This window comes from Chrysemys picta, chromosome 9 (genome assembly GCF_011386835.1).
Source record: "Chrysemys picta bellii isolate R12L10 chromosome 9, ASM1138683v2, whole genome shotgun sequence".
Classification (NCBI taxonomy): Eukaryota; Metazoa; Chordata; order Testudines; family Emydidae; genus Chrysemys; species Chrysemys picta.
The window spans coordinates 81,917,141-82,061,319 of record NC_088799.1 but is presented as its reverse complement, the minus strand read 5'-3'; the positions used below and the strand labels follow the sequence as shown (position 1 = coordinate 82,061,319).

The window sequence follows — 144,179 nt, the reverse complement described above, 5'->3', positions numbered from 1 at the left end:
ACAAATCCAGGGGATTTTTGTTCAAGGGAGATTCTATTTAGTGAGAAAACCCCCTCTGCCCCCAAAGACCCAAACCAACCAACCAAAAGTAAGTGGTGGTGGTGGTGGTTTTAAAAGGGAAAGCCAGTTTTCTCTATTTAGGCTAAAGGAAACCCCCAAAGCAAGGCTGGTATAATTGGGGCAATCTGTCATCCAAGTACTACCACAGTATTTGTTCTTTACTATGCCTAGGGCCCTACCAAATTCACAGCCATGAAAAACACGTCACGGACTGTGAAATCTGGTCTCCCACATGAAATCTGGCTATTGTAAGGAGGCGGGGGGGTCGTGGTATTTCAGCAGCGCAGAATTAAGGGTGGCAATATGATACCATGCCACCCTTACTTCTGCACTGCTGAGGGTGGCAGTGCTGCCTTCAGAGCTGGGCGCCCAGACAGCAGCTGCAGCTCTCCAGCTGCCCAGCTCTGAAGGCAGCGCAGCAGTAAGGATGGCAATACCATGACTGACCCCCCCTTCTCCCGCAATAGCCTTGTGACCTCCCCTAGTTTGAGAAACATTGACTTAAAGGCTTTAAATGTTTATATTAGGGCTGTCGATTAATCACACGATTAACTTAAAAAAATTAACTGTGATTAATTGCATTGTTAAACAACAGAATACCAATTGAAATGTATTAAATATTTTTGGATGTTTTTCTATATTTTTCAAATATATTGATTTCCATTACAACACAGAATACAAAATGTAAGTGCTCACTTTATATTTTTTATTACAAATATTTGCACTGTAAAAATGATACTATTTATTTTATTTTTCAATTCACCTCATACAAGTACTGTAGTGCAATCGCTTTATCGTGAAAGTGTAACTTACAAATGTAGATTTTTTTTTGTTACATAACTGCACTCAAACAAAACAATGTAAAACTTTAAAGCCTACAAGTCCACTCAGTTCTACTTCTTGTTCAGCCAATTGCTAAGACAAACAAGTTTGTTTACATTTACAAGAGATACTTCTGACTGCTTCTTATTTACAATGTCACCTGAAAGTGAGAACAGGCCTTCACATGGCACTTTTGTAGCCAGCCAGCGTTGCAAGGTATTTACGTGCCAGATATGCTAAACATTCATATGTCCCTTCATGCTTCAACCACCATTCCCGGGGACATGCATCCATGCTGATGACGGGTTCTGCTCAATAACGATCCAAGGAGAGCAGACGGACGCATGTTCATTTTCATCATCTGAGTCAGATGCCACCTGCAGAAGTTTGATTTTCTTTTTTGTGGTTTGGGTTCTGTAGTTTCCGCATCGGAGTGTTGCGCTTTTAAGACATCTGAAAGCATTCTCCACACCATGTCCCTCTCAGATTTTGGAAGGGACTTCAGATTCTTACACGTTGGGTCAAGTGCTGTAGTTATCCTTAGAAATCACACATTGGTACCTTCTTTGCGTTTTGTCAAATCTTCTGAGAAACTGTTCTTAAAATGAACATGTGCTGGGTCATCATCCGAGACTGCTATAACATGAAATATATGGCAGAATGTGGGTAAAACAGAGCAGGAGACATACAATTCTCCCCCAAGGAGTTCAGTCACAAATTTAATTAACACATTTTTTTTTTAACGAGCATCATCAGCATGGATGCACGTCCTCTGGAATGGTGGTTGAAGCATGAAGGGACATATGAATCTTTAGTGCATCTGGCATGTAAAGATCTTGCGACGCCGGCTACAACAATGCCATGCGAACGCCTGGTCTCACTTTCAGGTGACATTGTAAACAAGATATGGGCAGCATTATCTCCTGCAAATTGTAACCAAACTTGTCTGTCTGAGCGATTGGCTGAAGTAGGACTGAGTGGACTTGTAGGTTCTAAAGTTTTACATGGTTATATTTTTGAATGCAGTTATTTTTTTGTACATAATTCTACATTTATAAATTCTACTTTCATTATAAAGAGATTGCATTACACTACTAGTATTAGGTGAATTGAAATACACTATTTATACTATTTGTTTTTTACAGTGCAAATCTTTGTAATAAAAATAAATATAAAGTGAACACTTTGTATTCTGTGTTGTAATTGAAATTAATATATTTGAAAATGTAGAAAACATCCAAAATATTTAAATAAATTGTGTTCTATTATTGATTAACAGTGCGATTAATTGGGATTAATTTTTTTAATGGCTTGACAGACGTAGTTTATATTTTTAAATACATATTCATGCTTTGTGACAACACTGTGAAATTTAAGATTTAAATATCTTAAACCGTAATTCAAGATTTTTAAAATGCTATGGCCGTGAAATTTACCAAAATGGATGATGAATTTGGTAGGGCCCTATGCCCCCCTCTGTTCCATTATAGCTGCTCACATACCATGGTTCTGTGTGTCGTATAGGAATCTAGACAAAACAGGATGTTTCTTCTGTCATACGTATGGGATTAGGAGATGAATGTGTGATGTTCGTTCACGTTTAGCCACAGAGAGGTGATACTACTGTTCCCTAATCTGTACCTCAGTACAATCCTCTGTACAATAAGGCCATGTCTTCCCTATGAAATTATGTTGACCTAATTTAGGTCGGCATACAGTCACTGCAGTTATTAAATCGCTTGTACGTGTGCACACTTGGAGTCTTGTGTCGGCGGTGCACATCCTCATCAGGAGTGCTTGTATTGATTTTATTAGGAGTGTGGGGCATTGTGGGATGTCTCCTGAAGGCCAGTAGCAATCGACATAAGCAACATAGGGTCTACACTGACACTATGTCGCCCTAATTACATCAACAGTGTTGCCAACTCTCATGATTTTGTCATGAGTCTCATAATTATTGTTTTCCTTAAAGCCCACAGCTCCTGGAGTCAAGTGGATATGTGAAGATTTCAGCCTTCATTGTTAAAGAAAACGTAAGTTTCTAGCCACTTGTGGCTGTGGAGAAAGATTCAAAATGTGACCCCAATGCACCTGAATGGCTCAAAAAGCAGAAGGCAAGTAAAAAGAACACCGAATCTATTATTTTTACATAATCTCATAATTTTAAAGCCAATCTCATGATTTTTGGTGAGCCTGACTCATGATCTTTGAACATTTGGGGTTGGCAGTGATGCACCAATCATCACCTACTACAGGACAGGCTCAACAAGGACAATAACAGAACACCACTGGCCATCACATACAGCCCCCAGCTAAAACCTCTCCAGCGCATTATCCACGATCTACAACCTATCCTGGAAAATGATCCCTCACTCTCAGAGACCTTGGGAGGCAGGCCAGTCCTTGCTTACAGACAACCCCCCAACCTGAAGCAAATACTCACCAGCAACTACACACCATACCACAGAAACACCAACCCAGGAACCTATCCCTGTAGCAAACCTCGTTGCCTACTCTGTCCCCATATCTACTCTGGCAACAGCATCAGAGGACCCAACCACATCAGCCACACCATCAAGGGCTCATTCACCTGCACATCCACTAATGTCATATATACCATCATGTGCCAGCAATGCCCCTCTGCCATGTACATTGCCAAACCGGACAGTCCCTCCGCAAAAGAATAAATGGACACAAATCGGACATCAGGAATGGTAACATACATAAGCCAGTAAGTGAACACTTCAATCTCCCTGGTCATTCTATTACAGATTTAAAAGTCACTATCATTGAACAAAAAAACTTCAGAAACAGACTTCAAAGAGAAACAGCAGAACTAAAATTCATTTGCAAATTCAACACCATTAATCTGGGCTTGAATAGGGACTGGGAGTGGCTGGCTCATTACAGAAGCAGCTTTTCCTCTCCTAGAATTGACACCTCCTCATCTATTATTGGGAGTGGACTACATCCACCCTGATTGAATTGGCCCTGTCAACACTGGTTCTCCACTTGCGAAGTAACTCCCTGCTCTCCATGTGTCAGTATATAATGCCTGCATCTGTAACTTTCACTCTATGCATCCGAAGAAGTGAGGTTTTTACTCACGAAAGCTTATGCCCAAATAAATCTGTTAGTCTTTAAGGTGCCACCAGACTCCTTGTTGTTTTTGTAGATACAGACTAACACGGCTACCCCCTGATACTTGACAATCATGACTCTATGCTGCTTGGGGAGGTGGTGTTACTAATTTGGCGTAGAGAGGCACTTACAATGGCGGGAGCCGAATTTAAGAGAAGACACTTCCAGCTAGGTGGATGCAAGACAGGTTACATCAGCCTAACCATGTAGTGCAGACCAGGTGTAAAGCTCTGTTAATCTATGCCTGTTCCCTGTTACATCTCAGTAATGACCAGAGTAACCATTTGGTCAGCTTTTTCTGTGGCTTAGGTTTTGCTGTACATCTAGAATCCACTTTAAGATGAGGAGAAGTCAGTTGGTTTTTCTTTTTAAATGTCTTCAGTAAATAAAGTTCCTGTATCTGAAGAAAAGTGGCTGGCAACTCCCTGGATATTTTTAAAGCTTCCAAAAATAGATCCAAGTCTCAGACAAAATGAATGGAGCCAAGAGTTAGATGGAAAGAAGCAGTAAAGGGTGGTTTGTCTGAAGCAGTTATTACTGAAATCCTCCTCCACCCCAAACGCCACTACCTTGAAGCATGGGCCAGTTTTTATTCCCATCTTTATAGCCTCTGTCTCAGCCTGGGAGGAGCTGACTTAACTTTGGTAGGGAAAAGTAGAGGGAGGGTGCTCAGCTTCTCTGTGTTTGTGCTCTTTGGAAAGCGTGGGGTGGAGAACCAATACCTTTGGAGTCAACCCTGATTACCAAATTGACATATCTACCTGCAAATCAACACAACGGGCCAGATCCTGGGCTGGTATAAATCTGCCTAGCTTCATTGACTTCAGTGGAGCTAGTCTGATTTACACCAGCTGAGACTCAGCCCCTGCATCATCCCATTTCAGGAACTTATTCTGCAAGGTGCTGAAGCCAGGGGGAGTTGATGTTAGTGGAAGTTAAGAGCCTAAATACCTTCAAGGATCTGGGTCTCAGTGCCTCCCAGGAGGTGCTCAGCACCTTGAAGAATAAAACCCTTATTTTGCATATGGTCTTTCATACAAACTGTCTTCTAACTCCCTTGCAGAGTTAAATGATATAGTACAGTAGAGTGGTAATTATAGAAAATGCAATAACGAGGAGTCCTTGTGGCACCTCATTGTTTTTTCTGATACAGACTAACACGGCTACCATTCAGAAAATGCAATGATATCGGAGTCTTCAGTTTATTTACTCCTTAGATCAGAGTGAATGACAAATTAAAAGGTATAGGCAAGAGAGAAGAGAGCTCGATGTAATGGGAAAGAGAGAGGGAAGGTGCTCCAAGTGGCAGGAACTGCAAAGGAGAAGACTCTCACACTAACAGTGGTGAGATTGTGTAACAGGCCAGTAATAGATGAGTGCAGGGAACAGAAACAGGAGCAGTGACAAAGGACAGGACAGATTCAGATCTGTCATAACTCCACTGATATCAATGGAATTGTGCTCACTTATACCAGAGGTGTTATACCATGAGGTGGGACTGGGGAAGTCTATGGAAATTTGTAAAAAGGAGAAGGGCCATTTAGAAACAAAGGCCCTGACTCTGGTCTGCAGTTAAGTTGTGTGCTACCTTTGTGCCTCCTGCAGCATGGAGACAATTGGGGACCAGAGTGATCCTTGATGTAAGCTACAGCAGCCTCAGGGGCTGCTCTAAATTATGCTGTGCTGCTAAAAACTGCACTGCGTTCCAGTCATGCCCTCCAATCCACCCCCAACCACACCCCATGCCAGGGTTGCAAGGGGAGAGGGCATCATAAAGCTTTTACATTTGTTCTGTACTGGATAGGAAACCTCCCTTTAGAAAAGAGAGCGGTTCCACTCCCTTTGTGGCTCCTTTACATTACCAGAGTGGCATCAAGAGGTTATAGCTTTTGGCCTAGAATACTGAAGTGACCGTGGAGCTGGTGGCTGGTTTGAGGGTGAGTTTGTGCTTCTCCGTATGTGTGAGAAGGCAGACAGTGGCGTTTTGCACAGGCTAGGATCACTTGCTATGAAACAAGGTCATGGGACACTGTCATGGGTGCAAGACATTACAGCTTGCCATCAAAGGGCACAATGTGCTCTCCACCATAAGGGGGGCAAGCACCAGGGAGAACTGCCTCTCAATGCTGGGTAGCACCTAGGAGTCAAAGAGCTGTTTTGTCCTAAGAGTTTCACACAGCCCAGACTTCAGCAAATGAAATGCAGCTTTGTGCTTAGAGTGGTGCCAATAGGGCAACGGATTATTTAACGGTCTGTTAAAGCTGTTGCTTTGGCTGCAGCTAGTGGTGTAGGAGGAGTTTGCTGTCTCGCTCTCTCACAACTCACGGGCTGTGTCCTCATGCTGCTGTTGGAGCTGCTTGTGAGCTCTGGCAGGGGCAATGCCAGAATCCATTGCAGGGAGCCATAACAATCCTGTGAAAAAATGTACAAATTCTTCTGGAACTAGCCAAGAGGAGAACACACCCAGCCCGTGTGCACTGAGACAGAAAACCAGAAGATCCCTTCTGACCTTTTACCTCTCTATTCAATGGTTAGCTAACACTTATATCTAGTCTGTCTGTAGCATAGCACCTTTCAAAACCTGAAGGCATTTTACACACTTAAAAAGTACATAACTGTCACCACCAAAGCACAACCACCTCTGGGGTGGAATATGACAGCAGGAATACCATGTACCACAGAAAACAGTTTAGGACAGGAAGTGAAGGAGAATACTGTATCCAATTAAAATACCAGAGAAATTTAGGTGAGTGGAATAGAATTCCATGTACATTTTCACCTGTGACTGTCATGAGATGTCCCCAGACTTTATTCTATATATCTCTGATTCCATGATTAGTTTCCCAAGTAAAGGTTTAAGCTTAACGTACTGTGACGCCTGCCATGATTTGGTCAGTAGGATGCACAAGTGGATCTACAGTTTAAACTTGCAACTAATAGAAAGTGCTGTAACAGTGAGTCACTCATTACCAGAGTATCTGAGGGCCTAGAGTGAGAAAGTGGATCTGTTTCACCACTGCCTTGCCTCTGTGTTAGGAGTTGGATCAGGTCACAAAGGATGAAAAGTGAATAAGGAGCTTTATTCCTCACTTCCTTGGACCTTGTGTCATTACTTACACCTGTGTAAAGTGCATGCCAAATGTGTTCCACTTAGAATGGCAGCATTTTACTCCCATTTTGCGCTCACTTTGCACAGGTTTGGATGTTGACACAAGGTGCAAGGAAGTGGAGAATAAGTCTCCTTATTCCCTTTTCATTCTTTGTGACCTGATCCAACTCCTGTGGAAGTCAAATATCCATTAACTTCAATGGGATTTGGATCATGCCCTTACGCAGTGTGTTTACTTGCTATATTTTACCCAGTTTGGGCAATGAAAACACAACTATCACTGTCCCTCTTTTCTAATTTGTTTCACTCTCTGGTTCTTGCTCATTAGCACAGAGCTGCAATGCTTAGGTTACAAAACTGCAAGGGAATTTTTTTGCCTTTAAAAATAAACCATTTGCATTGACATAAATAATGGAAACAATTCTCTCTCTCTCTTTATTTTTTATTTTTTTTAAAATTTAACATGTTATTTATAAAACTTAAATGTGGCTCTAAACTAACCTGACAGTGTCCCCTTTAATTAATTAATCTTCCCCAGTGAAATAGCTCAGCATTATCATGCTCATTTGATAGATGGGGAAAGTGACGCATAGAGAGGTGATAAGAGATCACACAACCAGTTTACGATAGGGCCCATAGAACTCAAAAGACCTGTCTCCTGGTTTCTGTCACATAGCCACTAGAGCAGTGGTGGGCAACCTGCAGCCCATGGGCTGCATGCATGTGGCCCATCAGGGTAATCCGCTGGCAGGCTGCCAGACCGTTGGTTTACATTTGCACGTCTGCCCACAGCTCCCAGTGTCCATAGTTCGCTGTTCCCGGCCAATGGGAGCTGCGGAAAGCGGATTACCCTGACGGGCTGCAGGTTGCCCACCACTGCACTAGAGGACTCTGCTTTAATGGCCTGATTTTTTCAGAGATCTGGAGCACTTGCAATTTCCATTCAGTTCACAGGAGGTTGTGGGTGCTCAGCATGTCTGAAGTTTAAGCCACAAACTACTTTTGCTCTGGTCAAGGAGAGGCAAATTGACCAGGAGTAACTCTAAGAAAAAGGAGGTTATTGCAGCTCCAGGGAGTTGACTGCAGCTAAAGGTTTGTTAAGAAATGAGGTTTGTTATTGCTGCCTCTTGAGAGCTTTCATTTTCCTGTCTGACGCTTCCTATCTCATAAAGCGCGCCCTTTATTTCCTCTTGAGCCTGTTCTTCCCTCCCACCCCAACCACAGCTGCTCTAAGTAACTTGTGGGTCAGAGACGCCACAGGGCATATTTTATGCAGATACTTTAATGGGTCCTGAATCTGATACAAAGCCAAAGAGAACCTTTCCATTGACTAAAATGAGCTTTGGAACAGGCCCAGAATTTGCAAGTTTAACTCACTGGTGAAAGTAGAAAGATGGGATCAATTAGCTGTTTTTTCATCCACTTTTAAATGTATTTATAGAGGAAAATTTAACTCTGAGGTAGTGTCCATTTTTGCAGCCATCTCAATGTCACTGGTTTGTTAAGTAATCAACATTTACTAAGTAGTTTCCACACTTTAAAATCAATTATAAATAATTTTAGTAAAAACCAGGGGCCAGAGACAAAGCTGGTGTAGGCAGGAGACACTGCTACAGGCAAACCTATTGTAAGTCAATAGCATTTCACTCACTTGCACCAGATCTGAATATCATAGGGGTGCCATATTTCAGGTTGAGGACACTGCAGGGGAGGAGGGTACTTGCGGCAGGGGTATTCACTGGAGATGGGGGGCAGTGTTGCTCCATGTCACGGTGGTGGGTGGCCAGGTGCCCGGTTTTTGACTGAAAAATCCGGTCGAAAAGGGGACCGGACAATGTATGGTCAGATCTACTGACTGGACACCCAATGTCTGGTCACTGCAGGCAGGAGACGTGGGGAGGCGCCGGGTCATCACCCATGCCAGCCCCTACTCAGCCGGGGCTGCCTCCTACCTGTGTCAGGTGGCAACCTGGCTCTGCAGGCGAGTCCCTCTTCCACCGGACGGGGGATGGGAGGGGAAAAGCAGCAAGCGACGGGGAGGGGCGGGAGAAAGAGGAGTGGATGGGGGGTAGGGCCTCGGTGAACAAGCAGGGCAGGGGTGGAGCCTCAGGGGGAAGAGGTGAGGCAGGGGAGGTTCTGGCACTCCTAGTGGAGTGTCTGGTTTTTAAATATTACTAAGTTGGCAACCCTAGTGGCAGGGCAGCTAACGCAAGCCTAGGACACATTGACAGCCTTCAGTCAATGCCTCTGTGCCTGCCCCCCTCCCCAGGGCTGAAAGCCGAGATCTGGGTGGGCAGGCAGATTCCAGCAGCTGTGGATGCAAGGGAATGGACCAATCAGGAAGCGGACCAATTGGGGCTATTAGCTGCAGTGTCTGCTCTGCAAAAATCCAGGACATTTCCTATTATTTGAAAAATTCACCAGGACAGAGGATGGAAGCTCAAAACAGGCAATGTCCTGGAAAACCAGGATGTATGGTTACCCGAGGAATATGGCACTTCTGACATGTGCAAGGTCAACTATTTGTGTTTGTTTATGAGGTCCAAGAGCTATTTATAGGGCAGAAATGATGAGATATATGGTCATCTCAGTGTATTTGGTTGCTGGATTCTGGAAAGACCAGATCTTACTTTATTTTGGCCCCATCATGTGGCCAAATTAAAAAAAAATTCATAAAAAACAAAGAAAAATGCTGAGAGATTCAGCTTTTTCCAAATTCCTCTAAAACCCAATTTCACAGTCCTTGTAACGGCATTTTTGGCAAGTCATTGTATCACTTCAGTACTAATGCCAAGTTTAATAAGTGATTTTTTTCCATGGAGTGCTAAAAAGAAATGAAAGGAATCTCAAGAAAAATGAATAGTGTCTCCCCAAGTCCTGGAAAAAGGAACATGGATTTAAGAAACAGTCCCTGTCTAAAGGCCTTGTTGTCTTGTTTCTAAGCAGGCAACACTTCCTTTGCAATCAGAATAGGAACTGCAGGATTGGACTCTCAGTATTAAAGCCAAAGGGATGCAAATACGAGCAGGTCAGGGAGATTTTTGGATGGTCAGCTGTAAGGCAGCTTATGCGGAATAATGATTTAGGGTATGTTGTTTGAGGGTCCTACAGCAAAAGTAAAAGCTTAGCCCCTCAACTAATTTTTTCAGTGATTTTAGTTGCAAGTTTCTGTCACTGACCTGCGATTGTATTTAGAATAATGTCCTAGGGGCTCCAGGAAGCAGTGCTGGGGCTGACGTGTGCATTTATGGCCTTGTCTTCGCTTCTAGAAAAGGCGTAATTTTTACCTCAGAGTAAATAATGTGGATGAGCTATCCTGAGTAAAAACACAGTGAAGACAAGGCAGTTTAGTTTTACCACAAGGTAAACTAAGCTAGGGTTACCATTCGTCCGGATTCCCCCGGACATGTCCGGATTTTTGAACTAAAAATAGCGTCCGGGGGGAATTTGTTAATGTCCGGACTCCCCCCCCCCCCACCCATGCAGAGCACGCGCGGCTAACAGGGCAGCCAGATGGTGCCACTTACATGGGGCTCCGACAGCGAGAGAGAGTCCCTCCTCCCCCTGCAGCAGAGCTCACTCCCTCCCTGCATTCACCTCCGGCAGTCTGGAGCTCCTCCCCCGCTGCTGCCCAGCGTTCCGGGAGAACGGCTCAGGCCGTTCCTGAGCAAGCTCCCAGAGAGACCTTAGGCGAACCGAAGGCCAACGACAAGGGAGCCAGGGGGTCGGAGAAGGGGCAGGGAGGTTCTGGAGGGGGCAGTCAAGAGACGGGGGGGGGGTCGGGAGTTCAGGGGGGGCTTTCTGGGAGGTGTGTGGATAAGGTTTTGGGCAGTCAGGGTACGGGTAGGGGGTAGGGTAGGGTTACCATACGTCCGGATTTTCCCGGACATGTCCGGCTTTTTGGGCTCCAAATCCCCGTCCGGGGGGAAAGCCCAAAAAGCCAGACATGTCCGGGAAAATCGGGGGGGGAGGGGGCAGGGACGGGGGACGGGGGCTTGGGGGCCGGGACGGGCCGGCGGAGCGGTGCCTGGCCGGGGGCTCCGGGGCCGGGCCGGCGGGGCCGGGCCGGGGGCTCGGGGGCTCGGCCGGGGGCTCGGGGGCTCCGGCGGGGCTGGGCCGGGGGCTCGGGGGCTCCGGCGGGGCTGAGCCGGGGGCTCGGGGGCTCCGGCGGGGCCGGGCCGGGGGCTCGGGGGCTCCGGCGGGGCCGGGCCAGGGGCTCGGGGGCTCCGGCGGGGGCCTGGGGGCTCCGGCGGGGCCGGGCCGGGGGTTCGGGGGCTCCGGCGGGGCCGGCACCGGCGGCTCGGGGGACGGGGGCTCGGGGGATGGGCCGGCGGTGCCGGGGGCCGGGCTGGGGACCGGCGGTGCGGTGCCGGGGGCCTGGGGGCCGGGCCGGGGACCGCAGTGCTGGGCGGGCCGGGGGTGGTCGGCCGGGAGCCGGGCCCGGGGCCGGCACCCCAGGGCCAGCGTGGACCGCGCCTCCTCCCCCCACACTCTCCCTTACCTGCTTCAGGCTTCCCGCGACTCAAATGTTCGCGGGAAGCAGGGCAGGGGGCGGAGACTTTGGGGAGGGGGCGGAGTTGGGGCGGGGCTGGGGGCGGGGCCGGGGGCCCGTGGAGTGTCCTCCTTTGGGAGGCACAAAATATGGTAACCCTAGGGTAGGGTCCTGGGGGGCAGTTTGGGGGGGATCTTAGGAGGGGGCAGTTAGGGGATAAGGAACAGGGAGGCTTAGGTAGGGGGTGGGGTTCTGGAGGGCAGTTAGGAGCAGGGGTCCCAGGAGGGGGCAGTCAGGGGACAAGGAGCGGGGGAGGGGGGTTGGGAGTTCTGGGGGGGGGCTGTCAGGGGGCAGGAGTGGGGAGAGGGATCGGAGCAGTCAGGGGACAGGGAGCAGAGGGGTTTAGATGGGTCGGGAGTTCTGGGGGGGGCTGTCAGGGGGTGGGGAGTGGTTGGATGGGGTGTGGGAGTCCCAGAGGTCTGTCTGGGGGTGGGGGTGTGGATAAGGGTTGGAGCAGTCAGGGCACAGGTAGGGGGTAGGGTCCTAGGTGGCCAGTTAGGATTGGGGGGAGGGTCTCAGGAGGGGGCAGTCAGGGGACAAGGAGCAGGGAGGCTGAGGTAGGGGGTGAAGTCTTGGGGGGACAGTTAGGGGCAGGGGTCCCAGGAGGGGGCAGTCAGGGGACAAGGAGCGGGGGGGAGGGTTGGGGGTTCTGAGGGGGGCGGGAAGTGGGTGGGGCAGGGGCGGGGCTAGGGCAGGACAGGGGCGGGGCTCCTCCCGTCCTCTTTTTTGCTTGCTGAAATATGGTAACCCTAACTAAGCGAGGCCAATATTATACCCCTGCCTAGAGCTGACCTCACCTAGTTTACTTCACAGTAAAACTAAGATGCTTTGTCTTCACTGTGCTTTTTGCCTCAGAATTGCTCCTGTGTTAGTTACCTCAAGGTAAAAAAAATACCCACCTTTTCCAGCAGTGAAGACAAGGCCTGTGTGTGTGTGTTACCCATGTTGGTGTTACATGAGCTAGGAGTGGGACACATGCATTGAGAGCTTTATTTGTTTCCAAAGCTGAGTGAAGCAGAGTAGATTTGTTACAGGAATGCTGTGTACCTATGATGGGATCAGCACAGAGTTTCAGTATAAGTAACCCTGTACTGACCTCTGCTATCTTATCTTAAAGATCCAGGACACTCTCTTATAAATCTCAGACTCTGGTCAGATTACTTCTTTCCCTATGCTCACTGGGTCAAATTCACCCCAGTATAATTCTATTGGCCCCAGTGAATTCACCTGAGGGATGAATTTAGCCCAGCCTTCTTATTACAACCTGATTCTAGAGCTCTGCCTGAATGCCCTGCTTTTGCATGCTATGAATTAAACGTGGGGAGCACAGTCTGGATCCACAGTTATGCTGAAGGAGGAAGTGGTGTCAATGACCACTCTCTGCCTAACATCTTTGCTCTTCTGATTATATCCGCTATCCGTCTGTGTTTGTAGCGAGTGGCTGCTGCTGTGGTATTCAGCACTTCCATTTTATGCTATTAGAGCATATTGATGTGAAAAACACTTTCAAAATCAGTTTATGCCTGTGGCTTCGTTAGATAGGTTTATATTAATAGAATTGTAGAAACATAGGGTTGGAAGGGAACTGAATAGGTCATCTACTGCAGTGCTTCTCAAAGCCGGTCCCCCGCTTGTTCAGGGAAAGCCCCTGGCAGTCCGGGGCGGTTTGTTTACGTGCCGCGTCCGTAGGTTCGGCCGATCGCGGCTCCCACTGGCCGCGGTTCGCCGCTCCAGGCCAATGGGGGCTGCGGGAAGGGCGGCCAGCACATCCTTTGGCCCGCGCCACTTCCCGCAACCCCCACTTTGGAGACCACTGGCCTAGCCTGTTAAAATCCTCCAGTGGTGGGGTTCCACAACTTCCTTGGGAAGCCTATTCCAGTGCTTAATTATCCTTATAGTTAGAATTTTTTTTCCTGATATCTAACCTAAATCTCCCTTGCTGCAAATTAAACCCATTACTTCTTGTCCTGCCTTCAGTGGACATGGAGAACAATAGAGCCCTCTTCTCCTTATCACAACCCTTAATATATTTGAAGACTGTTATCAAGTCCCCCCTCAGTCTTCCTTTCTCAATACTAAACATGCCCAGTTTTTTTAACCTTTCCTCATAGGTCATGCTTTCTGAATCTTTTATCATTTCTGTTGCTCTTTACCTAGCTAATATTGCACAACCCCTTCTCCCAACTCCCTCCATCTTCCAGACTGATCCTGTGCCTATTTAAACTCTTGTCTGCCTATTAGACTCCCTGTATCTCCGCTAAACTTATAATTGCCCTTTAAAGTCTTGAGAAATCCCTAATGTAAATACAAGCATTCCTGACATATTCCTGTCCAATATTTATTAGTACAATGGGACACCTTCTGGAACCCAGAGTGCAGTCCCATTGGCTGGACTATGCATCAGAGTTCTCCGGGGGGGAGAGGGCAGCTATCCTCCAACCAGAGCCAGGGAAATGCTGTATCGTCATTACTTAAGCCTCAGGACTCCCCCTGCATGGGTCAGAAGAGCTGATGGATCTGCGTAGTCATAGACCCAGCAGTCTTGTCCCTGCTCTGTGCTAACTCCGTGTGCTAGAATGCACAACTCACTGGCACACCACCGGGGGTCACTAAATTTACTCTTGGGGGAATTCTGCACCAAAAATTAATAAATTCTGAGTACAACATTTTAAAATTCTGCATATTTTATCTGTCTACATAACATAATATAATCACGGCAGTTTAAGTTATTTTGGTAATTGATTTCAAAATACCTGTCAGCAAGTGGGTCTCTAACAATATAGACAAAAAAAATGCTGAATTTTTTTTTTGACAAATAGATTCCTTACTAAGCACATTAATACAAAACGTTGAGTAATTCATTTAAACTACAATACAGAAATGTATTTCCCACGCCCCTCAGAAGCAATGCAAAGGCTTGCAGGAGGAAGGGGTAATGGAGAAGCTGAGGGAGAGGGAAGGAGCCTGGGAGTGAACCTGGAGGGTTGTTGGGTGTGAGTGTGAGAAGTATGGAACGGGGTTTTTTTTTTTTTTGCAGGGGGAGGAATGGTTACAGAGTTGGAGAGCCTCTCCCATGCAGACCCTGGCTGACCCCTAGCCTCTCCCATTCAGTCAGGCATATCTGCCCCCGTCCCTGTGTGTCCTTGCACCCCCCATCCATGTGTGTCCCTGCAGTCCCCTCCCATTCAGCCACTGGCTCAATGCTGTCACCCCTTTAGCTCCTGAGCCCATTCCCCAGTCTGTTTGTCAAGGCTCCTTCCCCACTCTGAACTTTAGGGTACAGATGTGGGGGCCTGCATGAAAACTTCTAAGCTTAACTACCAGCTTAGATCTGGTCCGCTGCCACCACTCCCAATGTGCTAATTCCCTTCCCTGGGTAGCCTTGAGAGACTCTTCACCAATTCCCTGGTGAATACAGATCCAAACCCCTTGGATCTTAAAACAAGGAGAAACTAACCATTCCCCCTCCTTTCTCCCACCAAATCCTGGTGGGTCAAGATCCAACCCCCTTGGATCTAAAAACAAGGAAAAATCAATCAGGTTCTTAAAAAGAAGGCTTTTAATTAAAGAAAAAGGTAAAAATCATCGCTGTAAAATCAGGATGGAAAATAACTTTACAGGGTAATCAAACTTAAAGAGCCCAGAGGAACCCCCTCTAGCCTTAGGTTCAAAGTTACAGCAAACAGAGGTAAACACCCTAGTAAAAGGTACATTTACAAGTTGAGAAAACAAAGATAAAACTAACACGCCTTGCCTGGCTGTACTTACAAGTTTGAAATATGAGAGACTTGTTCAGAAAGATTTGGAGAGCCTGAATTAATGTCTGGTCCCTCTTAGTCCCAAGAGCGAACTCTCTCCAAAAACAAAGAGCACAAACAAAAGCCTTCCCCCCACCAAGATTTGAAAGTATCTTGTCCCCTTATAAGTCCTTTGGGTCAGGTGTCAGCCAGGTTACCTGAGCTTCTTAACCCTTTACAGATAAAAGGATTTTGGAGTCTCTGGCCAGGAGGGATTTTATAGTATTGTACACAGGAGGGCTGTTACCCTTCCCTTTATAGTTATGACACTGTTCCCTCCACTAGCCCGTCTGAACCCCAGTTTGTGACTTCTCCCAGTAGCCCTGTGTGTCCCACTCTGTCCGTCCAGTACCTCCTCACCTGGCCCTGCTGTGAGGAATTCAGCCTCTTATGGTTGGCTGCTCTTTTTTCTGGTGCCACAGCAGCTCTTGGTGGGCGAAAGGTGTAACTGTAGTGCCTCTCCAATAGAATCGATATTCTGCAGAGAAAAAAAATCTGAGGGGGGACATGAAATCTGTGCACGTGCAGTGGTGCAGAATTCCCCAAGGAGTATAAATTGTATCTTCACTTTCTGCAGCAGAATCATGCTCGGTCTCCTGGATCTAGGCCAGTGGTTCTCAACTGTGGACACCGTGGCCTCATGAGGCCATCAGGGGCTTTTCTTGCGACCACAGCCTCCTGGGCTATAATGGGGGGAAGGGGCAAAATAGCACCTCCTCCCCCTCTCTGTTGCTCCTGGATGCACTGCCTTGGAGTTGGTTGTTGGGGCTACCGTAGGGATTGGGCCCTGTCCTCCTCTGGAGTCATCTGGGGCACAATGCTGTAGGAGCAGGCAGCTAGTGAATTCCCTGCCTTCTCAGGGGCAGTGGGGCTAAGGCTTTGGGCTTTAGCCCAGGGGTGGTGGGGCAGCAGCAGGCTCTGGACTTGGGCCTTCGGGCTCCAGGCCTGGGCTCTGGCTGCGCGATGGCAGGCCCCAGGCTCTGGCCACACAGCTTCAGGCTCCGTCCCTGGGCCCCGTCGTCCGGCTGCGGGGCTTCGGGCTCTGGCAGCACAGCTTCAGGCTCCAGCTCCCCCCTACCTCCTCCAAGTCCTAACCCCCATCTCCCCTGGCCCACACTGCCTCCCCCGACCCGCCATTCAGGGCTTAATTTGTCCCCAGGCTTGCTGGGGCTGAGAAAGTCTGCTGTGAAAAGTGATACTTGTATGTTTGTTAATATCACTTTTCACAACAGACTTACTAGCTATCAATAAATAAATTACAATTATTTGGACATGTATATGTGCATATTTCTTTGGTTTTCCTAAAGCTAATTAAGTATTTAAGGAAAAAGTGTGAGAGTGGCCACCAGCAAGAGTTGCTGACTGCATTCTGAGGCCATGAAAATTTTTGTCTTGAGAACCCCTGATCTAGGCTCATCACAGCAATAGAGGATGAGGCAGCATTTGGCCCTATAAAATAAAATATTGGTCAGATTTTATGCCTGCCTGCCTTAAGAGTGTCTCTTTAAGTAAATACATTTGGGAAAGAAACAGAGTGACAGAGAAGCATTAGAGAGTTTGAATTCTCCATTTCATGTACATGGGTCATTTCTTTGATTGCTGTTTGTTTAAAACAAGGTATCACTAGAATGGACAGCAGTTGTGATTTTTGGCATGCCTCAGGCGACTGGTCATGGACTATGGAGCATTTAACACCTACTTCATTGGTTACAATCTGCTCCAGATTGGTTGTGACTTTAGTAACTGTTTGATGGCCTGTATTAAGTAAATTTGGGTGTGTATATGTTTCTTGTTTCAGTTCCTACTGGACATGTGCCCAGATCACAGAAACCACCAGGACAATTGACGCCATGGGGATTGCTTGCTAGGCATATCAAAAAAGACCAAGGGTCAAAACTGAATTCTCCTCCCGGGGGGGTGGGTGGGGAGGGCGACTTCTGGTGAGGGTGAGGCGTGAGTTCCGTTGGTGGGCCAGAACTGGGGAAGATTGCATTGTGCTGTGAATAAATAGGGGATGTCAGTCTCCAAACCTGTCCACTTCTATATAGTGTTCTATTTCATATAGATTCTTACACCACACTCGTGACGGCAGTATCTGGCACCTGTCACCCAAACTGCCGCAAAATGGGCACTGTTTGTCCTCACTAATTATCTTATATCTTATTTAGGCTGCAAATTCTTAAAGTCCCACACTAGATTATATACAAGGCTCTTTTTTTTTCTTCCTAGCAAGTAATGCAGGGTGTGACAAGTGGACATTATCGATCCTCTCGCTCCTATATAGTACCAAGGAACAGAGAGAGAGCTGCATTCTACAAGTGCTGCAGCTTCTGGATCAATTCCAAAGGAAACCTGAACAGGAGCAGGTTCCAATAATCTAGCCTGAGGCTGAAGGCATGAAGAGCTGTAGCAAGGCCTGCATTGGAGCGGAAAGGGCATTTGTGAATAACTCTGAAGATACTTTGGAATGAAAAATGCTGTAGAAATGTAAAATATGATTGTTAATGAAAAGTATCCACCCTGCATGTTCAGACCTTATGGTCTGAGTGGAGGGAGGAGGCAGACCTACTGTACATAGAGTGAAAAGAATAGTTTGTAACAGTTCAGTTAATCGTCAATGAAGAACAGCCTGAAATGGCTACATGGTAAATGCACAGGTTCTCACCTTGGGTCAGTTCCTGCCAGTGGTTCCAACTTGTTCCCTAAGCTTCCTCCCTAGCAGCAATGGCTTTGTTTTCTGATAGGGACACTACACATTTGCTTTGTTGCCCTGTGGCATGTTTGATGGAATCATTAGCTTTTCTCCTGTCCTCTTTGGTGGGGGCTCTGCAACTTGCCCATCTTGTGCACATGAGGAGTTAACTTGCAGGAAGCTGCGTGCTGGAGAGCCACTTTAGTACTTGTATTAAAATATTTCTATTTAATCCACAATTTAAAATTAAATCTTTACCACTTTCTTCCACTTAAAAGACAATACTGCTAATCTGCTTAAACTAGGAACAATAAATCATCACTACATAGGCCAGATGAATACCTGCATCATCAAGGAGGATGCTTAATGCCACCCAAGTCCAATTAATTTTTAAATACTTTACTAATATTTGATTCCTGAGCAAACTGAGAATAACAGCATTTTGAAGTCCTTGGGCAATGTTATTCCATCTGTACTGCCTCCTCTAGGGATCTTGCTTTATTTGGGCCCTAACAAGTAGACAGTTCTCCCTTTAAAACTCAGCCCATTGGTCTAGCGCCCAGATATCTCTTCTGTATCTTGCATGTGACTTTCATGGAAAACATAGCCAGGCCGGAGCTCAAGTCACACAAGGTTGTGCAGGGAGGGCTCAGCAAACAAACCAGAGCTTCTGGAATCCAGTCTCTTCACTCTCAGCAGGTGGAAATAAGGGGGAGGGGGATTCTTGGTGCAGCATCCTAACTCCTGACATTTTATTGTGATGTTGTAGCGTGAGCAACCCTACAACACAGAGCTGCCAGTGACTGCAGGTGTCAGTTCAGGCAAAGTGGACCCTAGCCCTGGGAGCCCGAACAGAGGCAGGCTCATGTACCTCCCCTGTTCTATAGCGCTACAGGGAAGAGGAGGGAGACGGCAAGCAGCAGGAAGGAAGTGACTGCAGGGGGTAGGTGAAGCATGTAGGCTTGTGCCCCCATCACAGCAAGCCCCTAACTTTTAGACACGTTCACTAACACAGCCATCATCTAACTGGCTAATCATCTCTGCACTGGTGTCAGAACCTGCACCCATGCTTCAGTGTCCCCTATAAACCACTGCAAGGTGCACAGTCACCCGGGTGTAGGAATGATCCAGCCACACCTCATCCCAACCTTGGCAGTGTCGATGCAGGCTCAGTGGGCCAGTTGCCAGCTACCCCTACAGGGTCCCCCAGCAAAATGGCTGTTCCCTCTTCGGCCCTGCCCCTGTGCTGGGGGTGACTGCAGAAGTGGCTGGTGCAAAGGGGCTGTAGGACAGTTATGAATCTGGTCCATTGAGTTTGAATCTCCATCATCAGGTACAGAGAATGGATGGAGCAGGTGTGGACTGAGGGGAAGAGGGAGGAGGTGGGGTGATTGGGATGAGAAGGAAATGTCTAACCTGCTGGGAACCTAACATCACCTTGAACATTCTACTTGTATGTTGGCTTGTCTGTTTAGAATGTAAGATTGCTGGGGCAGAGATGGAATCTTCCTGTGTGTTTAGGGTTTCTCTACACTCCATTGCAAACACGTGTCTATATGTAAGGGGACTGTTGTCCCCTTACTAAAACTCAGTGGGGGTGTTTTGGTTGGCTAGCTCCCAGTACCAAAAGAAAGGGGAAGGGTCGATGAGAAATCAGGACCCTGAGACTGACAGTCCCCAGGAACAATGGGGAGAGGCCAATGCTCCAGGTCATAGGTGCCGACTCTGTGAGTGCTCCAGGGCTGGAGCACCCAAGGGGAAAAATTGTGGGTGCTCCCACTGGCAGCTCCCCGCCCCACCCCCCCGCCTCCGTTCTGCCTCGGCCTCCTCCCCTGGGAGCACTGCATGCCCGTTTTTCCCCCCGGCTCCCAATGCTTGCGCCGCAAAACAGCTGATTCACATGGCAAGCGCTGAGAGGGAGGGGGGAGGAGGGGGAACTCCACACGCTCGGGGAAGAGGTGGGGCCAGGGCGGGGATTTGTTCAGTCTGGCTCCAAACCTGGCTCAAAGGAGCAATAGACAGCCCAATGTCATTAGTCAAATCAAAGCAATGGGCAAGGATTTCCATACTCCTAGCATCTTGAGTTACTTATTTCAGTAATCAAGTTTCAGAGTGGTAGCCCTGTTGGTCTGTTTCAGCCAAAAGAATGAGAAGTTTTTGTGGCACCTTAGAGACTAACAAATTTATTTGAGCATAAGCTTTCGTGGGCTAAAACCCACTTCATCGGATGCATGCAGTGGAAGATACAGTAGGAAAATATATATACACAGAGAACATGAAAAAATGGGTGTTGCCATACCAACTGTAATGAGGGCAATTAATTAAGGTGAGCTATTATCAGCAGAAGAAAAAGAAACTTTTGTAGTGATAATCAGGATGGCCCATTTCCAACAGTTGACAAGAAGGTGTGAGTAACAGTACGGGGGGGGGGGGGAATTAGCATGGGAAAACAGTTTTACTTTGTGTAATGACCCATCCACTCCCAGTCTTTATTCAAGCCTAATTTAATGGTGTCTAGTTTGCAATTAATTCCAATTCTGCAGTTTCTCATTGGAGTCTGTTTTTGAAGTTTTTTTGTTGGAGTATTGCGACTTTGAGATCTGTAATTGAGTGACCAGCAAGGTTGAAGTGTTCTCCGACTGGTTTTTGAATGTTATAATTCTTGACGTCTGATTTGTGTCCATTTATTCTTTTGCATAGAGACTGTCCGGTTTGGCCAATGTACATGGCAGAGGGGCATTGCTGGCACATGATGGCATATATCACATTGGTAGATGTGCAGGTGAACGAGCCTCTGATAGTGTGTCACAAAGTTCAGCCACGATAATGTCAAGGCAGACCTGGTGGCTGAACTTTGTGACTTTGTCCTCACCCACAACTATTTCACGTTTGGGGACAATGTATACCTTCAAGTCAGCGGCACTGCTGGACACTACAGTGCTAATAAGCGATTGTCACATAAACACCACCCTATACCGGAAACCTACTGACAGCTATACTTACCTACATGCCTCCAGCTTTCATCCAGACCACACCACACGATCCATTGTCTACAGCCAAGCTCTAAGGGCTGGTCCACACTAACCCCCCAGTTCGAACTAAGATACGCAACTTCAGCTACGTGAATAACGTAGCTGAAGTCGAAGTATCTTAGTTCGAACTACAAGGTACTTACCGCGGGTCCACATGCGGCAGGCAGGCTCCCCTGTCGACTCCGCGTACTCCTCTCGCGGAGCAGGAGTACCGGTGTCGACGGCGAGCATTTCCGGGATCGATTTATCGCGTCTAGACAAGACGTGATAAATCGATCCCAGAAGATCGATTGCTTACCGCCGAACCCGGAGGGAAGTGTAGACGTACCCTAAGATACAACCGCATTTGCTCCAACCTCTCAGACAGAGACAAACACCTACAAGATCTCTATCAAGTGTTCTTACAACTACAATACCCACCTGCTGAAGTGAAGAAACAGACTGACAGAGCCAGAAGAGTACCCAGAAGTCACCTACTACAGGACAGGCTCAACAAAGAAAGTAACAAAACACAAGTACTCCTCGTTCTTCTTATTTCAGTAAGTTCCTACAGATATAGTGGAAACCCACCCAATGAGGAGTCTTGTTCTCAGCCTGGCCTATGAGGTATATAAACAAATTCCAAGTCAACAAAGGTGGCAGAGGAAGGAAACTGGCATACTGTATTGTACAGGTAATTTCAATGGGCCCTTAGGGAATCTATGGCTTTGTCTAAAGAAAAGTTGTACCAATTTAAGACAATGTAGTTAAATGAGTGCAGTCTTCTTAGACAAGACCTAGGGAATTTTGCTTGAGTGAGGCTGGAGGCTTCAGGCTTAATAAATATAATAGGCTCTCAAAAAGGCTATGGGCCTGATTCTCCTATTATTCCAGTTCTGTGCTGGTGTAACTCCATTGACATCAGTAGTGTTACTCTTGCTTTACACTGGTATAAGGCAGAGGAGAATCAAATATCTTATAGTTTATATATTTCTTTTATTGAATGAGAACTATGCTGTTGTTTTTTCTTTTTCACAGAATACTACCTGGTGAAGAAACAAGACATTGCAAAACACATTAACACATTTTCCAGGCTGTTAAATGGAAATGTATTTATATTATACTACGTATAATTTTACAGCATATTATTGCTGAGGGAAAAAATAAATTTCCCTTTCAGCAGTTGTGAAGATTTAATTATTAGTGTGTGCAAAGCACTTTGAGATCCTGAGATAGAGGCACTAGAGAAATGCAAAGTATAATTATTAATGTGGTGTCAATTCCCAATATGCCCTAGTTCACTGGTACTCCCAGAAGAATCCTAGAATCAAATTAAGCAAAAGGGATTAGTCAGCAATTGGCTATGCTTAGTTGACTATTAGTTTTTGGCTAGTCCACTTTCCATTTTGTAGCTGGATATGGATTTACACCACCTGAATTTATTCTAGCACCAGAAAGTGACAGGTATGTGGCAGGAGTCAATTAAGGGAGAAGAACCACTGGACCTAGGAATCAATTGATTTATTGGGGCAACAAATGAAGAAAACAGCTGCCTCGGCCTTAGTGTGGGGCTTGGAAACCCCATCACAGGCCCCTTTGAGAATCTGAACCCTAGATCCCATCTCATCTAGGACTAATATTTAAGTGCCTGAAAATGGGATACAGCTTTCTCAGCCATGCAGTGGCTATGAAATAATTTTGTAAATCAAAGTCTGACTCTATAATACCTTCTGTAGATGAATAGTCTATTGACTTTGACTGTTGCAGGATGGGGCCCTACATCTGATGCTTTTAAGACTTAGGGTATGTCTTCATTAGCAACGTTAAAGCGGTTCCGCGGCAGGGCTTTAATGTGGCTGTATAGATGCGGCACCAGCGCTGGGAGAGAGCTCTCCCAATGCTGTAAAAAACCCACCTCCATGAGGGGAGTAGCTCCCAGTGCCGGTGCATTGTCCACACTGCCACTTTACAGCGCTGAAACTTGCAGCGCTCGGGGGGCGGGGTGTTTCGCCTAAGACCTTTTCTACACTGCACAGTTTTACACTGAAATGCTCCTCCCACATATGTAACTCCCCAGCTATGCCAACATAATAAAACACCTAAAAAATGTTGATTGAGGATTGCCTTAATCCTGCAAACTATATGTGCTTAAATGTTCCCTATCCTACACTCTTTTCACATCCCCTCCATGTGCCTATACATCCCCCCCCCACATTTAGATTCCATTATCCTCTGATGTTGTATTCTAATTTTTAAAATTATTAAAATATACTTTGAAACATGTTATTCTATAAAACATCAGTAAGGTATTTTTAAACCGAAAAAATGTCTTTAAAAGAAGTGCAGGTACAGGGGAAACTTCAGTAAACTTTAGTGATTTAAATGTCAATGACCAAAATGAGAGCTATGGCCTGCTCCAGCCTTCCTGGATTTCATGCAGTTGTGCTGATCATTTGTGAACTAGCCTGCAGGATGTTTAAAAACTCATGAATTTTGTTCAGGTAGAATATTGCATCAGGACATAATACAATTAGTCAGTAGGATTTCCACTTAAAAGGGAGCTTGACCAATGGGGCAAACTCGTGCGTCATGATTTCATATTTGTATTTGTAATCAGACATGATAACATCTGCAGTGTGATGTTTTATGGGTCTCAAAAGTTATTTCAGGCTCCCTCAAGATCACACTAAGTAGACTTGTTGGACATGGGATTACCCTACAGCAACACAGAGGCCCATTGGTGGTTCACTACTCTGTGTCAGCAACTCTTGTCAGGCCTGACATACTCACTACACCTAACACACTGTTGTCACAATCTGTATCTAAAAGGCATCATGTAAAATATCATATACAAACTGGTAACAGGCTGGTCCTGAAAATCATTACATGGTGTATGTAAGGGGGTGCAGACGAAGACTTCTAGATATGTGCTACAAATGTGTTCTTAAATGTATTTGGTAAATAGTATCCTAGCCATGCCTATTCCCGACAAAGGAATGTGGCTCCATATGCTTGAAAATGTCTCTAGTGTAAATTAGGCAAGGTGTGACCAAAGCCAAAGAAGAGAACATTTACTTGCAAGGTAAAAAAAAAAAAAAGCCATCAAGAGAGCAAGTGGGGAAAGATAAATACCTAATCTCAATGGAGGATGGAGCCTGCACCCCTGAGTAATCTTCATACTTCTTGAAGCAGGGTCAATTAAGTTTGGGAAGCCAGTGTGGCTTCTGCACAAGGAAACAGAAACTTGGGGCTAGTCTACACTGGCAACGTGGCTTGTGTAGTCGCAGCAGAGCGCTGGAGGAGAGCTCTCCCAGTGCTCTAAAAAACCCAGCTCCATGAGGGGTGTAGCTCCCAGCACTGGTGCACTGTCTACACTGGTGCTTTACAGTGCTGCAACTTGCTGCGCTCAGGGGGCTGTTTTTTCACACCCCTGAGCAAGAAAGTTGCAGCGCTGTAAAGCGCCAGTGTAGACAAGCCCTTGGTCTGCACTTACTTTTCAAAGAATACATTTCAAAGGCTGCTTCAGCTATAAAGACAGGAAGTCTGAATCTCCAGTGATAAGCAATTAAATCAACTGATTGTATACAATATTACTGTATTACCAAAATGTATCAAGTAAGGTCTTCTATGGAAGCCTATGACCCCCTTGTGATTAATGTCTTTGTGAAATGTATGCATTAACACTATCTGAAGGAATTATGGATACTTACTGACATTATGCTTTTAAAGTCTGTGATCAAACACAGAAAGAAACAGGCTTTCTTCCAGACAGGAGGGAAGGCAGCTAGCTATCTGTCTCCAATATAAATTAAGCAGTGTGGAATCAAAATAATGGAAGCCCCATTTACATACGAATTAGCAGGGGATGGGAAGTCCATAGGATGGGAAGAACAGCAGGAAGCCTCCCTGGCTCTTGAAATAGACACAGTACTTTAGGGTGACAAAAGGGGGGCAAAAGACATTTGAGTTATCCATCACTTGGGGGACTAATGGGGCCAGAGCTCTCGAAATCACAGAATTTTGGATCCTTCAGCTAAGACGGCTACAGTCTCTGGGAACTGAGTTTAGTGAGAAAACTGCTTAGGCAAAGATTGTACCTTTCTGAAATTAAGTTTTAGTCCTAGAAGTATATTTTTAGTTTTTGTTTGCTTGCAACCTTTTTTATCTTTATTCCTCATACTTGATATCACTTAATTCTATGTTTTTTTGTTAAATAAACTTAGATATCTGGTTAACTTTTATTCAGTACTCAAAGTACCATTCACCTGCAGAAAAACCCAGCACACCTGTCCAATTTTTTTTTAATATTAACATTTGATAATGTTTATGCCTGATCTGTTAAATATGTTTATATAGAGACTTCACTCAATTTAATAAAATCATTAGAAGCAATATATTATAGGTGTTGTAATGATGCTCACTCTTTAAATAGAAAAATCTGAAGACTATATTCCTACATAATGTCTCTTTAAACAAAAGTTAACTGTTGTAATGTTTGTTTTGTTTCTCACATTTATATGGCAAGGATTTGTAAGCTTGTTAAAGCTTCCTGAATAAATAAATAATTTAAAAAATAGTTCAACTGATTCAGAATTGATTCAGTTCTCTAGTGTAGGCAAGGCGAGACTGGGGAAAGTAGGGAAGGAGAGGTGGGGGAATGTGTATGGAAAACAGAGATGTGGGGCTTTAATGAGGGAAGGAGAGATTGAGGAGACTTGTGGGGGGAATGGGACATCAAAGGGTTTTAGGGTGGGTATGCTGAGGAGATTTATGGGGAGGATGAACACAGACTGAAGGCCTTCTGTCATGGGAGGAGAGGTTGGAAGATTGTGTGTGGGGAGGGATACAATAAGGGGATATGTTGTTAGGATAGAAACACTGAAGGGATTGAGATGAAGTGCGCAGAGATTTAGGGAGAGCTGGGGATCAACAAGGAGAGGATGCAGATCCAAGGAAGGGGTCACTTAGGAGATGTGATGAGACTGGGGAACACTGTGTGTGGGAGATGTGGGGGCAGGGGGACACAGTGAAGAGATGTAGGAGTGGAGAACACATGGGGTCACAGGAAGGACTGGGACAGATGGACACACAGAGGTGTGGGGGTCACACAGGGAGGACTGGGGCCGAGGGACCAGCAAGGATGTGGGGGCAGTCAAGGAGGGATTGGGGCTGAGGGATATGCAAGAATGTGGGGGGCAGATGGGGATTGGGGCAGGAGGACACTTGGGGCTGTGGGGGGCAAGATGGGAATTGGGGCAGGGGGACATGTGGAGCATGGGGGGATTGGGGCAGGGAGACACAGATGGGTGTGGGGATAACAGGGAGGACAGGGGCTGAGGGACACACATGGGTATGGGAGCAGAAGGTGGATTGGGGGCAGGGGGACATGCAGGGGTGTTGGGGGCAGAGGGGGATTGGGGAAGGGAGACAGGGTGTGGAGGCATATGGGGATTGTGGGAGGGGGACACGCAGGGATGTGGGGGCAGAGGGAGTTTGGGGGCAGGGGAACATGAGGGTGTTGGGGGAAGAAGGGGTGGGGGCAAGGAGATACACAGGGGTGTGGGAGCATATGGGGATTGGGGCAGGGGACAAGCAGGGCTGTGGGGGCAGAGGAGGATTAGGGGCAGGGTGTGGGGGCAGAGGGGGATTGGGGCAGAGGGACACCAGGGGTGTGGTGGCATATGGGGATTGGGGCAGGGGACACACAGGGCTGTGGGGGCAGAAGGGGGATTGGGGGAAGGGTGTGGGGGCAGAGGAGGATTGGGGCAGGGGGACACGCAGGGGTGTGGGGGCAGAAGGTAAATTGGAGGTAGGGGAACACAGGGTGTTGGGGCAGGGAGATACACAGGGGTGTGGGAGCATATGGGGATTGGGGCAGGGGACAAGCAGGGCTGGGGGGCAGAGGGGGATTGGTGGCAGGGTGTGGGGGCAGAGGGGATTGGGGCAGAGGGACACCAGGGGTGTGGGGGCATATGGGGATTGGGGCAGGGGACACACAGGGCTGTGGGGGCAGAAGGGGGAATGGGGGAAGGGTGTGGGGGCAGAGGAGGATTGGGGCAGGGGGACACACAGGGGTGTGGGGGCAGAAGGTAAATTGGAGGTAGGGGAACACAGGGTGTTGGGGCAGGGAGATACACAGGGGTGTGGGGGCATATGGAGATTGGGGGCAGGGGAAATTGGGCGAGGTTTGGGGGGAGAGGAGACGGGGATCAGACAGGGTTCATGGAGGGGTTTGCGGTGCAGGCGGCAGCTGAGGGGATCGGGGAGGGTCAGGGGGACACACATGACTTGTGGGGTGCTGGGACCCCGGCCCGCCCAGGGTCATGCACCCGGAGCTGGGGGGCGGGCGCTGGCTGCAAGTCCGGGCCGGCCGCGGGCCGCAGGCAGCGCCAGCCGGGGGAGGCAGCCAGGGGCGGGGGCTCGGCAGCTCCAGCCCAGAATAAAGGCGGGCGGCGGGGCCGCAGCTCCGGGGTGGGGTTTGCGTCGTCGCGGGAGAGGCAGACGAGTCCCGTTAGCAGGAAGCGCGGAGCCCGCATCAGCCGGAGCGGAGGAGCCGAGAGCGCCGTGTCCAGCCCGCCGGGAAGATGCCTAAGACGGTGGGTGCCCGCGGGCGCTGGGCTCGTCCCGCCGGGCGGGGGGCTCGTAGCTGCTGGGGGCGGCGAACGGAAGCGGCCGTCTCCGCTCTGCCCCTGCGGGCCGCTCCCTGCGCAACCCTTCCCCGCCCCGCCGTGCCAGCGGGGCTCTGGCGGGCGCCCGGGGCGAGGGCTGGGGGCGCTGCTCGGGCGGAGCTGGGGAGCGGAGACTGAGCTCCGTTTCGGGGGGGCAGGGTAGGCCCCCGCCCGGCTCAGCCCTGCCCTCCCCCCGGCCGGGTTCAGCTCGGCGTTTCCCTTCTCGCGGCGGGGATTTCACCACCGCTGGCCGGTATCTGATGTGCGGAGCCGGGGGTGGGGGTGTCTTTCTTTTAAAACAAGCAACGCTCCCTCTTCAGTTGAACTTCGGGGGGGGGGGGTGGTGGTCCCTGGGCCCGATGCACTGTCTGCCACCGCTGCCCAGGGTGGGGTGGGATTGGCTCGGGGGGAGACAGCTGTGGCCGAGATCTTGTACCCGTGGCTGCTGCCTTGACCGGGGATCGATTAAGGGCGCGCTCTCTGGCTAGCTACTTAGCGAAACAGGCGGCCGGGCCGAGCTTTTGAGTCTCCCGTGAATGATCACATTCATAGGCGGGAGGGGCTCCTCCGAGGCGTGGACACGCGCTAAAACGTGGGTAGGGCTGTGGGCAGCCATGGTGGAGCATGTGCGGTTCTTGCCGGGTTTGCAAACCAACCCCTGCCCTCCAAAAAGTGTTAATTGGAGGTGGAGTAAATACAGTATCCCCATTCGCTTCCCCCCTCCCCCGTTCTTATCATACCAGTCAGACTTCCCAGAACAGCGGGGGCGGGGGGTGGGTGGGTATGTTTCTGCCGTGTAAATGAGGGAGGAGTGAATCTTCAGAAGAGCTGGGCTGTGTTGGACCAGCTTCCATTGGATGAGCTGCTAACTGTGAGATGACTGTCAATGGGTGATTCATAGATTCTAGGACTGGAAGGGACTTCGAGAGGTCATCGAGTCCAGTCCCCTGCCTGCATGGCAGGACCAAATACTGTCTAGACCATCCCTGATAAACATTTATCTACCCTACTCTTAAATATCTCCAGAGATGGCGATTCCACAACCTCCCTAGGCAATTTATTCCAGTGTTTAACCACCCTGACAGTTAGGAACTTTTCCTAATGTCCAACCTAGACCTCCCTTGCTGCAGTTTAAGCCCATTGCTTCTTGTTCTATCCGTAGAGGCTAAGGGGAACAAGTTTTCTCCCTCCTCCTTATGACACCCTTTTAGATACCTGAAAACTGCTATCATGTATCTATGGGTGTGTGTGGTGGAAATCAGCACTGAGACGTGCTTCTGGCTGCCCTTGGGGAGGTGGCTGACTGACTAATTGTGCAGTTTTGCAATTCTCATCCTGAAACTACCCACAAGCATTCATTTTTTTTCTTCTTTTTGAATCAGACTTTTCTTTCTATCTGTCTCCAGCATTGACGGGGCTTTATTCAGCCTACACAAGTTTACAAGCCTTTCTATAACTAACACTGCTAACCCCTGATACTTGAAGCCTTTCTGTAGTTCAGGGATCTTCTTATGAGTGTATTTCCTGAATACAGATGTACTAACCTCTTTAAAGCCAAAGTATGGGGAGTTAAAAATGCATATAGGATGTAGTCTCATAACTCTCAGTATGGCTAAATCTCTGCCATAAAGAACATAGGGGTTGGTGTCTTTATAACTCATACTTAAAGTCTCTGTTTGACTGAGTTGCTAGGGAGCCTTGTCCCAACTTGATTCAAAAGTATTTCTTGGCTGGGGAGAACCGAGTGCTTGAGAAAGTTTTGTCAAGTCCATACTTGACTCTTTCTTCTTGTAGTAGCAGTTTAATGATGAATAAGAAGGATGAGTTTTTTCCATTTTCAATTTCTCTTGCTTGGACTCAAAACTAGTACTTATTTTCCATTACTGGAAAATGAAAGGGTCAAACTTGTGGGTCTGAAGATTTTCCTGCAGTTAAAACTTTGTCCTGTGTTTTTTAAAATGTAGTTTGTAGACTAACAGCCCTTTTTTAAACCTAGAAAAACATGCAAGTACCTATATCTAAGGAAGCTATCCTGAACTTTTGAAGATAATGTGATTTGGGTTGAAGTACTTCCATCATACTGCAGGAGTTATTGATGGATATGGTTACTGTGCAAACAAGCTGTATCCAGATTTATGTGCCATGTTGTAATAAAGTGCCTGATGCAATTTCAGAATCTCACACACGCCCTAGACTGAGTTCATGTGTTCAATCCGTTGCTTCCCCCTCTTTGCCCAGGGGCTTGGTTCTATTTTCAGAGCAATTCAAATAGATGCAGATATGAAAATCCAAGCACTTCATATCTGCTGTATGTTGTAACTTCAGATTCTGAAGCAGATTTAGAAGCTGGCTGTTTAAATGTGCACCTAGCTACCAAAGTGCAGAATTGTGGGCTCATTGGAATGAGGCAATAGCAAGTAGCCAGCTTCCCTCCTGTTTCCTGGCCTGCCTGTTATAATTGCAGACGTAAAATAAAATGACACTTCAGCCTGCACTGCAGATAAATTATAGTTCAAACATTTTCAAGCTGTGACTCACAGGAAATATAGGCAAAACTATGTAACCATTTCTCTAAGCGAAAGTAGCACACTATTAGTAGTCCTCCTTCTTAAAACTTTTTAAAACAAAATGGCTGAAATTCAAAGAGTAAAATATGAGCAACTATCTTCCTTCAAATCAAGGTCAAACATGGGTGAAACCTCCTAATAGTTAGAGATAGCTTTAGTATGAGCCCCATTGCAAAAATAAATTGTGGCGGAGCCAGTTGGAGCAAATGTTTCAGTGAACACTTCTGGCTGGGCAGGAAAAAATTGATAGAATTTCATCAGACTCTCAGAAAATGTGCTGCTGTGGTCACTGTTTGGTCTAAGCATCAAAAACTGTTGCAGTTTTTTTAAGCATCTACCAGCCAGGCTAAAGTTTAACAGAGCTAGATAGAAATCACTCTTCCTTCAGCCATTCCATCATTTTTTGGAATTGGCCAAATGGCATTAAACTTTGGTGCACTATTAATAGGAAGGAAAGCTCCACTCTGTTAACCCTTGAACTAGTGATACCTGTGACCTTCGAGATGTACATGGGCTCTCTTTGTCAAGCAGTCAGCACATTTGTGATCAAGGGCGGGAAATGGCTCCCAAGGGCTGGTCCCAAGAAGATTTGTTATGGGGTGGTGGCTGGCACATTGGTGTTTATACAGGATATGTAGAAAGTCCATTGTGATAATGCCTGCTAATCCTGCCAGACTCTTGGGGAAAACTGCATCTGGCTTCACAGCTGAATTTAGAGAGCTATCCTAAACGGGTGTTGCTTCTGGCTCACGATTGTTCCTTGTTGTGAAAGATCTGTGTGATGTATGCACTGTAAGCGGTTAAGGATTACATGAAAGAGTAGGCTATATACTTTTTTGTTCCCACATATTAGAGGAGATGGTTGACTGTTTAAAGGCTTTCCCAAGTCATCCTAAGCACTGAAGACTCTTCCCCTTTGTCATTAGAGCCTTGCTTACTGGCAAAGAGTGGGAGCTGGTCTCACTGTGACTGGCTAGTGCTTCTGGTCTGTCACTAACCATTTCATGCTTGGTAGAGCTGAACACTACACTCTGTTCCAGAACCTAATTGAGGTGAGTGAGCTGTCACTGTGAAAGCTGGTTCAAAACCTCATTTAATAACTTGGAGCTATTAAAATTAGCTTACCTGTGGGGGAAGCATTGCTTCATAGAGCTAGTATTTTTCTCCTTTTTTCTACTAAATGGGGACATAAGGAGTTAGATTTACTGTCACTGACCTTGGCTTCTAAATGGGGGGAAAAAAATAAACTAGCTCTGATTTACTTTGAGTGGATTACCAGGTCCAGTGTAACAAACCTAAGCGTCAGTCCCACACGAAATAGTCATTTACCTTTGGATGTTTGTGATTCTATCTTACTCTGTAAAGACAGTTGGGCCACTTATAGTGATGATGAGCATCAAGTTTTGTCTTAAACAGCTCAGTTCTTGATCACTCTACAACCGCATTTACACCACAGGGGAATGGGATTAGCCAGAACTGGCTTTTCACAGAACAGTGGCTCTTGTAGACCAGGCCCAATCATTTTATAAGCAAGGCCTGGGCTAGTGCTCATCTGCTTTTTGTTTTAGCAGCATTTAAATGTTGCTGTCTGGTAGATGAAGTCTCTAGGGCATTAGCCCTTTAGTACCCTCTAACCCAAAATGTCCATGCAAAGAAAATCTAATTGGAGAAATATGGAAGCTTTTAATAAAAGAAAATGGGGAAAACATTTTCACCACTTTACTAATTTGTCAGTTTAAGCCTTTTTTCCCTGAAGAGTAACACTGCTCTACAGCCAAAATGCTTCTGAAATAAATGCAGTCAAACTTTACTAATTCTTGGTCACTGAGAATGAAAATGATGCTTAAAATTGTTGATTGGCTTTAGTTTTCAAGATATGCTATTGGGTCAGTATATACGACCCTTGACTTGGGAATGGCGGAGGATAAGTGAGTTATAAAGGGAAGGGATCTCAATTTAAACCAGACATGACTAAAATACATGTTTGACTGGTTCTATGAATAAATCTATGACTGGGTTTGGACAGTACTTGCTTTTTAGGCAGAACAATGGATGATGCAATCTGAAGCTGGTATTGCGTCATACATGATATGAATTGCATCATGTTATTCCTAGAAGTCATAGATGATGCAATCATAACGAAGCTTACATCACTTTGCTGAACAAATTGCCCTATATCAGCTCTAGAAATCATACAGTGTCGTGCTCTCTTATTTGTCAGTGTTTGATTTTGCAAAGGGACACATTTCTGGTTAGCCAAAGTGAGCAGAGATGCCTCATACTTGTGTGAATAGTGCAGATAACTTCTGCTATGTTTGTGGTGAAGTGACTTTTGCATCACAAAAGCGCAGTATAACCACTATGGTTAAGAAAGCCTATCACCTTTATTTTGGCTGCAAAATTGGAGATCAGGACAAGAGGTGGGCCCCACACATATGCTGCAACACTTGTGCAACAAATCTTCACCAGTGGTTGAACAGGAAAAGGAAATCTATGCCTTTTGCAGGGCCAATGATTTGGAGAGAGCCAACAGATCATACCAGCAATTGTTACTTCTGCATGGTGCCTCCAGTTGGGAAAGGTGTGTCAAAGAAGAAAAAGTGGACTGTGCATTATCCAAACATTCCATCAGCTATGTGCCCAGTACCCCACGGAGAAGGACTGGCGGTTCCTGATGCACCAGAATCATTCTCACTTGAGTCAGACGAGGAAGAGGATGAAACTTCTGGTCCTGAACCATCAATGTCACAGGACCCACATTTTCTCCCATCCTCCTCCTCCTCTGAACATATATAACCTTATAACACAAGGTGAACTGAACGACCTTGTCAGGGATTTGGAACTACCCAAGAGTAAGGCAGAGCTGTTGGGCTCCAGACTACAGCAGTGGAATCTCCTGGCAGGTGATGTTAGGGTTTCCATGTTCCGTGACCATCAAAAGGATCTTGTCCCATTCTTCTTCATGGAAGGTGATCTTGTAGCCTGCAACAACATCGATGGTGTGATGGCAGCCCTCAACATTGTTCACGATCCAGATGAGTGGAGACTGTTCATTGATTGATCGAAGACAAGTCTTAAAGTTGTTTTACTGCATAATGGCAATGTTTTGCCATCAATTCCAGTTGGTCATGCAGTCCATATGAAGGAAACCTATGACAACATGAAACAACTTTTGAGGTGCATAAACTATGACCAACATCAGTGGCAGCTTTGTGGCGATTTAAAGGTTGTTGCTCTCTTGCTTGGTCTGCAGACTGGATACACAAAGTACTGCTGTTTTCTCTGCGAATGGGATAGTCGTGCAAGAGATTCCCACTACATCAAGAAAGATTGGCCACTCCGACAGTCATTGGAGCCTGGGAGGAAAAGTGTTCAGCATCCACCACTTGTTGAATCAAGGAAGATTTTGTTACCACCCTTACACATCAAGCTGGGTCTGATGAAGAACTTTGTCAAGGCCATTGACAAAACACAAGCAGCTTTCAAGTACCTCCGTGGAAAATTTCCAAGGTTAAGTGAAACTAAGATAAAGGAAGGTGTCTTTGTTGGTCCTCAGATTCGTGAACTTCTTTGAGATGATGCATTTGACCATGCACTGCGTGGCAAGGAAAAGACGGCATGGAAAGCCTTCCAGTTAGTGGCAATAAATTTTCTCGGCAACAACAAGGCAGACAACTACAGGTTATTGGTGGAAAACCTCCTCAAGGCATACAAAAGCCTTGGTTGCAACACGTCACTAAAGATACATTTTTTGCACTCTCATCTAGATTTTTTTTTTTTCCCCCACCGAACTGCGGAGCAGTGAGCGACGAGCACGACGAGCGATTTTTTTTTTTTTTTTTTTTTTTTTTTTTTTTTTCCCCCCCCCCCCCCCACCAGGACATTGCAACAATGGAGAAATGCTATCAGGGCAAATGGAGCCCATCAATGCTTGCAGACTATTGCTGGACAGTGACAAGAGATGCTCCATTTCATGAATAAGAGACCAGCCAAGAAGCGCAGAGTAGACACTGAATAGGACTAAACTATGTACATAATAGTTTTTTGCCTTTTGTTTCATAATAAATTTTATTTATACAACCCTTTTGCTGATTTTTAAAGTGTTACATAAACATCATGTAAAGCAACCATAAACACATGAAAAGACCTAGGTTTACAATTTATGATTAAAACTCTATCTACACAATATACATAGACCTAAAATGTAAAAACTTAAATATCTTAAATAGTAGCCAATCAGTTGTTTTAATTGTCATATTTGAATTCAGCACATCAAAATGCATAATAAATAGCACATTTTATCTCTGAAGCAGACGACTTCTCAAAAATTGTAGACCAGTGTAATTAATTTTGTGGCCTTTGGTTCACTATTCTATATTCCCACTAATCCAGTATAGCAAAACTACTGCTTAAGGTCCTTATAATGGCCGGTGTTCCTTTTTTGGTTAAAATTGGTGGCCCTTGACTTTGTCACTCTTAACTATCCTTGTGGCGTCTTCCGTTGCTATTCTCCAGTATTGTGTATATACTTTGTTTTCTCTTGCTGCCTCCTTTCCAAACAATACTGACCAAGTTTCTCTAACATTCTTTGAATCACTGAATTTTCTTGCTCTGACAATCTGTTCAAATCTTAATGGTACAGTAACTGCATACAGTGTTATACATGTACTTGACTATTTTATACAGTTACAGAATTTACTCTAAGACTTTTGGGATCTAGTGAGAGGCAACCATATGAAATGCCTGGTGAATTATAATAGACAAATTTTCTGCACCTCTGGAGATCTGGGTTCAAATCCTGATGTGTTGCCAAGGCACATTCAAGGCATCCCGGATAGCTTGTCTTCTGTTTTAACTAATACAGAACAAAAGGGTTTCCATTCTGAGGCTCCTTATGACTTGGGAATCTTGTCTAACTTTGAAAAGTGCTGTCTAAGCCTTGATCTAGCTTGGCTGCCTCAATCACTAGCTTGTTATGCAAACTCAAGTTGCAATCTATTGTCCCTCTGCTCTGCAGCCTATCTGATAGGGCCTAAAATGAAAAGGCTGCATTGAGAGCCTCCAAAGAACTTTCTTTTCAGGGAAATCTATTAGGTTGCCTGAGGCATCTGGGAATTTCAAATACCTTTTTTAAAAAACAAACAAAAAAACTTCAAATTGTATTGGGTTATGATTGGCTACATCTAAAACAACATTCAGGTATGGTACCCTGCCAGTATACAATTGATTTGTTTTGGTACAATAACAAACTCCTGTGGCAGACAGAATTGTTTTGTTGAAAATTCCCTTCTCCTTTCCTGTTCCATTGCATCTCTTCCAGCAAAATGACTAACATGGACTATCTGGAAATAGTGGTGTATTAAGAAATTTGTCTTTATTTTAGAATTTTTAAATGGGAGTAAAATCAAGCACTCTGACTAAAATGTCTGAATAACTTTATTACCCCAAAACCCTTTAATACTTGGGATGGGCAAAAGAAGTGGAAGCTGAATGGTCAAATGACAAAAGGGAGATCCGCAATCTCTGAAATGTTAATCCCTTTGGAACAGCAGTTATCATGGTTTCTTGGTGTTATATTTGGGTTCTGTATTGCATCTTGTATATAATGTGCAGTTGTACCTTTGCACAGTGGGGTGAGCTGAATGGACTCAAAACAGTATTAACTAGGATTTTCTGGACTCTGGCATTTAAATAATGCACAGGGGGTTACAAAATCCAATTGATGGGTAAAATAACATTGATTTGTTTAATAAATTCTGGTGCATTTTTCCCACACACAAGCCAGTGGCAGGGCAAGTTTCCCTTACAACCTCAGCCTCTGCCTGGGTGCCTCAGCATTGATTTAGAATGGTGTCTGGTGGTGGGAGTGGGAATTCAGTCATTCAACCAAATTCTTGGTTGAGACTAACAAAAGGGAGACTACTTACCAATGTATTTTAGTAGTGGGATAGCCTAGTACCATCAGATGACTTGAAAAAAATCATCTTTAATACAAAGTCCTATGTTCCCTCTTTGGCGGGGTGGGGTTGGGGATTAGGAGAGGAGGGAGAAGTAGAATTCAACAAGAGCTTTCTTCTAAATCCCCAAAAGTCTGAAGCTGAATAAATTGGTTTGGGTTTTTGTGGCAAATCAAATCTCCAAAATGACCAAACCAATTAAAGTTACATTTTGTTACACATCTAACTTCCCTACAGCATTTCGTCCTTACTCTCCCTTCTCAGTGTTGAAGCATACTTAAAAAGGCAGCGTGGGTATGCTTTCACAGCTGCTATTCATACCATAATTCTGTGGAGAAACAGAACACTTAATTCCCCAGGATTGCTAATCCAGCACCTCTCTCAAACACCAGAGTATTTTTTTCCAATTGAATTGCAGGCAATTCCTTCCTTGGAGCAGCAGGGGTTGAAGTGTGTTCTCTGTTCTGTCATGCTGACTCTGTTGCTTCTTCATATGTGTCTGATTAATCCCCTCTGAAGGTAAAGAATAGTCTCTGTTTAAAAAAAAAAAAAAAATTAAATATCCCTGCTTAAGATGCCTTAATATGGACTCCTTTTTGACAGGAAATGGCACAGCTGCCTCAAGAGGAAGCTCTCTGTTTCAGATGTCTCATGTATAATATTTGGTGTGAAGCAAAATCTTGCTGCGCAGCTCTGCATAGCTCACTTAGCCCTGTGCAACTAGCAGGAAGTACAGCGAGTTAGCCAAAACTTCGTAAGGTGAAGGAGGGACTCCTTATTAGCCTGTTGTGACTTATTTTTAAAGCTGCTTTTTCATCATGAGCTGCTGGGATCTGAGCATCTCTGCTCTCAACTGACTGATAGTCTTCACTGTGAGATTTGATGTCTGAGAGGTGCCTTCTGGCTCCACTCCAGCTTCTGAAGGAAACTGATGACTAAAGGCTTCCTCTGAGCCACGTCATCTCCTGGACCCTTTCCTGGCTTGGTACCACTCAAACAGCCTTATTTGGCTGACTTTCTTTTTCTTCCTCTGTGTGCAGCCAAAGGGCCTCCCTGAGTTTTGCACAATAAAGCTGCTGTTTGAGATTAATCATAACCCTCACGGTTACAATAAGGCCGGCTTGGAGAAGGTCTCCAAGATTCTCACAACTCTGTGGGTATGTCTACACAGCAACTAGACATTCATGACTGGCCTGTGCCAGTTGACTTGGGTTCGGGCTGTGAGGCTGTTTCATTGCTATGTAGACTTCCGGATGTGGGCTGGAGCCCAAGCTCTGGGACTCTACTGCCTTGCAGGGTCCTAGAGCCTAGGCTCCAGCTGAGTCCAGAAGTCTATACAGCAGTGGAACAGCCCCACAGCCAGAATTGACTGGCATGGGCCAGCCACGAATGTCTAGTTGCTCTGTAGACGTACCCTGTATGTTACCTCAGGCTCTTTTTTCCCCCCACCCCCAGAAGTATCTCATTCACATGGTTGCTTTTAATGTGGTGTGCCAAACTCTTCAGGGGGCCTCTGTAGTAGGGTTAGCCCCCCCCCCAAAAAAAAACCCACCCAGGAATAATTCAGTAATTCAATTTAGTGGTTTGCTTTTCCTAAGGGATGTGTTAGAACAACAGAAGACCTGTGGACTAGATTCGCTAAATGCCATTATAGTGGCTTATATTTTTACAGTGATCTTGTGCTTCTAAAGCAGCCTGAAGTGTGTGTGTGTGTGTGTGTGTGTGTGTGTGTGTGTGTGTGTCACAAAAGCACTTCCGTGGCTTAAACCTTTATTGAAAACTGACTTCAACTGTGGCATTGCTGAATGGTCTGGCTTTATAAACCCATCCATCTGACTGCAATAGCTAATGCTGATTCTCTTTTGCTATAATGCTTAATATATCTGTGACGGGTTGGATCACAGAAACCCCCTTGGGAGTTGCCACCCGATGTGCAAAGACTACCCCTGCTTCTGTTTTCCCTGCCAGCTCAGGACTCCAGCACCCTGTCTTGCTGAGCCAGACACTCCCGTCTGGCTCCAGACACAGACCCAGGGTCTGAATCACTTGTCCCAAAGCTGCAAGTTTACCCGAAAAACAGCTCACAGTAGCGCGCTTGTCTTTAGCACTCAGATGCCCAACTCCCAATGGGGTCTAAACCCAGATAAATCCGTTTTACCCTACATAAAGCTTATGCAGGGCAAACTCATAAATTGTTCGCCCTCTATAACACTGATAGAGAGATATGCACAGTTGTTTGCTCCCCCAGGTATTAACCACATACTCTGAGTAAATTACTAAATAAAAAGTGATTTTATTAAATACAGACAGTAGGATTTAAGTGGTTCAAAGTAGTAACAGACAGAACAAAGTAAGTCACCAAGCAAACTAAAATAAAATGCGCAAATCTATGCCTAATCAAACTAAATACAGATAATCTCACCCTCAGAGATGTTTCAGTAAGTTTTTCTCAGACTGGACACCTTCCAGGCCTGGGCACAATTCTTTCCCCTGGTACAGCTCTTGTTGCAGCTCAGGTGGTAGCTAGGGGATTCTTCATGATGGCTTCTTCCTTCTCTGTTCTCTTCCCCCCCTTTATATATCTTTTGCATAAGGCGGGAACTCTTTGTCTCTCTGGGTTTCCACCCCCCCTCACTGGAAAAGCACCAGGTTAAAGATGGATTCCAGTTCAGGTGACATGATCACATGTCACTGCAAGACTTCATTACTCACTTGCCAGCACACACATATACAGGAAGACTCACAGGTAAATATGGCCATCTGCAGACAATGGGAGTCATCAAGATTCCAAACCATCATTAATGGTCCACACTTTACACAATTACAATAGGCCCTCAGAGTTACATTTTATATTTCTAGTTTTAGATACAAGAGTGGTACATTTATACAAATCGGATGATCACACTCAGTAGATTATAAGCTTTGTAATGATACCTTACAAGAGACCTTTTGCATGAGGCATATCCCAGTTACTTACATTCACTTATTACCGTATTTTCTCTAAAACCAGCTCAGTTACATTATATTGACTTATTATCAAGTTTTTATAAAACCATATAGACTGCACAACGTCACAATATCTTCCAACTCCACTGCCAAATACTTGTAGAAAATAGGTCACTGGCAGGCGTGGTGGTGGTGGGGAGGAGGAGGAGGAGGATGATGGTGATAAAACCATAGCTCTAGAGAGGAGGAGGAGAATCAGCTGCAACTGTTCTGAATTTTGGTAACTGAAATTAAGCAAGGTTCTTAGGCTTTGAAACCCCCCCTCTTGCCCCGCCCCACCCCACCCTGTGTAGCTGTAACATATTGTGGGGGAGATCCAACATTGGCTGTTTTACTGCCCAGCCATAGGATACTCTTTAGTCTACCTTCACCTAGGTGTATCTCTATTACCCACAAATTTGGGTGTCATAATGGCCATCCTGGTTTGGGTTTTTAAACTTGATGGTACAAGCTGACTAAATACTAATCTGGATCTTTTGAGGACAATGGGATGGCTCCTGCAGGAATCTGCAGACTTAAATTACAGCAGTACCCAAAGTTGTGCTAGTTGCCATACAAACCTGTAAGAAAACAGTCACTGTCCTGAGGAGCTCACTTTGTAGAAGGACAAGTGTCTGAAGGGTGGGGAAAGTAGAATGAATGTATAGACTGTGGGGGTGGGAGTGTCTGGCAGTATCCAGCTGCTTCTTCCACTAGCCCAGGGGTGGGCAAACTATGGCCCAGGGGCTGCATCCGGCCCTCCAGATGTTTTAATTCAGCCCTTGAGCTCCTGCTGGGGAGCAGGGTCTGGAACTTGCCCCGCTCTGTTGCTCCAGCTAGGGAGAGGGGTCAGAGGATTGCCTCACTCCACGTGGCTCTCAGAAGCAACAGCATGTCCCCCGTCCACTCCCTACATGTAGGGGCAGCCAGGGGGCTCTGCACACTGCCCCCACCCCAAGTGCTGCTCCCACAGCTCCCATTGGACAGGAACCACAGCCAATGGGAGCTGCAAGGGCAGCACCTGCAACAGGGCAGTATGCAGGGCCACCTGGCCACACCTCTGCATAGAGCTGGACTACAAATTTGGTAAATGACCCAGACCCCTTGCCTGTTGCAGCCCCTTAGTAATAGAATCTCCTTGCGATCCCATGCATACTTTAATGAAAGCTCTTAACTCTGCTCCAGAAACAAACTAGATTATTCCCTGAAGCTATGAGACATGTCTGACACTGAAAATCACTAACCCAACCCCTCTCGTCCTCCCTCTTGCTTTACCACTATGAATCACTGCCCTCTTTCCTCTGGCTTGGAAGATCTCATTAACTTGAGGAAATTATTCAATATAGGAAAAAATCTAGCAGTGAGTAGTCTCATCAGTGGTGTAGTAGTTATTTAAAACTTTATGGTTTCATGTGGCATAATATAATGCATCAAAAGCTGTGCCAAACTCCTCCCTGATGTAACTTGTTTACACTAAGAATGAATTTGGCCCCTTAATTTTATTGTCTGTTCTAGGGCTTGTCAATTTCCCATGTAGACCAGCAGAAATATAGCAGTATAGTTATACTACTAAATAGGTAGCAACACTGACAAGAATTTAGATTATATAAAAAAAAAAAACTTGGCATGGCAATTGGCCCAATTCCAGAATCTGGTCTGTTAAAATGATCTAAATAAATGCGTTAAGAAATATGTATGTGTGTTAGGTCTGTCTGGAGTGGGCTGGAAAATGGAAGCTGCTAGAGTTCGCAAAGTATTTTCATCTCCCCCTTTTCTCTACTAAATCTTGACATTTTTTTTTCTACCTGTTTACATGCTGGGTGTAGAAGTCATTGGTATTGTAAAAATCTGCAGTCCTTTGTACAGCCTTTTGACTGGTATACTTTCACCACAGGAAAATTCCTCTACTTTAATATCCTTGTATCTCATACTGGGATGGGTGTTTGTTTGGCTTTTTTAATTGATACAAAGTGGTATTTCTGAGGAATGTAGAGGCGCTTAAAGAAGCTATAGTGAAATGAGACAAACTTCAATGCACTTCTGGAAAGTTCCTGCAGTTTTCCTTTAAACTTAATCAGTATTCAGGATGCTTTGGCTACTTAGAGGTTCAGGAAAAGTGCAGATCCATGAGCTCTTAATTTAAACTACTATGTCCTATAATGCAAGCGCTCTTTTACTGTTCAACCTGTGTGCAATATACAGATGGGTTTTATGACTGTGGTCTCTGAAGGAAATAAACTGTATCTGATAAACCAGTTAGCACAGCCCTCATCAAGCTCTTCTTGCTGAGATAGAGCTGCTGGTGAACACGTCTCATGAAAACAAAATTTAAGCCACTGTCCAGATTGAGTGTTTAATCCAAAAGATAGATGGGAGAATACAGTACTTTGTAGAGATAAAATTTACTATCAAAGTCTTAATTTTATCTGGAAGTTCATAATACAATGATGGGGCATTTAAAATGCCTAAATTTTGACATGGAAAAATATGGTTACGGAATGAACAGTTTAACTACAAAATAAATCCTTCAAGGATTTCTTTAAAGATTACTTTAATAGGGTTACCATTCGTCCGGATTCCCCCGGACATGTCCAGATTTTTGAGCTTAAAAATAGCGTCCGGGGGGGAATTTGTAAATGTCTGGACTTCTTCTCTTCCTTCCCCCCCCCCCCCCCCCCCATGCAGAGCGCGCGCGGCTAACAGGGCAGCCGGATGGATGGTGCCACTTACATGAGGCTCCAACAGAGAGCCCCTCTCCTCTCCCCTGAGGCAGAGCTCACTCCCTCCCTGCATTCGCAGATCGCCTTGGGCAGTCTGGAGCTCCTCCCCCGCTCCTGCTCCCCAGCGTGCCGGGACGAATGGCTCAGGCAGTTCCTAAGCAAGCTCGCAGAGACCTTAGGCGAAGGCCAACAACAAGGGGGGCCAGGGGGTCGGAGAAGGGGCAGGGAGGTTTTGAATGGGGCAGTCAAGAGACTGGGGGGGGGGGAGGGTTGGGAGTTCGGGGGGGGGCTTTCTGAGGGAGGGTGTGGATAAGGTTTTGGGCAGTCAGGGTACGGGTAGGGTCCTGGGGGGCAGTTAGGGGGGGTCTTAGGAGGGGGCAGTTAGGGGATAAGGAACAGGGAGGCTTAGGTAGGGGGTGGGGTTCTGGAGGGTAGTTAGGAGCAGGGGTCCCAGGAGGGGGCAGTCAGGGGACAAGGAGTGTGGGGGGGGTTGGGAGTTCTGGGGGGAGGCTGTCAGGGGCAGGAGTGGGGAGAGGGATCGGAGCAGTCAATGGGACAGGGAGCAGAGGGGTTTAGATGGGTTGGGAGTTCTGGGGGGGGGCTGTCAGGGGGTGTGGTGTGGTTGGATGGGGCATGGGAGTCCCAGGGGTCTGTCTGGGGGTGAGGGTGTGGATAAGGGTTGGAGCAGTCAGGGTACAGGTAGGGGGTAGGGTCCTAGGGGGCCAGTTAGGATGGGGGGAGGGTCTCAGGAGGGGGCAGTCAGGGGACAAGGAGCGGGGGGAGGGTTGGGGGTTCTGAGGGGGGTGAGAAGTGGGAGGGGCGGGGCTAGGGCAGGGCTAGGGCAGGGCACCTCCCATCCTCTTTTTTTGCTTGCTGAAATATGGTAACCCTACATTTAACAAAATGGGTATTATACCAACTGATAAGGTACCAGATATATTTCAGTAATCAAGATCAGGTTAATGGAATGTTCAACTTTATTGAAATAATCTGCAGCTATTTGGGGGGTAAAGGGGAAACAAGTAACTGTGTAGGAAAAATTGTCTCAACTGTGTCCCATAATATAATCGTTGGAGTGTTTGGCGGGGGGGTGGGTAGGGGGAATTGTATTAAGAAAGGAATTGCTCCTTGGTATACAATAGTCTTTTCTACATGCTAACTACATTCTGTTGTGGAGGGTGAAGATAAACTAGCATAGACCTTCTACTATTTTGCATTACAAAGTCAGCCATGGGCTGCTTTTAAAGTTTCTGATGGATTTTAAAAAAACAGTTTTGGTGACTCTTCTATTCTAACACTTCTATTTACTAGTTCTTAATTCCCTCCATGTTGCAGTACTCCAAAGAGGCTTAGTCCAGGTTTGTCAAGAAAATAGATTTTAAAAAAGCAGTCTGGACTGACTTTATACTGAGTTGAATTCTGCAGAGTTTGGATTCCTAAAACTGTTTGGATCCAAACAGTAAACTACCTACTGAAAGACGGTAAGGATCACTGGCTGTGCAGACAGGCGTTCACTTAAAGAAAAACTGCATTAAGCTCACAGTTTGCTAGCCAGCAGTTTAAGGACTTGCTTCACACTTGCTATAGTTTATAAAGAGTGTCTGCTGTAGCACTTGTAAGGATTTGAAAACCAGGCATTAAATCTGGTGTTTCCCTTTCAAAGAGCCATATTTGACTATAGCACATGTGAATGGATTTCCACTAAGGGCTTGTCTACACTGCAACTGTTGTCAAACTTTTTGTCTTTCACAGGTACTTAAAACCCCTCCCGCCCACCCCGAAAGACAAAAGTTTTGCCGAGGCAAGTGGTAGTGTGAAGGCTCTCCTGCAGACAAAGCTACTGCCGCTCCCAGGGCTGGAAGTATTTTTTTGGCCGACAAAATACCAATCAGGGGCATTCACACATGCTGTCTTCTAGCAACAAGGCTGTGTCGACACAGCCTTGTTGCTAAAAGCTGCATAGTGTAGACCAGCCCTAAGGCAGTGGTACCCAACCTTATTACACAGGAGAGTCACAGAAACCTAAGCATAACCTTGTATGGGCCAAACATTAAAATGTGTGGAATCTAAGATTTAAAGTCACCTGTATTGATTTATATTCAGTTCAGCTTGTTTCATATGTATTAGGTTGTTTATATGTAGTGTTAGTTTACATTTGTGTAAACTAAAATGATGTAAACATGATAACCAGGCTAATGAATCTGCCATTAGTATATTGTGTTGATGCAGGCTCTGGGTCTTGTGATATGCTCTGGAGGGCCATAGATTGGGCACCCCTGCGCTAAGGGAAGAGCAAGTTTGAAGTGGGGAGGGGGCAGTATTATGTAACCTGTTTCCAAAATGGTTTGGGTGAGGTCAGAGAGAATTATTAGATTTCTGCATATTACAGGTCTTATGGCTTCTGAAGATATGATGTGCAATTAGATTTTGGTATCAACCCTGTAATTGGAACATAGCTTAATCCAATATCTTTGCTTTCTCCTGAAGGACACATGACCCACCTGATGAGCTTCACAGGGCTGGTAAAATAATGCAGAAAGTAATTCTGTAATATATATTCACCAAAAGCAGTGAAATTGATCTGTTTGTAGGATAATAGTCATTCAGTCAGGGAGTAGAAGCTTTTATTGTATCCGTTAAGTGACCACTCATATACAACAAATCAATAATTACAGTGAAAAGTTTGCAAACAGGGTGAAACTTTTTTATGTAAACTATTCATTGAATACTTACGAATAATTACATTCCTAGTAATCTGGCTCAGTGCATGAACAGAAAGAAGACGAATATTCATTTGATTATAAATTGATCAGCTTTGCTTGTTTTAGATTAAAGTATTGGCCTTTGAGATGTTTTCAATGGACTGGCATCCCATTAAAACTGGAAAATGGTAGGAATTATACTGCAGTCCTGCAAATATGAATGTCTCAGATGTTAAAGATTTTGAGGGTTGTGCAGACTTGCTCAGGGAGGCTGGTTGCAAACTGTAAATATTATTCTTACCTATTAAGACCACGGTTCAGTCCTCTAGGTTTATCTTGCTGCTGTTAATGCCATCAGGCAAACTCTTGGTGAGCAGGGAGTAACATGCTCTTTTTATCTGTTATGATGGTATCAGCAACATGAAAAACCTTAACTTATTTTCTGAGAATAAGAAACAAGTTTTTTTTTTTTTTTTTTTAAAGCTGAAGCATGCTGTCATTTGGCCCATATGCCTTCCAAAACAGACAGCACATTGTATTTTCATCTTTTAAAACCTCTTTAAAAGCATATTGCTTTAACTTTTTAAGTGAGCTGCTCAAGAACATAAACTGGAAGTTCCATATTTCAATCGATAATTCTTGAATTGGTGTGTCTGTGAGTCTTCATGGTATCTATCTGGGTTATCACTTGGTGTTGTACCAGTTACTGTGGTGTGAGTGTCTACAGTAGTACACTGTTATCTGCAGTAACTGTAGAAAAATTAATACTGAAAGAGGGAAGGATTGTAATGCCTTGTACCTCACTGTCTCTTTTGGCTTGGCACTAATAACCTTTGGCGCATCACATGTTCTCAAGTACATCCTCAAGCAAGTCCCATCAGAAATGGTGCATCAATTTGCATACCCCCATGTCCAAACAGAGGATTGAATTAGGATCTTTCATAACTCTCTTAGGAAAAAGTTCCTCTTTTCTTTATCTCTGTAACATGTGTGCTAAAGTGCCTGTCCTGAGCTACAAGTGCCTCTGGCATAACATAAAAATATAACAAGACAAATGACCAAATGCTGATGATTCTACAATTTTGGGATGAGTAACCAAAGATGAGGTGAAATACTAACAAACTCCACTCCTTACTCAGACCCCAAAACTCTATCTTTACCCAGGAAATGGTTGAGATACTCACCTTTTTTGAATATGGCAAACAACTGACAATGCTAAATCACTAAGATGGGGAAATTTGACACACAATCTTTGTAATGTTTCAAGCTCTCTACCTGTGTGGGTTAATTTGGTTTTACCAAATGTAATGTGTGTAGCCTTCTGAATTGGTGCTATATTTTGCTCTTTGTATGGGTGTTAACCAAGCATAGCCGCTTCTGTCAATAAGGACCAGTGCAGCTTGTTCAGGGGCAACCTGTAGCTACTGGTCTCAGCTCTGTGGTGGTGGTCTCCTTGCATGTACTGTGAAACAAGTTGCATTTGTTTTCTGTATGACTTCTTAAACATTCCAGTATGGAATTCTTAAATTTTAATTGCACATCTAGAAACTAGCTTCACTGGTCATGAGCATAAAACCACTCAGCAAGTAGGTTTGACTTGCAAATAGGGAGTATTTCTTACTCCTCCTCTTAAGAGCTGCATTTTGCTTCTGTACTTAAAAATAAGTATGAAAGGTGGTCTTCATTCCAGCTGCAATATTTCCTTTTTCTGAAAGGTATGACAAATACTCGAGTGGCCATACGGGAAGCTTGGGCCAGCAACCTTTAAAGTAAACTTGTTGCTGTGCACACATGTGCAACTCCTTCTCTCAATACCCCAAAACTGATACTAGGACATGGGTTTAGACTTAATGCTACTGCTGTAGTGTTCACAACTCTAGTGAAATATACTTCAGCATGCCTAAGCGTTTCTCTCCAACCATCCTCTTTCAGTTGCTTGCAACTTTCTCAGTATCAACTGTTGGATGAAATGTTCTTAGCTTGATACCTGCATGACGATAGGACTCTGTGTGGGTGACAGGGAAAGCTGGGCTAGCACTGTTATAAGCCGCCTCTTCCAACAGGTCTAGTACCAGAATGGTTGGAGAGAGTCAACATTTACCAGAGAATTGCCTTGAAGATGTCTCTTCAGTGTTTTAATTGGAATGGTTTTTGATTTGGCCCTGTTGAGTTTGAAAATCATCCATAGCTTAGGGATAGAGTAACTTTTTAACAATAGAAGTCCTTTAGGACATTTAATAATAAAAGGAAAAAAAGGACTGTAGCACTGCTTGCCTCTAGTCTAGCATCGTGAGTTCTGGTATTTTTGTATAACTTTGTTTTTGTATGAATTAAGGGATTAACTTTCATTGAAAATAGCCAGATATTGAGCAGGCTGCCTCTGCTATCCAATTCATTTTCTTAGGACATGTCTGCACTCCAAACACCGCTGCAGTGCTGGAGCTATCGTGCCATAGAGTAGATGCTTCCTACATTCATGGAAGGGATTTTTCTGACACTGGAGGTAATCCAGCCACCTAAATAGCAGTAGCTAGGTTGACAGATGAATTCTTCTGTTGACTAGCCAGAACTATGGGGGGTGGAGGGGGGTGAATTTTTCAGAACCCGTGGGGCACCGCCCCCCAGCAGTGTAACTAGGCAGATCTAAATTTTAGGGGTAGGCCAGGCTCAGTCTTGAACTCCCACAGCCCTTGTTACTCCAGCCTCTAACACAGTGGTCCTCAATGTGGTGCCTACGGGCGCCATGGCACCCACCAGGGCACTTATGTGCACCTGCCTAGTGCCCAGCAGGGGAGAGAAGCTGCAGCCCTGCGCCTGCCATGGACAGAGAACTCCAGGGCTGCAGGCTGTGGGTGCCGGTGTTCTCTGTCCCCGGCAGGTGCGGGGCTGCAGCTCCTCTCTGGCTTCTTGAAGCCACGGCCCTGTTCCTGAGGGGACAGAACTCCGGGGCTGCGGGTGCCAGTGTTCTGTCCTTGGGGCTTCTCTCTGCACTGCCCAGATCTGCCTTTTGGCTGTGGAAACTGTTACTTTGTTTTTAAGATGGAGAGTGCCTGTGTGATACTGTAGCATGTGCTTGTTGTGAGTTCTGTCTAAACGGATTCAGTTTAATCTGTTGCATTGTTCAAATACAATGAATGAACATGAGACTTAACAATGACTCATGCAGCAGGTGCTTTCCCCCATCTCTTATTGTCTACTAGCTTTAGTTTTGGATTTCCCTTCAGTTGCCCCATCCCAACTGACTAAGAAGTTATAGGTGGTTGTGAAAGAAGAGCGCTTTTCCCTCTTCTCTCCCCCCACCCATGGAGGGGTCTTGGAACACGGTCTAAGCCCTCCTCTTTGGGAGAGAGACTTCCTTCTAACTACCAGAATGGACTTTTATAGTGACCATCAAACTTCTGGGTATTGTTCTGTAACTCTTTTTACACACACCCTTCCCTTTTAGAGGTATCTCTCTGTGTGGGGCGGTGGGCAATGTTGCAGTCACCACAGGTCTTAAAAGTGACATGAGCTCCTCCTTAGTCAATTTTTTTAACTACATTAAAAAAAAAGCGGGGGGGGGGGGGAGGGAGAGAGTCTACCTGCTCTTTAAAAGGTGTCTCCTGTGGTTTTTGGAACCTCTTCATCCAGATGCACTGATCATTGCCTCCTCTAGGATGGCATTGGGTGACTAATCTTCTTCCAGCATGGGGTAACAATGCCCACTAATACTCTTGGGTGGGTCTGAAGAACCTCTGAAATATTACTAAGCATGTGGACCGTCACCTGTGGATTACAAACTTGAACTTTTCCTTTGAATTCCCCATGGTGTGTACTTCAAGGCACTAAGTAGTTCATGTTGCCTCTAGAAAGACATTTGGGAAGTGGGTGGTAGCCTGATTTGTATGCTTCTGGAAGGGAACTCAGATTCTCTTGCCTACAGTGACAAGTCAGACCTGAAGGGGAAAAGTAGCTTTGAGTGTTCAAAACTCTTCATCATAATCTTCAATTCTAGCCTACTTGTATCTTCTGAGACCTTCTACAGAAATGTTACAGAGCAGTTCTCAAATAATTACAGCAACATTTTATTGTAGAGATCCTTATAGCTCCACACCCTCCTCTTCCCAAGCCATGCACACTTTGTATTATCTTAAATAACCCCTGAGCCTTTGATCAAAATTAGGCTCTCACCACAATTCAGAGGAAGGTAGGAAGGAGAATTTTTTTTTTTTAGTCCACATTAGTTACAGAACCAGGATAAACTACTTCTAACTTTCAGTGACTGAAGTGATACAACCTCTTCCCAACGTACCTGTCCCCTGTGTTTAGAAGAGCAAGTATTCTCTTTTCCCTTCTAAGCTTACATTATAGAGCAGTTTAAGCCACCTGCTAGGGAGAACTAGATATCCAATTTTCTGTTAGACATTGAAACCTAGCTGTAGCACTGCTGAGAGGCTAGTATTTAAAATTTGCTGTAGTGTCTACTGGCAGGTGGATCCTTTTATTGAGATCCCCATTGTTTACAGCAGTTGTGGCTAGAGTGACCAGATGTCCCAATTTTATAGGGACAGTCCCGATTTTTGGGGCTTTGTCATATATAGGCGTCTATTACCCCCCCCACCCTCTGTCCCGATTTTTCATACTTGCTGTCTGGTCAGCCTAGTTGTGGCTGAGAACTTCCTGGGGGAGGAGTGAATCTCTTTAAAGAGATTGAGTGGAAAGTATTAGCAAATTTACTGTAGAGAGCAGCCCTGCACTGGCAGGGAGAGGGAGTGGATGACCTAATCAGTCTTCCCCCATTTCTACCCACTACTTAACCAAAAGCTAATAACCCTGCTTATTTATTTCAAACTTGTTCCAAAAAATGGGTTGTAGTTCAGTGTTTCTTAAATGTTACCAAATTTTGACTTTCTCCAAGTCCTTTATGATTCTCGAGAGTGCGGGGATGCTAAGAGTCTTGCAAACCCTGTACAATACCTGTACGTTTCAAGTATTTTCGGAGCTTACTTTATAGTTCTCCAGCTTGCTTTTGACAGAAAGCTGCCCATCAAAGCCAGCACTCTGTACAATGCTCAAGTCATAACAGCTGATAATGGATTGTATTAAACAGGAGTACTGTTTCAATATTCACACCCCTCTTTACAATTCTAGTTTGTGTGTGTGTGTGTCTGTTAAAAAGCCCTTATAAATTGGCACTTCATGCATCTAAGTGATCTGAGCATCCAGATGCTACTTAAAATGCCCAAATCTTGCCATCTTCTGAAAACTGGACTCTGTATGTTTCAAGGGGCATATGAATACCTCTGAGGTCTGAATATGGCTCAGTGTTCTAGGGAAGTATCCCCTAGGTTAAGTAGATTTTTCTTACATGAAACCAGAATCCCTCTGGAAAGCTTTACTTTGGAAAGTAACTAGGAGCATATGTATTATTTTTGATGTAGTTACACCAGTGGGTGTGTGGTGGGTGCTTGTGTTTGTAGCAATGCAGCTTACTCTAGTAACTTACTAGAGTACTCTACCAGTGAAGTCGCATTCTTGCATTGCTTCAGTCCTCTACATTGGAGGCTTGCACCAGTGTGACTATCTCCATGTAGTTACAACAGTGCAAACACTTGAAAATCTTCCTAATATGTAGGCAGGCACTAACATATAAAAGTAAGGTTTGGTGTTGCAAATGAGTTTTAATAAACCATAAATAACTCTGGTGGGATTATACAAATTGAAGTTAATGGGTGGTGTCAGGACTGTCCTTACCCATATGCAAAGTACACAGCTGTGTAGGGCACCAGGAAATTTGGGGCACCAAATTTCCTGGTGCCCTGCACAGCTGTGTGCTGCTCCAGCCCCTGCTCCACCTCTTCCCCATGGCCTCTGCACCTTACTGGCCCCTGCCCCACCCCCACTCCCCTGAGGAGTGCAACAGGGCTGGGCCTGCACTCACCAGTGGTGGGAAGTGCAGCAGCCCGGCCCCAGCTGCACTGCCGGTGAGTGCTGGGGGGTGGTTTCCCCCTGTCCCCCAAGCTAGCCCTGCTCCCCCACTGCCACAGAGGCCTGGGGCCAGCCCTGGCCCCCCTGCAGAGGCCTGCCCCCCCAGGGGGCTGCATAGGGCCCCAGAATAACTAGGGACCACCCTGGGTGGGGTGGGAGGCAAATGAAGGTTGGCTTTTGTTTTTTGTTTTTTGTTTTTGTTCCCCCAACAACAAAAAACCCCCCACCTGGCACTTTAGTGAAATCCTGCCTTGTATGGAGCCACATCCTGAATGGACTGATGAATCACTCCTCCTGAATATGAGACCCTAAAAGAAACAAAGTTAGAAGATTCTAACTTTCTCTGGAGATGAAGTAGATTCTGAGAATCCCAGAACCTACTTAGTAATCAACAGCTTTACTTTAGGTCTCACTGCAGACAAATCTGGAGATATGCCTCAGACAGGACAGGCACACTCCCGCAGTGAGTTCATCTGTGTTCATAGTTCCTAGAAATCTGGTTATTGGACAGTTCTAGAGCATATTGAGAAACTGCACAAGTACTTGGTGTGCCCCACCAAGGCATTGATATAGATGTCTGGTACTGGCAACTATCTTCAACTGTTACGTTGACCTACAAAGATCATAAAATACAACTGACATGCCAGAAGTGACCACCTCTGTTTGTTGACCAAGAGATTTAACTAGATGACAGCTTTGTAAAAGGTTTACACAAATGCTGTAGAATTGTATAGGAAGGGATGGTGTGCTCCCCCTCCACCCTCAAACAGAGTGTACATTTTTTGTACATATGTATTTTTTTTCTCTCCTAAAAAGCAGTTTTGGAATTTTGCAACTAGAGAAGTTATTTTTTCCTAAATTTCTTCCTCAAAACTTTTTATTTTTTATATAGCTTATGAAGCTGGAATTAGCCATCCAGTATAATAAGCATAGTATTGTTGGGTGCTGTGGGACTCTTGTCTCCACACATCCAATGCACTTCAGTTTTCAAAACCTTACAAGCCTGCCTTGATCTTGATAGGCAAGATCAAAACACATGCTTATGAGCTGCTCATAGTTTACTGTTGTGATTTGGCCAGAGGCCCCTGAGCAGTAGACTAAGATCCTAAAATCTTAGTTCATGACTGAATCCAGATTGAAATTTGGGAGTCTCTAATGATCTAGAAGGCTTGTTTGAAATTTATGCCATCTTAGATATGGAGAGAGTATGATACACCAGATCAACAAAGCAAATGGAATGCCCCTAATTAGGGGCAGGGAAATGTTGAAGAGACTTCTTAAATAGAAAAATAACATTGAAAAATATTTAGTTAGTGGCTGCTTCAGGCCATCTGAAGAGACTTGCCTAGTGTTTCACTTAAGCCACTTTTTGTCTTCCCTGCATTGTGATCCTAGCTGTTACTAAAGCACATCCACCTAAGCATGTAGTGATTCCAAGATATAAATCTCCTTGAAGTGGCTGTGTCTAGCTTGGATCATGTCAGCAGAGACCACTATTGTGCATCTGTCCCAATGAGCAAGTACACCTCTACCTTGATATAACACTGCCCTCGGGAGCCAAAAAATCTAACTGCGTTATAGGTGAAACTGCATTATATCAAACTTGCTTTGATCCACTGGAGTGTGCACCCCCCCCCCCCCCCCCCGAGCACTGCTTTACTGCGTTAGATCCAAATTTGTGTTATATCGGGTCAGGTTGTATTGGGGTAGAAGTGTACTGTAAACTGGTGTGCCAAGTTCCTTTTCACTTCCCCCATCTGGGAAGGTAAAATCATGCCCCAAATGGCACAGTTCAGTTTTTTCCTCCGGGCTCCTGACTGCCTTAAAAACAAAGATTCAAAACCGCATGATGCAACCCAAAACACTTGTGCTGCCCCTCAGGGTCTTGTGTAGCTGCTGGTCCAGGGCGTCAGCCCTTCTTCCAGTATTTCATTGGTAACTTCTGTGCCCTGTCAAAGCTTCCATTTGACAGGTGCAAAGAGCCCCTTCCTATTCCCAGGTCCTTTCCTGACTGGCCCTTGCCTAAGAGGCAGGAAGCCAAGTATGTGATTTCACATAGGCCATGTCCCTGGCCCTAATCTTGTGCCCTGAAACTTCAGCTCTTACTTTTTAAAAAGTCCAGAGGCCATACTAAGCACACAGACTTGTGCATATTCCCAGCATACGTATGTCTCTCAACCCCAAATCTGGTCTGTTTTCAGACAGTTGTCTCTTGTTACAAATATGGAAGAGGACAAATGATGGCAACTACTTCAAGCTGGATTTGGCTCTCCTGAGCCTGATGTTGAACATGTGGTGAGGGGAGATATAATGTCCTCTTTCCAGAATCACGAAAGCTTATGCTCTAATAAATTTGTTAATCTCTAAGGTGCCACAAGTACTCCTGTTCTTTTTGCGGATACAGACTAACATGGCTGCTACTCTGAAACCTTTCCAGAATCTGTTTGTCAATCAAAATCCAGAAGGGGCACAAAGCTTGTTGGTATCTACAAGTCACCCAAGTAGCTGCTCTCTGTGTTGTGAAAAGCAATTCTTTTAAGGGCTTATTGTCAAACCCTAGTGGCACAGGAACTTAAGACAGCAGCTATATCACAGGAAAGTAAAGGGAGTGTGCATGAAGATTCTATTTATGAGAAAGGAAATGGCAAAAATAGAGGAATTGACTTATTACCCAAGGCTGTGAATAACATTTGCAATAAGTGCTGCCATAAATATCTGGACTTGACTATTACTCTGAGGGATCCACCCATAATGTTTTCTTTCTGGTTTGGTGTTTAGTTTTGCAGTTCCCCCTTTTTTAATTTATTCCCGCCTCTTCATTTAAGAGGGTGGGGGACTGCTTGTGTGCTTCCTGGTTGACTAGCAAGTGGCCACTGTGTTGAAACACAGATTATGACTGCAAGAAGTGGTTAACCCTGTATCGCTTGGTTGGTTAGGAAAGAATTTTTGCTATTTAACTCACAGAATTGGAATATCCAGACAAACTAAATGCAATAAATTCAGTTACCCTCCACTGATGAATTTTGCTTGTAACCTGTTGAAAGGGGCAAGTCCCGCTGCTGGTGGCTAAAACCGAATGACCATGCTTTAACTCTGACACAACAATCTACATGTCCTCCTCATTCCTGAAAGGAACATAGAATAGTAAAATCCCTAGTAACTATTATAAATCAAAGAGGTAATATCCCCAGAATTGTAAATCTCTAAAACTCACCTTTCATTTGCTGAGAACTAATTAATAAATGTTGAGGTAGAACCTCTTTTTATGGTGTTCCCTGTTAGTGCTTGTGTTGTCATAAAGCCACACTACCATAGCTTTGACACTTTTTTTTTTTTTATATCCATACCAATGGGGAAAAAAGTGTTATTGAAACGAGCATGAGGAAACAAGGAAACCTGTCTTTAATTGGGTGGGATGAATGAAGGAAGCTTCCTTCTCCTCCCTTCACCCCTGGTTTTAAAAAGGTCTTTAACAGAACTCCAAGCATTCTTGACTCCTCATTGGACTGGGATGGTGGATATGCTTGAAGCCTTAGCCAGACTGGTATGGGTGACTCTCTAGTGTAGGGCATTCTTGTTTCATTAAGAAACTTTTGCATTTAGATATTCTTCACATGTTGGAGCCTACTGCAAAAATCCAGAAACTTTGATTATATACATATAATGGAGTAGGTAAATGCCAATTTGCTTTAACAGTGGCAGGAAAGACTTGCCAAACACAAAACTGAGCTTAATCAAGATTCTAGGGGTCTGATTGTCATAGGTGCGGAGTGCCTACAACTCAAGACTTGCATCTTCCATTGGCTTCCTCTTAATGTTTTAAGAAAGCCCAGTTTGGGTGTGGTAGTGCTGCTGTGATAAGTCATTCCCTATCTGGCCTCTCTATGGCCTTGGCTACACTCACAGATTCACAGCGCTGCCGTGGCAGCACTATGAAGCGCAAGTGTAGTCGCGCCGCCAGCGCTGCGCAGAGCTCTCGCAGCGCTGCAAGTACTCCACCTCTCCGAGGGGAATAGCTTGCAGTGCTGCAGGCGCTGATTACACTGGCGCTTTATAGCGCTGCACTTGCTGCGCTCGGGGGGGGTGTGAGATGGTGACAGGAATGGGAATAGAATGCTCAGTCCTGTGTTTAGATAGCAATAAGTAGAGAAAACAGATGCAATTCTCTAGTGGTGAGGGGAGCTGTGGTAACTGGACATTCATGTTAACAATCTGGAGTATCACTTAGCTACAAATGCAGAATAAGATGGACTGTCATACTGGGGATATTTAAGTTTTGGATACTTAAATGTACTTGCCTCTTTGTGTCTCCACTCTTGCTAATCCAAGTTCTTGGTATTTTAACGAGTTTCCTCCCTCCTATCTTCTTGTCATGCCCCCCTGCTTATACACACACCTATCACAATGAACCAATGTAGAAATAATCACTTTGTGTAGATTGACTAGTTCTAGGAACACCTAATATGGGTCGATACATGGTGGCTATTGGCTTAAGAGTCTTTGCTCTTTGGACAGAAGAATACACCGCAAGTAAAGAGGAAGAGGTTCAGGCTGGAGGCATCTTTAAGCAATCTTCAAGACCAAGGACTGTATTTGCCAATTAAATGGGAATTCCTCCCTTGTCTGCACTTGCCTATTTCTAGTAAGCTCTCCCAAGGTGAGGGAGGTGTAGCTGAGGCAAAATGACATAGTGTGGAACAGACTTGATCCCAAATGACAAATGCCATAAGGATATAAAAATTGCCGTGAAGAAATAAAAGCACCCAAGAATATTAAAAAGGAATACACTCTTCCCTCTCCAAAGTAATCAGTGTTTGTCTGAGGCCCTTGGAGGGTTGAAAAGGGGGCCATAGGGGTGCCTCATGTGGAGAATGAATCCTCAGTATGAATTCTGCAGTTTAAGGTAGGATTGGAGTTGCATTCAAATCTGTAAGATAGCCAGTCATGTGCAGAGGCAGGAGAGGAGTATTGTAAAATACTACAGACTGGATATAAGAAGCCCCCTCACCTGTAGACAGTTGGCAGTAGATCCTGTGCAACTGTTCAGAATTGAAAATGGAGATATCCTTGCAACTGAAACAGGTGTAGTCTCCGCCACCAGTCCATTAGCTAAGGCAGAGCGTTCTCTTCCTCTCTGCACCCAATAACCAATGTAGGTACTCAAATAGTGTGGCCTAAGTGGAATGAGGCAGTCCCGAAAGCCATCCATGATAAATAGGCACCTAGTACAGGGGACCTAGTCCTCTAGCAAACATCTGTAGCCCTTACTTCAATGGCCAGGACACTCCAAGTATACCCCCAATAAGAACAATGACATCCACATGTCCTACATACTTAATTGTTGCTATAAATTGTGGGGCCATAGACACTTAATGCTGACAATACCCCACTGAGTTACACTGCAGAAGCAAGAGAAAATGTCACACCCTGTGACAATAAATGCCTGATTTGCATGTTCACTTCCCTTCATCCCTTCCCCCACCCCTCTTTCTCAGATCCACTTCAAGTAGATTTTGTTTTCAGATGTAGTGCTAAAGTTCTTGAGCCTTGCTGAGGCGGATATGGTTCACTTCCTGTTGTAGTGGGCTGGCCCCACCATTCTCTCAACTACTCAATGCTTTGGAAGTTGCTTTAAAGGTGCAGCTTGCAGCAAGAACAGACAGTTGAAGTCAAAAGCCAACTTCACAGTATCCTGGGACTCTGCAGATCAAATAGTTAAATTGCATTTTAGTTTGTTAAAAACTTAATGATCCTCTAGCTCCAGCAGCTACCCTGTGTAACTATCTATAACTGGAGCATTAATGGCTTTAATGGGTATAGTAGTTACCAGTGGCCATGTATCCCTTTCTGGAAGATGAGTGGTGCTGAGTTTTCCCAGTCCTTCTAGTCTTCTGATGTATCTGACCAACTTGGCTTCTGATCTAATTCTGCTAAGCAGAAAGCAAGTCCCATTCCTTTACATGCACCATCAATTACTTGACATCCAGTCAGGTACAGTCTTCAGATGTCAAAAATTTACATACTTGCTGATCTGGAGTTGGATTCAGCCATAAAGTGCAGACTAAGGCCTGGTCCCCACTAAGTCCCCACTTCGGACTAAGGTACGCAAAAACGTAGCTGAATTCGAAGTACCTTAGTTGGAACTTACCGCGGGTCCAGACGCAGCACGGAGGCTCCCCCGTCGATGCCGCGTACTCCTCTCGCCGAGCTGGAGTACCGGTGTCGACGGCGAGCACTTCCGGGATCGATTTATCGCGTCTTAACCAGACAATAAATTGATCCCAGAACATTGATTGCCTGCCGCTGGACCCTCCGGTAAGTGAAGACTTACCCTAAGGTGGCTGAGCACTGCCACTACAAATTGTTTTAATTAAACTTTAAGGAACGCTCTTATAGGAGTGCATACATGCCCGTAATAGATTAACTGCGTAATGCTGCATGTTGCAGCATATTACTCTTAAGACTGTATAATGTTCTGTGCTAAACACTAGGAATTGCCATACTGGATCCAGAACGGTATCCTGTCTCCAATAGTCCTCAGAACTAGATGTTTCAGAGGAAGGTGCAAGAACCTTGTATCTGGCAGATGTTCCTCCCCAACACATACACTAGGCAGTCTCCTAATAGGCTTAATCCCTGAAGCAAGAGGCTTCAGACAGCTTCCCCCAAACTAATTATAATTCTAGATATTCTTGTTACCATGTAAATGTCCAGTCCTGTCTCTCTGTAGAATCTTGCAAGTCAGTGACATGTGGCAATGATTTCCACAGTCTAATTATGCATTGTGTGGGGGAGGGGTAAAGAAGTATCTCCTTTTTACTGGCTTTGAATTTGCCACCTTCTGATTTCATTGAATGTTCCCTTGTTCTTCAGTTTTGAGACTGGGAGAATAGAAGCTCCTAGTCTACCTTCTCTACAGTGTTCATTATTTTCTTAACGTCTATCATGTCCCCCCCACTTGGCTCTCCTTAAAAGATTAACATCCCACCCTTTTCAAATCTCTTCATACAGGTTTCTCCATTCCATTAATCCCTTTTCATGGTCCATCTCTGAATCCCCTCAAACTCTGAAATCCCCTTTTTGAGATGGATCAGTGCTGCAGACCATTTTCTATATAAGCCACAATGGTGAGGGGCTTAGGCTTTGTTTCTCAGTTGTTCATTGAAAATGTGAGGTGGTTTGTGGTGGAATATCACACTTGAGTGTGCCTGACATTCAGTTGCAGTATTGGATGCATCCTAGTTCTCCACTGGCTTCAGTGGCTGGTTGAAATTGTACAAGAGCAAGGGTGACAAAGTACCAGCAGCTGAAGATTTGAAGGGTTTCAGTTTAGCTCCCACTGGACTTGGCTCCTTTGTGCTGCTTATCTTCCTGGGTGCTGGTTGACTGCACCTGATGATTAGACCAACCCTTCAATGACATGAGAGAAGCTCTTCTGAAAGGGCTCAGGCCACTGTGACCTTGGGTTCCTTCTGTTCCTGCTGCTTCTCCATCCTGTGACCTGAAGACCAGCCTGTACTCCTTTTTGTAGGCTGTCCTTTTGGAGAAGACTTATTATTGGGATGAAGTGTTCTTTTTAATATTTCTCCCCATAAAGCTACAGCTCAAGACATGAGTTTATTTTAATGACAGATGATATTGTCACCACAATCTTTATTTCATAAATCTGAAATTATCTCAGATGGATCTTTTCTTAAGGTTCTCAATCATGTTGGTTTAATTTTACATGATACAAGAGCTGTCTATTTTGACACTTGCTGCTTGCATAAAATAGTCAGTCTGAAGGTTTTTATAAACTTGCCTAGGGGCCAGATTTTTAAAAGTATTTAAGCCACTAAAGAAGCAAATGTCTAGTGGGATTTCCCAGATCACTTAGGTGCTTAACTCCCATTGACAGGTGTCTGTCTGTGTCTTTAGGCACTAAATATCTTTAAAAATCTGTTTCCCAAATTCTCCTCTACTAAAACTCATCTGTGCTGTGCACACAGAAAACAAGTGTCTCAACACTCTCCATAACTAGAGTATTGTTACAGGGGTACAGTCAACTTGAAATCTGGTTTCAAAAAAAGAATTAGAGTACTTTTAAAGTCCTCTATATACAAGTTACAATGACAAAACTGACCTAGAAATAACTTTTTGTTACACATTTGAATCTGTTTCTCCTCTTTAAATTAGTGTGTGTGTGTGTGTGTGTGTGTGTGTGTGTGTGTGTGTGTGTGTGTGTGTGTGAAATATAAAACAATTTAATTTTAGGCAATGATCCATTTAACTTCTCCCGGAAGCTGTTTAAGCCTGTGTGGGGCAAAGAAGCTAAATCTTATAACATTAGTGCAGACACTAAAGACAGGGAGCTAAAGTGGCTGGGGGGCCATGAGTCAGTGAGTTCTCATCATGTGTTGCAGTAAAAGATAATGACTAGTGAAAATGGAAATGAATGACTGTAAGGGATATACCACTTCTACAGTGATCATAGATATCAAGGTGCATTAGAAAAATGGGCAAATAACATTCCTGTTTTATAGAGGAATAAGCTGAGACCCAGAGGCAAACTCCTCTAAAGTCACACAGTGAGCTGATGGCAAAGCTGGGGATGGAACACATCTACTGACCTAGACTAGTACCCTATCCATAAGCCCAAGGTCTCTAAGAGTAGATGTAGAGAGGACTAGTGTTTGAAAGTTAAATGGAAAAACAAAAGATGGATGCAGCAGGCTTTCCTGGGTGGCCATCTGTAGGGTTAATCTTTTTCTCCAGGTTGCAATGTGGCCGGGTTATGCTTGGAACCCTGGGTGTGCCTGCCTGCTGGTGTTCTGTTCCCTGATTAGCTTAGGAATATGAAAAGCCCCTTTAAGATTGCTGGAAGGGGGCTTGGTTTAATTAAATGTAATCCCTTCAGCAATTGCAAGCACTTTCATATGACCTAGGTCCAGCTTCACGCTGACACACAAAGAACACAGGGAAGTTTGAGAGGAAAGGGCTGGCACTCAAAGAAGCCAGATGTCTGTAAGTATCCCTGGTGCAACAGGTGGGGGTGGAGTGGCTTATCTCTAATGTGCCTTGTAGGGCCTGTAGTAAGCAGAAGAACTTGGTGCACTCTACTGTGTGATTTCATGTCCCTCTGGCAAGCCACTGGGCCTGGAATATGTAAGGTGGCAGGGCCAGGTTAGTTCATCTTTCCAGCTAGGATTAGAATTAATATGTAGGTGTGAGAAATGTCTACCCCTTAAGCAACACGTCAGGCTTTTGGGGGTAGAATTTCACCCTGATCATGGTGTCCTGGGCCTCCGTATTCTCTACAGAGCTCTCCTTTTGATGCTACTATTAAAGTCCTTTTTAGCAGCTCTGGACTCCTCTTATGGCTTTGCCACATTATGAATTGCTTCCCCATACAATTTCTGTTGGATGTGGTATATACTTCATTTCCTGTCCTAAACTGTGTAGTATTGCAACATGCTGTTAGTCTGAAAATTTCCACCCCAGAAGTGGTTTCATTTCACTGGCGGGTGTATTAATTCTTATGTGTATGACTCCTAAAGGAATTCAGATTTTGTATGGGTGAAAGGACTGCGTAAATGTAGCACAGTATTCTATTTAACTTTATTCCAAACTGGCCATGAGAAAATCAGATCTATAAGTTCCCCTTTTTTATAGAGCAGTTTTCTCCAGGAATACTCTGAAATGGACATATTGATAACTTGAATCGTAGCCTTAGCATCACAGGAGGTGTGAAGCCTATAAATCAAACCAATAGTGTTCTATCCTGTGCTCTTGAGGAGTAGCAATCTTCCTGCATTGTGCCCTCCAATAAGGAATGACTTTTTTAGTAGCCCAAGAAATAATTAGTCAGGGAGTCTTGAATAAATGATACTCTAGGGGATATTTCATGGCCCTCAAATTACAAGCACAATATGTAGGGCTCTGACTTGGGTTGTCCATACACCAAATGGACAGCTTGCCATCTGAGAAGGAATGAACCCTATGGGTTTGAGGTTTGGTAATGCCTGAGTCAGTAAGCCGGCTTCCATGTCTTGATAGCATGAGGATGAGGGCAGTGAATGTCCTAATTGTATAAACTGCCATCCTAAATAGAAGAAGAAATAGGCAAGATTGTTAGCAATGTCAGCTTCATGTGGGTATTGTAAAAAGCCTAGTGGGTTAAAACTTGCAGGTGGAGAATCTGCATCATGAAAGCTTAGTGCAATTTATGATTATACTGGCAGTGCTGGAATCTGGGGAAATATTGGTGTGGGAACAGGAATGCATCAGTAGCAGTGAGGAAGTTGTGATGAAGCAGTGGTATTAGCCTGTGGTCTGTAGAAATCAGACATGGTCTGCAGACCCCAGGGGTCCAAAGGGGTTGGCACCTCCATTTGGAAATTGGGGTCTGCAGCTGGAAAAAAGGTTGAAAACCACTGTGATAAAGCAATGAACAAAACTACTTTCCAAGGCCAATGGACATTGATAGCAGGGCTCGGTTAAGGTAACTGCCACTCTTTTGGGACTGAGGGGCAACTTGCTTCCATGCCAAGCTACACTAGGGCTAGGCTCTGTTACTGTGGGTGTGTGGTCGTTTTTGTGTGTGGGTTTTTTTGTTTTGTTTTTATTCCTCCACTAGAAGTTGCTGCTAGATCTGAAATGTTTTCAGTGGGTGAAACTGATTTGGGAGAGCCACCCCCACTTTAGGAACTCCAATACAAAGTGACTTGCAAATATCTTTTTGTGAACAATAGCAGAGTTTGACTTGCCAGGTTCCCAGGGTTCTTGGGATGGCTTAACTGTTCCTGAGTACTCAGCTGGCTGATGGGATATATGTGCATGTGGTGTTAAATCCTACAAGTTCAATGAATTTCAATAAAGCTAATCTAGTCAAAAAAATCAAACCAGAAGTGTCATTCTAGCCTTCCTTTCAGGGAATGTCAGAATATCACAGAAATGATACCATGTGATATCGCACATCCCAAATGGCATAGTTGAACTCAATAGCTTACAAATAAAACCACAAGTTGGAATTTGTTTCCCAAGGTATTCAGCAAATACTTGAGAATAATGGGTACAGCTGTAGAAACTTAATTCCGTGTGTGTGTGTGTGGCTAAAAAGAGCTAAACTTGCAACTGAAATGTGGTAGCCAGTTAATTCCCTCTCCATTTGAGCCCTCCGGGAAATGCAGATTGGTAAAATATACTGATTTGTATCTTGCTTGACTTTGACTTCTGTCGTGCGACTGTCTTAAAGGTGGAATCAGTCCCAGTCCACAGATCCACTAAATTCCCAATACCCCATTTGAATGGGGTATACTTGTTTTCAGACGAAGATGAAAAGGCACTCTGGTCAAAGCAGCAGTGACTGACTCAGCATATAGAGTTGGTTCATAGGTTTTTTTTGGTCATCCTTTGTTACTTGCCTCTTGTTTGCCCAGCTGAACTCATGGCCTGCTTCATGTACCACTAAGAGGTAAATAACCCAGGACTATCTTAATTATCCATTGACTTTCCTCAGGTCATTCCTGATCTTGGGCTTGAAGGAAGCAATATGCGGAGTATCAGCCGGATCAACCCTGTCCCTATTTAGCAACTGTGCTTACTTGCTCTTCCTTACAAGCATGTGTTAAATGATGAATTTGTGCACTCCTCTTGCTCCATATGCAAAAAGAGTTGTGAAACTACTGAAATCAGTTCTTTAAAATACTGTTTTAGATCAGCAAAACTTCACACCAATTTTCAGCAAATGTCTGGTTACGGTGTGTGTGGAATACTGATGACTCACAACCCACAATACTTAGATGCTAAAAGAAACTTCTTGTATTATGGGCTTAAAATGCAGTAGTCTCCCACAAACACTTGGAGGCCATTTGTTAATACCCTGGAATTATTACAACATGTAAAATCTCTTCTCCCAGTACTTTTGTACTTTCTATTGCAGGAACTCTGATCCTCAAAGGGGGGGGAGGGGGAACCCTTCAGCTAACTAATGGTGCACTTGATTAGTACAGGAGTTGGGCATATCCTTCCATCCCTGAACCTAGGCATGAGTCACTTTACAATTTATTAGGCTAATTGATAAATAAGGCAAATAACTCTGGGTCGGCACTTTCAGATAAAGGAGACTCCCTGTCCAATCACATAGCAATGGAGAAAAGGGAACACTGGGTACCAGTTGTATCAAGTGTAGTAGGAAATGCCATCATGCAGCCTTAATTTGGCCTGACTACATTTTATTTTCCTGTTTGCCATTCTTATAATATAGCTACAGTCCAAACCACCCTGTTTAGTTTACTGCTGGTTATTAAAGGAGGGGAGGGGGATTATTTTCCCCTCTGAACATGTGAGAATAACTGATGCTCCTTTCCAATGCTCTGGCACTTATTAGCAAACCTATTCAGGAGTTTACATGGAGGAGGGGATGAAGGTTGGGGTATGGAAGGCATATGCAGAATGTTAAACTTTTGAAGGCCTGTTGGAAATAGATAGTGGTACCAGGCACCTAGTATCACTTCTCTCCAATTTGATGCTGCTGTGGGAGGAGGTGCTGATCCCTGATGAAGATTTCTGAAGCTATATAGTAAAAGGCAATCTTGCCAGTTGCAGCTGTTTTCCATATGGGAACAGGCACTGCTCTGACTTAGAGGGCTTGACCTGTGTAGGAGGCCTTGTCTTCACAGCAGTGCTGTCCAGGGCAGCAGGAAATTCTGTTGTAGAAGCAATTTCGTAACTTAAAAAAAAGGCAGTTAAAGTGGTAAAACCATGGCAACCACTCTCTGTAACAGATGGAGGAGTTGCTGGGGTTCTGGCTGTTTCCTTGAGGGAGATGTTAGCAATATGGTCTGTTTCATGACTAGTATCTCCTTTCTCTTGATATCTGGTGTGGAGTGTTCTTAGGAATCCTGTTAGGGATACTAAGAGGTACCACAGCCATCTTCTAATATGCAGCAAAAGCCATTTCTTTAGAAGCACTTTGCACAGTATTGAGAGGTGTAAATTAAATATAATATATAAACTAAAGTGGAGGGAGGATAAAGCGTTCTGCAAGCTTTTCTCTTCCTTTTGATTGGTAAATTACTAGTAAGCTCAAAGGGCTAGCAGAATTTTTACTATAGTAGAGGTGGCCTCTAACGGTCTAAACAAAATTGTTTTCATGGTTGCACTAATACACCAGTAAAAGTATTAAAAGTGCTAAGATGGATGGATTTATTGGGTTGCATTAAATAGAAATACAGTGAAACCTACCCAGGCAATCATCCTGAAGTGGAAGTCTAAAACTATAAAAGCCTGTAAATCCCTTAACTGCATTTTTTAGCTGTTAAGGGTTTGTCTTAAACCCTCTGATATGTTAACATAACTCCTTTGGAAAGGAAGGGTATGAAGTGTTCCTAGAATGCCAGCTTTCATACATACGCACACAGAAGTATCTTTCTGGGCTCTTATCATTGGAGGGAATGGTTTTTCCCTGCTCTTACTAGTCACTTCATAAAAATTCAATATATAGTAACCCTACAATGACTGACTGACCTGGAATCTCATATGCCTTGCTACCCAATTGGGTTACTCCCCCTTATATGGGGGAGTAGCTGGTTCTTTGGAATGGGAAATAATAGCCTGTGAACAATCAGTTAAACATGAGCAGTGGTGTCAGCATCACCCGTGCTAACTCTTAAACTAAACTGCTGTTGGTACTTGTGTATATGGGGAAATCACTTCACCTTTGCCATGTCACCATGCCACTGCCAGGCAGTGGTCTAGTCTCTAGCACATGCCTGGTGGCTGGATGCATTGGTGAGCATGTATATAGGTTTTTGGAGGGGAAAACATTAGAGCTACTTACAACTTTGTGGAAGCCTTGGTTGCAACTCGATTTGGCTGGTGAAGGACACAAATACAATGCTCATAGAAAAGGATCTGACTCTGTGTTCAGTCCCCTGAGCCAGTCCAGGCCTCACAGGTCTTTCTTTACCTTTCTTCTGCTAGCATTTGGAAGCAAAAGCCTACTAGATTCAGGAAAATGGTCGTTCAGTTCCTAGCTCTGCCACATGCTCACTATGCAATCTGGGGCAGGTCACTTCAACTCTACACCCACTTCTGCATCTGTGAAATGGGGAGAGTACATACCCCATTGTTAGTACATCACATGTGAGGAAATTTAGCTTGAGAGAGATCCGAAAAGGGGGGATAGAAGTGCAAGGTATAAACCACTTAAATCTCATGCTCACAGCAGTTTCAAAGGTCTTTGGCACAGTTATTTATCTGTATTTCATAAACACTGGTAGCAAAAATAAATTTGGCCTTTAAACCCCTCCCACCCCCAAAAAATCTAGCATCTCATAACTGACAAAGGAAACAGCATGATGTGCTATGGTGGGATTGGATTCTCTTGTCTAACGTCAAGAATAGTGATCAATATTTATAGGACACCCATGCTGCTGTGGTGTTCTCCATAATGGGCAGAGTATGAGGCTTTTTTGTTCATCTTAAAAAGGGGATATATTTAATTTTTTTTTTTTTTTTTTTTTTAAGTTTTAGCTGATTGCTCTGCCAGGCAGTCTCATCAGAGGTGATCTATGCAGTATGTATACTAATGTACACTTAAAGTTCTGCTTTATCACTTAAGGGTAAACAGAGGAAAAGAGTTTCTGTGTAATCTGTATCTTTTACTATCCGTTAAATGAATTGATGGGGATGGAACCTCTCCTACACATATGACAATGTCTCTCACTAAGGGGCCATACTGTTAAAACATCAGCCATGTGCCCGTCCTCCTTTATAAAGTGTTACAAGCCTGACCTTTTATCTGCTTACTGGGATAATAAAGAGAAACTCCACTTCCCATTTTAAACAGTAGAACCTTGCTAATGCTCTTATCGCTGATCCACACCCAATAACTCATGCACACAAACTAGATTCTCTGCAAAAATGTTTCACTGTCGTGAGGTACCATATTTATCTTTGCAAAACTTAATACAGAATACTGGCTAGCATAGTATGAGATTATAAATAAATCAATTGCATTATTGCTGCTATTTGTCTACTAGATCACAAGAAGCTCTCTCTCTTGATCTCTTGCTAACACACACAATTCAGTTATTCAGTAGATCCCTCAATTATTAGTGCAGACAAGTGAGGCCCCACTGTATTAAGTAGGTGCTCTGTAAAGCCACCCCTAATCTCACAATTTAAACTGGCCTCTGGAATCCATATACACTGAATTAAGCAGAACTGCATAGGTCTCGAGATTTTATGCCTGCTTCTGAACTTTTCATTTACTTAACTCTGCTTGAGCAGAAATAGTTGGTAGAACCTTTAGAGTGGGGAAAATGCAAGTATTTCACTGTCTCAAATAGTTACCCATGTTCAGTACTACAAGAGTCTTAAAGATTTTTATATACTGAACAGATTGGAGATAGAATAGGCTTAAATGCACTGAAGTAAAAATAGGCCCCTTACTGCATGCCCAATTACTGTGATGTAGCAGTGTCAAGCATTGCATCTTAACTCAGTGTGGGCACAAATAGGTTTAAAAGATTAGAATCCTGGATGTAGGACTGGTACTACCATCCATCAAGGCACTTCACTTTATGGCCTGATCTGGAAAGCAACTTTTTAAAATCTTATTCAGTCCCAGGATATAAACCAGCCACAGATGCTACAATTCTGTCTTCTCCTGATTAATTGGAACTGTGGGCTGACGTGTCAAAGCCAACATTGTCTCCAATATCAATCTAAATCACTTGCCCAAGCCAGGATGTCCTTGGCCAGCAGTCATCATTTTTAAACTGTAAAAAGGAGATCAAAATGATGGATTGCTCCTCCACCAGTGAGCGGCACCAATAGTAGTAAAGCTTTTTGGGGAAGAGGACTTAAGTCATTGCAGAGGATAGTATTCAAAAGACAATTGTGGCTGAATTGAGTGTAACCTGTCTGACAGTTTGACTTTTTTTTTTTTTTTTTTTTTTTTTTTTTAAAAACAAATATCCTTGTTAGTGGCATATGTGGACCAGAACAAGGGAGGAAAAACTGTAGAGGCCAGCATGCTTCCTGGCTACTTAGTTCAGCTGGCAACACAAGAATGCCTAGCTAGACTGTATTTACTAGCCAATTAAAAATGATTGCTCTATTCACAGTGGTGTCCAGCTGACTGATACCATGCTAAAGGAGGTGACAAATAAGTAGAGCTAATGTAGATACCCAGAATCACTAGAAGAGCCTCCTGTGAGGATATTTCAAGATATCCTAACACAGCACTGAATGCTGTACAGGAAGTACAAAACACGTAGGGTTAAAGTTGTATTATAAACCATCCAAAGAAGGCAGAACAGGCCAATTTAAGGCTTGACTCAAATATTTTTCTTACTGCATGGTGATGGAACAGTTAATGCTAGGGCAGAATAAAGTGCAAGATGCCAGCATGGTTATCCCAGGGAGTGGGGGGAATTAATTAGCCTGTTGGGATCTATTTCAGAAATGCACATATTTGGGCACCGTGATCTTTTTCCTGTGTATAAATCTAGGATTTGACTAGTTCATACATTTAAATAGAAATAAAGCCTTTTGCTCGTATCTTTCCATGGCTATTCTGCAGTTGTATGCTGCTATCTCATTAGCAGAGGAAACTGTATGTTAGTAGCGATGAAACCTGTCTAGGTAGACTAATTACTCTGAACCAGCTTAATTCATAGCTGTATTAGGTGGTTCCTCAAATTTCTCTGCTGACGCTTGCTTTTTGGTCTCTAGTGTCGTGGTTAACAACTCTAGTCTAAACTTGAGTTTGAATTTTTATTGATAAAGCCAACCCACTTAGTGGCTTTTTCTTTGGGATGGGGCAGATAGAGCTGAAGGGAGAGTTGGGAAGGGTCAAACATCTTGAAGATGACAGCTGGTATCTGTAATTCAAAAGTAATTTGACTCCTGGCAAGCCAGGGGTAACCATAGCACAGTTCTTTGTATTCTCAGTTTTGATACATTGGGTATCTTGTTTTGCATAAATTCTGAAAATTTGGTTTGGGTATCCTGGATGGGAGAGTACTAGAACACAGCTTGTTCTAATAATACCCTGCTAAAAATACTTGAAGCACAATGTACATAGTCTTGGAGGTTTTCCCTTCCATATAAACAGATATGCAAACAGAAATGGGTTCTCAAACAACTTGCGTCCCACTCTTTTTTTGGGGGGGGGGGAAAGGGGGGCATGCTACTGAAAGTCCTAACATTAGCTTCACCCACATTCTTGTAACTCCTCCCCTCCATTTTCAGGCAGGAATTTTTTTCCCCACTCCAATCTACAAGAAGTCTCCTTTAACCTAGGAAAATGCAGCTCTGCACTGAATTAGTTTGATAGATGCTCCAGAGAGGTCTGAATGGAATCACAGCTCAGTCATACAATAGTATTCAAAGAGCAACCCTTCCCACCTTAGACTGTGGCTACACTAGAACTTACAGCCACGCAGCTGCATAATCTAACCACTCTAAGCCAATGGGAGAGAGCTTGGTAGCTGTGTTGGCAGAAGAAGCTCTCCCACTGACATAGCGATATGTATATGGTGTTAGGTTGGCATTATTTATGTTTGGGGGATGGCTCTTTCACACCCCTGAGTGACTTAATTTTATCCTGCAGTAAGTGCTAGTGTAGACATAGCCTTAAGTGCCTAGAGAAACCCTACAGGATTCAAGCAGCTCTCATGGGGGTAGAATCCAGTCCCTAGAATATATAGTCTAATAGACGCTCTAATACGCCTTTAATTTGGGACTGAACTTCTTTATGGCTACAAAGAGTCCAGTGGCACCTTAAAGACTAACAGATTTATTTGGGCATAAGCTTTTGTGGGTAAAAAACCCACTTCTTCAGATGCATGGAGCAAAAAGTACAGATGCAGGCATTATTGTACTGACACATGAAGAGAAGGGAGTTACCTCACAAGTGAAGAACCAGTGTTGACAAGGCCCTTCCCCATCCCAAAAACCAAACTAAGGAGGCCCCATTCTTACAGTGAGCAATGGGGTATGTGGTTTAAAAAAAAAAAAAAAAACGCCCAGACATAGAACACCACTAATTTACACACTACATAGCCCTCAGATCCTCATGGTCTCGCCCCTAAGGTTTAGTAGATTGCTGTAGGGAGGTCTTGACCCTAAGATTTCATGTTCAATAAACAAATAGCGTAGAGTACTGTGTAGAAAGGCATTACTCTTGCAGTCCAAAAGAACTACAGGGTAGCTTGTCAGTCCTACAGCTTTGTGAACAGCATGTACACTTTCAGGGAATCCATCTCTTTAACAGAAGAGATGTGTGGGCAAGCTTCTGCATCTTATCAAATCTGAAACTTGACACACTTGTCCTCACTCTCCCCAAGATTTGAATGGCATGGTTTTGGCTTGCCTCAATCAAAGGAAGTTGTAGCCATATAATCCAATTCTTGATAGGCTTCTTGAGCAGCTTAAGCAGTTAATATTTCTGAGCATGTTTATAGGCTCATGAGTGGGATCTCCTAGTCTGAGTGGTGGGTTTTGAGAGAAGACAACCAGCAGTTTCAAGTGCTTTCCCTTCTTGGCATGTGTTCTGTAGAGCACTAACTTTATATCTGTTTACAAACTATAATATGCCATTTTACACATACATTTTTAGATTTAGATTGGATTAACTTTTTTTAGAAGGGATGTAAACTCTCCTGTTTCATAGCAGAGATAAACTATTCACTGACTTGGAGAGGGAGGAGGTTAAGAAGAAACTTCCCCATATGGGCTGTCTGCCCACTTAAAGGTTTCTTGCACCTTTATCCAAAGACTCCAGCACTGGCTGCTGTAGACTGGGGGTGGGACTAGATAAGTGGGCACACTGGTCTGATGTGGTATGACAGTTCCTATGTTCCTAATTCTGTGATGCTATTACAGGGAACACCCATTGTAACCACTTTTTTTTCCACCCCCCCCCCCCCCCTTCTTCATCTTCCAGATTAGTGTGCGAGTTACCACCATGGATGCTGAGCTGGAGTTTGCCATCCAGCCCAACACCACTGGGAAGCAGCTCTTTGATCAGGTAAGGTGACACCACTTCAGCAAACATGCACTTAGTACTGACTTTGCTACCACTAACCCTCCCAAAATAACTCTCCTCAACCATTAACACACACTCACCACTTACTTATTTCTTTGAGGCCTTTAAAAGAGACTACAGGGCCATTAGACTATCTATCATCCAGGAACTGCATGTTTTTACCCCCGCATCATTATTTGTGTATATTAATTCTGAGTGTGCCAGGAGCTATATCTGCCCCAAAAGTGCTTCCACTCTTGGGCAAATTTCATACCAAGAGGAGGGGCGAGGCTAAAATATGCAATCATCAGGTGTTTTTAAAAAATATTAACTGTCCTGAATTGCCTCTCTTCCTACTATCCTCAGTTAGCAGCTGATGTGTTGGGTAAAAATAGCCCCTGGGAGGTGTTTGAAAGAGTTGTACAAAGGGGAGTTTTTATTTTGAATAGGCACAAGTGTCAGCAAACAAGTTCAGTGAAATGATGTGCACTATAATGTGTTCCAGACTTTGACAAGGCGATTCTTACTACTGTAAGTCACTTCCTAGGTTCAGCTGTCTTTATCTTGGTGCACTGGCTTTCCTCTGCATTCTATGCTCATTGGCAGGGTGGGTTTTTTCCTCCTCCTCCCCCCACACCTCTAGCTCAGGCTAAACAGAAGCAGGGAGACGTATGCAGCCCAAACCTGGAGCTGTGAAGCCATGGACATTATCAATCGCAGCTGTTGAGAAACTGACAGACTCTATTACACATCTCAACTGTAATCCCAGAGGCCTTATCCAGGCTACTGCCCAGCCGCTCAGAGCATCCGTTCAGCCTGTGGAGGGTGATGCAATCATGTCTTGTAGACAGTGGGGACTTTGTCGAGCTGCCGTTGGGGGAGGTGGCGTGCAGTAGAGGTGGAAGGAGGAAGAGATCACAGGCGTTGGCTGCTTGCAGAAGATTCTGTGAACAATAAGTCTTATTTTCATTTTCTTTAACTTCTTTTGCCTGGTGATTCCTTCATGTGTTTGTTTTAACATGGTGTGGTTCACAAGAAACCCTAGACATTCTGGGGCCAGCCTTTGCACCACATCTGGGCTAGTGAGGAAAGAAAAATCAATTATGGTTACTTTACCCATAAAGCTGACTATCTCATTTGAGACCAAAAGGCTTAATTTTGTACCACAAGGTCACTTAACGGTTGGTTTCCCACCCCCCCCCCCCCCCCCCCTTTCAGACACTTGACTGTTCAGATAGTAAATGTTCCCTCTTCTGATGCTGCTTCATTGCAACGCTGTAATATAGAGGAATAGGTTGACAGATTAGTATACTATTTTTGTGATGGAGCAGTGCCTCAAGATATTCAATGAATAAACCTCTACTCCCTCCCAAAGTCTTGACTTAAGGAGGGCTTGGATGGGCTGTTGGGAGCTACTGACATTCAGTAACATGCTAACACTTTTTGTGACCCACCCTTTAGATATAAACATTGCATGATCCATAGAAATGACATTGTTGAAACCCAACCAGCATGAGCATACACAAATAAGTGTAGGGACAGTGCATTGTTAGTTCATTCTGCATCTGGCATCTCAAGTGTTACTGCAGTATAATGGAATCAAATTAAGAGCTTGATGTTCTCCCTTGAAACTACTGTCTTGTTTTGTTTGAGTAGCAGCCATGTTAGTCTGTATCCACAAAAAGAACAAAGTCTTGTGTGGTTTTTTGGGGTGTGGGGTGGGGTTCACCATGCCTACTGTTCAAGGGTCAGGCTTTAATACTCTTAACCACCTCTTAACCACACAGAATAAGACGCTACTCCGCAAGCACACCACTGACTTCAGTGGATGTTCTTGCAGGTGTAACTGCTAACCAGTGAGTAGAGGGTTCCCGAATCTTGTCCATGTTGGTCTGCAGTTTTTGATGGCTTTGTGTCCCTAGAGTGGCCAAACTTTTCCACAAAGCATACACTGATGCCATATTTAGTCTTTACAGTGAATAAGTCTGTATTTGAGAAGCATCTATCATTCGTCATATAAACCTTCTAACTTTTAATCCTTGATCATGATCTTTTGTCATTCATAACCCAGAGAGAAAGCCGTATCAACTGGCTTTTGAGAATTTTTGGCCAATGTAGCTTGTTTTGAGGCACTGGCTTTTTTTAAAGTTACCTGGGTGCCCCAAATGTTTTGACACCTTAAGTGGTCTGACACACATTCATCCAAAGGTTCTGAGCATGCACAGCTGGCATGTTAATGCCTATGCCATACTAGGAGCTCCTGAAAATTGGACCATTTTTGGTAGTGCCTAAAACATGAATTAAATCTAGACAATCATTTTTTGAAAATGTTGGCTACTACTTTTGAGCAGAATTTATTTTTGTCAAGACTGAAAAATTTTTCTGCTTGCCCTCTTACTTCCCTTCTCCCCCCCCCCAGTTTTTTTCCCCCCCCGCTACCTGAACTATTAAAAGCCTACTTCCCTCCCTCCCCTGAAGTCTAAAAGGACTGATGCATAGTTGAGTCAAGATACCAGATCTTCAAGGATTAGAAGGCTGAATCTTAAAACCATGTAGAAGCTTCACTAATGGGTTAATCTTTTAAAATCTTAATGGAAGAATTTCAATGAGTGGTAATTTGACCCACAAGGAGAGGAAGATACACTGGCATATAACTAAGGTTTTCCACAATACATCAGAGCCAGGATACAGAACAGTTCCTCTGCTACCTTTCTCCTGTTCTCATTTTTTCAATTACCTGTAATTAGCTGTCAGATATATACTAAAATATTAAAGGAGAGAAATTGCACTAGATGGTGGTGTGTGTCCATCTACTTTGTGCCTTGACAAGGGCAAAGAAGATCCTTTGAAGGTTTCCCAGTAGGCCGTTTCTGGTTAATACACAATATGTGGACAGTTGAATGACCTAGCTATAGCATGCTACATTGCCATCTAGAAGCTTGTCTGATTTGTAATCTCCTGCTGCTCACTCCACAGAGTATGTGAAAGTGGTGTACAGTATGTAGTCCTTGACAGCTGTGCACATCTGCCTCTCTGGTGACTCTGTGGCAGTTTCTAGGAATATGGCACTGGGGGTCAGGGACAGTGAGAGGGAGGGCTAGGCATTGAAAAAGTGCCGTTGAGCCAAAGGACTCAGAACAACAGTGATTTAAAAGGGAAGCTCTTGGGTTGGGAAGATGAAGGTTCTGCCAAGGAAAAGTGAGTGGTCTAGAAACACTGAGGAGTGAGATGGGAAGTAGGCATTGCATTTATGGGTATCAAGGCTGCCCTCCTGTCTGTCATAGGCTGAGCTGCTGAACTGCAGGAGGGGTGAGGAATTTTAGAATCTGCTGCTACGTCAGTGCAATGATAAAGAATCTAATCTGTCCTCTAATGTTGCCCTGGCATTCAAAAACTGTCTCTGGACAATTGCACAAGGAGGAAGTTTGATTGCAAAGGAAATATCCCATTCAGCTTCAGCAACAATGGGAAAAGTACTGCTCCTGTCTTGAAATAAGACTGATTATTCTGTATTTATTTTTGTTTCTTGACCAAATGTTCTAGCCTGCAAAGACTGCCTTGGTTCGTAATTCTGAACAAAATGTTGTTGGTTCTTTCAGAAGTTTACAACTGAATATTGACTTAATACAGCTTTGAAACTTTACTATGAAAAAGAAAAATGCTGCTTTCCTCTTTTTGTTTGTTTGTAGTTTAACACAGGACTGTACTGTATTTGCTTTTTTTTCTCTGCTGCCACCTGATTGTGTACTTCGGGTTCCAAATGAGGGGGGGTGGGTGGATGGGTGTGTTTGTGTGTGTGTGGTGTGGGGGGGGGGGGTGTTTGACTGGTCAGTTTGTAACTCTGGTGCTCATAATTCTGAGGTTCTACTGTATTTAAGCTAAAAGAAGAACAGGAGTACTTGTGGCACCTTAGAGACTAACAAATTTATTAGAGCATAAGCTTTCGTGGACTACAGCCCAAGAAGTGCATCTGAAGAAGTGGGCTGTAGTCCACGAAAGCTTATGCTCTAATAAATTTGTTAGTCTGCAAGGTGCCACAAGTACTCCTGTTCTTCTTTTTGCGGATACAGACTAACACGGCTGCTACTCTGAAACCTGTATTTAAGCTGGCTCACAGAACCACTTGTCATGAAAAGTACCATCCAACATTATAACCCAAACATGGCACGATTGTTCAGGGTTATCTTGGAATATTTTGAACTGTTGCTAAGAATATAACAGTGTAAAATAGCGAGTTGGTAAGTATAACCAGAAAGACCAAAGAGTTCGGATGCAAAAAAAAAAAGCCTTTACATCTGCTCTTTATCCTCTGCACCTGATCTAATGCACTTGCATAAAGAGTGAGGTGGTTTTTCCTAAAAGCTTACTTCTTGCAGCTAACCATTCTCTTCTGTTCTTGCCTAGTAGTTCTAGTTTTTCTGATGTAGATCTGTGCCAAGCTGCAACTGCATATTCAACTTAGAGCCATCTCTCCACCATGTTTGCATGCTGCCTAATTTGGACTGTAGACTTTTGTGGTACGGGGCATATCTTCTATCTGTGTAAAATGAGACCTGTACCTCTGATGCAGTGTAGAACTGCATTTCTTGCCACAGCTACTAATGGACGTCTTGGACTGCACATTTAGCTGCAACTCTTGCTTTGCCATTACGTGGGCCTTGAGGTTTGCTGTTGGCTTTGCCTCTTGTCCAAAGAGATTTTTGGATACAGTGGGTAAGATCCAATGGAACCAGGTTACAGTGCTCTGGCTTTGGTGTAATTACTTCTAGACTTATAGCTGTACTAGCTGCTTTAAGTTATGGCATGCTCTTAGGACAAAATTGGGTCAGCAGTCACTTCTGCACTGCTCCTGGCAGCCACATCTCTTTCAGCACCTTGTTGAGAAACTTTTTTTTTTTGCCTGAACTGATAAAGCCAGCCTGCAGTTTGTGTAGCTGTGTAGGGATCTTCTCCTGACGTCAGGCCTAATCTTGATGCTTCCTGGAGCCTTGTCAAGGGGGGTAACTTTCTGTTCTGTTCCAAACAGACTCCTAGCACTGGCATTCCCTTTCTTTCATTTGAGAGTAAATGAGACTTTGAATGTAGGAATTGTTAGATCTGAGTTGAGCTGTTCTTCCCTTTTTACTAAACTGACCACTAGCTGGGCACTAGTTTTGCTAAAACCTTCTGATACACAACTGTAATGGATATGAACATATTGTAGTATGTGCAGCTGACTTCATTCAGCCACATTCAAGTGCAGCCTGTGTATAGCTAGCCCTACATTGTATATTTGACCTGCCAGTGAGTTCATTGGACCTCTTCTCTTTCTAGCTACCATGCTCACCTTATCTAAAAGTGCAGCAAAAATTGTTACCCTGTGTTCATTGTAAATCACTTCAAATATGAATTGACACTAATTCTGACACTTAGTTCCCATGACTTTCATCTTATTAAAGTGGCTTCACTAGAGCAGGGTGGAGTTTGTGGTTGGCTGCAGAGATGGTTTCACAGCAGTTTATTTTTAAGTGCTGACATTTGTTAAACTCCCTCTTTTTCTGTGCAACTTCTGTTAAAAAATATTCAGTAGTAAACTAGGTAGCTTTCTCCATGACAAAGCAGCCTGAGACTGTAAAGACTACTCTCCTGCTTCCCTCTTTCTGGAGACTAGGGTCTAAGCTGTTATTTCTATAACCAACTACTTTGATTAAGAAGCAAAGAGTCCTGTGGCACCTTATAGACTAACAGTCATATTGGAACATGAGCTTTCATGGGTGCATCCAAAGAAGTGGGTATTCACCCACGAAAGCTCATGCTCCAATACATCTGTAAGGTGCCTGAGGACTCTGCTTCTTTTACAGATACAGACTAACATGGCTACCCCTTTTGATACTTTGATTTAATGTATTGATCCACCCAAGGGATGCATGAGTCCTTCTGTCTTGCCTGTCTCCAGGAGCTTCAGATGGGTTCTACTGTAGTCTTTTGCACACCTCTAATATCTGGCGCCCTTTTTTTGGGGATGCATGTGCAGTTGTATGCCTGACTTAAGTATAGAGCTAGGAAAATTACATACATGGATAAACAGCTGACCATTTGCAACGGAAAACTGTCTAAGTGCTCATATAGCCATTTGTATAAACCAGTCCTAGTTATTGATGTGTTGTTCCATATAGTCTTACTATTATGTGTGAGGTTTTTCTAATTCTTCAGCTGCTTTAGATGCCTCTGAATGGCAACACTTTTCAGCTGAATAGTGAAACGGTAACACTCTACAGATAATGATGGGAGGCTCTTTCAGAATTTATGGATTAAATGAGTTACTTAGGGCTAGTCTACACTAGCAGCACTAAAGCACTGCCACAGCAACACTTTAACGTGGCTTGTGTAGTTGCAGGAGAGCACTGGAGGAGAGCTCTTCAGTGTGCTTTTAAAAACAAAACAAAACCAAAAACCTCCACAAGGGGCATGGCTCCCAGCGCTGGTGCACTGTCTACATGGGCGCTTTACAGCGCTGCACTCACTGCGCTGGGGGGGGGGCACTTTCACACCCCTGAGCGCAGCAAGTTGCAGCACTGTACAGCGCCAGTGTAGCCAAGGCCTTAGTTATGGAGCTACAGGTCAGTCAAGGGGCTCTGCTGCCATCATTCTGCTTAGCTCCTTGGGTGGTTCTTCCTTCACTGCTGTTGAAGTGGTCAGTAAAGCACCTGTGAAATGGCAACTCTCCCTAGTTTCAGAGTAGCAGCCGTGTTAGTCTGTATCCGCAAAAAGAACAGGAGTACTTGTGGCACCTTAGAGACTAACAAATTTATTAGAGCATAAGCTTTCGTGGACTACAGCCCACTTCTTCAGATGCACTTCTTGGGCTGTAGTTCACGAAAGCTTATGCTCTAATAATTTTGTTAGTCTCTAAGGTGCCACAAGTACTCCTGTTCTTTCTCCCTAGTTTGTGGATTAGCGTGAAGACTGCAACATCAACACCAATTTATTCCTTCTTCTCCTCCCTCACCCCCCCGCCCTCATTGCGTGTGGATTAAAGGGTAAAATATAGCATGGTTTGAGACGCTTAATACATGACTGTTACATTGTGGGTGTCTGCCCCCTTAATACTGCTACATATGGCGCAGAATACTGCTTCATTCTAAATTGTTTAATTATAGATGGGGTGGATGATAGCTTGTTCCTTTAAACTGCTTTGGAATCCTACCCCATGCCCCCCCAATCCCATCCCATTCTCCCTTTCCTCTGAGACACTCTTCCTACCATAAATGCCACCAGCTACATTTTGTTTTACTTCCTTTGAGTACCGTGTGGTTACCAGGAGGAAGCAGTAGTTCACTCGGTTGGTTGTGTCTGAGGCGCTCTTCCTGGTACAGATGGGTTTTTTCTTTTCTTTTTGAAGGTGTAGTGTGCAGGCTGGACTTCTGTAACTAGAATTTAAATCCAGATAGTCTTGTTAAAAGAAATCCATGTTTAGGCTGGTGGAATTTAATTTTTTTTTATTTACTACCTACAGAAGTAGCAATCAGACACCATTAAGTGGAAGTTGCTTGAAATAAAAAAATCACATGAATTCAATCTTTTGCATGCCTTGACTTTTTTGTACAACACTGTACAGTCAAATCTCCAAACAGACCTGCAGAGTCCCCTCCCCTCCCCTTCCCCAGCCCTACTCTGCTGCAGACTTCTTTCCTACCCATGGAGCAGCTCTACTTTTGACCTGTTCAGCACCTAGTAATTACTCGGATCTTGTTAGTCTACTTCTTTCTCCGCCCGTTTTATTACCATCTCTTGATGTACAGCCTACATCACACTTCAGCCCTGCATTACAGATAGGAAGTTGGGAATTGTAGCCAGCAACCAGTGTGGAAATATTTAAAAATTGACTCATTGCCCTAAATGAACATGTAGTGGAGGTTTAGGACCACACCCTTCCTTCAATGTTTTTGCTCAAAGTAGAAGTCTAGAAAACCAGTTTTGGTTCCCCAAAATCTTATCTCTGGCTTTGTATCCACATGCGCCCTCTGACTATTCACCATAGTCAAAGCCTCTGCATCTATCGTACCACAATAGCACTTCTGATTTATTAGGTCAGACCACAACATTCCTCTCCCGTATTGTAAGCACAGCTCTACAAATCTTCTACTTCTTGATAGTAAGAGAAATGGACAGCTCTTCCGTGTACCTCCCAGAAAAATTTCTTTATCTATCCTTGATCTGGGCTGGACAGTCCAGTTTACTACATCTACCCTTTGAATTTTATAACTGCTCTAATACCACATCATAATATTGTGTTGTATACTTTCTGGAGAAGACATGGGTATGGGACTCCTAGACCATTATATAGTACAGTATCTGACATATGAAGTGAAGAAAGTAGGTACTGTCATAACTACACAACATGGTGAGTGGGAATGTTGGGTCATAATTACATGATATGTCAAGTTGGGGGGTAACACACACCATCAAAACAGACTATGCCAGACTTGTGAGCATTTTAAATCCTCTTTGCACAGGTGTATATGACTACAGAATATGTAATGAATCAATCAAGTCCCTAGTCTGAGAACCTAGGAATCCAAAGTTTGGATATTCAAAAACTCAATTTTTGACTTTATAACTTTTCACATCTCAGTGTTCTAATTTTTTCTTAAATTGATGAATCTGCAAACATAACTCATTAATTTTTTTTCATTTGAGGATTTTTGACAAACTTGTCAAGTCAGATGGTAACATCCCTGTTTATGTGGAGCTACTTACCTAGTAGGTATGGGAACTGGACTGCCTAAAGGACAGCTGTGTTAACATATCTTGAGCTTCAACTTGCTCATACTGTACAGCTTCCACAAACCTATCCCTGTGGAATGCTTACACACAGCCAGTTCAGCACCAAATTAAGAGTCTGAAGGGGTGTGTGTACACAAATGTGTACACACACTTACTTCAGGAAGGACTAAAGACCAGAGTACATTGGGTTTGAAGTCTACATGGTTTGAGGTCCAAGTTTTAATAGTTTAAGTCTGCATGTAACTCCAAAACCAATCACCCAACCTTAAAGTAAACAAAGGTTGTAGGACTCATTTTGAGGACTTGAATTTTATTTTAATATAAATAAAAGTTTATTAGCAAAGTTAGGTGATTATGGCATGCTTCAGAAAGTTGCATTGTAGAGATGAAAACTTGGCTGGTAACAGAAAGCTATGAACTGTAAGAAGTGAAGGCTGAAATTTCAGCTTCTCCCTTTTAGCCCTGTAGCTACATCTTATTCAGAGTGCTCAGTCTTTTTTATGCTCGGCGATGAGTATATGCTAGCACATACTCAAATGTGGAGCCTATCAAGGCCCATCTCAATGGGGAAAGAGCCTGTACTGAATCACTCCTGTAATGTATTGGATCTTCAGTAGGCTGGTTTTGAGGTGACTCCTGGATTCTAGAGCAATGATGTGATGCTTAAGAACATAAGAATGGCCATACTGGGTCAGACCAAAGGTCCATCTAGCCCAGTGTTCTGTCTTCCGACAGTGGCCAGTGCTAAGTACCCCAGAGGGAATGAATAGAACAGGTAATCAAGTGATCCATCCCCCTGTCGCCCATTCCTAGATTCTGGCAAACAGAGGCTAGGGACACCATCTCTGCCCATCCTAGCTAATAGATAAATTCATGAAGGATAGGTCTATCAATGGCTATTTCCTTTTTTGAACCCTCCTATAGTTTTGGCCTTCATGACATCCTCTGGAAAGGAGTTCCATGGGTTGACTGAGTGAGTGTGTGTGTGTGTGTGGGGGGAGATGCTATTTTTTTTTAACCTGCTGCTTATTAATTTCATTTGGTGCCCCCCCCCCCCCCCCGCAGCTAGGATCTTGTGTTATGAAAAAGAGTAAATACCATTTACTTTCTCCATACCAGTCATGATTTTATAGATCTCTATCATATCCCCCCCTTAGTTGTCTTTTCCAAGCTGAAAAGTCCCAGTCTTTTTAATCTCTCATCATATGGTGGCCATTCCATACCACTAATCATTTTTGTTGCCCTGTTTCTGAACCTTTTCCAATTCACAGTATTCAAGATGTGAGCGTATCATGGATTTATATAGAGGCAATATATTTTCTGTCTTCCCCTTTCTTAATGATTCCCAACATTGTTTGCTTTTTTTGATTGCTGCTGCACATTGAGTAGATAGTTTCAGAGAACTATCCACAGTGACTCCAAAATCTTTCTTGAGTGGTAACAGCTAATTTAGACCCCATCATCTTATATGTATAATAGGGATAGTTTTCCAATGTGCATTACTTTGCTTCTAAGTCCTCTCGCTGACAAACAAGGACTTTAAATAGAAGTAGGAAAAGTCTTGTCTATTTTTTTTCCAATTTCTTCATGGTTGCTATTAGGGAGCAACAGTTTTAGCCACATCAGTTTAGCAGAGTGAGTAAACAAACCTCCCTAGGGGTACATAGAAAAAACAACTTCACCCTATCAAACGGTTTATGGAATACCTTTTTGCAGGCTTTTGTACTGCACATAAGTAAACTGTGAGGAGCCAATGGAGGTGCACTTAGCAGTAGCAAAAGTAATCTAATATTTCCTTGAAATATTTGTGGCATTTAAAGGGCTGGTAGAGTGGTTAATGCATTAGCCTCCTAGATTGAAGTTAGCAATGCCTTTTGGTATTAACATAAGGGAAAGATGGGATTCCATGGACACTGTTCATCAGGTCTACTCACCCACCCCAGAATGCATCATCTTTCTGCAGCTATGGGTGGTTGTGGTATTGAAGTGTTTTTGGAAATGTGGTTTTGCCATTTACTTCAGGAACCAACTTTATACAAAATTAAACTTGTTTCCAAAGGCTGACCTGGAGCCAGGAATTGTTTTCTTAGGGGGAAGCCTTGTAGCTGCTCTTGTTCAAACCAGAAAATGAGATTATCCATTTTTCCCTCCAAATTGTTCTTGGAGCATGTTATCTTAGCTGTAGATTGGGCCAAGAGAATGAAGTTAGACTAGTGCCAAGCAACATGTATATCTTGCACAAAACCCTTTCTAAAACCTATACTATGGCAATTCAGAACCTTGGGAGGAGTACTTTCTTTTTTTCCAAGGATGGGGAGGAGGGCTTATTTGGTGTCTTCTCAGTAGTCCATGTTTGTCTCAATAAAGGACAGCTGGGCCCTTCTTAGTGGTACACCACTACCTTGATATAACGCTGTCCCCAGGAGCCAAAAACTCTTACCACGTTATAGGTGAAACCACGTTATATCAAATTTGCTTTGATCGGTCAGAGTGTGCAGCCCTGCCCCCCCCAGAGCACTGCTTTACCATGTTATATCAGGTCGCATTATATCAGGGTAGAGGTGTATTTGAAGGTTACCCCTAGAATAGTGGCTCCTGGGCTGCCTAATTTATATATAATTATGCTTCACTTCTATATGATTCTGGTTCATTTGTATCATTCTAGAACTCCTCATGGGGGTGGGGGGAGGAGAGGTGGTGTGGTGGTTTTTTTTTTTAAAAGACTTAAAATCAGTCTTAAAGCATATGGACATAAATGCAGGATCTATTTTTGATAGGATGCGCACACATTAGATGTAAGTTTTGTGATCAGGCTGCTTTGTCTGATACACAAGTAGTTATGCTTCCAGTCTCTGTAAAATTAAATGGGTCTACATTTAAATTAAACTGGAGGAATAAAACTAGTACAGTGTTAAAAGCAAAGAACTATTCTGAAGGCTGCCCTCATACCCAGGAATTCTAGATAAAAATTTAGAGAGAAATAAAACTTAAGTTTAGATTTGACAGGAAGATGGGTTTTGTAGTTTATTGGCAAAGAGTAAAAGTTTAATGTGACTTTTGTGGGCATTAAACAAATCGCCCCACCGTATTGCTACTGCTGGATGTGGTGTTAGGATGTGTGTACTGCTGTGAAGCTAGAATACCAGGGCAAAGGCTACCGTGAAACTAGCCAACTTCATGCATTGGGTAAAGCATTTTGTTCCCTTTTCACAGTATATGAAACAATGATAAACATGAAGGCTTTTCTACATATAAAGCATTTCTGCTAATTAAGTTTCACTATTGCCAAATCCAAACGTTTAGTCATGAGTCTGGCCTTCCAAAAATCATGAGATTAGAGGGGAAAAATTGGGGTTCTTGGTTTGCTTTTGGAATTTGACGCTTTAGGGTTCCTTTCCTCAAGTTCTTTCTTTGCATCTCTGAGGGCTGAAACTGGTTTTTAAATGAATGGGGGTTTGTCACCATAATCCTGTGACTCAGAGCTTGGGCTTTAAGAAAAACACCATGTTGAGAGACCCGGCAATAAAATTGCATTAGTAACAATGAAGCTTAAAGGAGAGTGCATCTCGGATTATTTCCCGGAGCCCCCTGCACCTCTTTGCCCCCTTCCCCCATTCAGGACTCCAGGTTTCAGTTGCAGGGGGTCCTCAGGGTTTTCAGCCCCACGAGGGAACGTGGCTGCTGGGGCTCTCCCATGGGGTTAAAAATATTCACCAGAGCTCTGCTCTGGATGGCTCTGGCTGAATTTAAGCCCTGCTTGTTTCTCATCTGATTTCTGGAAGCTGGGCAGAGTCCCTCCCCTCCCACCCCCCATTCCTCTTCCTGGCCACATACTGTGCATTGACTCTCCAACCAGAAGTCCAATCAGTAGTAATATCTCTTGACTTGGGAGCCCTAGTAGAAACTATTACTCTTATTTCTCCTCTCTTAGACTGGAGAGAGATCTGATATTCTCTCAAGAAATCTTACTCTCTTGGAAGAGCCTTCATGTGTGTCTTTCTCGTCTTTGCTCCCCGCCCCACCCCCCTTCCTAAACTCTAAAATTAACTTTTTACTTCTGGAAAAAGGCTGTTTTTTTCCAATTCAGGATACAAAACCATGAAGAATAGGTAACTTATGCAGGCTGGACAACTCTTTCCAGTTAGAGACAGCAGCACAAGACTCCCTATATTGCATGCAGAATGTCTGAAGTGAAACATTACTAGTGTTTTTTGTATCAGAGGGGTAGCTGTGTTAGTCTGAATCTGTAAAAAGCAACAGAGGGTCCTGTGGCATCTTTGAGGCTAACAGAAATACTGGGAGCATAAGCTTTCGTGGGTAAGAACCTCACTTCTTCAGATGCAAGTCTGATACATCTGAAGAAGTGAGGTTCTTACCCATGAAAGCTTATGCTCCCAGTACTTCTGTTAGTCTCAAAGATGCCGCAGGACCCTCTGTTGCTTTAGTGTTTTTTGGTTTGTTTTTAATTTTGTGTGTGTGGTATTTGACCTGCAGTCGTAACTACGTAACAGCTTTGTGAAATTGTGTTCAAGCTTCTCCTGGATTGCGAGCCATGGCCATAAATGTAGATATTCTTCCAAGAAAGGCTTTTTGTCCCTCATGGTATCATTCCTGATTAGGGCATCTTTTTATTCCATGCTGACTATATAGAGGAAAGGGGAGCTTCCTGCATACATACCACACTTTTCTCTTTAAACTCTCCCCACCCACTGGTGCGTAATATGCCCAATAACCTAAATGACTGAAATGAGCTTGTTTTTCCATTTCTCCCACCCACCCACCCACTTAAGGGTAATTGAAGGAAAGAACCCCACTCCCAGAGAAAGGAAGCAAATAACTTTTTTTAATTCTTCCAATTGTCTCTGAATAACTATTTGACAATAGAAGTTAGTGGACCAAATTCTGGTAGTGCAGTCCCATTGCTGGTGGGTTTCAAGGAGCATAATTGAAGGCAGAATGATCCAGTAAGATGTGGATTTGCCCTAGCTAGTGCCTTTTTTTTTTTTTTTCCTTCTCCTACTCAGACTAGTAAACCATCCACAGAATGGCATCTGCGTAATAACTTGTGAGGCAATAATCCAATGTGAAAAGAGATTCTGTAATGGGCCACCTTGAAGCGTCCAATTCTAGCTATCAAGTTGAACGTAGTGAAAACTGTTAGTGGGCTGCTGGCAGGTGTATCTCAGAGGAATACTTAATACCTTGACCACCTTCCTGCAAAAAATGGGAAGACACTGTAACTTGAGGGCTTTCCTGGAAGAGATAGTAAGTGATCCAACTTTCTGGTTGCATAACTAGAACCTAACTGTGAAAGGGGTTTAGGGTCAGAGAGCTATTGGGGTACTGAGGCATCCCAGGAGAAGTTAGTTTGCTTGTAGAGGATTATCGAGAGAACAGGAATTCTTAAAGTCGAAAGGCGAGCTTAACTGTGTGTGTGATTTATTTATTTATTTTACCCTAATTTTTAGAATTGTCACTCAAATACTTGAATTAGTCATCACTGGTGTTGGCCATTTTGATAGTGATATAGAATGAGAAACTGACTGAGTAATGGTGAGAAACTGGGAAATACTTCCCTAATGTAGACGTCCCTTTCATGCACATCAGTCAATGGCTTGTTCATACTCGTTTACAAGCACCTTTGGTGGCATATTTAATGCTCTTCAAAGCAGTAGAGAGGGGATGGTAGATGTCTAGATTCACTTTTGGCATTGGGCATGCAGCAAATACAAAATCCCTTGCCTTGTGGTGGTTCTCCAGTAGTCAGAACGCTGTGTCTGGAGCAGTGCCAAAAACTCGATGGTCTTCTATGTGCAACAGGAGCCTTATAGGGAGCATGTGAAACTGGGATAAGAAGCATTCGGTGTAGCAGGGGACTGAAGAAACTGGTATTGCCCTAGAACAGTGGTTTTCAAACTTTTCTCCTCCTCTGGGGACCCAGTTGAAGAAAACTGATGCCCACGCCCCAGTGGAGCTGGGATGAGGGGTTTGGGATGTGAGAGGGGGCTCTGGGCTGAGGCAGGGTTGGGGTATGGAAGAGGGTCAAGGCTCTGGGCTGGGGGTGCAGGCTCTGGGGTGGGGCCAGGAAGAGGTTCTGGGGAGGGGGGGGGCTCAGGGCTGGGGCAGGGGATTGGGGTGCACTTACCTTTGGCAGCTCCCAGTCAGCAGCAGCGCAGAGGCAGGCTTCCTGCCTGTCCTGGCACCACGGGCCACATTGCGCCCCAGAAGTGGGTGGCAGCAGTCCAGCTCCTAGGCGGAGGCATGCAAGCAGCTCCCGGCCAATGGGAGTGTGGAGCTGGTGCTCGGGGTCGGGGCAGCACATGGAGCCCCGTGGCCCCCCCTCCCCCCACCTAGAAGCCGGACCTGTTGCTGGCTGCTTCCGGGGCACAGCACAGTGTCAGAACTGGTAGGCACTAGCCTGCCTTATCTTTTAATGTCCCAGCGGTGGTGCTGAGCAAGGTGACCCAGTGCGTTGCATGCTGTGACCCAGTACTGGGTCGTGACCTGAACTTTGAAAAACACTGCCCTAGAAGACTTGCATGTGTCTGTAAGATTGTCATTGCCAGTGTGCTAATAGAGATTCACTCAAAGGATGAGTGCAAAGATACCTAGTGTGGTTATTTCAATGTAAGGTGGGAAAAGGCTTGACACCACTCCGATCTGGGATTTACTTGTGGTAACCCAAGTTTCACTTGATAAACGATGCCTGAGCTAGGGTCTTAAATAGCGCATGCATATAATTTTTATATGTATTAAAAAAAAAATGCTATGAAACCGTAACTGGAATCTTGAGGATTGCCTGAACTCTCCCTACACCGCTTTCCACCATCCTGTAGGCAGATAAAAAAATATGGAATTTATGAATAAATTCCTTGTATTGTACTCCAGAGTTCTGTTAGTCAGCCTGACTTAATATTCTGCCTGGTGAGGAGGAAAGATAGTGTTCTCTTGTTCCACTTACTTTGTAAGGCTATAAATAACTTGTATATCTTGTAATACTGCATATGGTGAGCTGTCTTTAAAATTCATTGTCCCTCATCGTCAAAACAACCCTATGCATCTTGTCCCTATGCACCCTCCATTCCTGCTCACTGCCAAGAATTGTGTGTGAGGCCCCACAGGCGAACAGTTCATCAAATCTCCAAATGCTGTATAACCCTTTAACAAAAGTAGATTGGTAATCAGGTTGCTAGCTGACAGGCGGACTCCTAGAAGTTGTAGAAATCCGTCTCTGCCTTGATGATGGTTTTCCCTTTGCCAAGTAGAACAAAAAATAATTTTTAAATGCAGTGGGGAGTCACTTCCCTTTGCATTTGGTAGAGGCTACCAGCATGCACATCCGGTTGGAAAGAGACTTCAGATATGAATGAGTACATACAGCCTGAGCACAGACCTGGTCTAACAAGCCAGAGTATGCTTGGCTTTACAGCTCACATAATTCATAGCACTAATTAGGTTGGTTCTATGCAGCATAGTCAGTATAACTTTGCAAAAAAGTTATATTTTTCGGGGGGAGGGAGGGAATAAGATTTGTAAAGATACTGAGTTTGCATAGCTGGCTTTCCTTTTTGTCCCATCTGTTGTTGCTGTTGCTATTACAGTTCAGACTTCTCTGCTGTGGAATAAAAGTCCTTTTGTGCTATGGCCTCAGTGTGATGCCATTCGGTTCCTTTTTGGCAGTTCAGCATGCTGAACTCCCAGGCTTAAGCTGTCGGCAAATGAAACTGAGGCAAGCAGACACATGCGGCAGTGGGGGTGAGCCACCATCCTATTCAAATGTTAATGATGCCTGAGAACAGAGCTCTCATTTTAACTGTGTTCCAGACCCCTTCCTTCCCCTGCCCCACACACTTATAAGCTATATAGCAGCCTGCAGTCTTAAATGCACTTCAGAAAGTCTGTTTAGCAGCATGCATTCCATTGCCTGTGACAAACATTTGCTTATGTTCCTATGACCCACTGTCCCCAGGAGTCTACTCTAAACCATTGGGCCAGTCCCACAACTCTTAAGCAAGTAGTGCTTACTGAGACACATCCCACTGAAGTCAGAGGGACTGGTGCATAGGGGAGGATTGCAGGGTGTGGCCCAATATTTGTTACTAAGGTTATGTCTACCCTATAGAGGCTATATTGGTGTAATTATGCTGACATAACCCCACAGTGTAGACCCAGCCTACATTGACTGAAGGGATCTTCCTCCTTTCCACCATCCACCTAAACAAACAATGGTAGTGAGGTTGACAGACACACTCTTCTATCAATCTAGCTGTTTTATACTGGAGGCACTAGATCAGAATAACTGTGTTGGTCAGGAGTATGGATTTTTTTTTTTTCTTTCCACCTCTGATATACTTGACTTAATTGTAGACCAAGTCTGATAAATACTACTTACCTGTAAACCCCTTTCCCTTTTGCTGTAGGTAGCAAAGCAGTAAGTGGCCCAGCATTGTTCTCAGATCCAGCATTTCTTGTATTCTTACAAGCCTTTGGCCATAAAACCAGTAATACAAAGTCCAGGGTATGCTGCACCCCAATAGTGATAAAACAAGATGGAGCGGAGGGCTTCCTAAAGATTCAAAGAGGAAGTGATTTGAGAGGGGAGATCACTTCAGCACTGCTCCTCCCTCAACAGATTGTCGAGGCATCAGACACAGAGAGGCAAGCAGGCAGTCAGAGGGAGTGAGTAAATCTGAAGTCTGACAGGTAGGATAGGGTGAGTGCCTGCAGTCATGAGACACTTGGATGCAGTGGTGTTAGGGGTCATAATTTTACAGCATAGTTTGAAAGACAGGTGGGTGAAGTCAGCTGGCTAAGAAGCTAGTGAAGATGATGGGGGAGAGGGGGACATACCTTTCTGGTTTGCCTGAAGTATAGAGTACAGATTGGAAGACAGATGACAAAGTTTCAGGAAGGTTGCCTGTGGGGGAATTTTTAGCCTGTAGCATGTCCCTGGCTTATCAAAAAGTTCAGTTCTGTTGCTTTGGCAGTAGCTCGTTTGTTCATGATCACAAATAACTCCCACCACCTGACAGGAAATAGCATTACCACAGTAGTTTTCCACCTCTGGCAGGCTTCTAACACTGAATGCTACAATAACTTTGTGAAGTCGTCTTTGTTTATATAGCACCAAAAGTGTGCTAGGTGCATGACAGAGAAGAGATCCCTGCATCGGGATTTATTTACTGTATTGGTGGCTCATCACTGTCTAAGGGGCATGTTGTTGTTGTCCTGCCTTGCCCAAAGCAGTGCACTTCAGTGGAGCAACTAAACAGCGGGTGGGTGTGGGTAGGCCTTATTTACATACAAGGCAGCATGCATTGCAAATCTTAAGGCATGTGGCAGTTAACAGGACTGACTCTCTGGTCCATAGCAGAGTGGTTCATGGTCTGCTCAAAAATAGGACCCTTGCATGTAAAAAATGAGGGATGGTTCTGGAACTAGAGCCAAGACCTATGCTCTCTACTCCTGTAGTATCTGCCATTGCCTTACATGCTGGTTGGGTATCACGCCTTACTACAGTCTTCCTTGCTCGTTTATGAGAGTGGCTAGTATCTCAGCATTTGCACTGTTGCTGTCCAGGCTGAGACCAGGAAAAGGTAGGGGGTCTAAGATGTATAGCTTCCCACCTGCAAACTCTCTGGAATCTACCTACATACAAGGGAAACCCTGGCCTTTGTGGTGCCAAAATCTTAGTATATCAATAACTTAGGGTTGCTCCATTCTCCAGCTTTTCCCAGCAGGAATCCTGTTTCAGATGGGTTTAGGAGGCATCCGAAATGAGTTTGATAGGTGCTTAGTTCTTAATTAGTGTCGGTCTTAATCAGAAAACTATTGTACAACTGGCAGCCTTCCCTCAGGGAGGGAGAGTGAGGGGGCATGTAAGAAGATGATCTGTACCAGCAGAGCTGCATAGGGCATTCTGTTACTACCTGCCTCAATTTGGCCTACCCTAATTGCCAAATTTGAGGTAGAGTGATGGTAAATGTTTTAGGGGACCCCCCCCTCTGTTTATAAAGGACTTGTAGAAGTGGTATGGTTGGGGGTGTGGGTGTTCCTCCCGCGGGGCCCCCCCATCCCCATAGTCAAACCAACTTTCACCTGTTAGATTCTTTTCTAAACTTGCCTACCTTATACTACATCACCCCAACACATTCCCAGATAACCAGTGAGCCCATGAACAGTCAGTTGTGACAGTTACTGATGCGCACACTGCTCTGTTTTCTTTTCCAGGTTGTGAAGACAATTGGGCTGAGAGAGGTCTGGTTTTTTGGACTTCAATACCAGGACACCAAGGGCTTCTCAACATGGCTGAAACTCAATAAAAAGGTATATGCCTCATTATCCAATTTGTACACTTGATAATTTAGAGCATTTGTTTTAACCATTCTTTTCAGGACTCTTGTCCTCAGCTGGATGGGATGCTCAGATCCTCACACTCCTGCCTTGTTCTTGTATGCTGCTCTGAACAGTGAACCTTGATATTTATATTGTATACTTTTTTTGGCTAGTCTGCGCTGGCTGTTCCAGAATAGCTAGGTCTACAACATACAGCTGTGCCAGCCAATCTGCTGTTCCTGGCCTGCAGTTATCCTATGCTTTATTCAGGCAGATCTAATGTGGTGGATCAAGGAAGAGACTTTATCCATGTGTAATACATCTGGTGAATAAGACTCCTGGTGTGGTGCCATCCCTAGGAAACACTGTGGTGCATGACTTACTGATAGGTTCACAATCGCATTTGGCAGCTGCTAAACAAATGAGAAATCTTGGCTAAACTGGACCAACTCAGCAGTTTGCAATGACTTGCTCAATGGGAGGATACTTTCTGCTTTTTTGCTCTGTGTGTCAGAAGGGAAGTGTTTTTGAACATGCCTCTGTCTTTCTTACTCCCTTTTTATTACAAACTGCTCAACTCAGCCGGCAGGCTAGCTCTAAAACTGGATGGTGCCATCTCTCACTCCAGGTGACCGCACAGGATGTGCGCAAGGAAAGCCCGCTGCTCTTCAAGTTCCGTGCCAAGTTCTACCCAGAGGATGTGTCCGAGGAGCTGATTCAGGACATCACGCAGCGCCTCTTTTTCCTCCAGGTGAAGGAGGGCATCTTGAATGATGATATCTATTGCCCTCCAGAGACTGCTGTCCTTCTGGCTTCCTATGCCGTCCAATCTAAACATGGAGACTTCAACAAGGAGCTGCACAAGCCTGGCTATCTTGCTGGTGACAAACTGCTCCCTCAAAGGTATGCAGACTTCACCAGCCTCAGACCTTCCAGCACCATGAAATGCACAAGTGCTATATTTAATATAGCTTCACTTACTCTGGCTTTTTGCCTGTTTTGATTTTCTCAAATCCTCTTAATTATGATGGGGTGTGCAGGGTGCATCTTTCCATAAGAACAGGGCTGTTGCACTTCCTGCACCCCTGTCTATTCTCCCTGGGAATTTGCATTTTTGAAGAGCGCATTGAAACTCAGTATAAAAATGCAGGTAGAAACTTAAATTTCTGGGAATAATTGAAGATATCTGAGCAACAGAAATAATGGGGGAGCAAAGGGGAGTCCATTTTGGCACTGATTCATAAATGGGTATGATGGTACAAAAATATTCAGGGCTCCTGTCACATTACGCTGTAGTCTGGCTATGTGGCTGTGTTGTTCATCATGCCAAATTGTTTCTTAGAGCATTTAATTGGGTTAAGAGTCAATGCTGGCCAATAAGGCCAGCATTTACTATAGAATTTCTGTTGGCATTGTTCTACTGTGCATGAGACATTTAGACTGTACAGTACTGCATATGCTCAAACTTGTGGCCTGTCTCAGTGTAGTCCCTTCTTTCATACTGACAGGATCTTGCTGCGCTTTTTTTCCTTTCTAGAGTTCTGGAGCAGCACAAACTCAATAAAGACCAATGGGAGGAGAGGATCCAGGTGTGGCATGAGGAACATCGGGGAATGCTCAGGTAACTGATCAAGGTTTGATCTCACTGTTAGATTAGTATGGTCCTACTACATGGTAGTTCTCAACTTCTGTAGATAAGCTTTGTGTCTAAACAAAAGCTCATCCTAGGGCAAAAGCACTGTTAGCACTGTTCCAGCCATCTTGCTGAAGAATAACTACAGTCTTGTCTGTCTCAGCCAGTATTGGTTAGCAAGTGTACAATCCCTTTTTAGCAAAGTGAAACTGAACTTTTTAAATGGTTGCATTATAAGAACACCCAGACTGGATCAGGTCCATCTACCTCAGTATCGTGTCTGACAGTGGCCAGTGCCAGCTGCTTCAGACAGAATGAATAGAACAGGGCAATTTTGAGTGATTCATCCACCTTGCAGTCCCAGCCTCTGGCAGTTGGAAGTTTAGGGACCTTGTCAAAGGTTTTCTGAAAATCCAAGTAGACTATATTGCTGCCTCACCCTTGTCTATGCTTGTTGGCTCCCTCAAAGAATTCCAATAGATTGAGGCATGATTTCCATTTACAAAAGCTTTGACTCTTCAACACACTGTTGAAGAATGTGTCTGATTCTGTTTGTTATAGATGCAACCAATTTGCCTGGTACTGAAGTTAAGCTTACCCTGCCTGTAATTGCCAGGATTGCCTCTGTAGCTTTTTTTAATGTTTAAATTAACTACCCGCTAGTCATCTGGTACAATAGGTTATGTATCACAGTTAGTAGTTCTGCAATTGCGTATGAGGTCTTTCAGAATTCTTGAATACCATTCGTCATGGTGACTTATTGTTTAACTTGTCAGTTTGTTCCAAAACTACTTATTGACACCTTGATCTGGGACAGTCGCTCAGATTTTTCTCTTAAAAATAATGGTTTGGGTGTGGAGATCTGCCAGAGATCCTCTGCAGTGAAGACTTCAAAGAATTATTTAGCTTCTCCACAATGGCCTTGTCTTCCTCCAGTGCTCCTTTAGCATGTCAGTCGTCCAGTGGCCCCACTGACTTTAGCAGGTTTCCTGCTTCTGATGTACTTGGCAACAAAAAAAAAATTTGTTGGTGTCTTTAGCTAGTTGCTCTTCAAATTCTTTCTTGGCCTGCCTTTATACTTGGTTGCCAGGGTTTATGCTTCTCTCTTTCTCAATAGAATGAGTTCCAAACTTTTTTAAGGAATGTCTTTTTGCCTCCAACCACCTCCTTTACTCTGTTTAGCCATGGTGGCATTTTTTGGGTCCCTTTTTTAATTTTGGGGTATACGTTTAGTTTCAGCCTGTATGGTGTTTGTTTTAAATGGTTTCCATGCAGCTTGCAGGCTTTTCACCCTATTAATTTCCATTTAATGAAAGTGAGGAAGCTTGTATCATTTTTCGTTCATTCATTTGTTTGTATTCCTCGTCCCTGCCAAGAATGTTAAACTTAATTACATTATGGTCACTATTACTGATTACTTCAGTTACCTCTCTTTTTGACCAGATCCAGTGGTCAACTTAGGACTAAATCAAGAATTGCCCCTCCTTTTGTGGGTTACAGCAGTGGTTCTCAACCAGGGGGCCATGAGAGTTTCAGGGGTGTGCCAAGGAGGGCCAGTGTTTGGTTTTCTGCCCTGGGCTCCAACGAGTCTAAGTCCCACCTCATGGGGCTGAAGCCTGGGGCCCAGGGCCCTGGCATCTGGTGCTGAAGACAAAACTTGAGCAACTTGGCTTCATGGGGCCATGTATGGCATGTGGCCCCAGGCAACTGCCCTGCTTGCTCCCCCCTAATACTGGCCCTGGCTTTTATATGCAGAAAACCTATTTGTTGTGGCACAGGTGGACTGTGGGGTTTCTATAGTATGTTGGGGGGAGCAGGGGCTCAGAAAGAGAGGCTGGGAACCCCTGGGTTTCAGGACCAGCTGCTCCAAGAAACAGTCATTTAATGAGTCTAGAAATTGTATCTCTGCAACTCTTCCTGAGGTGATACATGCCTAGTCATGGGAATAGTTGAAAACACCCAATATTATTGTTTGCAGCCTTTGTAGCATCTCTAATCTCCCCAAGCATTTCATCATCATAGTGAGGAGAATGGCAGTAGGAATAGAACATTCTCGTATTGTTCAGGCATGGAATTTACCATAGAATCTCAATGGAGACAGTTTAGTTCATTTTAGGATTTTTACTTTGACTCTGTCACATAGTGTCACTCCCACACCAGCTTGACCTACTTTCATTCCTATATTTTGTACCTTAGTATTACTGGGTTCCATTAATTATCCTTCCACCAAGTTTCCACAACGCCTATTATATCAGTATCCTCATGTAATGCTAGGCACTCTAGTTCATCCATATTCGTATTAGACTGCTAGCATTTGTGTATATAAGCAGGGCCGGCTCTGGCTTTTTTGCTACCCCAAGCGCAAAAAAAAAAATCGGGGCAGCCAGAATGGCAAAACCAAAAAACAAAACAAAACCTGGGGCGCGGCCAGAGCAGCAGAACCCGAACCCTCCCCCCCTCCCCCCCCAGCACGAGCTTGTTCGGCTGCTGCCTGGAGCCGGCCTTGTATATAAGCACTAGTATATTGTCAATGTTCAATTGCTTGCCTTCATGTGTTGTTTAAATGGGATTTTTCTTAAAAAATTTGCCTGGTTCTCACTGCCGCCTACATCTGCTTTACCAACTTCTTTCCTGTCTCTTTACTAGGACATAGTTATCCCTCTAATGGAAACATCCCACCTGAACCATATGCTCCTCTTGGCTTTTGCCCAGCCCTTAGTTTAAAAAATCCTCTCTGACAATGCCTCAGAGCACGACTATGCAAACTAGTTGCCACTAACCAATCAATTGACAAGGCAGTAAATTCTCTATTTTTGGCGTATCTGGTTTCAAATATGAATATCTGCTCTCCTTTGTATGCTTTAGGGAAGATTCCATCTTGGAGTACCTGAAAATTGCACAGGATCTAGAAATGTACGGCGTGAACTACTTCAGCATTAAGAATAAGAAGGGCTCTGAACTCTGGCTAGGTGTTGATGCTCTCGGACTCAACATTTATGAGCAGAATGACAGGTAACAAAAGGACATCTCTCAGTTCACTGCCCCCTCTCTTGTGACCCTTCATTCCACAGTGTGGATACAGCTAACACAGAAACTTCCTTCTCCAAAGCAAAAGAATACTTTTAAGAATCGGGTTTTTGGACCAGATAGCTGTTCCTCACTCATCTACACAGGAAGGTGGTTCAGTTTGTTGGGATGATGCTATTTGCGGTCTGCAAACTCCTCCAAACCACGTCCTCATGTGGCTCTTGGCAATGTCCTTGACCTAAATCTTGTGATTCAGTACTCTGGATCTCTTGCATAAGTACAGCTGTTCACTATCATGGGGTCGATAGGCCAAGAAACTGAAATTAGGCATTGATCAAATCCCATTAAATAAGATTTGCTTAAAGACTAAGCCTTCAAATCTTAAGGAAAGTCTACGCTGAAACACTGCAGCTGTGCCGCTGTAACACTTAAGTGAAGACCGTGGGAGAGCTGCTCCTGTCAGCGTAGTTAATCCACCTCCAAGTGGCAGTAGCTATGTCAACAGCAGAAGCTCTCCTGCTGATACCATGTGGCCTATGCCAAGGGTTAGGTTGGTATAACTACATTGCTCAGGTGTGGATTTTTCAGATAAGTCTATAGTGTAGACCTGGCCCCACTTTCTCTAATGCGGGAGAGGGGTTGAAAAGCTGTCAACTCCTGCTCTTATATTGTTTTTTACATGCCTCTTCATTCTTGTTTCTGGCATTGGCTGGAACTGGGAATTACTGAAATACTCTGAGAGCCAGGTTGGGTGAGATTTCCAGCCCAGTGTTGTAGACTAAGAATTTGAGACACCTTGGGGTAACTTCTACTAAAAACTCCTTTCTTCATTATTGCAGGTTAACACCAAAAATTGGATTCCCTTGGAGTGAGATCAGGAATATTTCATTCAATGATAAGAAGTTTGTTATCAAGCCCATTGACAAGAAAGCACCAGTAAGAAACAGTACTCAAACATAAATCTTTAGCATTTTATACGTAGAGTTGAGCTCTACATCTTTTACGCATTTAAATAAAACCAGTCTAGTCAATTCCAGTATCTTCTGTTGGTATCATAAGGCATCCACATATTGCCAAAGAAATACCTCAAGCATTGCAGAGCAGGCTTAATAGTAGTAAGTGGGTTGGCAGGGGGAGGGGGTTTATACAATAGCCATTTTGTATAGTTGTCCACTTCTGATTTGGCCTTACACAGAGAGAAATCTCAACAGTAATTTTTTTCCTTCTTCTTTGCACTTCAACAAAGAAGAATCTTAAGATTTCTGATAACCCAAACAAATCCCCGTTCATTCTGGAAAACCCCAAAGTAGAATGCATTTCTAATCTATGCAATTCAGGAAAAAATGAAATCAAGCTGTAGCTCCTTGGCTTCCCCATATACCTATTTATATCTTCTACTTTCCTTCCCTGGATGAAGCTACTGCTGCTTGGAAACCACCTTGCAGCTGTTGTACCTCATTCACACAATGAAAATACATTTCTTCCCCTTTTCTGGCATAAGAGGAAACCTGTTTTTTTCACATGTCGGCCAGAACATTACAATCCTAGTTGAATAGAAACAGTCAGGGTGTGAAACCTTATATGATCCATAAAACCTAACAACTTTGTAGAATGTCTCAGAATGTAGAAACTCTTCCTTAAAACCAGACACTGAGGCTTGATAGAGGAATGCTTTAACTGAGTTTTGAGTATTTCTGCACTGCATGTGTATCCACACAACTGAAAATCCAGTTCCGGTATGCACTAGGCAGAACATAAGCCCTGATGATTTTCTGAGATCAGAGACTTGAACTGCACCATATATCACTGGGAATCCCAGGAAAACTGGCAACTATGTAGCCTCCTTGTAATCTCCAAAATGTGCTTGTGGGGATACTCCTGTATGAGTTCTGTCGATCTTCATAATCTAAACCGACTGTTTAGTACTGCTAATTCAAGGCGCCTGACCCATGTCATCAGGCACCTGTCTGTGCTCGGTATAGGTGTTTGAAATCTGTTTTTATTATTGATAATGGGCTCCCTCAGACACTTGACATTTCTTTTATGTGCAACGCTATTATTGGATACAGAGGTATGTTTGGCGCATGCTCAGGGAGCAATGAGTCTAACGTGGTCTCCCATCTGTCCCAAGGACTTTGTATTCTATGCCCCACGATTACGGATTAACAAGCGAATCCTGGCGCTGTGCATGGGAAACCATGAGCTCTATATGCGCAGACGTAAACCAGACACCATTGAGGTGCAGCAGATGAAGGCACAGGCTCGGGAAGAGAAGCATCAGAAACAGATGGAGAGGTGGGTACTGCAGGACTCTGAGTAACTAACTAGTGTTTTTGAGTCCACTGTTACACTGATTAAAGCATATTGCTTTCTGCTCCAGTTAACCTAAAGAGATGATATAGATGGCACCCCTTATAAATATGACCGTGTGTAGAACTACCTTGGGCAGCTCTCAAAGCATTTAAGATTCAGAATCCTATTGATATGAATAGACCTGAATGACTCTAAAGGCTCTATTTCAAATAGGTGACCTAAACAGGGCTGTCGCTTGACCTGTGTAATTTGTACAAATGAAAACCTAACTGACACAGTTAACGAATGTTTGCAGTGGTATTGTCAGGGCCAGTCCCAGGACTGGAAGAAAAGCTGTCTGACTGTCTGTGTGTGTGTGTGTGTGTGTGTGTGTCTCTCTCTCTCTCTCTCTCTCTGAAGTTGGTCCAATGAAAGACATTACTTCACCTATCTTGTCTCTCTAAAGTTCACTAAGTCAGTTGCCGCTTGCATGCTCATAGGTCTTCTATAATAAAGTACTGATGTCTTTGAATTGTGGTTCAGATTTAACTGCTGTACTGTAATTTTTCCCCAAATCAGAGCTCTGCTGGAGAATGAGAAGAAAAAGAGGGAATTGGCAGAAAAGGAGAAAGAAAAGATTGAGCGTGAGAAGGAAGAGCTGATGGAACGACTCAGACAAATTGAGGAGCAAACCAAGAAAGCTCAACTAGGTATTAGGAAATGTGCATTGGGAGAGACTGGAATAGTCTGGTTCTATAGGGCCTTCATTTAAAAAAAAAAAAAAAAAATCCACAGTTACCTACCCCACCAACCATCTTATTTCCTTGAGCTACATAATCACATGGTGCTCTGGTTCAATTGGTGCTGATGGAAAGCCTTTTTCTGTGGTACCCCAAGGGGGCAGGTACAAGAGACTTCACAGATAACTTTCCTGTCCTTTTCCTGAACTCTTACCACCTTGAATGGTGGTAAATGTGGTGCTGCCAAAGCAAATTGCTGTATGTATATTTGCTTCTTGGTTTAAAACCCCCACAAAAAACCCCACGAGCTTGAGTTGTCTGGTGCAAGATGTAATTTGGGGTAGGACAATGCAAAATCGGGCTGTATATGCAGTATATTCCTAACTATCCTGTTCACCAGTATTTACTCCCACTTGTTTACACACCTTCCTGTGTTGGTGGTGAAGGGAAAGTGCATATCTGTCATGGGGAAGGAAGCTTGCTTTTCTGCACTGATTCTGTGCTTGGAGGATCAGAAAGAGATCATCTTTGCCTCATACTTTTGTCCTCGCTTCAGAATTGGAAGAACAGACCCGCAGGGCATTGGAGCTCGAGCAGGAAAGGAAACGAGCCCAGGAAGAAGCAGAGAAGCTGGCTAAGGAACGCAGAGAGGCAGAGGAGGCAAAGGAAGCCCTGCTGAAAGCATCCCATGATCAGCAAAAGACCCAGGAGCAGCTGGTAAGCAGCTCTCCTGAAAGCTTAGCAGTGGGGGAATGGTTTTACTGGAGTGCTGGCCTCAACTGGGTGAATTATGTAGTCTAGTTGTTGTAGCTGTAGCAGGGGCATAAGCTACTATCTAAATAAACTTAATTGCCTTTTTCAGAAAAATGCTGGTGTTTTACTGTGGCCTCTATTTGAGCTGCTTTTTGTATGTAGTGACTGATGGAGAATACCTTCCAGTAAAGTCCATATATGTGCTAACTAGTCAAGCTGGGTACGGAGAGAGCAACTTCATGGCCTTGTTCTAGAATTCTTAGAATTAAGGGCAGAAAAGGAGGGAAAGACCAAGCCAAGACCCACAGCTACAAGGTGGGCATAAGGCAACTAGCAATGTATCCATAAGTGGCTTTAGGTATCTTTCCCTTGCATCACTAGAAATCTGTCTGGCACCAAAAAAAATCTTCCCCTTTGGTCCTAGTCCTCTTTTATCAGTGTGGAAATGGAACTTCCAGGTTCCTGGGGCTTTAGGGGCCTAATATCAGAAGGGAATTGGTTTTCTCTCCTACTAAAAATAACCTATTACTTCCACAGGCAGCTGAGATGTCAGAACTCACATCCAAAATCTCACAGCTGGAAGTAGCCAGGCAGAAGAAGGAGAGCGAAGCCTTGGAGTGGCAACAGAAGGTATCAGTGGAGCCTAAATACAAAAGTATAGCTTTGGGCTTGGCACAGTATTCCTCTTCTTTCTGGGGACTGGTCTGACCCTCTGACCATGTCATGCCATTAATCGTATGACCCAAACCACAAGTCCTTTACCATGCAGAGAGCCCTTTCCCAGAAAGGAGGGAAGCCAATGTGTGGTAAAGCTATGTTGCCTCCAGTTATCGATTTACCAATTATTTCCTAGTTCACCTTGCTAGAACCAGTTTTTGGTTCAAAAAGTGGTCAGAGCAACTTATGCAGGTAAAATCCAGTATTCCATGCAGCTCCAAATTCATTCAGTATTCCTAAAGTGAATTTATTCAAAAGAATAAGAAGAAAATGTCCACCTTGCAACTTAAATGGACAGATCTGGGAATTATCCTGTGGGCAGACTTCCAAAAGATGGGCACATTTTACACCCTTATTCGTGCCTAATTTGTGTGCAGACTGTGTAGTTGCACATGCCTAGGGTTAGTTTAAGGTATGAGTATACACGGTGCAGGATTTACAGGTGCAGGTTGGGTATCTGAATACCTAAAATGCATACAGGGGTGTGCAGCTGTGCACACATTTGTAGAACTCTGCAGTACACACATGGCTGCCCAGATTATCTAACTTGCCTTTAGTTACTGCAAATAGGATATAACTCACCTATCAAAACTCTGAGGTTGATGGCCATCTTCTAACTCCACTAGTGTATGATGGTGCCTGGACAGCCTGTGAATTCTCTTACTTGAAAGCACTTCACCCAAAGGGGTTATGGACATTCTGAAAGACATCTGAACCCAGATGTCCCCTCTTTTGGGTCCCTTGGACTGTAAGGGAAGCCTTTGAAATGGGTCTCTTTCCCGCTAACCCACTGAGGGATGTTGCCCTCCTGCAGGCTCAGACCGTACAGGAAGACCTAGAGAAGACCAAAGAGGAACTGAAGACTGCCATGAGCACCCCTCACGTCACCGAACCCATGCAGTCTGAGAACGAGCATGATGATGAACAGGATGAGAACGCTGCGGAGGCCAGTGCTGAACTGAAGGCAGATGCCACCATCAAGGACCGCAGCGAGGAGGATCGCACCACTGAGGCGGAGAAGAATGAACGGGTTCAGAAACACTTGAAGGTAATGCCAGGGGTGGGGTCGGGGATATCTGCTGCTTCTGGGCTGCTGTTTCCTTCTTCCCTGCCATGCTCAGGCAGCTGTAGTGGGGACTAAATGCATCTACTGAGGAGTAGGGTGCCACAATCTCATCAATTCAATACATAGCAAGATGTAGGGAGAGTGGGGGAGAAGCTTGCCCCTCCCCCACCCACTCCCATCCAATAACCATTCAAACCTCTTGCCAGTGAAGAGTACTCGTGTAGTGCCAAGAAAAGCATCTGTCCAATGTATTCTGCCTACTTGAATCCTGCTGGCCATCTGACAGCTGTTCAGCGCTGTCTGGAACAGGATGAAGGACTTGGTCCAGTTCCTGTCAAGCAGGTGTCCATGCCAGTCTGCTGCCCTGTTGGCTGACTCCACTGGATTGCACTGTTCAACCCCAGTAGTGGTCTCTCAAAGGCAGGTGTGAAGTGCCTTGTTGAGAGCAGCGTGGGGAAAGCCTGTCCTGCTATCTGTGCTGTACCTACTGAACTTCAGTCTGCTGGGTTGTGTCTGTTCACCAGCGCTAAACAAACAAGTGGTGGTCTGTGTCCAGCTGTGACTCACTCACTCACTGGCTGTCTAGGCTTCTTCACCTGCAGACCAGGGCAGAAATATTACTGCATTGTGCTGTGGCGATGCTAGAAAGGTGGCTGGAATCTGCAGTGCCTTGCTAATGGCAAGGGGTTTGCCATTTTGTTCACTAATCATTTAAATATCTTTAATCTTGCCATTGTCTTCTCTCTCCAACCCCTACCCTGCCATGGGAAAAATCCCTTGCTAGAGAGCCCCAGGGGGCACATATATTTTTGGAGTTTTCACCTTTCACCTGTGTTTTCACCTTTTTCCTATGTAACATTAGGCCTAACTTTAGTCCAGACTTCCTCAGACATTAGAAAAAAATCTAGACTTGTGAGCAAATGGTGTGATGTCATCACACTTCCTACACTGTAAATATTGGGGGTGAGAAAATACCAGATTAGATAGGCACAGGGTTTTCCATCGCAAAGGATAGCAATCTTTTGGGACTAAGGCCCACTTTACCTCTTGCTGAGCCTACAGCTCAGCGCTGCTGCATAGGCTGGCTTGTAACCCTACTTCTGTCTTTCTCCCATCTATAGGCTCTTACCTCAGAGCTGGCAAATGCTCGGGATGAAACCAAGAAGACAGCCAATGACATGATCCACGCTGAGAACATGCGGCAGGGCCGTGACAAGTACAAGACCCTCCGCCAGATCCGGCAGGGCAATACTAAGCAGCGCATTGATGAGTTTGAGTCCATGTAAACTCTCTTGCACCTGCTGTCCCCTCTTTCTCGTCCTCTCCCATCATTCACGTGTAATCGTGCTGCGCTGGAACCACTACAGAAGAGTGACCATGGTCTTTATTTATCGAGTTTCGTGCAGTCTCTGCAGTTCAGCAACGGAGGAACAAACAAAATATCCATGTTGTCTTGGGCGGGGTGGGGACTCCAAATCTGAAATTGTTTTTGCTTAGCTGGGTGAAGTCTCAATTGCACATGGCTTTGTACTGTTCACTGAAACAATTGCATTGCTCTCTGGGTCCACTGGGAGGAGATGCAACCAGATACTTCCACTGAGTTACATATGGTAAAAGTCAGCAGTCTGACACACATGCCTTACAACAGTACTTCAGTATTAGAATTGAGTAGCTAGGGGCTAGATCTCTGCTTTAATGCAAGGGTTTGATTTTAATTGAGTTGGGGGGTGTAGTGAAAGAAGGTTTCAGTGAAAAGGGGTTGGAAGTAAAGTATAAATGTTATTTGTAAAAGACCAAAGCTTTCTCTGCTCTCCAAATTTGAGCAAGCCAAACAGATCTGAACTGTCAGTGTTAAAACTTCTTGAGGGATCCATCAGACTTCTTTTTAGTTACCTATTCCTGAGTCCTTTGGAGTGATCTGGGCATTTCCATTAAAGTAACTTGTTTTGGAGCAGTAAATTCCCTAGTCAGCGAGGAGAGGGGTTCCTCCTCCACAGTAATTCTTGTTGCCATTTATTGTGCCAATGGCAGACTGTGTTGGAGGGGCTTTAACTTCCACTAGTAACCCCAAACTAGAATTCTAAAGGAATAGGCAAATATGCAAGAGCGCAGGGAGAGATGTAAAAATTAAGTAGTTCTAACCAAATGAAACTGTAGCCACCAAAAATCATGAGTCTGTCTGAGTATGATGCATTTATTCTTCTCATGCAGATAATGTCCAGAAAAGGCCTTTTTATTGTAAATCATTGGTGCCTTATGACTTGTGCACAGATGCATATTGTAGTTTAGGGTTTTAATAAGGGGTCTTTAGGTTTTTTAATTAGTTTAAACTAGGAAAAATGACCAGCAGCTGGGGCCCAAAAACAATCAGTGACCTAAGGCTTTTCATTTCACATCTGGTTCATCTGTTACAGGTCAGCACCTTCCTCCCTGCCATCTCTTCTGGTTGGGACAAGAAGATGCCTTGCTAGCTGTCTGTCCTAAATGGAATCCTCTTTTCCTGTTGCCATCTTAATTGTCAAATGATAGCAGCACGCTTAATTCCTAACTCAAATCTCTGTCCTCCCCTTGGAATGATATTGTGTCCTTTGTCTGTGGCCCTGAGAATAGAAGTTTCTGCCCCTAGTGATGAGGTGACTCGGTCCTGAGCTAGCTGTTGCTGTTTTACTGTCACTTGTACTGTCCAACAACAAGTCCTGTCATCCAAATGGTCTTGTTATGCATTCCTGTCCATGTTATAGAGAGGATTCTGTGTACTACTTGGCAGGAAATAACCATGTATGTTCAGGGTTGACTTGGACATGGCCTTAATTCTTTGTAGAGGAAAATGCTCCAGTTTTAGAAGAGCCCTTTTAAAATTTGAATTAATCTAAATGGACTCCTCCTCCTCTCCCCTGCACTTCATATCTTAGTTTAGCCTGTTGCTACTTAAACTTGCAGCCTTCAGCCTGGCTGGTGGTGTGTTCTTGCTTGGCATGTTCCAAAATCTATGCAACTTTTTCAGCCCCATGGGAGCTTCTCATCCCTGTAGTATCACCGTTATTGGTGGTATAAAGAAAATACCTGAAAACTTACACTAGAGCTCCTCAAAACTCAAACTCCTTCTACTAAGGCAAACTAGAAGTGGCACAGTGGAATGTTAGTGGTGTGGCGAGAAGAGTGCCAGAAAGTCAGTGTTAATACAAGCCTGCAGTATTTCTCCTGGAATCCCTTGTGCTGCTTAAAACCACCTCATCTGTATGAGTGCTTTTAGAGAAGCAATATCAGTTTGTTTGCATGGAGATCCATGCAAACAACTGACCAAATGGTAGCATAACCTAACATAGATCCTTCCAAATGTCCAATACATGCATTTTTTGAAGCACTTTTGTCCCCAGACACAATGTGCCTTTAGGAGGGGAGGGAGAGGGAGACCTTCCATCAACCAAAAAAACTCACAAAACACCCCAGTGCTTTGAAAGTTACAAATAAGATTGCAGTTAAACTTGTCAGAACTTATTTGCATATTTCTTTACTGAAGAGTTATTGGCACTGATTTCTATTTGAGTCTCATTACTGAGAGAACAAACAACAATTAAACTTCTCTTCTGGTGCTTTAAACCTGGTTCTCAGCAGTTCTGCTCTGTCTGACAACTACTTGCTTTTTTTTTTTTTTTTTTTTTTTAAAGTCTTTTATTGCATCTTTAACAGTTTCCTGAATGAGAAGATGCACAGTGCCTGGAGTATGTTTGTTCAAATAATAAACCTCTTTCTGTTGTGATGGGTCACAGAACACTGCTGAACTCCTGTGTTATGTTGACGTGACTTCTGTTGTTTTTGTCGCGTTCTAATTTCAAATGGTCCAATATAGAAATAGAACAGTTCATGCCAGTGAGTCCACCTAACTCCTTGTGTAGTTGTTTCAGCTGTGCCCTTTCCTACCAGTATTATATTCGTGGTATCTAATGATATTTGATTTCAGTCTTTCTAGCTATGCACAATTAGAAAATATTAGTCATGGGAGGAGGAGATGTTTATAGTCCCCTCGCCCTTTGAAAATGTATACTGTATTGTAAAGAGATGATATTTTGCAAGGAAATTAATGTAAGAAGCTTTCAGTATTATGGTGAGATTTCTAGACACTTTTTTATTTGTTACAATACATTGAGTTAATTTTTTTCTCTCCCCCTGTTTGTTTACTACTTGGATATAGAGTATCCTCTTCAGGGGATTATCCTATGAAGTGTTTGCCTGCCTTTGTTTTTTTGTTGCTGTAAATTATGTCTACACATTTTTGACCAAACTTTTTATTTTGGTTATATTAAAACAGCAGTCCCTTGGGACTTGTGAGGTAACTCATGGGCCCTTGTGTCTAACCACAAAAAGAAACTTGGTATCAAAACACTTTCGTTTGGAGGAATTTGTTAAAGTCCATGTCCTGTTCTTCCTTCAGTGCCAATAAAGTTTAGAGAAATTAAATCCTTGGTGTAACTGGGTTGCTGCAGTTTCTATTTCAAGCCTTCTCTTCCCCCTCCCCTCCCGCCCCTTCCATGTTCTACCACTGCACCTCCATGCTCCCCTGCAACAGTCTGTTACCATGGAACGCCAACTGCTCAGCATTAGAACATTCTGTAGTTCCTTCTTGATGCACACAAATAGAAGCTAGGATGGAACCCACAAACTCTTGACTTCAGCTAGGGTTGGAGGCAAGGTCTCCAGAGGTGGAAGTCAAAACAGAGTCACAGGATTGTACTGTCCTTAGCACCTGCATCTGAGAATGACCCAAGATAACTATCAGGTTTTTTTTTTCTGTCTAAAACTGCTTCCAGTTCAGGGAAGAACCTTACATGGTTGGATTTTGAGTTAAAATTTTCGCTAAATCTGGTTTCTGCTTCTTTGCATCAGTAAGGCTTGGTCTACACTACCCCCCCTAATTCGAACTAAGGTACGCAACTTCAGCTACGTGAATAACGTAGCTGAAGTTCGAAGTACCTTATTTCGAATTAGTTCAAACTTACCTTGGTCCACACTCGGCAGGCAGGCTCCCCCGTCGACTCCGCGGTACTCCTCTCGGCGAGCTGGAGTACCGCAGTCGATGGCGAGCACTTCCGGGTTCGACTTATCGCGTCCAGACTAGACGCGATAAGTCGAACCCAGAAGTTCGATTTCCAGCCGTCGAACTTGCCGGTAAGTGTAGCCAAGGCCTAAGCCACAAGAGGGCAGCATAGATTAGTCTGGTTTTGGTTTTTGTAGCTAAATTACTAAATTCCCATGTAGTGGGGATTTGAACTTGGATTTTTTTTTCCCAAGCTACCATTTGCTTGTTTCCTCACTCTCCTCCCAAATTTCAAAAATGTGTATGTTTTGAGATTTTAGGGATGAGAAAATGCTGAAGGAAGAGGGGGGGGGGGGTGTTATACATGCTCTCTCTCCTAACTGAGTGTGGGCAGTTTAGTTTCCATATTGAGAAGAGATTCCTAATGGGAAGACACAATGATCATCTTAGGGATTTGGATGTGACTAGAGGAGAGCTTTCTGCAAAACCACATTACCTCTCTGCACCTCAGTCTCACCGAGGAGGATAAAGATCCTTATTTTTGACGATGCTTTGAGATCAACTGGTTATATCATCTTCATTATAGAAGAACTTACTGTTGCCCATCTGTTGTACTTAATAAGGAACACTGGTGGTCATGATTTTGGGGGTCAGTGACTCTTCCTATCCCCTCAGGGGAAGAGGGCTGTTCTAGAGACAGGCTTGCAACCCACCAAAAGCATAACTGGGTGATAAAGGATCATGATACGTGGGGCTGCCACGTAAGGATGGGATTCTTGACCTACAGTTTGCTGAGTGTGCTGATTTTCTCGGAGTGCTCCCAATTTATAACTAGATATAACAATTTATAACTAGAAGAAGACAACTGGTTTGAGACTACATTGGTGTCTTGTGTGTCTTAACTATTTCTTATTTTAAATCACTGTAAATATGCCTTGTCCACAGTGCTGGAGTCTCAGATGCCTCTTATTGTCCAACCAAACATACCACTGTTTGCAGGAACAACACTATTGACTTTCTCCTAAACAAGTACCAAATCTTTATCAAACATCTGGATTAAGGCTGTATGAATCACAATGGTGTAAGAGGCAACCTTGTATTAAACAGTGTAGCTGATTAGATATGAGCATCAGCACAAGTGTGGGATTCAAGAATGGATGTGTGTGTGAATGTACTTTAAGACATCAGCTCTGATCCTCCACTTAGTCACTCATGTAAGTACAGTGACTTCAGTGGAGTTACTCCTGACATACACTGGTGTGAGTCATTAATATCTTCACTGGGGACTTATTTCTAAGGGTATGTCTATATTACCCACCTGATCGGCAGGCAGCAATTGATCCAGCAGGCATCAATCTAGCACATCTAGTCTAGGTGCAATAAATCAACCCCTGAGCGCTCTCCTGTCAACTCCGGTACCCCTCCAGGGCAAGAGGCGCAGGCGGAGTGGATGGGGGAGCGTCAGTAGTCGACTCACCGCAGGGAAGACACTGCAGTGAGTAGATCTAAGTACGTTGATGTAGCTGAAGTTGTGTAATTTAGAATGATTTTTCCACCCCTCTTTTCTCTTCCTCCCCCCCCCCCCCCCCCCGCCCCGGTGTAGACCAGGCCTAAGCCTATGGAAGAAGTGAGAGCACTTTCATTGGTCTGGAATGGGAAATTAACCCTAACTAACCACCTCTGAAAACTCTGCCTATTGGGGAAGAAATATACCTGCAAACAGGTGTGGAAGAGTTGAAGCACTAGAGAGTTAGGGTGCTGTAATGAAAGCTATTTTTGCAGCCTATTTCACATGCTCCTAATGCTCTAAAACAACTAGGGCTCACATTTTCCATGCTTGGTGTCTCGAAAGGTGTCAAGGCTCAACACCCCCACCCCCAATCCATTTCTAAGTCCCAGAAGGGATAGGATCCTTTGTATAACTTAAATTATAACTCATGCTTCTAAAAGTTGCAGCAAAAACTTTAAACTTTCCAGGGGTACAGTCTAATCATAATCCTTAACTTTTTATGCAGTGTTTTCCATTGGCATAGCACTGTATGAACATGGAGCAAACACTCTTTGCTCTACTTGAAACGGGAAGGAGGGGTGAATTTCCTTCTCCTTTCCTCTTACTAACTTTCCATTCCTCACTCTACTGCTAACCGCAATAGAAAGAGATAACAAAATGTAACTAGTAAAGTTGCTATTTCTGCACCATGTTAATTTGCTTGTTTGTTAGATCCTTGTCACCTGCCTTGTTTGCTTTTTGCCTTGTTAGATAGTAAATCTCTGAGGGCTTGGATTGTATCTCTGTACAGTGTCTAGCACAATGGGACCACAGTCCTGGTTAAGGCTTCTGGGTGCTACTGTAATACATAATTGTGACCGGAAATGTCAGCATACCCCAAACATATACAAGCTGTGCGATTCAGCCAAGTTATGGCTATCCTGACTGTTCCTGTGCAGAATCTGTGCCCTTGTTTTGTGCAAGTGACATTTCAGATTTCCTGCTGGTGTGAAGCAGTTAGTGTGATCTGGAGCACCGCTGAAAGTTTCAGAAGCTGGCATTCAAGACAGGGATATTAATCTGTATGGCCCAAGTGCATCTGCATGGGCATTATGTGCTGGCACTGTTGAAGGGGAAGACTTCTTGTGGAGAGGTAGTTAAGTGCCTGTGTTTTGATGTGTGCAGTTTTATTGGACAGCATTTGGTACTTAGCAAGGACTGTACAGGGGCTAGGTTTTAGTATTAACTATTTAAATATCCGCTTTTCTCTGCTGAGCTCTATCCTGCCTATTCTGTCCTCATATGCATGCTCTCTCGGCCTGTCCCTCTACCCACATGCGGTGAGAGACAGACAGCTGAAACCTTAGTCCCTCCTCTTCTCCCTTTGCCCCATTTCTCTGCTTACCCTTCCTGGGATTTGTCCCTTTGTTATAACCCCCTGTCTGTTGGGATGCGAGAAGAAACAAAATATCTGAAAGATGGTTTTTTTTAATCTGGTCCAGTGTAAAGAAGCTCCCCTGCTCCCCCACAGCCTGTTCAGAGAGGTGTTTCTCTTCTGCCAGGTGGGTTACAAAGCACAAGGTTCTGATTAATGTGCTGGCAGGGGTGAAAGCACAGACATTTAAGTGAGCCAGGGTCAGGCCCCTGGCACAGGCTTCTCCAGGCAGGCATGTTATGTCTATGTCCAATCATCCTCCCAATGTGGTGGGTGGTCTCTACTGAAAGCTAAGAACTAGCTGATAGGGATGGTTATTGTGGGCTGTTTGTCATAGACTTTAAGGTCAGAAGGGACCATCATGATCATGTAGTCTGACCTCCTCCACAATGCAGGTCACAGAATCTCACTCATCCACTCCTCTAATAAACCCTTAACCTATGTCTGAGCTATTGAAGTCCTCAAATCATGATTTAAAGACTTCAAGGTGCAGAGAATCCTCCAGCAAATGACCCGTGCCCCACGTTGCAGAGGAAGGTGGAAAAACCCTCCGGGCCTCTGCTAATCTGCCCTGGAGGAAAATTCCTTCCCCACCCTGAATATGGTGATCAGCTAAACCCTGAGCATATGGACAAGACTCACCGGCCAGACACCCAGGAAAATTCTCTGCAGTAACTCAGATCCCACCCCATCTAACATCCCATCATAGGCCATTGGACATATTTACTGCTAATAATCAAGGATCAATTAGACTAGCCAAATTTTGGCAATTATCATACCATCCTCCTCATAACCTTGTCCAGCTTAGTCTCAAAACCAGATGTCTTTTGCCCCCACTGCTCCCCTTGGAAGGCTGTTCCAGAACTTCACTCCTCTGATGGTTAGAAACCTTTGTCTAATTTCAAGTCAAAACTTCCTGAGGGCCAGTTTATATCCATTTGTTCTTGTGTCCACATTGATACTGAAATTAAATAATTCCTCTCCCTCCCTGATATTTATCCCTCTGATATATTTATAGAGCAATCATATCTCCCCTCAGCCTTCTTTTGGTTAGGCTAAACAAGCCTGATTTATGAAAGGAGACTCAATGAGCTTGGTTTTCCATTCCGTGGATCATCCTACTAGCCCTTCTCTGTACCTGTTCCAGTTTGAATTTCATCCTTCTTAAACATGGGAGACTAGAACTGCACACAGTATTCCAGATGCATATCATTGTGTCATGTAGCATATTTGGTTCACAACCAGTTGGTGGTGACATGTCACCAGAGGTGGGGTGGGTCTCAGCTGACTCTGTCAACACAGAACAATTGACATCCATCAGCCCTGCATTTACAGTGTGGAGCAGATGCAGGCTTGAGCATGGATAAAGACAAAAGAACCTCAAGGAAAGACTCTGAACTGAAGTGAAGCCCATAAATGCGGGTGCACTGCTTCCAGGGAGGCACTGGATCAGTGCATATTGCAAGTGCCCAGAAAATAAGGGATTTGGCACTTGACTGTAACAAGGTGGGGGGGTGTTAATTTATAACCTGGAAAGCTGGGGTGGGGGGGATGACTCGTGGAGCACTTGTGCTGCAAGCAGACAGCAGAGTTAGGAGGATATTCCACAGTGGACACAGATAAGGCTGTCTCAGTCTGTAAACAGGTGGAAGTAATTCACCTCTGCTAATCCCAGACAATCTCAGTCCCCAGCAAGCAGATAGATCAGTTTCTTCTGTATTCTTCCAGTCACTTCCTTATTTCCACAATTAACAATTGGATATAAATGCCCATTGGTGCCAAGCTGGCTAATGCCATTCAAATATGGTTATTGCAAATCATCCATACTGTAATTCAGGCTTTCCTGAAAGACTCTTGAAAAGCAATTGGGGCCAAGTCCTGCTCTCGTATGTATGTAGGACTCTTAACTTTTCTCCTACTAATTATATACTTTAATTTTTAATCCCTTTATTTTAGGCTATGGGGAAAAAACAAAAATAAGCATAAAGCTTCCATGAGAGAGTGCAACCAATTGTCCAGTGTTCATGATATGTCCCTCACTTGATACTGGCCAACGGAGGATGAAAGTCTATTACAGCTACAGGAGTTACTTTAGCTCAAGGATCAATGCTCACAATTTTAGGTCAATTCCCCCATGATGGTGGTTGTTACAAGAGTGCTGTCTCCCTGTATCCTGCTGCATTGACTTTGCTTCACAAAATGACACCTGTCTCTGCAACTAGTTGGTATTTAATGTCCTGTAAAAGTGGATGGCACCGTAAACAAGAACAGAAGTTCCATTCATCATAGCCTTTGCCAGGAGTATCTTGTGAGTATCTGAGAGCAGAATTTCTTCCTAAGGAGAAATGGAGAATAAACCCAGCTGCAGTTTTAGACCCCATGTTCTTTACTGGCTGCTGTAAGTAGTTGTGAAATGTGGTGTTAACCAGCTGTCACTTTGTGTGAGGAGTTTGATTCTGATCTCACCCATGGTATACCGCAGATTTACCCCACTGCTTTCCCTTAGTCACTCTGCACTGGCACAAGGGTGACCAGGGCTCAAAATTGCTGTATACCCATACCCTGCCCATTGACTTCATATGGGAATTATAATTTTGTTTCCCTCCTTTCCAAGAAAAACTCAGTTTAAGCTCTTCTGCAAGATACGCATTGGACAGACATGGGGCTCAACTCAGAAAAGTCTCACCAGTGCAGCTGAGATTAAAACAGGGCTAGCTTCTGGTGGCAGGTGTGTTTAGCCCCAGTGCAGGAGCAGCTCGTGGGCAAGGCCATGACTTTCTGTTGCAGGGTTAGAGAGCATCACAGAACTTGAGGTAACTGAATGAGTGACCTAACGTGGTGGTTGATTGTGAGGGTGAGCCTACGTAACAGCAGAGGCATGGGAAGGTCAGTATGTAAGCAAGGAATGAGTGGAGAGGAGAAATAACATAAAAACAAGAGGAGGAAGAAAATGAGAAGCGGCGGAATTAGGGATAGGAAGGCAGTAGGAGGCAGTGGGGAAAGGAAGAAAGGGCTCCAGGAGAAGGGGAGAAAAGAGGAATGAGAGGGAGCTGCTGGATGGGACCCTAACTTTGTTGCTCTTCAGAGAGAACCTTAAGTCTGTCCAAAGCAAATACCTAGACCTATTGGCACAGCTCCTGGTCACAAGAGCAAGTTGGAAAATTACAAATCTCCATCATTCCTGCTGCCTCCAATTCTGAAGTTTTAAGGAAAACAAACCAGGGTTGCTCTGACATAAAGATTGAATAGGGCAGCAAGGGGCTTGGAATATATTGAGCTGGAGTCAGTAGGTTCCAGCAAAGGCCATTTGTATCCCAAGTGCAGTGGCATTGCCCTCCTCACTCATGCCAGCAGAATCCTTGAGTGACTGAAAAGCATTTGCTGCTGTAAACTAGAGATTTGGCTGGGACACTTGAACCACTGGGGAGACCTTCACCCGGATGCTTTCGAAGATGGTTAGGTGAATTAATGACGGTTTCTGACGGTGTTGATTTGTCACATGGGGCAGCACTGGTATGTTTGTAGCATTGCATCGTAATAAATCATTGGTTGGTGTCTCTTCACTAGTGTTGGAAAAGTGCACTGCTCCCCCTTTGTTTGGACCGTTTCTCAGGAGATCTCAAAACACTCAAACACCAATGAGGCAGATAAACGCTATTCCCATTTTACAAGTGGGGAAACTGAGGCATAGAGTTGAATGGCCTGATTTGTGGAGGCGCCGACCACTTGCCAAGCTGTGTCTATAGGGAAGCTGAGCACCCACAATTCCCGAGTATCTGGCCATACACAACCAAAATATTGTGACTCCTAGATGTCTGTTCTAAACACTGTAGCACATTATTTCCATTTGCTCTATTCAGGTTCAACATGTTTGGTATGGGGCAGACTTGTGTGTTTGGAGCTGGGTACGTGAGCAGTACACAGATGGATTCAGGCTGCACCAGTGCAATATTTTCCCTGTAATAGAAATAGTCAGAATGGGGCAGGCGGACTAAGCAGTTTTCAGCTGGAGTTAGGGATGATGAATTTTGGAAGGTGACTTTAAACCTGCGGACATGGGACCCTCTTACCTGTGCTCTGTCACTGGGAATGTCTGCTGTGGTTTTTCGTACAAGAGGAATGCTGGGCTGAGATGTCGTGGGTGGTCTGGTTTTGCTACATCAGTTACAAGTGAAGACCAAACACCTTCTCCCCCCCCATTGTCCCTGGATTTGGGCACGTCTCTCTCTGGGATGGTATCTTAGCCAAAGGCACTCCACCTTGGTGGGATTTGTTCTACTCAGACTTTACTGGTAAAGATAAGACCGGCCTATGCATGGCTGCCTCATTGGCAGTACCTGGCCCATTGTGTCTGTGCATACCCTTCTGAGGAAAAGCAATACTTAGCTAATATTGGTAAAGCAGCATGAATGTTAGTTAACTTACCCTCACTGTCTCGTAGCAGGCAGGTAAGTGTCAGCAGTCCCCTTCTTCCAGATGGGGTAAATTGAGGCTAGAGAAGAGAATTGACTACTAGGGCTCTGTCTGCGGGGCCAGCGGCAAGGTGGTGCAGCGAGTCTCCGAGCCTGGGTTGACAGGCTCTGGCTCACGCTACCGCACTGAAAATAGCTGTGTAGATAGTGCTTTTAAATTGTGACTCAAGCCATTCAGAGCCTGAGCTCCAGCTTGAGCTGCAACGTCCATATAGCTACTTTTAATGTGGCAGTGTGAACCTGAGTCTGACCTGGGTTTGGAGGCTGGCTGCTGTAGGCTGTGTAGACACCCTAAAAGAGCTGGAATTAGAACTCCGCAGCTCCTGGTTCCCAGCTCAGCCCACTAGCTCTATCCTCTCTCAAGGCATTATTATTTTAGAATCCCTCACTGCTTGCTGAGCCATGAGGGCACAGAACACCTGCCCTGTTCCCATCAGCATAACAGTGGAATGGTGGAATCTAGCTCCCAGACTCTCTCCCTCCGTGACTCACTGTAGATAACAAAGGAGCCAGTTCCATGTGCAGTAGGATCGAGACCAGTCTCTTCAATTTCACAGCCCCACGGACAGATGATTGTTCTATACACAAGTCTCCTTTTTAATATTTACGACCCATGAATTACTCTTGCGACAGTTACAAGGCTGGGGAGGGGCACAGTAAGTAGCCACAGGGGATTTTAGCTACTGATAGTTAAAAGGGGGAGGGCATTTTTTTTATAACCTCCCAATCATTCCCTCCCCAAACCCTAGTTCCAAGACACGAACATGAGTGTATTTGCAATGGCATTAAACTAGATGAGAATCCTGCTTTTTGAGAGGCTATGCACTAATAGAGTGTAGGCCTGATTTGAGGCCTACTAGTCCTGACAGGGTCTCTTAAGTTGGCAGCATTGGGGTTAATGCTTACTGATTAGACTTGTGTTTGCAGGGACAACCCTGTGCTTAAGGGAAGCATAGATAGTGTTTGGGTTTGTACTGGGCTCTTGCGTCTTACTGATGATGTGTACTTGTGAGCACTGGAACAGAGCCCTAAGGAACATGCCCATAGAAGGAGTGAAACTGCCCCAGGCTGCTGTAATGGTGGTCAAAGTACCTGGGTTTGGTATTCAGGAAATGCGGCTGAGTATGCTTCCTGCTCAGAGCTGCTGCAATGCCATTAAGTAATTTCTTGTCCGTTCAGCCTTGTGCTGATTTCACTTTGATTACTCACTGCTTTTAATTTTGCTGTCAGGGAATCCACATCACCTTGCCACCTCTCCCAAATGTTTGTGGGGCAGTCCCTAAGCTGGATGGGTTTGTCCCTTGCCCTGTGCTTGAGGAATCTAAAGTAGCCATGATTTATTGCATGCTGGGGGGGAACCCCCCTTCACAGCATGTGCAGAGGCAGTGTGAGGGCTACATGCACTGTCTGTACAAGTGCTGCAGCAGCAGAATGTGACATTGCCTATGGTGTGTGCAGTGGCGGAAAGCTGCCTTCTCTCTTAGCTCCTGCCTACTCAGCAAAGCAGAGGCTGGGGCCAGGACTTGAATCGAGGTCTCTAATTGTGCAAGACAGGGCACTAACCGCTGGACAGCCAAAACAATGCTGCTAAGAGCCATTCTATGTGCTGTTTCAGAGTAGCAGCCGTGTTAGTCTGTATCCGCAAAAAGAAGAACAGGAGGACTTGTGGCACCTTAGAGACTAACAAATTTATTAGAGCATAAGCTTTCGTGGACTACAGCCCACTTCTTCGGATGCATATCATCCGAAGAAGTGGGCTGTAGTCCACGAAAGCTTATGCTCTAATAAATTTGTTAGTCTCTAAGGTGCCACAAGTCCTCCCATTCTATGTGCTGTACACTGTGTTTTTACCCCTAGCTCTTTCGCTGTCTCCCAGGTTTAGGGAGTGAGTTGTGTCACTTTGCAAACACTACGTTTTACTTTTGGAATTAGTCCTAGTTTTGCAGATAGCTGTCCACCCACTACCTCCCTTATACTATCCTCAAAGGTCCAAAATTAGGTGATGCCCTGCTGTCAGCTGATCCCTGAATACACTGTCTCCAAGCCCCCCCGCAATGGTTTAGCTGGAGGGGAGTTGCTCCCCCACCGACCAATTCCACAGTCTCTGCAGTGCTCCCATGAGGCATGGGGGTAATGAGCTCAGCATCAGCTCCTCAGCTGGGCTATCCCTTGTGCCATTGACCTGCTATTCACTGTGCTGTTTCAGAATTCTTCGTAGTGAAGGAGGTCAGTGTTAAGCAAACATGCCAGCGTCCTTGCAGGAGAGCTGCTGCTCATATGTCTTGCGTATCTCTCAGTTCAAGGTTTGCTGGTGAGATAAGCTGCTCAGCTGTTTGTTTAGATGTGCTCTTGGTCCTCTTTCCGTATTGTTCATGGTGAATCCAGTTCTCATTTAACATAGGGATGGGGGGCAGAGGGGACAGAACAGAGAGGGACTAAGGTGCTGAGATGCACCTACAAATGCAGGCTCATGAGAGGGGGATTGGAGGAGTCTTTTAATAACCATGTGCAATGTTTGCTGGTTAAAGTTAGAGGTGGGCCTGAGCCACAAAGTTTGGGTTTGGATCTGAACTTTCTCAGCCTTTGTGATATTCAGGCCCAATGTTTTAGTTCAGCACGTGATAGAGAGAGGGTGACCAGATGTCCTGATTTTATAGGGACGGTCCTGATATTTGGGACTTTATCTTATATGAGCGCCTATTACCTCCCACCCCCATCCCGATTTTTCACACTTGCTGTCTGGTCACTCTAGATAGAGAACAAACCAGCTGTTACACGTTGATCTGGGGCTGAATTTCCTCAACATTTTAGGGGCCTCCGATCAGGGATTTAGTCTAATCCCCGTCTCCAGTGAAAAGGTTCCCCTACTACAGTGAAGTCGCTGTGCGAATGAGAGCACTCTTGAGAACAGCCCCGTGTGAACTCCTGCATGACATGGGAAGGGGTTGATGTCCGTTTTCCTGCCCTATTGCACAAATTTAAAACGGGAGATTTTACTATAGGGGCCAGTGCTACATTGACTGGGGGTCGGAGTCTGTGCAATGGCTGAGAAACCCTAACAATGAAAGTCTTTTCCATCTCTAACGTATGTGCATGTACAGACTATTAAAAAACAAGTTTACTGGCCAGGGCCCGGGTCAGGTTTCATTTCCTACCTTTAACATCTCTACCCTGCAGAGCTGGAGCATACAGCAATTGCCTCAGTGAGGGAGGCACAGATATCATCTGGACTGAGATGGTAATAATATGCATTAGATTAAAGCCATAATAATAATACTTCAGCTCCCACCCCCCATCCATTATGGGAAAATGCACTGGGCTAAACAAACGCTGATAGGATCCATAATACCAGGTGGGCCTTACAGCAGAGTAAAGCCCCATATATGCTGTGGGTGTTATGGAGGCACAACTATGCTGCTGTAGCACCATGCTGGAGGTGCTTTTTAGAGTGAAGGAAGGGGTTTTCCGACGCTGTAGTTAAGCCACTTCTCCCAGCGGCAGGAACTAGATTGACAAAGAGTTCTTCCGTTGACTAGAATGGGGTTAGGTCGGCTTAATGATGGCTCTCGGTGGGTGGGAATGCATTTTTCACACCTGTGAATGCTACAACTAGGTCAATCTAACATTTAAGGTAGACAAGGCCCAAATGCTCTTGTAGGGGTTGCTGAAGAGATCTAGCTGCTTACTGAAGAGTGGCTCCTACTAAACTCCACACACAGCCTCTTCGGATGGAAGAGCATGTCTCTGTCATTCAGTGCACAGCCCTTTAAGGTCCTGTCATGGGCAGGATGTGAACCCCCTCTCCGGGGAGGCTAGCCGCGCCCCCCCTCCCCCCATGTGGCCAGAGACACTCTGGCCAAACTGCCCCAAGCACCACCCAGCTGCCTGGACTGCCTGTGAACCCATCTTAACCGCCCCAGCCAACCCAAGCATCAGGCCGCCTGCCGTGGGCCGCTTGCCCCAGCCATGCTGGCCGCCCCTATTCCCGCACCACCAGCCAGCCACCCACAGGCCGCTGGCTGCCCTGAGTAGCCCTTGGTTGACGGCCAGCCTGAGCCACTGGTTGGCCAAGCCCTGACCTCCAGGCTGCCAGCCTGAGCTGAGCCCCTGCCGGCTTTGGGGAAGAGGGGGAGCGAGGATGGGGCCTTGGGACAGAGCATGGATGGGGCCATGGTCTGGGTTTGAGGATGCTTAGCCTCCCCTGGCCTATTATACCTGCTGCCCATGGGTGACGTGGTGTTGTGCTTCTAAGCTGTTTCCCCCTTGTGGCAAGGCATTAAGACTTGCTCTGTGTTTTGTAAAGACTGCTTATCAATACAGAACTAATCACTGACTTGCCACCTCCCCCTCTTAAGTTTTACAGGGAAAGGCCTGATTCCCCTGTCACTCATACTGGTTTTCTGCCCCTGACTACAAGGGAGTAACTCCGGATGTAGGTCAGTGGGGTGAGAGGAGAACCATGTTCAGTCAGTGTATTCTTTGTCATGGGTCTGTTCCTGTATGGTCTATGGGGGCCTCTACTGGCTGCTATGTGCATTACACAGTCAGGGGAAAGTCGGAGAGTGGGGAAAGGGTTTGTGGGTGGTCGTGATACCAGATGAATCCAACAGAGCACTTGCAGTGGAGAATCCTATGCAACTTGCTTTGCTGCTGCTTGCGTTTCTGTTGTGTTCAAGCTACCTTTGTTGATCATTTGTCAATCAATTACAGAGCACCTTGTTTCTCTCTCCCACATTCCCCCATATATGGGGATGTCTTCTAGAGTGCAATCACAGGGTGTGATTGCAGCTCAAGTAGACATACGTGAGCTGGCTTTAATCTAGCTAGTTTGGGTCCCAAAGGAGAGTCACGTGGCAACTCATGCTTCAGCGCTAGCCCCAGGTGTAGTTATCTGGGAGTAGTTAGCTGTGCTTGTACAGTGTATGCTGAAGTTTATGCTGTCACCGCTTCGCTGCTCCACTACCGGAGCTAGCAAGATTAAAGCTAGCTCGGGTGCATCACCCTGTGATGGCAGAATAGACATACCCATAGAGAATGGTGATGACCCTTCTCTCATTAAAGTCAGTAGGAGTAGGACCAGGATCAAAAGCACTGAATGGGAATCAAATAACCCTGTATGTTTGAGACTCTCACTGATGGGACGGGCATATCACGGGGAGGGCAGATACCTCTAGAGATCATGCGTTCTCTGAGACCTCAGTCGAGGGAACCCTCTTTCTTTCTAACCTCATGTCATTCCCTGAAAGCGTCTCCCCACCTTCCATTTAGTTTTGAGAGCAATACAATACAATGATTTAAATGATATGTTTTAATTATGGCTGCTTGGAAATTGTCTCAATTCCCCTCCCCGCCCGCCCAACAGATTATTGGAATTTTTGACTGACTAGACTTGTTCATGGAATGTCTGCTTTCCTCCTGTTGATGTTTGTCTGAAAAATGGAAAACCCCAAAACCAAGAAATTTCTGGTTGAAAATGGTCACTTCTTTGACAGAGAGTCAATTTTTTCCACTGAAAACAAACAAAACAATTTTTGCTTCTAAATTTTCATCCCCCAGCCCCATTTTCTGACCAGATCTAGACTAAATCTCCTAATGTCTCTGCCTTTTGGAATTGATTGGTGGTTTGCTGCTATCCTCTTCTGAAACCTAGGTGGAAGCCCTAGACCTTTTCACTTTAAAAGGTTCACTAATACTGATAACTAACAATGCCTCTATAGTAATGTAAAGGATATATTATGATATAGATCATTAAAACAAATATTTCTATTAATTATCAAATTATTCAGATATGTTTAGGGATAACTCAGTCTTTTGAAATGATCATCCCAGGACTGGACTTGCCTCTCATCTATAAGGGCGGGTCCTTTTCGGGTCAGGGGTGAGGAGCATTGTTACAGGGCAGAGGACACTATTGCTGCCATGATAATACTTGTTTTGGGAATAAATTGAGGCTCTAGGGTTACCACCAGTACTAAATTCCCTGTACATTTAAATGACTAGGATAATAATCCATGCTTGCGTAGCATTTTGCAGCTGAGGATTTTCAAACCATTCACTAATTGAGCCTCTCCTCTCCCTTGTGAAGTAGGTAAAGCTGCCCATTTTACAGAAAGGAAGCTGTGGCACAGAGGGATGAAGTGACTTGCTCATAGTGATACAGCATCTGAATCAGGAATAGAACCCAGGAGTCCTAGCTCACTAGTCTAAGTGCTCAAGGACACACACTTGCTGAGACTGCGATAGAGCTCAATAATTTCAAGTCCCAGTGCACAGTTTCAACCCAGAGGTCAGACATACATATTGTAGCTGGGCATTGTACTGAAGATAGCATCTGAAAATGGCTTTGTTTGATTGCTAGAATGAAACAGGAATTGGGAAGAATAGTGAAGGGTGATCAGTTGGGGGTTCTAACCTGCTCAGGGGTTGCATATTACTGCTGCTTACAAAACTCCACCAGTGGGTTGGGCTATAGTCAGGTCCAGGATACACCCTCTTTCCTCCTCCATATGGAGGCTGTCCTAGATTTCCTCCCCCTCTCAGCTGTACTTATACCTCAGAAGCTAGCCAGCCTTGCGACAAAAAAAGAACGAGGAAACATAAAGCAAGACTCAGCTAGCATGATGGCTCGATGTGCTCCACGGCTTATCCGCCCCTTGCTAAATGGACTTAATTTGGGCAAAGTTCAGTCTTTTCAATGCCTCAGAATAGCTGAGCACAGTCAGGCACCTGCCAGCCTGCAGCCAGAGAGAAGCTTCAGCTCCACACACAGGCTCCATGATGTCCCAAGGGACACAGGGTAAGCAAAAGACTCAACTCTACCTCATTTCTTCCAGGACCTTTCAGGAAAAAACAGTCTGACCTCTCATTCCTCTATCTCGGCCTGCTGAGGTGCAGTGGTGGGACAGACAAATTAGTGAGGATGTTTAAAATAAATAGCAGGCAATCCCCTAATTAGGTGAGACAGGCACTGCGAGACCACAGCCCGGTCTGTGGGAGATATGGCTTCACCTGCATCTAGAACGAAAGAGGCAATGCCACCTGAGGGACAACTGGGGTGGATGTTTTGCTGAATCTGTGCATGGTTCTTGCCCTGTGTACTCTCACTAGCTTATTGTACTTGGTGCCCTAAAGGGAGAGCAGTTGACAGGGGGTTGAATTGGGACAGTAGATAATATTTAGTGGGGGGGTAGCCACTGAGGGGCAAGTTCGGCATGTGCTATGCATGCCTCCTGTATTTAGATCTGAGTGAGTTCCAGCAAATGCTGGGGACTAGTATTTCTCTGACTGTGGCAACATTTATGTACCTTGGCTGATTCCTTTCTTTTTTCTGTCTGAATTTAGTGCTAGTTGGACAGCCCTGGAGAATGAAATCCTTTCTTTATTCATAGCAGCACTGCAAGCTTCCCTCTCCCTCTTCTCCTGCCAAGTGCTTCACTGCTGGAGCAGTGAGAGGGCAGCTGAGTCTCCATAGCCTGGTGATGGTTATTGTTTGATTGTGTTATAATAGAGACCCCAACTGAGATGAGTGTCCCGTTGTGCTAGGTGCTGTACAAATATAGTGTGAGAGGCCAGGCTGACAATCTAAAGAGGCAAGACAGACACCTGGGGGTGGAGGAAGAGACAGAGGCCCAGAGATAAGCAGTGGCTTTGACAAGGTCATACAGCAGGTCAGTGCAAAAGCCAGGTTCCCGAGCCCAGCTGAACTGTACTGCCCCAGCCAGTCCTCAGCCTCTCTGCGGAGACAGCTGAAAAGGGGGCCAATTAATGCAAACCATGACAGTGTTTTTGTGATGTGGACCCCTGTTTGGTAGAAATTGGTCTGAGACTTGCATCGTTTTCCCTATGCCTCCAAACACTCATCAGAGGATAAATACACTCAGTCACTGCCAGTAGGGCTGGATTCCCAGTGTGTGAGAAAAGGCTCCAGGGCCCATTTTCCAATACGGTGGCTTTACATACTCTAGTGCCGCAGGATGGTTTATATTTCAGTGCCTGAGGGAAAGGTGAGGTCATGTCATGTGTCCTAAAGATGTCAAATATTTCACCTCAGTAACCTTTTCTTTCTCAGAAAGGGCCAGTGGGGTTTAAGGAATTACAGATATCCTCTCAGGGTTTTATTAGTGTAGTGTGATGTGGTTTTTTGAAGGATGTATTCAACACATGGCCTGGGGCTGGCCAAGGCTTCTAGCTACAGCCACGTGAGTTCAGATTCTGACCTTGTCCTTCATTCCCCAGCTGGTAAGGCTGGCAGCACTGCGCAGGCAGCAGTGCACGCACTTCCTGGGCGGAAGCCAGCACCTTACATTGCACTGCACTGACTGTCACCCTCACAGCTGGGAGCAGAAGGTTCTCAGGAACTCCTCCTTGGGGGCAATACAGCTGACTCCACATTTACTATAAGGGTTGTTACACTATTAACATACAAACAGGAACATACGTTTTTTTGTTTTTTTGTTTTTTTCAAATTCTCCCTGTTTTCTCTTGGATGGATCCCACCATTTATTTACATTTCCCCCTAAGGATCTCCCAATCTTTACGTCCCTCCACAGTTCTTGGGCAAGCATGCTGGAGCCATCTGCCTTCCCAGTGGATGGATCCCAATAAGAGCTTCTATTTAATTGGCCACAGGAGGCACTGTTGAGCAACATGGGTTCCTCACTTTCCACTCAGGGATGCACTGTAGGGCGGAGACCAAGCCGCAAACCCACCTCTCCATCATGGCACTACACAGAACAGTAACCAATGGCGGTTCTTGAGCACGTGAGCTCTTTGTGCAGAAGGACTTTAAGATCCCATCGGGATAGCACATTCTAAAGAGGCTCCTGTTCTTTGATAGGACTGTCTTTTAATGATGAGTCTGCCAGCTAAAGGATGGGGGAGAGTATTCAGGAATAAGGGCTGGGAGAAGACCCAATCCTATCAATCCAGCTCTTCTTAACTTCACAAGTTAAAAATTTCTTCCTTCTTCTTTTGCAGAATCCCAGCCCAGGGCCAGACCCCAGAAGCAGTTTGGAGATTGCAGGGGTCAGCAAATCCATCCTTGGATTAGCTATTAAAAATATGTCTTAAATCAGACATAAACTGAGCCCTGTAGCATCTTGCAGGTCAGGTGTAGTGCCTTACAGCTGCTTTCAGCACCTTTAAAAGAAAGTCCCCCGGGGATCAGAGTATGCCTCATTGGGCCCAAACAATCAACAGGTCAACCCCCTATAGTCCGATCAAAGCATTTATCTTTGATCCAAAACCAAAGAGCAAATGGGCTTGGATTAGGGAAGGGGTATTTCACTGGCACCAAATCCTTGGGTGGTTTTAAAAGCAGAATGTCAATTAAAAGCATAGAGCCTGGTGCTGCAAGCTACTCATTTAGTGTGGTTTGTTATTACCCATATTGTCCATGATGTGCAGGCACTTTCCAAATACTTGAGAAGTATGGTCCCTGCTCTAAGGAGCTCACCATCTAACGGCAACTAGTGAGGGAAAGGGGACCCAGGGCCGGTGCAAGGAAGTTTCGCGCCCTAGGCGAAACTTCCACCTTGCGCCCCCCGCCCCAGCCCTGCGGCAGCTCCCTGCCCTTCCTCTACCCTGAGGTGCCCCCCCCGCCGCGGCAGCTCCCCCCCTGCCCTGAGGCGCTCCCCCCCTGGCCCGGGGAGCTGTGCGGCAGCTCCACCCCAACCTTGAGGCACCCCCCCGCAGCAGCTCCCCACCCCCCCCCGGCCCGGGGATCCGTGCGGCAGCTCTGACCCAGGGGTTCCCCTGGGCTGCTGGCAGTGCGCTGACCCAGGGGAATCCCTGGGCTGCCTGCTCACAGCTCAGACACCCTCAGCAACCGATGTTTTAAAAAAAAAAAAAAAATTGGGGGTGCTGCTTTTTGGTGCCCCCAAATCTTGGCGCCCTAGGCAACCGCCTAGTTGGCCTCAATGGTAGCACCGGCCCTGAGGGGACCAACAACAGGCAATTTAGGTACAAGGCAACGCGGCTTACTGTAAGGAGCACAGCAGTAGTGGCATTTTAAGGACGTAAGCGTGGGCAGGGTAGGAGCTTTGCAGATTTGCTCAAGGAGGTCGTGCCATATGTAAGGGGCAGCACAGGAATAGCTATGGAGGAGGTTGTGAGAGAAGCTGACCAATGGGAGAACAAGGCTGGGGAATATTGGCAAAGCAGGGTGGTTGTGGAGGCAGGCTTGACAAGGGAGGCTACTGAGGTAAATGGTGCTGTTCTGTGAGAGTAAGGGATGCAGAATCAAACACAGAGTTTCTGGGTGGGTCTGAGTTTTACCTCAAGTCTCTCACCAGTTCTGATGGTATCTTCTCTAGCTAGTCCTGAAGGAGCTCCATTTGTGTTAAGGGTAATATGGAAGGAAAACCCATTTCTCTGGGGAAAAGAAAAGGAACTTGTAGCTCTTCCAAACAAATGTGATCCGAGTCAGGCTTTAATCTGCTAGCAAAGATTAAGACCCATCTAGAAAAAGAGCCCAGCCAGCAAAATGGAAAACACAATAGGCCACTTTGTTATCTGACCTTAGGGAAAGGAGTTGTAGTGATAAGCCTGTTAAATGGGACTTATGAACAGCCACTATCAACTGTTTTCCTTTTTAATTAGTTTGTTGCTTACTAAATTCTTTTCAGCAGTACTTTTTGGCACCATGCTTTTTCATATGGCCTTATAAAATATCTTTGAAAAAATAAACATTTAAAGGGCCACTCCTCTACTAGTTTTCTGTACCATGTAGAGACTGAGGAGACTAGTGACTGTGTGTGCTTCAGTTTTTGAGATGCCCAAACTGAAACATCTTGCAGAAATCTTCAGAAAATGCTGAGCACCTGTCTCTGAAAATTAGACACATTTAATGTGTCTCAAATTGGACACCCAAAATCCCTACTCTCTTGAAAATCTTGGTCCAAGATTTTGTTAAGGAATAACAAGAGTTTTGCAAAATGTAATATAAATAGGAATTCTGTCATGATGTAAAAATGGCAATCAACCAGAGGTTTGAATATTATGTTGTTTAAATATTCCCCCGCAGGGTTGGAATAATAGTCTGTGAAGACAGGAGAGTGAAACTGACTAGTCTAGTAAGGCAGGAGATCTGTGCCACAGAGTTGAATGGTTGCTTACATCCATGCACCCATCCACCATATGCATAATAAGGACAGCATATTGTAACCATACGGAGGCAAGCTGTGGAGTCCTGTTTGACAAGCCAGAGAAAATCTTCCAAGTCATTTCAGTCCTCTAAACAGTGAGATTTACACTGCAGGATGTGTGAGATTATCAAAGTAAACAGCCTAAATTATTCATTCAGTTTTACTAATCTAAGGCAGTGATGGTAAGGTGTAATGATTTAAAAAAATAAAAGATTGATAAATACCTAACAATGGCGGTTGTTGATCTAAAAGTGCCTTAAAAGGCGGGTTATCATCATTGCCATTATACAGAGAGGTAAACTGAGGCACGGCAGGGCTGTGTAACTTTCCTGAACTCATACAAGGAGTCAGTGGCAACAGGACTCGGGGTCCCTTATTCTCAGTCCAGTGCTCTGTCTGCTGCACCATGCTATCACTCAGCTGCCACAGCACCCACTTAATCAAGAATATGACTTGGGGCATGATCCCACATGAATTTCTTATGCTGAATTCCCTTTGAAGTCAATGGAAGTTCCATGCCTGGGTGGTTGTAGCACTGGTGTCTTAGTGATGGCTGACGCTCTAAAGGCTTGGTTCAGAAAGTAGGTGAAGGTTGGAGTTTGCTTTTCTTTCTTCCAAAGCATTTTGCCCATCTCTAAGTGCAATCCCGCCACTTTGCCTTTCTCTATTTTGAAGGAGTCAATCCTTTTACTCAGTTTCTAGGACAAATGGGAAAGATTCCATGAGACACTGACTTCAGACATCTGAAAATTTCCACAGACTGTTAAATGGCTTGCTTTGTTGACCGAGAGAGAGATTCAGTCAATCTCACTGGGGGGCGGGCGGCTGAAATGGCTCTGAAGATTTTCTCTGCCTAGTAAAACGGGACTGCGCTGCTTGCCTCTGGCTGCAACAGGTCATTTTTGTTACTCATGTCACATGAGTGTGCATAAGAAACCATTCCTACTGTGGAACAGGTCTCCCGCCTGACTTCTCTCACTGTTTTCATCTCCAGGGGGTCCTGCCCTGAAAAATGTTCTAGGTATTGCTTTGTGATTGAAACTCCCTGAAAAGCAATAGGCAGACCTCCTAACTTTACGGTACATGATTCTCTGAATTATACCTTGCCTATCTGAATTGTGTAGCAATGGGAAAACACATAGGGGGTCCTGAAAATGACAAGGAAATAAGATAACCCTTCTGCTCCCTTCTCCTGCCAATTTAGATTAAATCTAGGCAGAGGCTTTTTCAAGAGATAATCATCAGTGTTTCAAATTTTCTACCACTGGAGGCCACTGATGGAATCCATTTTACTAGGATTCAAGAGAGCAATTCATTATTTAGAAAGATACTGTAACAAGGGCATAATCGTAACGATTAATGCTCGTGATCAACTATTATCTAAGAGTATAGATGGTGCTAGACACAATCATGGTGATTCTGGATCACTGGTGCAGAGTTAATCTGATCAGTAAGCTTGGTAGAGGGAAGGAATTTCTACTCCCTTTCCCACAGTGGAGTTTTCACAGGTAAATTTTTTCACCTGCTTCTGAAGGATTGATCAGGGACCATTCATTACAATGAGGTAGGTATATGCTACAAGTTCTATCTAATGCATTTGGGAATGATAGAGGGGAATGAAAACAGTTTGAACTAGGTCCACAGGCGCCAACTTTCCAAAGCGCCGGGGGGTGCTCTGACCCTACTCTACCACTCCCCCAAGGCCCCACCCTTGCCCCACCTCTTCCCGCCCCACCCCACTTCTTTCCACCCAGTTCCATCCCCTCCCCTGAGCATGCCGCATCCTCGCTCCTTCTCCTTCCCTCCAAGCCTCCTGCATGCTGCAAAACAGTTGCTTACGACCGGGGAGGGGGGGTGAGGAGGAGCTGATATAGGGTGGCTGCCGGTGTGTGCTCAGCACCTACCATTTTTTCCCTGTGGGTGCTCCAGCCCTGGAGCACCCACGGAGTCGGCACCTATGCCTAGGTCCTTCTCATCTGTTTCTGCACTCACTGATAGAAAGAGATCAAATGAGGACTCCCTATGCTAGGGTTACCATATTTTGAGTGTCCAAAAAGAGGACACTCCACGGGGCCCCGCCCCCAGCCACACCCACGCCCCGCCCTAACTCCACCCCTTCCCCAAAGCCCCCGCCCCAACTCTGCCCCCTCCCCTGCTTCCCGCGAACATTTGATTTGCGGGAAGCCTGAAGCAGGTAAGGGGGGAGTGAGGAGAGGAGGTGCGGCCCAGTCTGGCCCCCCCGGTGTCTCCAGCCTGGGTCGGCTCGGGCCCTGGGGTGCCGGGCCCTGGCTCAGCACCGCCGGCCCGCCCCCGGCTCAGCACCGCCGGCCTGCCCCTGGCCCAGCACTGCTGGCCCGGCCCCCAGCCTGGCCCCGGCCCCCGGCCCAGCACCGCTGGCCCCGCATGTCCCGATTTTTCCCGGACATGTCCGGCTTTTGGGGATTTCCCCCCGGACGGGGATTTGAAGCCCAAAAAGCTGGACATGTCCGGGAAAATCCGGACGTATGGTAACCCTACCCTATGCCAGAAATAATTGATTTCTGCCTGCTGCACAGCACAGCTAGGAATGAACACATTGCCTAAGCACTCCCAGCTGTTGCTTCAACTGTCTCCGGGATATCCCTAATAAACAAGTTTGCCCTCTGCTTACTTCTCAGGCTTTCCAAGAGCATGCCTGAGGCAACTGAGCATAAATACAATGTAGCACATCCTTCTGGGCAGCTACACTGGAAACTTCAGAGCGTTTGGTATACACTTAGGTCATTTGATTTTGTGTACTTGCACTCTATGAGCATGTTGCTAAGAAATCGGTAGACTGTGTTATAATTTCCCAGCACATTTGAGTGTCACTGCATGTTTCTTTGTCCCTTGGGCTTCCAGGAATGTGGCCTTGCTGAGTTTTGCTCACTTTAAGTCTTACTCTGACTGTGCGAAACTGGGTGCTGTTTCATTCAGCCTTGTATAAGGGGCAAACCAGAGGATTGCAGGCTTGGCCAATTCTCTCTACTAAACAAACACAGCATTCTCAAGGCTGCAAAACCTTCTTCTGATGCCAGCAATGACAAAAGCAAGGCCACCTAGCTGCAGCAATACTTCTGTTGCTCAGGAATGTATCAGAAGCTGCTAGATGGGTGACATCCCTTTCTAGAGGGCTGAGAGAGCAATCTGCAAAGTCAACCTGGGAGAGTGGGGTGCAGGGAGACCGAGCTGCTGTGAAGTTCTATTGACTTTGGAGACAATTCTTGCCTTGTGAATTCACAGGAGTATGGGCAGGTCACCATTCAGAGGTGCCATGCAGAATGATACCATTGTATTCAGTGTGCCACCCTGTCAGTCCATCAAGTTCTAAACGCTCAGCGAGCTGGTGTTGTGATATGCTTCTAGGCCACCAGTGCACCTCTCGACTAGGCCAATATTGTTTACAATTTGGTTGTTCAGTGGCTGATGGGAAATGAGTTGGGGGAGCGTCTCAGTCTAGCTCCTATGGGACAGATGTCCTCACATGGGTGGCATGAATTGGCCATCTTCTTGTCAAAGTTGGCATAGAGGGCAAAAGCTTAGAAAAGAGATGACTGAGGGGGGGGCATATAATAGAGGTCTATAAAATCATGAATGGTATAGAAAAAATGAATACGGAAGTGTTATTTATCCTTTCACATAACATAGAACCAGGGGTCACCCAATGAAATTAATAGGTAGCAGGTTTAAAACAAACATAAGGAACATAACACACAGTCAACCTGTGGAATTTGTTGCCAGGGGATGTTGTGCAGGCCAAAAGTGTAATTGAGTTCAAAAAGAATTAGCTAAGTTCATGGAGGGTAGGTCCATCAATAGCTATTAGCCAAGATGGTCAGGGACACAACCCCATGCTCTGGGTGTCCCTAAACCTCTTATTGCCTGAAGCTGGGACTGGATGATGGGCATATGGATCTCACTAATTATCCTGTTCTGTTCATTCCCTCTGAAGCATCTGGCACTGGGCACTGTTAAAAGTTAGGATACTGGGCTATATGGACCATGGGTCTGACCCAGAATGTCCGTCCTTATGTTCTTAAGGACTAAGTGAGATACAGAGGCTGATCTTTTCCTCTCCTCCCTAGAGATGGTTCTTCTAGGTCAGTGTTGGCAGGTTCCGTAGGTCTCTAGGGCTGTCAATTTAAACTGAAAATTCCCTTCAGCAAGAATGATCACCTCATCTGAGATTTCCACTTCTCTCTTGGATGTTGTTTTCAGAGTCCCTCACCTGTCATTTTAGCGCTGTCGGTTCTGATTTTGTAACCTTGGGGTGTGAATTTTCTGGCACTTTACTGTAGTGATGGTTGAACCTCAAAGCATTCAGCAGATGCTGAACTTCACCATCTGTAATTTGGATGTAATTGATCTGCCAAACTGGGCCAGAACAGGTTGTTTCATGAGATTTCCAGAACCAGCATGCAGACAGCTCCTCTTGGGGTATCTTGACAACTTCGCTTCCAGGAGGAACCCAGAGCAGCACAGGCAGCTGTGAAAATCAGCAATGATGCAATTGTTAGCTATGTTCTGTTTAAGTCTGGGGCAAAGAAGTCTTTTATCTGAATTGTTTGGCCACCCCTTAGGTATTGTGGAGGTAGCACTGTGTAGGAAGCACAGTTGGGTTACCAAAATCCTGCCTCTGTCCTTGCACAGGAGATGTGTAACAGGAGGGCCGGTGCAAGGATGTTTCGTGCCCTAGGTGAAACTTCCACCTTGCGCCCTCCCCCCTCACGGAGCCCTGTGGCAGCTCCCCGCCCCCCCCACCCTGAGGCGCCCCCCTGCGGCAGCTCTCCACCCTCGCCTCCCCCCCCCGCGGCAGCTTCCCCCCCCCCCCCGCCCGGGGAGCCGTGCGGCAGCTCCCCACCCCAGCTCACCTCTGCTCCGCCCCCTCCCTGAGCCCTGCGGCAGCTCCCCGGCACCCCTCAGTGGCAGCTCCCCCCTCCTCCCTGAGGTGCCCCGTGGCAGCTCATACCCCCAGCCTGGGGAGCCGTGCAGCAGCTCCCCGCTCCAGCTCACCTCTGCTCCGCCTGCTCCCCCGAGCACACCGTTGCTGCTACACTTCTCCCGCCTCCCAGGCTTGCCGTGCCAATCAGCTGTTTGGCGCCGCAAGACTGGGAGGGAGAGAAGCAGAGCATGGCGGCGTGCTCAGGGGAGGAGGCGGAGCAGAGGTGAGCTGGGACGGGGAGTTCCCCTGCGTGCCGCCCCCCCCGTCCTACTTGCTGCAGGCGGCCCTCCCTGCGCCCCCCTGCCCCAGCTCCCTCCGCCTAAATGCCGACGATGACTGGGGTGGCTGAAGATCCGGTCGCCAGTGAAGAAAATGCTGCCCCCAAATGCTAGCGCCCTAGGCGACCGCCTACGTCACCTAATAGGTTGCACTGGCCCTGTGTAACAGAAATACACTAGCCACAGAAATGCTAATTGGACCCATATGAGTTTTAGGAGCTCCATATGATGAAGCTTGTGTGCTTGCAGTTTATAGATCACAAAGACTGAATGTTTCCTGCCATGGCATACCCTGGGGAACCCAAGTAAAGTCACAAGTGTATGTTTTACAGCAAGCTCAGGGCCAGATGTGTTTAACTGATAGCCCTCTGTTGTGATTCCCTTGTCTATACTACATTCTCCATATTTCCCAATCTCTTTTCTCCAGCCGACAGGAATCCGATTAGGTTGCATTCATGCAAAGAAAGGCATAGGGGATGGGTGATTTAATATCCAGAGAAAATCCCTCTCCTTCTTTTGAGCAGCACTTCAGAATAACCTAAGTAGAGGCAGAAAGAACCCATCTCAGGTTTTACACAGTGCTTGCTGGGTCTGATCTATTGTTATTGCTATAATGCAATAGTTCGTTATTACAGGCAACGTATCTAGGTTGATTTGTTGTAGGCATCCCTGCAGAAACCGGTTGTGAGTTTTATGCAGACTTCCAGCCAGAATGGGCATATTCAGCAAAATCCCTGGACCTTCACCTTCATATAGAGCAGGCCTGCACAACTTGTAAAGCGGCGAGGGCCATATTACTCCAAAGAAAACAGCTGAGGGCTGAAAACCCCCGGCCCTGCTGAACCCCCCCCAGCACCGCACAGCCCCCCGAAACTCAACACCCCCTGCCCCACAGAAACAACCCCCCCAGCGCCATTGAAACACTCCCCCCAGCGCTGCCCGCCCCACAGAAACAAACCCTCCTTCCCCTGCGGGCCACACACTGAGCCCACCTACTCACCCCCCGCGGGCCGCACAAAGAGCCCACACGGGCCGCATGTTGTGCAGGCCTGATATAGAGTTTTTTAGGGCCAAATCTAGCCCTAGTGAAAACGGGTGTGACTTCCATTCATACACTGAAAGCTGTATCCCTAGGGTTACCATATTTCAGCGAGCAAAAAAGAGGACGGGAGGAGCCCCGCCCTAGCCCCGCCCCTGCCCCTCCCACTTCCCGCCCCCCCCCTGACCTCCCAACCCTCCCCCCGTTCCTTGTCCCCTGACTACCCCCTCCTGGGACCCCTGCCCCTAACTGCCCCCCAGGACTATCTAAGCCTCCCTGCCTCTTGTCCCCTGACTGCCCCAACCTTTATCCACACCCCCACCCCCAGACAGACCCCTGGGACTCCCACGCCCCATCCAACCACTCCCCACCCACTGACAGCCCCCCCCAGAACTCCCAACCCATCTAAACCCCTCTGCTCCCTGTCCCCTGACTGCTCCGATCCCTCTCCGCACTCCTGCCCCCTGACAGCCCCCCCCAGAACTCCCAACCCATCTAAACCCCTCTGCTCCCTGTCCCCTGACTGCTCCGATCCCTCTCTCCACTCCTGCCCCCTGACAGCTCCCCCCCAGAACTCCCAGCCCCCTACCCCCCCCCGCTCCTTGTCCCCTAACTGCCCCCTCCTAAGACCTCCCCCAACTGCCCCCCAGGACCCTACCCCCTACCTGTACCCTGACTGCCCAAAACTTTCTCCACTCCCCCCAAAAAGCCCCCCCCGTTTCTTGACCTCCACCTCCAGAACCTTCCTGCCCCCTGACCTCCTTACCCTGCTGCTCAGAACAGAGTGTTGGGCTCTGTGCAGCCGAGCCGGACACGTGGCTGAGCTCCCCTGCACAACAAAACCCGGTCTGGCCCTGCACAACAAAACCCGGTCTGGCCCTGCACAGTGTTGCTGGACTGGGCTGCAAGGGAGCTGCTGGCTCAGAATGCAGGGCGGATCCGGCTCCTCTACAGCTGCTCCTGAGTCCAGCCCGGGACTTCCCTGCAGCCCTCCCAGCCACTCTCTGCTAATCCCGGACATTGTGAGTGCTTTACAAATTCCCCCCGGACGCTATTTTTAGCACACAAAAGGAGGACATGTCCGGGGAAATCCGGACGTATGGTAACCCTATGTATCCCTCTTATGATGAGGATGAATGTAGCTCTTAGTGTATGATCAAGGCTCCCAGGGACTCTTTCAGGGGCTGAACTAACAAAGAGTAGAAATGGAGCATTTTGGAAATAATCCTCCTGGGGGGGAAAAGAGCAGGCCCCTGTTTGCACAATTTAAATCTGATCCTGAGCAGCTTTCCTGTGCAGTCTCCTCACTTCACTCCATACAGGATTAGCCCAGAGAGCCCCCCCCCTCCCAGCAATAGCAAACGTCTTTGGGTTTAAATCAGTCTCCCACCGCTTGCCCCTACCCAGGCTGCAGGTGCAGCACAGGTTCGCTCGTTCACCCTTAACCAAATTTCTATCCTTAGAAACGTTTGCCGAAGGGGTAAAGTTTGAGTCCGTTCAGATTTGAATGGCTCTAGCTTGCCCTTCCCTATGCAGTGAATGGCAAGGACTGACACCTGAAGATCAGAGTGTAGGGTCTTTCATGCATTGTAGCCCTTCAAGAAGCTGGGTGCTTATGTAAATTCCTCATGTGATCACTGCTTCGTTCTCCTGCTCAACTGGCAGTTGTTTCATAGGTGGCAGTGGCCCAGTTTGCACTGACCTCCTGTAACTTGTTTGACAGCTCTGCGGACAGAGTGACGGTGCATTTTATAAACCGGGATGGAGAGAGACTCACGGCCACAGCCAAAGAAGGGCAGAGTTTGCTGGAAGTGGTGGTTAATCAAAACCTGGACATCGACGGCTTTGGTAGGTGCAATAATAAAGCCCGCCAGGGTCAAACACAAACGTGAAATAAGCAATGTGGGGAATTGCGAGACTGCAGACGCGCTTGCAATGGTCTGGCAACGTCACTCGCTGTTCTGGTTATCATCAGTTCTGCAATTGGGTCAAACTCGGATCGCTGAACTGAGGGCCAGCTTCTCCCTCTGCCACACAGTCCTTAATGAGTATGTATGTGTCCGGGGAGCAGGGGTTTCACATCCCTGTCTCATTTAAAGGGCCAGAACGTCAATATCTGTGCGCCCTGTCTTAGCTGGCACCCCATGGACTATATTCATGTAGTTATTTATTTATCAGGATGTATCAAATATGTTCATATTTCAACTATGTATTAATTTGGCTTTGGGATCCTTCTGGATAAGAGGCGCAGGGCTGTCAGTAAATGTGTTAGTAGCAAGAATGGCTCCTTGATTTCCCTCTGGAACCTCTCCTGACGCACTTTCAGCCTGGATATAGGCAGTGCCGCCTCTTCTCACAGTTTCTCAAGAGTGTCTCCCCTACCTCCTTGCTGTTCTCTGATGCACTGTGCTGACCCCTCCCACTTCCCACAGGTGCCTGTGAAGGGACATTGGCCTGCTCCACGTGTCACCTCATCTTTGAGGAGGACGTCTTTCAAAAGTTGGATGCCATTACAGACGAGGAGCTGGACATGCTGGATTTGGCCTATGGACTCACTGATACGTAAGGATTTCTGCCTGTTGGAGTTAGCACACCGAAATCCACCACTTTCTGGACTGGGAACGTTCTGTCTCGCTCCTCGTAGTCCAGTCTCTGTGTTTATAAGGCACCAGTTACTGAGAGGGCGTGATTTATTTTCTATTATGAACATGTCTTAAGAATCTCCTTCCTCTGGGGGGGCGGGTACTGCTAGCTCCATCCTGTGATAGCTGGGCTGTTGTATGACTCTGGGGACAAACAGAATGGTGTGGGCATTGGTGGTGGGAGCAGCTAGTGGGTTCTTTCCTTTGCCATAAAAATGTATGAGGCTCATTCTGTTGTGTCTGCTTTTCAGATCACGCCTAGGCTGCCAGGTGTGTGTGAAGAAGGCGATGGATGGTCTGACTGTCCAGGTCCCAATGGAGGTTGCTGACATGAGGAGAGAGCTGGAAGTGGGAAAGCAAAGCAAATAATGTACAAATAATAATATTAGTAACCGGCATTGGCACCTGCACAAAGCCTTCCCTTTAATTTAGGAGTGTTTTTTTAAGTATGTTATATTTTGTTGTCTTCGTTGAGCCTTGTGACCAGTTTGCATTAGGTCACATAGGCCCCGATTCAGGATCCATCCCTATTCAGCAAAACTCTTCCTTACACGTGCTAAACTTGAAGGACTTAAGCACATGTTAGAGTTAAGAACCTGCTTAAGTCCGCTGATGTTCAACAAAACACCTCCGTGTTTTGCTTAAATGCTCTGCTGAATTGGGGCCATAGCAAACACAGGTGATTCTCTCCCTTCCTTGAAGTTAAGGACATGCCATTCACAGTAACTGTTGGGAATTTTGCTGGATCTGGCTACTTAACTGTAGAGAGACTTCCCATTCTGACATAGTTGGGGGGACGCTAGTGCCATAAAATCATAACTGCATGCATCAGCTTGATTAAATAGGCTAAGTTAGTTTGATAAATAGCAATGGATTGATAACCTTCAGGATTCTGCTATTTTATACAGAAATGGAATTATTTTCCAATAAATATGAACTTTTTGTGCTAATGTGCACTACCTGCTAATTTCTCCAAATATTTGCTCCTTTCCCCACTATTGTATCACATTCCAGCTCAAAAATAAAAGGCTAATCACTGGGTTTCTAGACCAATTAAATTTGTTTTCCTGATGTGGTTGATAGTACAATGAATGAAATGGAGATTTGGGGCATGAACATGCAGCTGCTGTTTTAAAAGATGTATTTTACCTCCTGGATTCTTTCTTGCTGGGCTGTCTAAGCTGCAGTCAGAGGTGTGACTGCAGCCTGTGTAGTCATACCCAAGATCGCTTTGATCTGTCTCAAATAACAATAGCAGTGAAGCCACGGCAGCATAGGCTGTATAACCCTGCCTGCCCACTTCACCCTCCCTTAGGCTGGGTCTACACTACCTGCCTGAATCGGCGGGTAGAAATCGATCTCTCGGGGATCGAATTATCGCGTCTCGTCGGGACGCGACAATCGATCCCCGTATCGACGCTCTTACTCCACCAGCGGAGGCGGGAGTAAGCGCTGTTGACGGGGAGCCGCGGATGTCGATTTTGCCGCCATCCTCACAGCGGGGTAAGTCGGCTCCGATAGGTCGAATTCAGCTACGCTATTCGCGTAGCTGAATTTGCGTATCTTAAATCGACCCCCCCCCCCCCCCCCCGTAGTGAAGACCTGCCCTTAGACTTGAAAGCCCAAGCTGCAACGTCTACTCAGCTCTTTTTAATGCACTAGCACAAGTCTGTAGACCTGGGCTGAGAGGCTCACTCCCAGAGGCAGTGTAGACATGCCCTAGGTGTGAACTCAAGCAGCTAGCCCGCTGCTTTGGCTTCACTGATATTTGTATTCCAGCTAGCTAGACCAAAGCTAGCTGTGGTGTGTAGACACATGCTGTAGTCACCTCTCTGATTACAGTGAAGACGTACCCTATATGTTTGAGTGAAATTTCTAAACTTGCCACTGAAGCCACATGGACATTTGAAGCCTGTATTCAGGTTTTCCATTCAGAAATCTTTCTCTCAGAAGTAAGGATTTGGTTGCAAATTCACAATGCATTTAGCAGGCAATCAAAAAACAATGCCCTAATGGGAAACTGTCTATCAGCACCACAGACACTTCCATATGCTTGCGATATGTTTTAGTGATAAAAGGGAATACTTTTTCACACATGCATTATTAGACAGTGGAATTAATTGCCACAAGATATCATTGAGGCCAAGAATTTAGCAAGATTTAAAGAGGGGCTGGACATTTATATGAATAACAAGAATCTCCGGAATTATAATAGCTGATGCTAACAAACGAGTACTGCAAGGGAGATAAAATGTCATGTTTCAGGGTTACTTTAAACTAATCTTTTAGAGATTAGGATGAGACCTTCAGGGGCAGATTTTTCCACATCTGCTTACTATGGGGTTTCTTGCATCTTCCTTCAAATTGTCTGGTGCCTGACATCGGCCATAAATCTGCTTCTTCATGTGCAATCCAATCCCACATGGCTGATTTCAACCACCTAGCCTGATTTGGCTAGGATAAGCATGCAGATTGCTAGATGCTGATGGGAACCATTTTAAACCGGGAAGCATTTGAAAACAGGCTCTTTGGTGAGATTTCCAGTGCCTCCTGCTCCTGAATGAGCTGGCAATAAAATGAAAAAAGCCTTTCTCACAGTAATTTGGCACAGCCCAGGCTGGAAACCAGCAGCACTTACCTGAGAAAATGGAACAAAAAAGTTAGCCAAACTCCTTCAAATAGCAAAGATTCTAGACAGATCTTATTGTAGTGGACCTGATGTTTCCAACCGTACTGTCAATGGTAAATAACCCCGTGTCATTGTCACCTGCATCTCATGGCATTTTTGTTTTTATGCTCCCTCTGTTATTTCTATACAGATTCCATTGTTCTTAGAAATATGCTCTGCCCTGCGTTGGCTGGGTGGCTTGCAGGGTGTTTTGAGCTGCGGCTTTGATACTGTGAAGGTGATACACAAAGAGGTAAAAATATTGCACCGGGTTGTAGCGTGAATGTGTATGGGTAATAACAGCACAACATGCTTCACCAGAATGACTCTCATGCTCATGACTTCTTTAGACTCTGAGGCAAGTTAAACCCCACTTATAATAGTAGGGCTCCATCCAGCTTGCTCAATGCCCGTTGCCCCACAATATACTCCCCAGTGCAGTAGGGAAGAGTTGTTATCATCCCTATTGTACAGAAGCAAAACCTGAAGCACATAGCAGGGTTTTTTTGTTTGCTTTTTCTTTTTAAAGCCACATTTTTCTGGCTTGGGCCAGGTTTTCAGCAGTGACTAGTCCATTCTGGGTTTCTGAGTACCCAACGAGAGACCCATTAAAGGGCCCTTATTTTCAGAGAATGGGTGCTCAGCACTCTCTGAAAATCGGGTCAGGCACCCAAAACCACGAATCCTTTGCTTGGGCCCTAGAGTTAGGCACCTAAATAGAAGCAGACTGATTTTCAGAGTTGCTGGGGCTTTTGGTGGTGTCTCAAGAATGAGGCAAGGGTAGTTAGTGCGGTCTTACTAAGCGTCTCCTGGGCCTAGTGCCTAATGTGGTCACCACAGTCCAGATGGGATTATAACCCTGTCATTCACAGTCTGCTTGGTTTTGAAAAGCTCCACCCTGGATAGTACCCAAAAGCAAGTAAGTAAAAGGGGATGGCTGCTACTGAGCTAACAATCCAAGAGCAAGCTGCTCTGAGGAACCGCTCAGAGCAGAGAAGGAATGACCTGGTAGCTGAAAGCAGCTAGGCTGTGTTCTAGCAGAAGTCTTGGGACTGTGAGGAATGGGGGCCTACTGAGAAGCAAGAGACTGGCCCCTCCCTCTGCACTTGGTTCTTCCCGTATTTGCCTGGTGAAAACCACACCTTTGGATTGCGTCACCACTATTGAGGAGCTGGGGAGTGATAGCACAACAGCAGAGACTGCTGGGGTCCAGTTCCTTATTCCCTAAGAGGCATTAACCAGAGACATGTTCAGGTACTTGCATGTTATTGGCCCATTTTTTTCAGCTTCTGCACTATGTTCTTTAGTTTCAGTGGATTTTTTTGGTTGTTGGCACTAATGCACTACTAATAAAGGTTTAATAATAACAAGTCTTTCCTTCCCTCACAAAACACCCGTCAGAAAAATGAATCTACATGACTTCCATATCACCAAAGATAAGTAGGTTCTTCAGCAACCCAAACCATCACGAAAAGTCAAGCAGCATGACACACCGCACATATACACCCCTAACCTGAGCCAAGTAGATATAATTCATTTGCAGGGGTCTCTGAAAGTGAGTTTGTACATCAGTGCAATTGTATGGTGTGCTACAGTAAATGCAGTAGGGTGAGTTAAGGAGGGAATTTCTGCTCGTCGGTTGAATTGTCTTGCTTTTATCATGCATTTTATGTCAGACCCTTAGTGTAATAGGAATAAGATGATTATCATTCTAGACCCCTGGTGACTAACATTCCAGAATGCTGACCTTTTCAGTATTCCATATTTTTAATGCATGTTCCTACCAATCACTTCCCCTCCAGGTGCACAGTATTAATATTTTTAATAATGATACTTAGCACAATAGAAAGATACATAGATTAGATTAATTAGAACACCAGGACTTTAACTATTCAAGTGTAAGGAGTTTAAGGTAGAATAGATAGTTCAAAAACTGATTCCACATGATCAAATTAAGATGAGTCCAAACCAAATTATTTATCTGAACTTCCAAACTGAGTTTTGGCTAGAGTGGGAATCTGGATTCCCAGCCTTGGTTTTGTGTTTTGCTTTGCCACACTAAGCCCTTACTGATGTTTAGTAAAACCAGAGCTAAATTACTCTCTTGATCAGACCTTTAGTCAGGGTCATTAAACATAAGGCTTGACTTGGTAGAACAACATTGCTAAGAACAGCTCCATGCGGTTACTTAAAGAGAGATTTAGGCTGACGGCTACAGTTCGAGAAGTCATTCCTGTAGATTTCAACTGGACACAAGGTGGCACTCTCTATACAGCAGCATCACCAGATCCTTCAGTGAAGATAATAAAACAACAAGGCAGGGAATGCAACCTCAGTTCCTTTTAGGACACCCTCCCCACTCTGCAACCTTGATCTTCTTCCCCTTCTTATAATCTCCTCTCCAGTTTGGGCACTGAATTCACATCCCATGACTCAAAACATCTACCCATGTCAGAAGGCCTTCCCAAAGCAGCAATGCCTTGGGCTGGGCCTAGAGGAGTGCTGAAATGAGTCCTACCTAGCCCTCTTTGGCTGCTGGAAGATCACCCCAGGGCCTTTAGGTAATGTGTAACAGAGGATAAAAGATTGACACCCTCCAAATATCCACTCTAGGCTTTTGATTTCTGCTGCTTTTCCCTTAGGACAGCATCACTGAAAAAGTACAGCTAGCGGAGACTGGGGATTTATGGAGACATGGCCCTGCACAGGTCTTTCCTACCCACTCAGCCCAACACCAGTAGGTCAGATTCAATTTCCCAGCAGGACAATTAGAGGTTTCCAAGTTTATTTCAGGATTACAAGAGCATGATGCAGCATCAGGGCTTCAGAGTCACTTTGATGAGTGTCCAGTTTGCCACTGCAGATTTAGCACCCTATGCGGTACAGCCCCTCACACAGTGTCCTACGTGACAACCTTTTCCCAGTTGTGTTCCTTTGTCTTATTGCTTCACTGAGGCAGGCAGAAATGGGCAAAGGATAAAGCAGTGGGAGGCATTTTATTAAGAAATACAGTTCTTGACCGGACCCTCCTGAAAATGAAAGAGAGACAACACCTTGCCCTGATCATCTTTGGTCCTTAGTCCCAACTCCTGCTTCTTTCCCCTGGCAGTGGGTAGTGGTGTATGCATAGCATAGATCACTGGTAGAGGGCTGGGTAACTACAGAGCAAGGATGTTGCTTCTTAGGGTATGTCTACACTATGAAATTAGGTTGATTTTATAGAAGTCGATTTTTAGGAATCGATTTTATACAGTCGATTGTGTACGTCCCCACTAAGCGCATTAAGTCGGCGGAGTGCGTCCTCAATACTGTGGCTAGAATTGACTCACCGAGTGGTGCACTGTGGGAAGCTATCCCATAGTTCCCACAGTCTCTGCTGCCCATTGGAATTCTGGGTTAAGCTCCCAATGCCTGAAGGGGCAAAAACATTGTCGTGGGTGGTTTTGGGTACATGTCATCACTCTCCCCTCCCTCCCTCTGTGAAAGCAACTGCAGACAATCATTTCGTGCCTTTTTGCCCGGGTTACCCATGCAGACGCCATAGCATGGCAAGCACGGAGCCCGCTCAGCTCACCGCTGCTGTTGCGAGCATTGTAAACACCTCACACATTATACTGCAGTATGTGCAGAACCTGGCTAAGAGACGCACGAGGACGATTGTGATGAGGACATGGACACAGACGTTCCTGAAAGCACGGGATGTGGCAATTGGGACATCATGGTGGTAGTGGGGCAGGTTGATACAGTGGAACACTGATTCTGGGCCCCGCAAACAAGCACAGACTGGTGGGACCGCATAGTGTTGCAGGTATGGGATGATCAGTAAGGCCACTTTCCTGGAACTCTGTGAGTTGCTTTCCCCTGCCCTGAAGCGCAAGAATACCAAGATGAGAGCTTCCTTGACAGTTGAGAAGCGAGTGGCGATAGCCCTGTGGAAGCTTGCAATGCCTGACTGCTACCAGTCAGTCAGGAATCAATTTGGAGTGGGCAAATCTATTGTGGGGACTGCTGTGATTCAAGTAGCCAACGCAATCACTGATGTTCTGCTATCAAGGCCAATAACGTTGATTTGCATCCGCACTACCCCAAATTCGACCCAGCAAGGTCGATTTTAGTGCTACTCCCCTCACCGAGGAGTACAGAAGTCGATTTTAAGAGCCCTTTAGGTCGACAGAATGGGGTTGCTTGTGTAGACGCATTCATTATAAAATCAACCTAACGCGGCTAAATTTGACCTAACCCTGTAGTGTAGACCAGGGCTTAGTGTGGTGAAGTACTTCAGCACTAGAGAAGGGCCTGGATCCAAGCAACCTGAACAGTGGCTGGTGACTATGAAATCTAGCGCTAAATGGAGCAGCGCTGAGTATTCCTACCACATAGTTGCAGAAGTGGGTCCTGACACTAGAACAAGGCTTCAGTCCCACATGGCAAATACAATCCAGCATTAGCCTCTCTTCTGTGCTGTCGTTTGGAAGTGATTCACATTTGATTCCTTGTCTTGGCTTCCTGCTCTTGGAGCTGCAAGTGCTGTGGCATCTGCAAGCACATGGGAAGGAGTCTCTAGCATTACTCTGAAATTGCCCTCATGCCCCATGAGTCCTTTGAGTGCATTAGGGAAGTTGGAATATGCTTTTTGCCATAGTGCCATACCTCAGAAGGGGTAAATAAAATAATCAACACCACCTGGGTCACTGGCGATGCAGCAATGCTCCAGTTATTTCCACCATAACCCCCCGCCCCCTCCAAATTTCCCTCCACACTGTGACTTTCCCATGCAAGAGCCAACAGGTCTGGCTCATTGCAGCTTCACCCTCAGTGCTCTCCTACTTATACTTCAAAGCTGGGCCACAAGCTGCTGCTGAAAGCTGTCAGCACCGCTTCCCTGAGTCCAGGCTCGAGGCCACATACCCAGCAGGTGACAAACTGAGTGATTAGCTGCCGGCTGACAGGATCGAGCGACTGTCACATTCCCATTCAGAATATGGCTCCCTTTCCAGGAAAAGGGTCTTAGGGTGAGAAGTCTGTTTCCTTTGATGTGTACGTAGTAAAAATAACCCACGGTCCCTATTAGCACATGTACTCCCTGGCTGGTGGCACAGAGATGGGCCCACCACCCAAAAGGCTGCCTGGGAGACACGGGCTGCTGGGAGAAAATCCACTATAGAGACATCCTGGGAGAGCTGTTGTCCTGGGTTTGTTGATAGGTCAGAGGTGGAAACAGGGATTCTGGGAGGAAAAGCTATAGCTGACCCTCGTACTAGAATGGTTCCAGTCAGTCTGGAGGATGAGGGAGCAAAATGTGCACTCGAAATCTGAACAAAATGGGCCTGAGGTACATGAATCACTGCTTCTCTGAGGCAATTGAGATGGTCTGCTCTGTCCTTGCTTTATAGGTCCGGTCAGGCGCAGAGCATTGTCGGTTCATGGGTGACAGCTACACAAGTCCCCTTCCTGAGTGACTGTCACTGGTGTCCCTTCCCGGCTTAGGGTACAGCCTTTCAATATGGGTCAGCCCCGCTTTGATCAATAGCAATCCCCTGTTCTGATTTCAGAAGGGTAGCCCCACGGGGAATGTCTACACAGGAGCCCGCAAGTGTAATTTCCAGGTGGAGTAGCCATACCCACCCCTGCTCTAATCCAGCCAGCACGCTAAAAATCAAAGCGCAGCCATGGCGGCATGAACAGTGGGAGGAACTAATCACCCAAACTTATACTTGGGGCAGCTAGCCCGTCCTGCTGCTCATGTCAGTGTGGTTACACTGCACACTAGCTCCATCAGTGGGTAGGTCTACACCTTTCAGCTCCAGTGTAGACATAGTCAGAGGAAAAATCCATCTATATACAAATACTAGGGCTACATGTTGAAGGAAGTTGTGGCCTTTTCTCATGGGAGAAGCCAGGCCTCTATATATTTGCATCCTTTCTCACTGAGCGGTCCATAAGCTGAGGAGTGCTGCAGAGGTTGACTGGGTTACTCCTGGAAGTAGTTCCCTGGCACGCCAGGTCACGGCACATCTTAGCACTATCAATGTTTTCAGCATTTTCTGGTTCTTTTGCACCCAAGCAGTACAATTCTCATAAGAAAAAAAAAAAAAGCTCCTAAAATGTCATGGGCCAGATCCTCAGCTAGTGTAATCAGCATTGCTCCACTGACTTCAACAGAGTGAGGATGATTTACACCAGTTGAGGATATGGTCCCATATTTGAGGGGTTTTTGTTTATTTCTCGGCGGTCTCCAGCAAACAGGGACTATAACTGCCACTATGTGACAGATGGAACATGAATTAAATAGCTCTGACACACCCAGAAAGTTGTGAGAGCAGAGAAAAACAGCCAGTCCTAGCATCCCTAGCGATAGAGCTAGCTAGACAATGACGCTAATGGCTGTGGGTAGTATTCTATCTGCCTCTGGACTGTCCAGCTGTGCCAGTTTAAAGTCATGGGGTCCGACTCACTGTGTGCGTACAGCCACACGCGAACATATTGCTCCACTCTAATGAGAGAGTAAAAGAGGGATCTCGCTCTTGCTGAGCCTACAGGAACTATTCTACATGGTTTACTCTAATGAGTTGGGCATAATTCTGGTTGCCTGGAGCGTCTGAGTTCTAATCTCAACTCTGACAATCGCTTCTTCTGTGGCCTTGAGCAACTCATTTCACCTCTCTGCCTTGTTTTCCCCAGCTGTAAATATGGTGATACTCTCCTCAAGGGTTAATTAGTTAATGTCTGTAAAGGACTCTGAAGATGACAAGTCCTCTATAAGTGCTGTGTTGTTAAATTTATCTCTGCTGGAAGATACCAAAGCTGGGTCAATTACTGCAGACAACATACTTACTAAATCTTCAGTGGGGAAGTCATTCTTCCAGACAAAAATGTAGGTTATAATAATATTTTGATTCAGCCTGAAAATTTGGCTCCAGCAAGCCTTTCCTTTATCCTAATCTCGATTTGTCAGCTGCCATGCAATTCCGTTTCCCCCCGCCCACTATTTTTGCATCGATAGGAGCTAATACTATCTCTAACATGTGAATTGCGTGGCATGCTGGCTGAATCAAGGCACTGGATGGCATGGTAGCTTACTGCCTAATGCAGCCTTATCAGGTACTGACAGATGAGAATTGGTCTCACAATAATTAAGTTAGAAATAATATTTTGGTCCCTTCAACTGTCAATTCCTATCTGCTGTCTCAAAATGCCTGAGATTAGAAGTGGCAGTTTTGGAGTATCAGCCCAGTGGTAGCAGGGAGGCCAGTACATGTTGGTGTCTTTACCACATGGTCACTTACAAAAATTACAAATTTGCTAATGGGCTTGATCCAACTCCCACTGAAGCCAGGGGCGGCTCTAGGCACCAGCAAAGCAAGCACGTGCTTGGGGCAGCCCATTTGCAGGGGCAGCAGGGATCCAGCGTGGGAGCTGAGAACCAACAGGGGGCCCTGGGAGCTGTAGTTCCTTGGTTAGCTCCCTGCCTATAGAGCCAGCCCTGGAGCAGGGAAAGAACTACATTTCCCAGCATTCCCTTGGCCACTACCAACAGGAAAGAGGGGGAGGGAGTGAGGTAGCTGAGACCTCATGCTGCAGTGAATGGAGAGCTGCCCTGTGAGTAGGGATACCATATTTTAACATTCAAAAAATAGGACACTCCACGGGGAGGGAGGGTAGCCCCACCCTGCCCCCATCCACTCCCTCCGACTGCCCCTCACAGAAAACCCCAACCCATCCAACCCCTCCTGCTCCCTGTCCCCTGATCACCCCCTCCTGGGACCCCTGCCCCTAACTGCCCCCCAGGATCCCACCCCCTATCTAAGCTTCCCTTCTCTTTGTCCCCAACTGCCCCCTCCTGAGACCCCCCCAACTTCCCCCCAGGACCCCACCCCCTACCTGTCCCCTGAGAAACTCCCGGGACTCCCATGCCTATCCAACCGCTGCCTGTCCCCTGACTGCCCCCCACACCCCTGACCCATCTAACTCCCCCTTCTCCCTGTCCCTGACTGCCCCCACCCCTGAACCTCCGCCCCATCCAACCCTCCTGCCCCCTTACCGTGCCATTCAGACCAGCGTGTCTGGCTCCACGCAGTGCCAGACACACTGCTGCATACATGCTGCCGTGCTCCCCCGCACCTGCCTTCCAGATTTGAACACCTCAAAATTCAGGAGTGCTCAAGTTCAGTTTGGGCAGCTGTTACTTCATTTCTCCCAAATCAAATATACTGATCCACTGTAACTTGCTGTAGAAAAAGTAGGATAAAATTGAGCAAGAAATGCTTCCCAGTGGTTATTAGGACTGGAATTGCTATTTTCAACAGCCATTGCCTTTTTTGTTTGTTTGTTTGTTTAAAAGGAAGACAGTGATATTGCATTGGCAAATTCCCCATAGAAAGAAAGAGAGGAACAAAAGAATAATAAAGGCACCTCAACTTTTCTTCATTTATGTAGGACAGTCTTATAATAGGCATCCAGATACCCTCCAATCAGACAAGCTGAAAATTGTTCCACTTTACTGCAGTTCTGTAATAATATGGGAACCAGTCCTGTCTGTGTTCTGTGCACATCTAAAATTCCTGCTGAATGACCTGTCATGGGAGTGAGTTACCAGTGACCCAGGGCTGCGGTGGAAGGAGGGTGCAGGTTGGGGGGGAGAGAGCCCAGGGCTGGGGCGGCAGGAGGTGTGTGTGTGGGGCAATGGTGGGGGGGAATGAGGGAGCCCAGAGCTGGGGCAGCAGGGGGTGTGGGGGAAGAGCCCAGGGCTGGGGCAACAGGGGGGTCCAGCGAGGAGCCCAGGGCTGGGACGGGGGGCAGCCAATTTTTTTTTTACTTGGGGCGGCAAAAAACCTAGAGCTGGCCCTGACTGAAGCCAAAGGAAAGACTGCCACTAACTTCAATGGTCGTTGGATTTAGCCCCATGTGAACATTTGCGGCTAGATCGCTGTGAAGAAACTCTCCCCATGCAGTGACATTTACTGTTACCCCATCCCCCAACACACGTGATTTGCTGGATTCACAGAAGGCAAAACCTTGTGGTGTGTTTTCCACTTCCCATCAGACCAGAAAGCAGCTTCTGACAATTGCATTTGGTTCCCCCTGGTGATGAAAGCCAAGGGAGGGGTGGGAATATCGCTAAATCAGACTTAGTCCTGCCATGAGTGGCGGGGACTGGACTAGGGGACCTCTTGAGGTCCCTTCTAGTCCTATGATTCTATAACAGCTACGGGCTCAGTTTAAATAAGTAAATTAATAAATGGTGGGATTGCGTACAATGCTCCCATGACATCAATGTCAATTTGGGGGTAAATAACCAGCATTTGTGCGATTCATGGAAATCTGCATCTAATTCACTGACACTCTTAATAACTACAAACAAAAGTAACCCCTGAAAGAGCAGAAAAAGAAAAACTGAGGAGGAAAGCAGGGAGCATACTGCATGCAATCAGAGCGTGCTGCACCTGTGGTGGTTCGAATGATGATGTGGAGGCCACTCCCCTTTTCATACCCTCCGACCTCTCCATGAGGGGAGGGTGAGGCCAGTGGACATTGCTCAACAGATGCTTCTGGTGCAGGTGCCGTTAGCCCACAAGTGGAGCTCTGCAGAGGGCAGCTGAAGACGAACTCGTGGTTTTTGCATATGGTCTTGCTAGTTAGTATTTTGCTCAGCCAGGTCGTAGGGTGAAGAGATGGAGGCTATTGCCAAAGAGGGCAAATGTGGGGGGAGAGGGGGGGAAACCAGTCTCCATTTTCTGGCCTGTGGTCCCAGGGAACCTTGAATTGTCTCATGAACGAATTTGCTTCAGTTTAATCAGAAGCTTTTGGTACCCATGCTTTGGTGCCCATGCTCCCTGAACAGCTTTGGTGCTGAGATTGTAAACACTATTGTAAATTTAATTGCCCCCCCAAATTGCTTTTTGATGCTGGAAAGACTCAAG

At 45.3% G+C, this 144,179-nt stretch overlaps 2 protein-coding genes across 3 annotated transcripts; both read left to right on the top strand.

The window, feature by feature from the left end:
• The first annotated feature begins 27,547 nt into the window (after positions 1-27,547).
• MSN (moesin) lies at positions 27,548-103,555 on the top strand. Of its 2 annotated transcripts, none has more exons than XM_005279517.5 (13): positions 27,548-27,780; positions 69,688-69,771; positions 88,765-88,860; positions 89,498-89,772; positions 90,407-90,490; positions 93,368-93,514; positions 94,369-94,465; positions 95,661-95,824; positions 96,401-96,531; positions 97,118-97,278; positions 97,852-97,944; positions 98,846-99,079; positions 100,219-103,555. In XM_005279517.5, exons 1-13 carry the CDS (start codon positions 27,769-27,771, stop codon positions 100,381-100,383), a joined length of 1,743 nt encoding a protein of 580 aa, XP_005279574.2. In that variant the 5' UTR covers positions 27,548-27,768; the 3' UTR covers positions 100,384-103,555. The 2 variants fall into 2 exon arrangements, with proteins under 2 accessions (XP_005279574.2, XP_065413309.1); XM_065557237.1 differs by lacking the exon at positions 27,548-27,780 and adding an exon at positions 59,669-59,753.
• Positions 103,556-117,995: 14,440 nt separating this feature from the next.
• LOC101945028 (adrenodoxin-like) lies at positions 117,996-135,626 on the top strand. The gene is made up of 4 exons (XM_065556578.1): positions 117,996-118,324; positions 130,673-130,797; positions 131,382-131,511; positions 131,843-135,626. Exons 1-4 carry the CDS (start codon positions 118,035-118,037, stop codon positions 131,958-131,960), a joined length of 663 nt encoding a protein of 220 aa, XP_065412650.1. The 5' UTR covers positions 117,996-118,034; the 3' UTR covers positions 131,961-135,626.
• Positions 135,627-144,179: the final 8,553 nt, after the last annotated feature.

What these genes read in the sequence shown, in the direction of transcription:
- LOC101945028 (XM_065556578.1), top strand. Translation starts at nt 118,035, where the DNA reads ATGGAGGCTGTCCTAGATTTCCTCCCCCTCTCAGCTGTACTTATACCT. An exon ending in GATGTCCCAAGGGACACAGG is followed by an intron (nt 118,325 to 130,672) that starts GTAAGCAAAAGA and finishes CTTGTTTGACAG; the next exon opens with CTCTGCGGACAGAGTGACGG. An exon ending in CCTGGACATCGACGGCTTTG is followed by an intron (nt 130,798 to 131,381) that starts GTAGGTGCAATA and finishes CACTTCCCACAG; the next exon opens with GTGCCTGTGAAGGGACATTG.
- MSN (XM_005279517.5), top strand. An exon ending in CATCAGAAACAGATGGAGAG is followed by an intron (nt 95,825 to 96,400) that starts GTGGGTACTGCA and finishes TCCCCAAATCAG; the next exon opens with AGCTCTGCTGGAGAATGAGA. An exon ending in CCTTGGAGTGGCAACAGAAG is followed by an intron (nt 97,945 to 98,845) that starts GTATCAGTGGAG and finishes GCCCTCCTGCAG; the next exon opens with GCTCAGACCGTACAGGAAGA.